The sequence below is a fragment of the Mustela nivalis genome (assembly GCF_964662115.1).
Source record: "Mustela nivalis genome assembly, chromosome: 16".
Taxonomy (NCBI): domain Eukaryota; kingdom Metazoa; phylum Chordata; class Mammalia; order Carnivora; family Mustelidae; genus Mustela; species Mustela nivalis.
In genome coordinates, this window is record NC_139035.1 from 44,989,465 (window position 1) to 45,115,966 (window position 126,502).

At 46.7% G+C, this 126,502-nt stretch overlaps 4 protein-coding genes and 2 long non-coding RNA genes across 13 annotated transcripts; 2 read left to right on the forward strand and 4 right to left on the reverse strand.

Annotated features, from left to right (window-relative positions):
• Positions 1 to 575: 575 nt before the first annotated feature.
• NUCKS1 (nuclear casein kinase and cyclin dependent kinase substrate 1) lies at positions 576 to 35,734 on the reverse strand. 2 transcript variants are annotated; one of them, XM_082702119.1, is made up of 7 exons: positions 35,467 to 35,734; positions 16,598 to 16,647; positions 14,203 to 14,308; positions 10,481 to 10,536; positions 8,391 to 8,543; positions 7,389 to 7,538; positions 576 to 6,093 (listed from the first exon to the last, which is right to left on the reverse strand). In XM_082702119.1, exons 1-7 carry the CDS (start codon positions 35,481 to 35,483, stop codon positions 5,894 to 5,896), a joined length of 732 nt encoding a protein of 243 aa, XP_082558245.1. In that variant the 5' UTR covers positions 35,484 to 35,734; the 3' UTR covers positions 576 to 5,893. The 2 variants fall into 2 exon arrangements, with proteins under 2 accessions (XP_082558245.1, XP_082558246.1); XM_082702120.1 differs by having other exon boundaries at positions 7,389 to 7,535; positions 35,467 to 35,732.
• An 8,563-nt stretch (positions 35,735 to 44,297) lies between these two features.
• Positions 44,298 to 50,814, reverse strand: RAB29 (RAB29, member RAS oncogene family). 4 transcript variants are annotated; one of them, XM_082702127.1, is made up of 6 exons: positions 50,682 to 50,814; positions 50,129 to 50,398; positions 48,107 to 48,178; positions 47,087 to 47,268; positions 46,673 to 46,794; positions 44,298 to 46,383 (listed from the first exon to the last, which is right to left on the reverse strand). In XM_082702127.1, the coding sequence occupies exons 2-6, from the start codon at positions 50,250 to 50,252 to the stop codon at positions 46,269 to 46,271; spliced, it is 615 nt and encodes a 204-aa protein (XP_082558253.1). In that variant the 5' UTR covers positions 50,253 to 50,398; positions 50,682 to 50,814; the 3' UTR covers positions 44,298 to 46,268. The 4 variants fall into 4 exon arrangements, with proteins under 4 accessions (XP_082558253.1, XP_082558252.1, XP_082558255.1 ...); XM_082702126.1 differs by having other exon boundaries at positions 50,129 to 50,403; positions 50,682 to 50,812; XM_082702129.1 differs by having other exon boundaries at positions 50,708 to 50,799.
• A 2,671-nt stretch (positions 50,815 to 53,485) lies between these two features.
• Positions 53,486 to 61,183, forward strand: LOC309849498. The gene is made up of 4 exons (XR_014303731.1): positions 53,486 to 53,619; positions 57,212 to 57,313; positions 59,374 to 59,452; positions 60,592 to 61,183. It is a non-coding gene; the product is annotated as an uncharacterized lncRNA (long non-coding RNA).
• A 2,846-nt stretch (positions 61,184 to 64,029) lies between these two features.
• On the reverse strand, positions 64,030 to 86,362 carry SLC41A1 (solute carrier family 41 member 1). 4 transcript variants are annotated; one of them, XM_082702587.1, is made up of 11 exons: positions 86,286 to 86,362; positions 82,634 to 83,675; positions 75,031 to 75,138; positions 73,867 to 73,938; positions 73,103 to 73,247; positions 72,815 to 72,961; positions 72,054 to 72,201; positions 71,140 to 71,219; positions 70,117 to 70,251; positions 69,669 to 69,817; positions 64,030 to 66,600 (listed from the first exon to the last, which is right to left on the reverse strand). In XM_082702587.1, the coding sequence occupies exons 2-11, from the start codon at positions 83,006 to 83,008 to the stop codon at positions 66,415 to 66,417; spliced, it is 1,545 nt and encodes a 514-aa protein (XP_082558713.1). In that variant the 5' UTR covers positions 83,009 to 83,675; positions 86,286 to 86,362; the 3' UTR covers positions 64,030 to 66,414. The 4 variants fall into 4 exon arrangements, with proteins under 4 accessions (XP_082558713.1, XP_082558712.1, XP_082558714.1 ...); XM_082702586.1 differs by lacking the exon at positions 86,286 to 86,362 and adding an exon at positions 85,394 to 85,809; XM_082702589.1 differs by lacking the exons at positions 64,030 to 66,600; positions 86,286 to 86,362 and adding exons at positions 67,177 to 67,510; positions 85,394 to 85,789.
• Positions 78,714 to 81,041, forward strand: LOC309849717. The gene is made up of 2 exons (XR_014303857.1): positions 78,714 to 79,202; positions 80,752 to 81,041. It is a non-coding gene; the product is annotated as an uncharacterized lncRNA (long non-coding RNA).
• Positions 86,363 to 99,728: 13,366 nt separating the features above from the next.
• Positions 99,729 to 121,022, reverse strand: PM20D1 (peptidase M20 domain containing 1). Its single transcript, XM_082702590.1, has 13 exons — positions 120,752 to 121,022; positions 117,374 to 117,460; positions 115,698 to 115,930; positions 115,197 to 115,283; positions 113,781 to 113,914; positions 113,100 to 113,219; positions 112,329 to 112,404; positions 111,873 to 111,934; positions 111,543 to 111,621; positions 109,611 to 109,682; positions 104,368 to 104,536; positions 101,623 to 101,722; positions 99,729 to 100,442 (listed from the first exon to the last, which is right to left on the reverse strand). Exons 1-13 carry the CDS (start codon positions 120,918 to 120,920, stop codon positions 100,319 to 100,321), a joined length of 1,512 nt encoding a protein of 503 aa, XP_082558716.1. The 5' UTR covers positions 120,921 to 121,022; the 3' UTR covers positions 99,729 to 100,318.
• Positions 121,023 to 126,502: the final 5,480 nt, after the last annotated feature.

Consider the following 126,502-nt stretch of genomic DNA (forward strand, 5'->3'; position numbering starts at 1 on the left):
ATATTATTGTTAAAGAATTTTGCCTTCCACAACTTTATAGCCTTGGCTGTGAACATGAGGAAAAAATGCTAACTAGGAAACCTTGTACACCCAGTCCAGTGCTCCCCCGATTATCAGAAGTTAGGGAATCTACTACCTATTCATTCCACACTTTTTAAGTATTAATTACTCCTTTTGACTTTTGAGAGAAGACATAGCCTCCCACCCCCCGCCCTTAAAAGATTTTTATTTGACAGAAATGGTGAGAGAGAGAGAACACAAGCAGGGGGAATGGGAGAGGAGAAGCAGGCTTTCCAGCAAGCAGGGAGCCGGATGCGGGGCTCAGTCCCAGAACCCTGGGTTTATGACCTGAACCAAAGGCAGATGCTTAACGACTGAGCCACCCAGGGGCCCCAAGACATGCCTTTCTTGTCACCAACAACAGTGATAGTCACTGTTAGTTTCTAAAGAATTCATTCAGGAAGTAGTTTCCCCCCTAAAGTCAGGCTGGACTGGGAGCTGACAGGTCAAGGTCATCACTGTATCATGAGTGTGTTCGCTGGAGAGTGTTGTAAGAAGTACACAGAGCACACATCTGGGTTATAAAAGCCCTTTTATAAAGCCATTTTTAAACAAAACAAAACAAAAAAGTTTACAAAAGAAAAAAAAAAAAGATACAGAGAAAGAATAACTTGCTTCATATGTCCCAAAAAGAGAAAAAAAAAAAATAAAGGGGACAATGCCAACATGCTCAACAATAAAGGGTTCTTTTTCTTATTTTTTTTTAATACAAAATACAAGCAAAGGATACACATACTCAAAACAGAGCTCAGGAGCAGACACGCAGTCCTGGAGACCCTTCAGTAAAAGAAAGCAGGAGTTTTTCTTTGTCTATGCAGATACATACAGAGACTGGGATATGTAAAAATTAAGTGTCACAAAAGACCATCACACAAGTCTACCAATGCACGTTGCATCTATAATTCACGAACATGGTCAACAAAATCATGTTCACTTCAACCTCATTTCATTTAAATTAAAAAAATCGTTTAAATAAAGTGGTTACATTCAAACTTTAACTTCCTTAGTACCATGCTGCGTCTGTCAGCACCGTGAAGGTATCACAAGGATGCCCATCCCCTGGCGTCTGATCATGGACCTAGCAACACTGTAGTATTAAGAAAGGGATGCCCCCCCCCCCCGTCTCAGCCCATGGACTAATTAAATACATTTAAACAGGTTCCTCTCTATAATCCTTCCTGCTCAGAACACAGAAGATTAAGAACTAAAATCAAGGAAGACTGGGAGTTTTAGAGATGGCCAAAACGAAGTCTGAAAGATGAATCAAGGCAAACAATCACTGAGAACTTGGCTGCTGCTTAACCTGGCAAGTCTTCAAGTCCTTCTTTAAATCTTGCTTGAATTAGGTGTATAAGGTTTGCTGCAACATGTTCATGGTAAACAAACTCTACTTAGAGCTCTTATTTACAAATCTTGTAACAAATACTTCTGGAGGAAAAGAAGAAAAGAATTCACTAATTTCCCGAAGACAAAAGTTTACTGCCAGACATATGCAAACACACACACACACACACACACACACACACACACACAATACTTCGGGGGGGGGGATTTATACATGTTATTTAGAGCATAAGCTGAGTACTATACCCCTACACCCCATTGAAAAAAGAACAACCAAAAAAAAAAATCCCAATTTTACCCTCCCCCCATAAATCTAGAAAACCCTCCCTTCACCCCTGATGTACAAAGTATATGCACAATGGTGGCATTCCACCAGCTCAGACAGATGTCATCAGCTCAGTTCCCCCCATTGGCATGGCAACAGGCAGGTTGACAGGACCTTACCCAATAGTGGTTAATACACAGTCAGCACCACTGTGAATTTTGTGAATTAGGCTTTGAAAAAAGGTGTAACTTAGGGATTTGGGATTCAGAGAGTCCTTTTGTATCAAGTTTATCCCAAGATGAAGGGAGAATGGGTTGTAGATCGAAACGTGGCTATAGATACCTTGATGTCCCAATATTCAAACTAAGTCCCTTTTGTAATAAACCCAGCTCTATGCACAGAGAGGACAATTTTCTGACCCCAAGAGCAAACAGCTTGTTTTATCTTCTCTATCCTGTGGCAGGAAATGTCTATTAACTTGTTCTGCTGAAGTTACGTGACTGCCATGAAAGAGCTGAGCCCAGGTTTTGCTCTTCCCAAACTCCCAAGGGGACAGTTTTCTTCACTGTGCAGCTACTGGTGATGCAGGAACAGAAAGAACTGGTCAAATCCAACCCCCCACTCTTTAGAACAGCAACGATGGCCACATGATCTTTTATAAAAAGCTTCCCTTGTTGCTCCTGGTAAATTCTGCCCTCGCCTACCTACTACGCTCAAAGCATCTTCTAAACTGGTTTAAAGAAAAGCACCTCCTTCTCCCAACCAGTCAGCCAAAATCCACTTGATACTTGTAGGTTCATGGATAAAAGATTTTTTTTAAAGGCGTCAAGTTCAGTCTAGCGGACCATATTCACAAGTGTCATTTACTGGATTATAACCTCAAATTCCACCTTGATTTGTTACCTGTAAAAAAATGCTCTTTCAACTTGTGCCAAGGAGAAGTATGAACTGAGAACTGAAACGGAGCAAACCAATTACCGTGGCGGAGGGGGAGGGGGACAATATCCAAGCTCCTTGGTGGGGAAATCAACTACTCTTCTTCCGGAGGGAAACACTCCCACCTTTACCTCCCTAAAGGGCACACCCATTAATTTCCCTTCAGGGACGCCATAGCGGGTGAGGCTATGAAAGGGAGAGATGTTTCAAGAAAGCAGGACAAACCCACTATGGCTGAAATTGATGTGCCTCCTGGGGGGCCGCTCCACGGATTCCAATCTGAGGTGGGGAGAGCTAAAAGCAGCAGCAAGTTATGGATTTAAGATCCAAGCTACGCATTTCTAGCGGGGGATGTTGGGGAGGGGACGTCTGGAAATACAGAATGGTAAGAATGTAGTGTCAGTCAGCATAGCTGCCGAGATCCATGTTCCAGAGGTAAACTGAAGAGCTAAGAGAAATCGGGTACCACGAACAAGCACCTTGCCAGTGAACATCCCACTTCCTGAGCACTGCAAACAAGACCGTGAGTGACGCTCTTGCCACTTCACCATAGGCACGCTAGAGGGAGAAACGGGAGTTGAGTCAAGGGTGGTGCCAATGGCCAGTCACTGTCAGCTTCTAGCTTGTGACCCGGTTCTGATGTCGCAATCAGTCAAGCCTGTCTATTGAGCACCTATTTCCAGTTGAGACACCACAGCTGTCCTCCTGCATGCTTGCATGATTGGAGGGGAAGACCCGAGTGTTTTCAATCATCAATAAAAAGTGGAGAAAACAAAGGTCATTCAGAGCCTGTCTCACTTGGGGACACAGATCCTTCTGTCTAGTCCATTAGAAATATAGAAGACATTTTTCAATCTCATGAATTAATTTTTTAAAAAAGGGATCGCAACCAAATGCACACAAGTCACCTAGAAGACAAGATTACCTCTAAAGAATGAGCGTATATCACGGAGATGTTAGTGCAGATTAACATATTAAAGAGACCAAGTTACATAAAATACCGAGGCTAAAGTTTTAAAAGACCCCCGCCCCCCCCCCATCTTCACGAAACATAATCTAAGAAAAGTCCAAATGTTACTAGGAATGTAGGACTTAAAAGTTACAAACCCCTAAAAACAGAAGTGCATGGCGGAAACACTGAGAGGTCTTTTGTTACTAAATGAACGCGAACCTTCTTGTTAAAATTGGATACCCGAAAACCCACTAAAGCAAATAGAATAATCTTTATCCCCCTCATTACAAAGTTCATGACTCTAAAGTTAACCATCATGAAAGATAACAATCCAACTGAAACATACGTTCAAGTTTCGCATTTTTGGCCAAGTACTAAAGTCTCCAAATTCATTCTCTAACACACACAAGTGTGCAACAGTGAAATGACTCTGCCACTGGGTGTTATTTTTAAAAAGTCACAGAGGAAGGACAGTTTTTAAAGTGTCTTAAAAATCAGAGTAAAAATATTCCTTAAATAACCTTTTGTCCTAGGAACATCTGCAAGAAAGCCATGTGGTCTGAGAGAAAAACATGCTCTAACATAAAAGACAGAAAGAAAACCGCTTAAGATACCGAAGCAGCACACCTACATAAGAAGGCAGAGGTTAAATTTCACTATTTTTTTTTTCAACATATTAGCACACTAAGCCCCCTAACTCTTGCTCCCATGAGCTCGTGGTTATCAGGATATGGAGGATCAAACCTACAGAACTATCTCCTGATTACTTTCGTAAGGCATGGACAGTCTGTTCCCAGCGGCACATGGGCTCCTAACTACATGGTCTCCCTGGCCTGGAGCCCCTGAAACTTCTGCTTTAAGCAAGGCGAGCAGTAAAGCAGGAGCACAAGGAGAGGGACAAAAGCAAACTGAAGGGTGTGGGAGTGGCCTTTACCACACTTCCTCTTAGTCAAGCACAGAACGTGAAGGAAGCAGAGAGAGGCTGGGGGAAATCATGTTCCAGAGCAGAGCTGGCGGGCTCTGGGGATGGGGTATGCAGTGGGACCCTAGTAGGAGCAGGAAGTGGAGATGCACTGCATGTGTCTACAAGGAAGTGGGAGGATAGGTATGTGAAAAGAAAAGTGTTCTATCCCCAAATAAAAACAGAGCATGGTTCATGGGATCGGAATGCACATTTTTGGCATAAAAGAATTTCAATTTTCTGTTTTCATAAAGGAAAAATCTCAAGTCTTTGTGATTGAGTTTCACATTAATTGGTACTTTATTTGCTTAAAACCTAAACATTGTCAGTTAAGAAGAAATCCACTCTGGTGTATAGATCTTGCTGTTTAAATCCTAAAGGTTTTTTTCTTTTCTTTTCTTTTCTTTTTTTTTTTTTTTTGATCCTTGGTAATTTTATCCAAGAAACAGAATAGATACATATATACTTAAAAACATGAACCATTAGAGAATGAAATAGGAAATCAAGACTGATTTAAGTTTTGGTGGCCCTTGCCTTTTCTTTTCTTTTTTTTTTTTTTTCTTGTTCTTTTAAAGTTCCTGAAAGACTGTAGCAGGATAAAAGGATCACTGGCTCCGGGTCTCTTTGAGATAATAAGTGATGAAATTTACACAAAAACCCAAAAAAAAACACAAAAAACAAAACATCCCCCCCAAAAACCACACCCACAAACAAGGTCAGGTAACACCATGCCCTGCCTTGCCCCCAAGGTAAAAAATAGGAATACTTTTAGTAACAATTCAGAATTCATCTTTATGTCCTACCTGCCCCATCAGTGGGAAGTTTAACATCATGATTTTTTAGACATCTATACTTATGTATATAGACATATAAACTTGTATTAGATGACAGCTGATTTTTTTTAAGTCCAGGTAGAGAGAGAAGCAATCATTTTTAACTAAAACCCTTCTATGTTTTTTGATTATGGTTCATTTTCTACCATTTAGCAAAAAAGCAAAATTTCCGTAGTGTTCATCTCAAATCTTATTGCTTTACAACTGTGGTATACCTTCCATTAAAAATAAAAAGGTAAAGCCGTCAATCCAGTGATTATTCTGACATGGCTTTCATTGGGAAGCGGTGGGAAAGATGGGTGATGGCGAAGAGAGGACCAACAGACAAAAAGGTAAATTAAACTTACAATGGTTTTCTTAAAAAAAGAGAGAGAGAATGTTATTTTTAAGAAAAGGAAAAAAGCACTGAAAGCCCATGAGTCAAGCCATAGCCAAAACCATGTTCTATCTTAAGTAGGTTTTCTTTTTTTTCCCCCTTTTTCTTTTTTCTTTTTTTTTTTTCTCCTTTTTTTAATAAAATCTCTCCCCAAACCATCACTTTTTTAATCCTCCCCAGACTGGGCTTCATCTTCGGACCCTTCGTCCCCTGATTTCTCAGGTGGAGGGCTTGCCGAGGGCTTCTTTTCTGGAGGGCTCTCTGGTTCCTCGTCTTCTTCTTTGGGAGAAGGAGTCTTTTCCTTTGATGCCTTTGAAGCTGTGGGGCGCCCCACCTTCCCTTTGCCTTTCACAGGGCTTGGCGTCACTGGGAAAAGAAAAATACCAACATGGGGAAAAGAAGAAAAGATATTCAAAAAAAAAAATCAGCTACAAAACAAAACTTTAAGAACTAAATGTATAGGGGCACCTGGGTGGCTCAGTGGGTTAAGCCTCTGCCTTTGGCTCAGGTCATGATCTCGGTCCTGGGATCGAGCCACACGTCGGGCTCTCTGCTCAGTAGGGAGCCTGCTTCCCCCCTCTCTGCCTGCTTCTAGGTCTACTTGTGATCTTTCTCTGTCAAATAAATAAATAAAATCTTAAAAAAAAAAAAAAAGAATTAAATCTGTAAGGACCACAGCCCAGCTGACTACACATCAAGGGGGGCACTGGTTCCCGATCACTCTTGCCAACACTATGGTGCTGTGTTAGCAGTGATGTTTATAATAAAGAAACAGGATGCTACAGAAACTGCATATTATCCTTAGTGGTTTGTGAACACAGGTTGTTTATGATAAAACTCAGGTTTAACAAGTGGGTCAAAAAAAAAAAAAAAAGCGGCTCAAAAAGCATGGATACAACAATGTGAGTAGAAACTGAAGTCATCAGATTTTTCAAAACCTTTCTTCCAAGGATTTGTCATTTACTTATTTATTTATTTTTAAAGTAAACTCTAGCCCAACACGGGGCTCGAACTCACAACCGAGATCGAGAGTCACATGCTCTACCACTGAGCCAGTCAGGTGCCCTCCTCAAGTCACTTTTGACAACCCTGTGATTCCCAGCCGTAAGAAATAACGAGTGAAAAATGTAAAAAATCACCAGTTCTATCTGTCAGAAAAAAAAACAAAGCAAATCTAGCTTTCTGATTTCAAGCTGTGACTAGGAGACTGGCAGCACTCACAACGGCTCCAAGAAAATGAATCCAAGCTGCCAAGTGTGGTTTTATTCTAGCACAAAGGATGGGGTAAGGATCACATCGGAGGCCTGAAATCTGTGATTACGGGTGTGCATTTTCCCCATTTCAGGTTTTTCCTAGTTGCTGGGGTTGTGATATGGGCAGGAAAAAGCACAGGCACAGCTCTACTATTGGAGTGTTTCTACCACAGGGCGACGGGTTGCTGCAAACCCTGTGCTGCACCGCCAGACTCTTGCAGGGGCCACTGGCCTTCCTAACAAGTAAGACATCCCTCCCAGTGTGGAAGACGGGATCCTTGCAGAATTCTTATTCTTGTGAGGCGTGTGGTCAATGCCGAGGCCTAATGAAGGATTTCTGTAGAGAAAGTTTACTGCTCCTTGAAATGTTTCAAAGCAGCCATTTAACTGTACTTGTAGACAACTCACCTGTGGCCTTTAGTCGGGGTTTGGGCATTTTCTTTTCTTTTCTCTCAGGTTTGGACTTCTTGACCATCTTTTTGTTTTTCTTTTTTGAACTGCCATAGTCACTATCATCATCATCTTCCATTAGGAAATCTTCATCACTGCCGGAATCTTCTGAGAGGAAAGAAGAAGTTCAACGTCCAACTTAATGTATACATCCTTCCAAGGGAATGAAGGGAGACAGCGCTAAGCATGACGGGAGGATGGGATCTGGGAGTCAAACACTCTCGGATTCTGGGGGCAGCTGGGCCGCCAGTCTGGCTGGAGTCCTCACCAGCCCTACATGTAGGACGGGGCTTAGCGCCCGCATACACACACACACACACACACACACACACACACACACACACACACGTTGCAGAACTGACTTGTTTAAAGAGTCGGTTGAAAACAGGAAGAGATAAAACTTAATGTGAATAAAAACTGAAGATATCACCGAATATTTTTTTTTAATCAAACAACTTTTGGTAGTTCCCTCGTTCCCCTATAGTACTGGGGAGACCAGGGAAATCAAACAGAACCCATTTAGTGTCTTTGGTCCAACTATGAATAAATGAAACGAGAAAGCTAAAGACAAAGCAAAAATCATACAATTTATTAATCTGAGCAACGTGTGAAACACCTAAATTCTGCTATTAACACTTTGTTGTTGTTGTTGGGGGAGGAGGTCTACCCCTTTGGCTCCGAAGCCAAAATACAAATCTTCATCACAACACCCACCATGTAACTGTTACTCTAACAATTGCTGGTTTAGTAGTTGAGCTCAAGCAATGGACATCAAAATCAAGAGAATCCCTGAGGCTCTTAAAATATCAACCAGTATCAAAAAGAGCCATCTCTTCTGACAGCAAATACCGAATTTAAGGGGCTGGCTGTAACGTCTGGCAGCCACAAGAATGCAGAAGTAGTCAAGGTCACGGTCACAGACTCTGGTCCCCACCCAAGTACCAAGCCAGCGGCACGTACTCTCCTGGAATGGCGTCTCGTCCTCTTCCTCTTGTTCTTCTTCGCTGCCTACATCTTCCATGAGCATTTCTCTCTGCTTGGAAGCTGCTTTAGAGGCTGCCTGCCGTTGCTGGCGTACATTTTTATGATCTTCTTTTTCATCTTCACTGTCCTCTGTAATATCAAAGTTACAATGCAGCGATCAAGGAGTTGTGCGTTTATCGGACGGCTGACTAGAAAAGCCAGTATGAGACAGAACCTGCAGCTTCATTTCATTCAAATGGGGTAAAGTCTATCCTTAAAAATGCCTACAAAATATACAAAAGAGGAGCTAAAATACAAAGAATGAACTTGAGAAAGATTATGTCCTCATTATTGCACAGAAAAATAGCGTAGGCATGGAGTTTTAAGTAGTCATGAAGCTGATTTAGGTGTGAATATATGCTTCCTGTAATGTATTTTAAACTTATATCACTGTGTTGCCCTAAAATTATCAATTACATTTCAATCTATATTCACGGTTTTTAGAAACTAAAGCCAGAATTTTTGGAGAGCGAGAATGCACGTGTGGGGGGGTGGGGCAGGTGGGGAGCACAGGGGTGGGGTGGGGGGTGGGTGGAGGCAGGGAAGGGCAGAGACGCAATCTAAAGCAGGTTCCACCCAGACTCAGGGACCCTGATCTCAAGATCCTGAGATCATGACCTGAGTCGAAAGCTTAATTAGCTGAGCCACCCAGGTGCCCCTAGAAAAATATTTTTATTTTTATTTATTTATCTTAAAGATTTTGTTTATTTATTTGACAGACAGAGATCACAAGTAGGCAGAGAGGCAGGCAGTTAGAGAGGGGGAAGCAGGCTCTCTGCTAAGCAGAGAGCCCGATGCGGGGCTCAATCCCAGGACCCCAGGATCATGACCTGAGCTGAAGGCAGAGGCTTTAACCCCCTGAGCCACCCAGGCGCCCCTATAAAAATATTTTTAAATAGAAGAGGGGAAGACTGTCTTCCGATGATACTGTTCTAAGTTACAAAACACGTTTCTTTACAATTTAGGCAGGCAGGTTAACGGGCTAGAAAAGGAATGAAAGCAAACAGCTCAGTGGCGTGAATTCAGTGGAACTCTGTCTACCCCTCCATGTAACGGCTCATAACAGTGATCTCATTTAAAGGGGGAGGCAGGACACAAAACCAGGGGAGTGCAGGTCAAAACGAAAATAAACCCTCAGTACTGAGAAGAGTTAAATTCAGAAATAGAAATACCAACAAGCAATCAGGATTTAACATTTTATTTGCCATGGAGTCTCTATTAATTCTTTTGAGTTTAAATGCTTACCAAGAAAGCTTTCTCTGCGGCTACTGTTTCGAAGGACTACTTGCCAGCTGGAACAGGGAGGGGTGAAACTAGCCTTTGCTTGCTCTTTACCCCAGAGTTCATCTCCACCCCCTCCCCACTTTAGAGTGTTACATCACTTTGTATTTTATATGCTCTTTCAAATCAGTTTAGTTTGATGTCTGTTAATTGTTCACATAAATTTTTTTTTAAGATTTTATTTATTCATTTGAGAGAGAGACAGAGACAGAGATGGAGAGAGAAAGCACAAGCAGGGGGAGAGGCAGAGGGAGAGGGAAAAGGAGAAGAAGACTTCCCACTGAGCTGGGAGCCCAACACGGGGCACGATCCCAGGACCTGGAGATCACGACCCAAGCCAAAGGCAGACACCCAACCATCTTAGCCACCCAGGCGGCCCACTTAAATGGTTTTTCAAGTTAATTATGCAGGAGAATCATCTGTAAATATTTTTAGTATATGTGCTGCTGAAGCGAGCGCTCATCTGTAAATATTTTTAAACAATAAAGCCCCAGTGTCCCACTGAGACCTACTAAATCAGAAATCTTGGGGTGGGACAGAGTGTGTAAGCCTGTTAAGAAAAACCCTTACAGGAGACTGCAGTAAGCCACCAGCATTTCAAAGTTCTTTGCTCTTCAAAAATAGAAAGCGGTTCGCCATGCCAGTATTTACAGCAGTGCCCGGCATTATTATGAAACCACTTATTAAAACGTCCAATGAACGAAGACATAGATCAATGACGTATTACATTAAAAACTGTTTACTACCTGCTGAGTGAGAATCGTCCTTCTTGGTTTTCACATCTTTTTCTTCGGAGTCCTCGCTAGAAAGGGAAAGACGGGAAAAGTTTAAAAGTCTTAGATCAAAATCTAAGTGAACACAGATCCCCAGTGTCTTTAACAGGTAAAGAATACCTCTTCTGTAGATGAAATATTCAAACAGATGCTGAGGACTGAAACTGCTTCCATTATTTCCCTAACTTGACAGGGATGCTAATGATCAAACACAATTTTATCTACTTTTGGAAAATACTGCTTCCAAAGACCCAAAGGAAAAAAAGAAGGTATCTCAAACATGGCTGAAAATGTCTCACCTATGGATAAAGCCTGGTTCACAACACCACTTTCTTTTTTAAGGTTTTATTTATTTATTTGACACACACAGAGCGAGAGAGAGCGAGCGAGAGAGAGAGAGAGAGAGAGAGAGAAAACACAAGCAGGGGGAGTGGCACGCAGAGGGAGAGGGAGAGGCAGGCTTCCCGCTGAGCAGGGAGCCTGATGCGGGGCTGGATCCCAAGACTTCGGGATCATGACCAGAGCCAGAGGCAGATGCTTAACCGACTGAGCCATCCAGGCACCCCTCACAGGAACATTTAGTAATAAAAAAAAACCAACTCTCTGTTGTCAGAGGCGGAGTATAAAAATACAAAAAGTAAATTACACAATGTGTGAATAGTGCGAGAAAGTAGGCAATTAAATGGATAGCACCAATGGAAAAAACACCTAGAACATGTAAGGGCCCATTCAGCCAGAGCAGCCCCACCCCGGTTGAACTGCCATTTTGCTGTAAAGCTTAAATTGACCTTGCCCCCCAGGGGAACTTATTTAAAAGCAAGTCCGGGAAACCAGTCCCAGGTAACAAAGTCCACGTACAAGGGTGGGTCAGGCCAGGTGGAGGTATTCAATCAGTGGGGGCGCATACTGACTCCTAGCTACCAAGGAGTATGGGCCCCCGCCCTTTGGGAGCCTTTTGGCGCCAATCCTAACCAAGGTGTGATAGGCTGGTTCAAATGTCTACTAGGGTAAATTGTAATTCAGTTGGTCACCTAGCATCACTGTGGAGTTTCCTGTGTGTGCTGCAATCTCACTGGCCACCTGTGTGTGGCCAGGCCCAGCCACATGGCCTTTGCTCTATAAAAGTTAGTCTGGAAAGCAGGGAGGGGTTGTCCTCTCTGGAGGGGTGACCCCGACCGGTCTGTTTGCCCGTTGGTAGGTTTCCTGATGCTTGGTGCGAAATAAAGCTTTGCTTGACCTTCGCTTTGTATCAATCTCGCTCCTTTAATCACAGATCCATTATTGGGGGACCCAACAAACACAATTATTAAAGGAAATTGGAGTGCAATTATATAAATTACAATAGCCTTAAAAATTTATCTGAAACAAAATGAAAATAAATCAACTAACTATCTCCTTATATTTCTTGCCTCCAATATTTCTAGTATATAAGAAACACCAACACACAGACCTGCCCTGTACCATGGAGAAAATAAAAGTCAGCTCAAGATCACTGCAAAGTAAAATAATAAAAGAAGGTGCTTCAAAGGCGCCTCAGTTGGTTAAGCATCTGCCTCTGGCTCAGGTCATGATCCCAGGGCCCTAGGATCAAGCCCCACATCAGGCTCCCTGCTCGGTGGGGAACCTGCTTCTCCCTCTCCCTCTGCCTGCCACTCCACTCCCCCCCCCCCCGCTTGTGCTCCCTCTCTGTGTCACATAAATAAATAAAATCCTTAAAAAAAATAAGAAGGTGCTTTAAAGGTCAATGGAAAGTTTTATAGAACAGTTTTTTAAAGGCACTTTATGTTCTCACAAATCTTAACTCAAGAATCTGGGTTCTAGTATCCTTTGCCATTAATTACTTGTATGATCTCAAGCAAATCACTTGGTACTCTTCAGTGCTAAAATTTTATGATTCAATGAGAAATTCCAACAAACAAAAACAGAAACACTCATATGTAAAAACTGCCTTCACAGCTTTTCAAACAGCAAGACTTGTAAATCTCTTTTGGTATTTCCTGTAATCTAGACCACACTCAAATGACAAACTACCAAACCCAAGATTCCCGAACAAAGAGAAAAACCAAAGATATTTTACTAAACAATCTAAGACACACTGTAATTCTGAAACTTAGGGCTGTTCCAGATGTTTTCATGCAAAATAAGCACTTAATTCACAAGTCACAATGCCGAAGAACTATTATGTTCTCTAGTTCTCTTATTATTGGGTTTATAGAGACCATTACTCCTTGAGTCCCATTACAATAAAGTCAAGTAAAAGCTGAACTTTTAAGTAGAGACCAATAAAAAAACTCAACAAGGGTTTGATGGAAGAAACTATACAAGGCAGTTAACACAAACGGCAATAAAAACTGTATTTCAAAGACTCTTGACATTTAGGAAAGAAAAATAAAATCAAATGATTAGAACAAGGAAAAGTTTCGGCTAGATATTCATTATATGGTTGAGACACTGTAACAGGTAACAGGGGACAGAGATTCATTCCTAAGAGAAAATATAAAAAATGAATATAATAAAAAAGAATCGAAGTTGGGCTGCTTTATAAAACTGGATTAGAGAAATACATTACAAACCATGGGAGACTTGTCTCCCCACAGCACAATTTTGTCTTATTTTTCCTCAAAACCACGTTTCTGAAATTTTCCAGGAAAGAAAATATTGGTGGTAAATACTGTTACTTCTACAAATTTAGCATCCTGCGAATTCAAAAATGGAAAGATTTCTGTGTGGGGCTTTGTAAGATTTTAGTACTTGAAGTAAGTATCTTGGAAGAACTGGTAAGATTTCATTTCTTTGAACTCTCCTACTTAACAGTATTATTTGGAAGTAGTATCGCCTAATGGTTCAAACGTGGACTTTGGAATCCAACAGACATGGTTCCCAAACCTGTTGGTCCATTTGTAGGGTAACCCTGGATAAATCACTAAACCTTCCTCTAAGCTATTACCGTAATAAAGGTGTTATGAGAATTAAATGATAATAAATACAGGTTAGCACTTAGTAGAGACTGGCAGAGAATCAAACGGTAGCGATCGTCACCATCACTACGGTCTTAGGGGCTGCATTGAGATCGAGAGTGTGTAGATCTGTGACAGCAGAGATAAAAATCACAATATCCTCGCCTCATGAAGCAATTACAGTTAAAATCACAACACCTGTGAGCCTGTTTATAAAACTAAAGGAAAGGGGGAAAAAAAAACAACCAAACCCACAAATGATTAAGGTTTCTGAACAAAGGAGAATTGATTATACACAGTGAAACAAAGCAAGCTACACGGCTTAAGATTCTAGAAGCGTTAGTTATGATTCTGCCAGTGCTGGGTGACTGAATGGGAGAGATCACTCATTCTGTTATCGCTCCAGTGAAAACGTCAATACTAACGTTAGGTAACAAATTACATACTTAAACAATCTCTCAGCTTATGTTCAGAGGTTAGAGGTAGTGAAAAAGGCATTCGTGGAGACAACCTTGGATTCCAGGTTGAGTCTAAGCAAAGCTCATGACCTTATTAAAGAAGGTAGCCTCTAGACTCCAGAAGCATTGACTGAGATAGGAAGAAATACGCAGAACAACATGAAGGGGACAGTAAGCACTTTACCGAAGTAAATAGAGATTCCCCCAATTCAGAGATCAGAGACCACCCTCGCCTCCAGAGGGGCAGAGTAAACAGGAAGAGATTAATAATGCCTCTTACCTATCCTCCTGTGAATTCTTTCCAGATCGCCTCTTATTTTTAGCTTCTCGGGGAGATGACCGAATTTTCTTAGCTGGAGGGCCTGAATCTCTTCCATAATCTTCATCTAAACAGAGCATTTTTCAAATTCAATGAATTGTATTATGATTTTTACATAGAAATTACCACTGCTTATTTTTGGAGAGAAATTATCTCTCAAGCTACTTAAATGGTGAGGGGGCGGGATTTCCCAAATAATTTTCTTTCATTTTTAAAAAATAAATTGTTTTCTACCCCAGTCCCTTTTAGTCCTCATGTGTTTACTTTAATACATTCAGAGCCTAATATCTCTTACCATTTCATATCCTGCCCTTTTTATTTATTAAAGATACTGCCATGTTTCAACATCTTCCTATTTACTTGAACTGTTAAGAGTAATAAAGCAATACAAGCATTTTAGAATGTAGAGAACCCACAATTCTACAATCCTAACACAATTACTGTTATCAAGTAAATTAGTTTTAAAGTATTAAATGCAGCGTACTCTGACATTTGAGAAAAATACCTTCAATTTCCAAAGTTCTATAGAACTAAAGAAAATTACCCAATCTTAAAAACTGATCATTTCTTTTTTTAAAAGACTTATTTATTTTAGGAGACAGTGCATGCATGTGAGTGAGAATCTTGAAGCAGACCACGCCCAGCACAGAGGCCAACTCGGGGCTCAATCCCACTACCGCAAATCATGACCTGAGCCAAAATCTAGAGTCGGATACTCAACGTACTGAGCCACTCAGGTGTCCCCAAAATTGATGATTTCTATTTTATTACACTCTTATTACAATTTCTATTTTATTTACACTCTTATCTATAATAGTGAAGAGATCTGGAAGTAGTCTGGAGTTTCAGCAATTATTAAATGGTTGGACACATTATAAATTCCACAATGGCATATCATACAACCATTAACAGGAGTTTCTCAAATAACTTTTAATAACAGGATAAATATAAGCAGGAGTGGGATAGGAGGAGGACAGAACCCAAAATTCTTTTTTAAAAAAATATTTTATTTATTTATCTCATACAGAGAGAGAGATCACAAGTAGGCAGAGAGGCAGGCTGAGTGAGGAGGAAGCAGGCTCCCCACTAAGCAGAGAGCCTGATGTGGGGCTTGATCCCAGGACCCTGATATTATGACCTGAGCTGAAGGAAGAGGCTTAACCCACTGAGCCAACTAGGCACCCCCAGAACCCAAAATTCTACAGCAAGACTTCAACTACATTTTTTTTTTAAGATTTTATTTATTTATTTGACAGAGATCACAAGTAGGCAGAGAGAGAGAGAGGGGAAGCAGGCTCCCTACTGAGCAGAGAGCTTGATGTGGCGCTCAATCCCAGGACCCCGAGATCATGACCTGAGCCGAAAGCAGAGGCTTTAACCCACTAAGCCACCCAGGCGCCCCCAAATACATTTTTAAAAGGGAGAAAAGACACAGGCTTTTTAAACAAAAAGGCTAAAATGGCCATTTGCTAATCAAGGGATCTTGCATAATATCTCTGCCTCAATCTCCTTATCTGTAAGCAATAACAGTATTCCCCATTCTAATAGGACTGCTCTACTAAGGATTAAATGAATAACTGCAAGTATTTAGCAGCATTTAATAAGGGTTAGTATTTCTTCTGGGAGGCTGGATTATATGTTATTACTCTTTTTTATATTTCTGCATTTCCTAAGTTTTCCCAAAGTGCACATATTACTTTTACAAGTAAAATTGCATTAAAAAAAAAAAAAAGAATAGCAAATGCATCTGGAAAATAATGATAGTAAGAGCATATTCTAAAGTAAACTTTTATGGCTAAGATTTAAGACAATACTACTCAGGGATGCCTGGGTGGCTCTATTGATAAAGCATCTGCCTTTGGCTCAGGTCATGATCCCAGAGTCCTGGGATTGAGTCCTACTTCGGACCCGCTGCTTAGTGGGGAGCGTGCTTCTCCCTCTACCCGTCACTCCCCCAGCTTGTGCTCTCACTTTCTGACAAATAAATAAATAAAATCTTAAAAAAAAAAAAAAAAAAAGAAGGACATACTATTCATTCCATGATAAATTAGTTGACAATCCAAGATGTTTTAGAAAGTACTTTCATCTTAGCTACTTTATTGTGCAAAAAACTTAAACTAATATAAGGTAAAAGTTTTGCTGTGATTATAGATGGAGACATTATCAATTAATAAATACTTCATCAGAATTACTACATATTTAAACTATGGAATCCAAAACCAGATAAGAAAAAATTATTTAAGTATTTATTATCAATGACTTACTAAGGAAAGCTAAAATTCATGCAAGTTCAACTTTTGTTTTGGATGACAGATCCTGACATAAATTTACAATTTATTAAAATCATGAAACTTACCAGCATCATCAGATTCCTGAAACTGTGAATAGTCAACGACCTTCCTATTTCTGTAGAAAGAAGAGACTCTAATTAAAGATCATAAAAATATAGGACTTTTCTATGATATTAGAACACACATTCCTATCTCATAAACAAATTTAGAACTAGCTCTGTGAAAATTATTTTTCTTTTTAAAGATTTTATTTATTTATTTGACAGATAGAAATCACAAGTAGGCAGAGAGGCAGGCACAGAGAGAGGGGGAGGCAGGCTCCCTGCTGAGCAGAGAGCTCGATTTGGGGCTCGATCCCAGAATCCCGGGATCATGACCTGAGCCGAAGGCAGAGGCTTTAACCCACTGAGCCATCCAGGCGCCCCTGAAAATTCTTTTTCTTTCTTTCTTTTTTTTTTTTTTTTTTAAGATTTTATTTATTTATCAGAGAGAGAGAGGGGGAGAGAGCGAACACAGGCAGACAGAATGGCAGGCAGAGGCAGAGGGAGAAGCAGGCTCCCTGCTGAGCAAGGAGCCCGATGTGGGACTCGATCCCAGGACGCTGGGATCATAACCCGAGCCGAAGGCAGCTGCTTAACCAACTGAGCCACCCAGGCGTCCCCCTGAAAATTATTTTTCAATAAGCCCCCACTTCAACCAAAAAAACCTTCACATGTTGTTATAGAAAAGTTGAAACCAAAAGTATTTCAAACTGCAATTCTCCTACTGCTCATTTCAATGATAGCTCAAATACTATTCTCTCCCTGAAAACCTCCCACCTCCCAAAACACACTTAAACAGCAAAATGAGCCAAACCACCACATATATTCATAAGTGACACAGAACTATCCCATGTGCACTAACAAAAACTGTAAATGCTTTACATTTTTATTCTTAGTGCTATACACACATACACATGTATACCTGATAAAATTATTACTGAGGTTTTTTTAAGGCAGTGATTTTTAAATATAAGTTACATTATAATATACAAATTATGGTGACAGCAGATCTAGCATTATATAGAAGAAACAAATAACTGATCCGTTCAGAGGATGCTTTTTATTAAAATGGTCTGTAATTAAGAAAAATATGAAAGTCTCATAAATTTATGTATCAACTTGACTCAATGATTTTAAGTACTTCTTACTAGTTAAGCCATCTTTAACAACTTGAACGAATCTTAATTTCCATTTTCCTACTTCACACTCTAAAAGTTTAAAATTCCTAACATAAAAGCTTCCCTGTTAGTATCCAAATAGCCTGGCTTTACAAAAGAGCCTTTGAGGTACTGTACCATTTAGATACTAAGTAAGTGAACTGAAATCATTAAAAGAAACATGCCATCAACTACCCTTAAGCCTGAGCGAAGAATATTGCTGATTTTATAGATTAAGACATCATTTATATCCAAAGACAGGAAGCTCAGATCAAGCATACATACAACTGGGTACAGCCATACACTTGGCATAGGAGAAGAAAAGCTCTTAAGGGTTTTTGCCTTCTGTTTTTCTTTGGTCTACCAGCAAGGAATTATCTTTTCATGGTACTACCTCTGTAAGTTCAGGTGCAAAACTATAAAATGCGCTCTACATATGTTTTATTAAAAGCAGTTGGTTTTGGGGCGCCTGGGTGGCTCAGTTGGTTAAGCAACTGCTTTCAGCTCAGGTCATGATCCTAGAGTCCCGGGATCGAGTCCCGCATCGGGCTCCCAGATCCATGGGGAGTCTGCTTCTCTCTCTGACCTTCTCCTTGCTCATACTCTCTCTCACTGTCTCTCTCTCAAATAAATAAATAAAATATTAAAAAAAAAAAAAAAAGCAGTTGGTTTTATAAACAAATGATACCGATGTATTAGGAAAATTGATTTTAAAAACATGACCATTAACTCCACTTGTATGAGACATCTAGAGCAGTCAAGTTCAGAGACAGAAACAATGATGGGGGCGCCTGGCTGGCTCAGTTGGTACAGCAGGCAACTCTTGATCTAGGGATTCTGAGTTTGAGCTCCCCGTTAGGTGTAGAGACTACTTAAAATAAAACCTGGGGGGGCGCCTGGGTGGCTCAGTGGGTTAAGTGTCTGACTCTTGGTTCCGGCTCAGATCATGATCTCAGGATCTGGAGAGTGAGCCCCGCAGCAGAGTCTGTTTGAGATATCCCCCGCGCCCGCTTGTACATGCACTCCCTCTCGAATACATAAAATCTTTAAAAAAAGAAACAAAGAGGGATGCTTGGGTGGCTCAGTTGGTTAAGTGTCTGCTGTCTTTGGCTCAGGTCATGATGCCTGAGTCCTGAGATCGAGCCCCTCATGGGGCTTCCTGCTCAGTGAAGAGCCCGCTTCTCCCTCTGCCTGCTGCTTCCCCTGTTTGTACCCTGTTTCTCTCTCTGTCAAATAAATAAATAAAATCTTTAAAAAAAGGGTTAAACAAGACAACGAAAGAGAAAGGAGGGAAGGGATTGGGAGGGAGGGAGGAAAGATGGGTGGGTGGTCAGGGGCGCCTGGGTGGCTCAGTCTGTCAAGCATCTGCCTTGAGCTCAAGTCATGATCCCAGGGTGCTGGGATGGAGTGCCGCACTGGGGTCCCTTGTTCAGTGGGAGTCACTTCTCCCTCTGCCCCTCCCCTGCTCATGTTCTGTCTCTCGAAAATAAAGAAATAAAAATAAATAAAATAATAAAAAAAAAAAGAATGGGGGCACCTGGGTGGCTCAGTGGGTTAAAGCCTCTGCCTTCAGCTCAGTTCAAGATCCCAGGGGCCTGGAATTGAGCCCCGCATCAGGCTCTCTGCTCAGCAGGGAGCCTGCTTCCCCCCACCTCCTTCTCTGCCTACTTGTGATTTCTGTCTGTCAAATAAATAAATAAATAAATAAATAAAACCTTAAAAAAAAAAAAAAGAATGGTGGATGCTAGGGAGAAGGGGACAGTGAGTCAACGACATATATAGTTTCACTTTGCAAGAGAAAGAGTTCTAGAAATTGGGTGCACAACAGTGTGAATGTCTTCAACATTATAGACCTGTACACTTAAAAATGGTTAAGATGATAAATTTCATGTGATTTCACCACAATTAAAAAATAAAATATTTTCTATTAAAAAAAGACTACTTGGGGAGCTGATAATTAAATGCCTACTATGTTTTAACAAAACAGTGATTTTAAGTGATAGATACTATGAAAACCAGAATTTTGACTATATTCTACATTATTTAGGATCAAGAAAAATGGGACATGTAACCAGGATAAGGAAAGTATCCAGAAGAGGGAGTTTGAAATCTTTTTTAAATTTTTTAAAAGAAATTTATTTATATAAGAGAGAGAGATCACAAGTAGGCAGAGAGGAAGGCAGAGAGAGAGGGGGAAGCAGGCTCCCTGCTGAGCAGAGAGCCTGATGTGGGGCTCCATCCCAGGACCCTGAGATCATGACCTGAGCTGAAGGCAGAGGCTTAAGCCACTGAGCCATCCAGGCACCCTGAAATCTGAATCTCTAGTAGGTAATGTACAGGTTCTGAAATTGCAGGCCTAGTAATTCTAGTTTATCCATGTTGGTGGGAAAGCAACTAAAATAATGGTATGATTTCTGGGTACCATCTATCAATCGATCTATTCCATGAGACTATATAAAGAAGGCTAACCAGAACAGTGAAGAGTATATAATATGTAGGGCAACTAAGTAAACAGGAATTTTTAACCTACAAAAGAGAAAACGTGTTAGCTACTTTAAGGCTTTGAAAACAAAGGAGCAATAAACATACTGGTTTATTAGCTTCCTGATCAGATTAAGTGTGGGTTCAACATAAACAGCTTTTTAACAGTTTGCTAATTATAGTCACTTCCTTAGTCTGGTACCAGGAATACTCCAGAATGGAATTACATAATAAAGTATAGAATCTTTGTTAAGATTCCTATTAGGTTCTGGTTCTAGAACTTCGGGCAAATCACATAATTTCTCTGGGCCTCAGATCCTTCTCTGTTGGAACCGATGGCCTAAATTGCTGGACAGATCCAAAACGTTATGCCAGAATTTTTTTTAGTTTATTTAAGTAATCTCTACACCCAATAGGGGGTTTGAACTCATAACCCTGAGATCAAGAGTCGCACATAACGAAGCCAGCCAGGCACTCCTATGAGATAAATTTAAATAAAATTACTGTTAAAGTTCAAGGAAGAGTTTTTCTTAATTGCAAATGGTCAGCTATTATTATTCTGTGTATCATACTTCTTACCTCATGTGGCTGTTTTCTTCACTAATCTGAGCTTCCTGAGAGTAACAATGGTCTTGTAGCCTTTCCCCCACATTTTACCCCCTCCTTTCCTCTTTCCTTCCTCCCCTCCTTTTCAACCACAGAGCAAGGTAAAAAGCAGACACTCAAATCTTTTGCTCTTAGGGCCAAAGTTAAGAGCTCTGTTAGAAACCCAATTTTATAAGATACTTGAGAGGATAATATCCAATCTCCTTAAAGTCTCTGAAGGCCTTATCTTTTGCCACTTAAGCAACTTGGAAATTTGTAATTCCTCCAATCAGGTTGTTTCATACCAATTGGTCTACACTGCTGCTCGCATCACTCCCGCTCATATCGGATCCAACCTCACTTCCTCTCAGCACCTTTAATCCTCTACTGATACTGGATCATCTACTGAATTTCTGTCTTCCCTACCAAATGTGAGGTTCTTGAGGACAGGGGTTGTCTCTCCTTCATTCAGAACATCAAAATCAAGACTTTTTTTTTTTTTAAGGATTATTTATTTATTTATTTGACAGAAGGAGAGAGAGAGATCACAAGTATGCAGAGACAGGCAGAGAGAGAAAGGGAAGCAGGCTCCCTGCTGAGCTGAGAGCCCAGTGTAGGGCTTGATCCCAGGACCCTGAGATTAACACCTAAGCAGAAGGCAGAGGCCCAATCCACTGAGCCACCCAGGTACCCCTAGAAGTGTTTGATGAGCAAATGGACTTGGCATCTGCAAAGGGTCACGGTGGGAAAGGGGATCCTGTGGTGCGAGAGGATGTATGCGGGAGCCTTCAGCCCATCAGGCATTTATTTTCCACTGCCCTAAATGACAAAATAAAATTTAGTTTCCTCCATAGGAAGTAACTAGTTATTTTAAATTGAAGAAATTAAAAGGGCAACTATTTAGTACATTTTCTTCTATCATGGTTTTTAAAAAGCAGAACTACTAAAAAAAAAAAAAAGCATCCATCCATAAATGTTGTTAGAGGGAAAAGAAAAAATTATTTAAATAAAAGATCTATGATAAAAGGGTCACTCATAATAACTCATTTAATGACTTAGAATAATAATTTGGTTCATTTCCTGCCTTCTGAAGATACTTCAAAACAACAGTAGAAAAATACTATTCCATTACTTGCAGATTCACCTTATTTCCGGTAGAAATCACTTTAAAAAAAAAAAAAGATTTTATTTATTTGACAGAGATCACAAGTAGGCAGAGGCAGGCAGAGAGAGGAGGAAGCAGGCTCCCGCCTGAGCAAAGAGCCTGATGTGGGGCTCGATCCCAGGACCTTGAGATCATGACTTGAGCCGAAGGCAGAGGCTTTAACCCACTGAGCCACCCAGGTGCCCCTAGAAATCACTTTTTATAAACTTACTCCTGTGTAAACTAAATAATGAGAAGATATACTGGGATGAAAACACACCATTTATGAGTAATACTTAAGTTGAAGGGCATAGACGTTCTACTTCAAGTCAAAAACAAAGAAACATTCTTATGTCCTCAAAATACCCTTTCTTAAAGGCCAAAGTTACACCAACTCTTCAGGGTAAAATGAGCATCAACAACTAGAACTGGAAGGACAATACAAAATTTCACTAGAGCACAGAAGGTTAAAAACACACATTTTTGAACTGGGTTTAAATCCTGGCTCTGCCACTTACTAGTTGTATGTCATTGAGCAAGTTACTCCCCCCCACCCCTCACCTGTAAAACAGCAGTAACAACACCTAATCTCTCATGACTGTCCAATGAGGAGCAGCTATCATTACATGGAACTTCTACTTGTTCCACCCAGGATACCATTGCAATTATGAATACACACAAGCAACACTTTTTCAATTATTTGAACATGATGATGAACTCACTGTTCTAAAATATGTCTTAGGGAAAATCCATGTATAACTTTGGAATCTCCCCCCCAACCAACTTAACCACGTAATAGCCTACTGTGGACCGGAAGCCTTACCAATCATACAGCCAATTAACACATATTTTGTATGTCACGTGCATTCTTACGATAATGTAAGCTAGAGAAAAGAAAACGTTATTAAGAAATTCCTAAGGATGAGAAAATAGATTTCTAGTACTGTGCTGTATTTACTGAACAAATCTGCATAAAAGTGGACCCAGTAGTTCAAACTCAGTGTTCAAGGGGTCAACAGGATAGGAACACAAAACTTCAATTAAGTGCCTGCTCTTACTTTAACCAAAAGCATACATGAGGGCACCTGGGTGGCTCAGTGGGTTAAAGCCCCTGCCTTCAGCTTGGGTCATGATCCTAGGGTCATGGGATAGGGCCCCACATCGGGCTCTCTGCTCGGCAGGGGGCCTGCTTCTCTTCCTCTCTCTCTGCCTGCCTCTCTGCCTACTTGTGATCTGTCAAATAAATAAAATATTAAAAAATAAAAACTAAAAAAAAAAATACATGATCTCTCCGTCTAGATTCTAAATGCACTCTGGCCACAATGAGCCAATTCCTGACTGATCACCAGAGGGCTCTGGGATGAGAAGTCCTCACTTCTGCATCAGGTTAAAGTGCAAAAACAAAGCGTAAAGTGGGAAGCTAGACAAAGAACTTGAAAAGATCTGGTTTTGGTACCAAATGTGGATAACTCAGGCAATTCAGAAGCAATAGGGACTTTTCTCTTCCATTCTCTTAAACCTAAAATGCTTTCTCATAGCAGTGACTGTCTAAGACCAAAACATGAAACATGAGGCCATTCTCAAGAGTCAATAATCAGTGTTTGAGAGGAAAATGATCACACCTTTGAGATGACCTTATCTAACCTTCCCTCTCTTGCTTGGGGGGGTGGGGGGTGGGGTGGTGGCTGGGGAAAGGGAGAGGGAGAATCTTAACTAGGCTCCATCTCACAACCCTGACATCACGACCTGAGCCAAAATCAATAGCCAGAGGTTCAACCAACAGAGGCAACAACAACCGACCTCCACTCGCCGGAGCCCGCCATCTCTTTTTTAAAAAGTAAGCTCTTGGCCCAACGTGGGGCTTGATCTCATGACCCTGAGATCAAGAGTGGCAGGCTCAACCAACGAAGCCAGCCATGTGCCCCAAATCCTCTCAACTTTACAGATGAGAAAACGAAAACCACATACTCCAGCTCTACTTTGTAACAAGCCTTCACATCAAAATATGGAGACCGGTAACAAGCAAACTCTGGGGAAGGAAGCAGAACTTACAAATATAATTAAATATTGACACCCTAAGCTTTATATTACTCGAAGAGCACAAAACCATTTTCTCAAGGCAAATGGGAGAGCCTTTTAGACAATCTATTACATTATTAAGCTCCATCAACAGACTATAGTACTTTTTTTTTTTAAAGATTTTATTTATTTATTTGACAGAAATCACAAGGAGGCAGAGTCAGGTGGGGGGTGGGCAGGCTCCCTGCTGAGCAGAGAGCCCGATGTGGGGCTCCATCCCAGGACTCTGGGATCACAACCTGAGCCGAGGCTATAGGCTTAACTCACTGAGCCACCCAGGTGCCCCTATACTTCTGTTTTTACACTGAAGTTGTTCTGGTCAATGCAGGGAAGAAGAATAAAGAAAAAAAATCCACCTTGCTAATTTTCTAGAATTTAACAGGTTCTTCATTAGGCACTTAAAGCACATTTGAAATTAGAGTTCTGAGAAACCTAAAATAACCAACACTGCTCTTTTCACTAATCACCTGGGTGGTATACACATTTGGTCAGATGAACGAGATCCTAAAGAACAATGTTTTTCAACTGATAGGTCACAACCCATGACTGAGTCCCTAAATGAATTTATTGGTGTATAACCAGCATTAAAACAACAACAATGCGGGGCGCCTGGGTGGCTCAGTGGGTTAAGCCGCTGCCTTCGGCTCAGGTCATGATCTCAGGATCCTGGGATCGAGTCCCGCATCGGGCTCTCTGCTCAGCCGGGAGCCTGCTTCCCTCTCTTTCTCTCTCTGCCTGCCTCTCCATCTACTTGTGATTTCTCTCTGTCAAATAAATACATAAAATCTTTAAAATGCAAACTATTTAAAAAATAAAAAAATTAAAAAAACTTAAAAAAAATGCAAAACAAAAAAATCACAGAAAACTATACCTAAATAATAGTAAGTTCCAGAAACTTGTTTCAGATGTTTGTGTTCTTGTGTGTAGCGACCACATCAAACAAGTTCGAGACCCACTGCTTTAGAATAAAAAGTGGTCACAAAAAGAAACTCATTATTACTTTTGCCTTCACAACAAAAAAAAAAAAAAAGAAAGAAAAGAAAGAAAAAAGTGTTACTGATCCATGGCAGAAAAAGAATAACATTTCTTATTTTAATTTCCTTTTTTTTTTTTTTTTTTTTTTTTTTTTAAATATTAAGCAGGTGCCATGCTGGGCATGGAATAGGGCTTGAACTCACAACTCTGCAATCCAGATCTGAGCCGAGATCAAGAGTTGGATGCTTAACTGACTGAACCACCCAGGCAACCGCCACCTTTAAAGGTTTTATTTAGGGCGCTCGGGTGGCTCAGTTGGTGCGGCCTTCGGCTCAGGTCATGATCCCAGGGTTTTGGGGTCCAGTACCACATTGGGCTCCTTGCTCAGCAGGGAGCCTGCTTCCCCCTCTGCCTGCTGCTCTGACAAATAAATAAAATCTTTAAAAAAATAAAATAAAGGTTTTATTTATTTATTTATTTACTCAGAGAGATCACTCTTGGGTGGAGAGGAGCAGGAGAGGGAGACAGAATCTGAAGCAGGCTCCACGTCCAGTGCAGAGCCTGACCAGCACGTCTCGGGACTGGATCCCACAAACCTGAGATCATAACCTGAGCTGAAATCAACTCACTAAGCCACCCAGGTGACCCAGGTTAAGTAACCTCTACCCCCAATATGTGGCTTGAACTCACACCCCGTGATCACGAGATGCACGCACCCTTGATTTCCTATCTTTTTAAAAAACTTAACTTTTTCAAAATAAATAAATAAAATAAAAAACCTAACTTTTTCAAGCTTAAGCACTTATGAAACCTACTCAAGCTTGGTGGCTAATGGTGGGGCAGGAGGTCTGGTGATAACGATGATGATGAGAATATCAGGTGTATTATATGTACTTGAACTACTAGACTTTAGACAATCTAATCCAATCTTATCCCAAACTTACTATCCTGGCAACAAATGTCCCTAGAAGGGAATCCTAAGACCTCTCATGACCTCCCAAGGCAGCCTATTTTAAGAAAACTCCAAAAATAAAGTTCTTTTCAAGAAGGTGAAATCTGCCTTTGAAGTCCTCTCACAGGTTCTGTCGTCTATCTCCTGGATGTACCATGGTTTCCATCTAACCCGTCCTCCAGAGTAGCCCTTACACTTTATAGGAGTTTCCGCTTTTTTTCTTAAAGGCTAAATATACTAGGGTTCCTTCAACCCCTCCTCATTATTTCAAGCATCCTCATGACGTAGTCGTTACCCTGCAACCCAGTAACCTTGGACTTAGTGAAGTCTATCAAGCAGTGCCCCAATCTAATCATAATAACATAATATGGTTTACAAAGGTATTATGTGGAGGACAGAGGGAGATCACGATTACAAATTTCCTCCTCCTATTCTACTCTGTATTTGTACTAATGCAATCCAAGAGCTCAGCTGCCTTTTGGGCTGTTATATCACACAATGCAGGAGATGTTGCAATTCCAATAATTAAGCCTTCTTTTCCAGAGATTGAAAATCTTTTTGTACCTCATTTCAACATACTATTTACCTTTCTCAACTTCCTATAATCTGCAAACTTAATCAACATAGGCCAAGAACAAAGTCCTTTAAGGCATCAGTGGAAATGTTCTTTTAGGCTGACCTAAATCTATTCACCTGCCTTCTTTCTCTGGGTCTGGCTACTGAGGTCCAAGTCCATGACAGTGAATCAGCATTCTGCCTACATTTCACTTTTCCCACAAGGACCTCATGTGAAGCTCTGTCAAAATCCTTGTTGGAAGAGAAACCCAGGGGGCTCGTGGGTGGCTCAGTCAGTTCAGGGATTGTCATGATTTTAGGATTATGAGATGGAGTCTCAGATGGGGCTCAGGACTGGGGGTGGAACCTGCTTAAGATTCTCTCTGGGCCCCTTCCCTACCCCACCCTACTCACTCACTCAGTGGGGAAAAAAGGGAGAGACTGACTCCTGGGTGGCTCAGTGGGCTCAGGTCATGATCCTGGTGACCTGGGATCAAACTGCATATAGGGCTCTCCCTGCTCAGCGGGGAGTCTGCTTCTACCTCTGCCTGCTGCTTCTCCTGCTTGTGCTCTCTCGCTGGCAAATAAATAAAATCTTTAAAAAATTTATAAAAAATTAGAGAAAACCAGTGTTTTTACAGTATTCTTTTACTCTTAAAAAAAAAAAAATAGGTGGGGCACGTGGGTGGCTTGTTCAGCCTCTGCCTTTGGCTCAGGTCATGATCCCAGGATCCTGGGATCCAGCCCCACATCTGGCTCAGCGGGAAGCCTCTCCCACTCCCCCTGCTTGTGTTCCCTCTCTCACTGTGTCTGTCACATAAATATATATCTTTTTAGATTTTTTTTTTTAATTTATTTGACAGACAGAGATCACAAGTAGGCAGAGAGGCAGGCAGAGAGGAATGCTGAGCAGAGAGCCCGATGAGGGACTCGATCCCAGAACCCTGAGATCATGACCTAGAGCCTAAGGCAGAGGCTTTAACCTACTGAGCCACCCAGGCACCCCATAAATAAAATCTTTTTTAATGGGTTCATTTAAACCAATGACATTAAGCTTTTAAAAAATAAACCTTGGGGCACCTTGGTGGCTCAGTGGATTAAAGCCTCTGCCTTCAGCTTGGGTCATGATCCCAGGGTCCTGAGATCAAGGCCCACATCCAGCTCTCTGCTCAGCAGGGAGCCCGCTTTCTCCTCTCTCTCTCTCTGCCTGCCTCTCTGCCTACTTGTGATCTCTCTCTGTGTCAAATAAATAAGTAAAATATTTTTAAAAATTAATAAAAAAATAAACCTTTTCTGTTTCAACGAAATATCCCCAGGAAACACAAAATAAAACACAACTAGTAAAAAGTAAAAGCAGCATTTTAAGAGCATAAAGTTGTCTTATAATTTCAAATTTAAAGAATTTTCTCATTACAGATTTTCCCAACTGGTGTTGACATAGGTTTTCTGAAGATTTTCTGGCCAAATGAATTTGAATATTACCACCTCCTTAAACAAGTGAAATCTTCCAAAGTCCTGCATTAAAACTGCTTAACTTTGATCTCTAAAAATTACCAATATTTTAAAAACAAAATTTGAATCCAATGCTTGAGACATCCCCGAAAACCCAGCATTAAGACTACTGACCTGAGACTTTGTGAACCCATGCTGAATTTATAATTATTACAACAGCAGTTAGTATGACGTTCCAGATACCTCACCTAAATTCTCATTTAATCCTCACCATCTCACAAGAGGAGCTCATTAACATGAATTCAATTTTATCTGAATCTAATGCTCAAATAGGCTAAGTAACTTTCCTACCACTGCAAGTTATTACTAAAACCAGTCTTTCAACTCAAGCCCATTTGAACCAATACCCCACAGGGCACTGTTGTTGCCTGTAACCTCTCAAACCTTCCCTTCCTGATCGTTCACAAAATGAAACTCCTCTACAGAACATAGCCCAATATAGATTCTGCCTATCTAGGTAAAGATCCTGTGTCACTACTCTACCCCATTAAAACTTAGGACATCTGTCTCTCTCCATTCTTCTACGCTCAAAGACTATTTACATGCTGAATATGCCCAGGAGACATTAAAAACATTAGTTCACGGGAGTCAGGATACCTAAACTCCATTAAGAGTAACTTATAATTGTTTCATTCATCTTCAGCTTCAAGTTCCTGGCTAAAATTTATTCCTTTGTATCTTGCATCATTCTGTTACAACTAAAGGTAAAATTTAAAAAGTCACAAGATGAGGGGTGCCTGGGTTGCTCAGTGGGTTAAAGCCTCTGCCTTTAGCTTTAACCCAGAGTCCTGGAATCTAGCCCTGCACTAGGCTCTCTGCTCAGCCCGGAGCCTGCTTCCCCCTCTCTCTGCCTGCCTCTGCCTACTTGCGATCCTTCTCAAATAAATAAAATCTTTTTTAAAAAAAGTCACAAGGGGTGCCTGGGTGGCTCAGTGGGTTAAAGCCTCTGCCTTCGGCTCAGGTCATGATCCCAGGGTCCTGGGATCGAGCCCCGCATCGGGCTCTCTGCTCCTCGGGGAGCCTGCTTCCTCCTCTCCCTCTGCCTGCCTCTCTGCCTACTTGTGATCTCTGTCTGTCAAATAAATAAAAATCTTTAAAAAAAAAAAAAAAAAAAAAAAAAAAATAAAAAAATAAAAAAAGTCACAAGATGCAAGAAATCAGAAAGTAATAAAAAGAACATTCTAGGAAGGCATTCCTAGGTTTTTCACATGGAGTTTTTAATCTCTGCAGAAAAGGGGAGGCAGGGAAGGCGTTTTGAATAATGAACCAGGCAGGTGTGTGCGGTTTCATTCTCACCAATTTTAAACAGCAGAGTTTCTGATAGTCCCTGCTTTTAGAGAATCATTTCTTACTAGGAACGCAGTAGTCACTAGGAGGACTGGTATGTCTTGGAGCTGCAGCTTCTCTGTGGAAGGTAGCTGGCCATATTTTGTTATCCCAGCCTAACGAATGGCAGAGTGGATTTTTTATTTCGAAGTGCAGCTAATGTTTACTTTCCAAAGCAGTTCATCTTCTGGGTCATTTTAGCTTGAAAGATGAACTCTCCTTGAAGATCACCTTGGGCATACAACTCAAAAAAAGACATGCAGGAAGCAGCACCTGAAAATACCCAACACCCAGTAGAAATGCTTTGGTCTCACAGCCTCAAATATTTCAAAGACCTGTAATTGTGGCTAGGTAGATAGTAGTTATCTAAAAATACGGCAATGCAAGTCTCTAACCATCAGTTCTACTTCTCAGAATCTAGATAGAAGTTTTTTTTTTTTTTTTTTAAACAAAACAAAACCAATCAAAGGATGCTCCAGTTTGACTAAAGTGGGCCTGTGCTAAATCCGAAGGTTTCTATTGTGCACAACATGGCAGTGTTAAGTGCTTGCTCGAGTCTCAACAACCCAAGAAGCTACTTCTTCATCATCTGGAGTAATGAGATAATATTTATTTCCATCTTTGCAGCTGAGAATTTAAAAATGCAAACAGAAGTAACACTTCACAGCAGACTCAATAGTTTCCTTATTATCAAGTTCAAATAGTCAAAGTTTGCAAAGCAAAACCCATCTGGCTGTGCGGGCTCGAATTCTTACGAAGTCCAGAGGAGCACCATTCACATGGTGTCCTAGAATTACACAGCACGGTGGTGACCTTGTTTTGTATTTCTGGGAAAAACAGGCCATTTACACAAATAAAACCAACTGCCCTTTTTTCAAAATGGTTTTCCTTATTAATTTTATTTCTCCAGTTGAAAGAAACCTATGAAAACTGTAAAAGGCTTCGTGAAGGCAAGCTATTCTTCTTCTAATGGAGTGCAAATATCTCCATTATATAAACCTAAGTAGAAACCAGAGCCTAGGGACACCTGGGTGGCTCAGCTGGTTAAGCAGCTGCTTTCAGCTCACGTCATGATCCCAGCGTCCTGGGATCGAGTCCCACATAGGGCTCCTTGCTCGGCGGGGAGCCTGCTTCTCCCTCTCCCTCTGCTCGATCTCTCTCTCTGACAAATAAATTCTTTGAAAAAAAAAAAAAAAAAAAAAAGAACCCAGAGCCTACATCGCCTAATCCCCGGGTTTCTTTCACTGCACCAGGTTACCTCCCCCCAACAATTAGTTTTATTTAAAACACTAAAAATTCAACCACTTACCTTAGTTTGAAACTTTTGTCAAGTTAAATCAACTGCAATTTTTATTAATCTTAATTTTCCTTCTAATTTTAATATACTAAATTTTACAATGGGTGTTGAACCTTTCCAATGCCATGTTTTTGCTTTGTCCTTTATTTTTAAGTGAGCTCTATACCCAATGTGGGGCATGAACTCATGACCCCAAGATCAAGAGTCACATGCTGTACTGATTGAGCCACCCAGGTGACCCCTCTTTTTGTCTTTTGATATGGTGTATCCGTTATAGATTTTAAGTTTTGTTCCTGGGACAAATCCCATTGACCGTCTTTATTTTTAATACACACTGGACTCAGCTAATATTCTGTTTGGCGGTTTTGCATCTATACTTACATGTAAAATGAGTCTTGTTAATTTTCCTATAGTGTCCTTTAGGTAGCTTTGACATCTATTCACTTAATTTAGTCAGGGAGCAAATGCCCTTGTATTACAATGTATACACACTGAAAGCAATGCCACTTATCTAATGTTCACATTTCCTCCCCCAAGTGCCACACTATTTCCCTCTCCATTCAAGTTATCTTCCTTTAACCCCTTCACATATTCTCCTATTCCTTAAAAATAATAATTCTTTCACCCTCCTCCCCCATTTTCAAGTTGGTCCTCCCCATCAAAGTCCTATTATGAACTTAACTTCAAAGATGGCAAAATGCGCTACTACCATGAGAAAGAGTAATACCCTGTGGTAGTGTGTCTCACGGGGAAGATCACATTGGTTGTGGGCTGGTCACATGTGGATTTGAATTTCTGCTTCACCTCTTCACAGGTGAACTGGGCCAGTTAATTTAGCAAAGTCTCAGCTACCTCACATATGAGATGGGAATAACATACACCTTGCTTGAAGAGTTGTTTGAAGACTGTGAAGTATGTGTAAAGTATCTGGCAGAAAATTTGGCACAAAAAAAGTTGCTCAGTGATAGCTCTTTTGGGTTTCAATGTGATTTTATTTTTTCTAAAATTGAAGGTTGAAAAAATGCTTCTCTTAAAGGTCCACAATCTCTAATCCGTAATTTTAGAAATTCAGAAAGTTCTGAACACCAAATGTTTCAGGTTTACCTGAACAATAGGAGGGCTTTTTAGCTGTATTTTTTTTTTTGTTAGTGTGAAAATTCAGTTTTATTACAGACACATAAATTTTTTGAAAATAACTGAACTTCCAAAACACACATGGCTCCAAAGTTTTCAAACTATACAGGGACTGCGGACCTGTACTCCTGTCTATGTGGAATCAAATACAGACAATGCAGATCTAGCAGAAACGAGAATGGTTAAAACTCATGCAGTTTAAATACAGTTTTGCTACTATTTTACACTTTAATTCCTTTGGCTTCAAAGTCATTACTGGTAAATTGAAGGAAGTGGACTCAATCTCTGAAGTTCTTTTTAGTTTTTCAAAAACGTACTTTCAGTTAAAAAGTATCTCTGAAAATTATTTTAAATTGAGTTGAACAAAACTGCTCTTATTTAGAACATTTATTTAAAATAATTATCAACCAATATGAACCTATGCTTTCACATCTAAACTTTCAAGGTTTAAAGTTCCTTGCAGTCTCAAGTACTAAACAAAAAAACAACCAGATTATTAAGTGCACTTATTTTCTGAAGAAAGGAGCAAACATTGATCTGATGACTTGGGATCATTTTCAATAAGGGAGGAGGATCTTTGGAGAATACATTAAGCTGAATTTCAAGAAACCTGGTTTCTAGTCTGGGCAAGTCAGTCAATCTCTGATTTTTCCTTCTCATCTTTACAAGTAGTAACATTTTCCTTCCTTCCTCACAAGAATAGTGAAAGCACTCTGAAGAGTTGAAAGTGCCGGTATACTACAGTTAACATCAATACTTAACAGGCTGAAGGTAAAGCAATTATTATTCACAAAGGGTGAGGGTAAGCAGGCCTGAGAATTAAGAAATCTTAGGTTTAGCCCCAACCTCTGCATCTAGTATGTGATGCAAGACACTGCACTTGTCCAGGTCCCCATTAAGTCACTTGTAAAAGGAATTTGCCTAAATTTCTTCCTAGCTCCAAGACTCTAACTTTATGCTATAAAACTGAACCCAAGGCCTAAAATATTTGAGCTCTCATTTATATACCATGAGTCAGATGCTGTAAAAGGTAGGGACAGCAACACTGTATGAGCGAAACTACTCAGATGTGTTGCACACATCTCTGGAAAAATCTGCTCCGGCTTATCAGTTCATCATTCCCTGCACATGGAAATTGGTGTCAAGTAGCCATTAGTACACTGCTAATTCTTCTTTTTATGCTCAGGTTAGTATTCAAATGAAAATGAGTAATGCTTACAATAAATATGAACAGCAGAAAAACCTCCAAAATTATATATATGCCCGAAAGGGCAGAAATGTCTTAAAAGAAGCAGCATTCACACTTATTTCCCAACTTGTGCTTTTTTTTTTTTTTTTTTGGTTTTTAAACAGGTCGATCATTCTGATATCTGGTTAATGTCTACCATTAATTTTTTGTCAAATGCCCTCAGGTATACAGATTCTTCATTTACACCTTGGAACAAAGGCACTTCCCTAAGACAGGACTTTATTGCAAAATTTAACAAACCACCAAACTCAAGTTTAATTATTTCTGCTTTATTATTGGTCATGAGTATATTAAAAACTTTTTAAAGGTACAAAGAGACTTTAATCACTAAAATATATAATCAGAAACCAAGTTGCTTTAAAATAATATGAACGTGACCCCCAAAAGCCAATATATTTTCATTCTTCAATTAGGGGCAAAGACAATTAAAATTACTTTTAACAACATAATGAACAAGAAAAAAGTTAAGTCCCAAAGCCTCCAAAAAACAGAGAGACCCATGCTCAATATAGTCCCACCTGGTAATATTAAAAAAAAAAAAAGAAAGAAAGAAAGAAAAAAATCAAAGTTTAAAGTAAAAAAAAAAAAAAAAAAAAAAAAAGTTTTGTTCGTGCTCCAATATCTAAATCTGGGAACACAAATTCAGGCAGATGAATATAGTAAGTCACAATAATATAAAAAGTCATCAAAACCTAGTGAACCGAAGCTGAAAGGTAGAAAAATGGTCCAATTTCACCACACAGTAATTTACTTCCAGAGACAGGAGATCCAATCCAGATGAATCAAATCTTTATTACGATATTGTCTACTTAACCTGATCCTAAAGAAAATATTCTACATAAATTGATGGGATACATTGATCATTTTCATGCCAAAAAAGGTATGCATACTATATCATCTGAAAAATCTATCCAGACTCCTTGCCAGAAAGCGGGCAAACTCTTCCCGGTGGCGATGGTGAGTTACCAGAGATGCGGGCAGAAATTAGAAGGCAGAAAAGCAGTCAGGTAGTGAGTTAGCACTCTCCGCATGCCCACCCCGAGCGTGGAAGTATGCAGTCCCATACCACCACCAGTTGGAGACGGAGGATCTAGTCAGGAGCTAGAACGGTGTGGCCCAAAACCCTTTCCCGGGTTCCAAACCTCTCCTTAGAGCTCTAGGTCAAAATACTTCCGTTTCTCACAAAACTTGGAATGAAGAAGGGGAAGCAACAACTGTTAAAACATTTAAAATCTAAACCTTTACCTATTTATCTAGAAAACCCTATGCGAAGCAGCCAATTCCTTAACATCGAAAGCGTCACGGACATTACATGAAAAGTAACAGTTATTTGCAACAGCTCTCCCTTTAAAGGCCTCAACACATTGGATTAAGCCACACCCCTCCATAAATGGCACATTCCATACAATAGCCAGGAGGACGGCAAAGGGCGAGTCCACCGTCCGCTGGGGAACTGCAAACTTGTGGAATTTCTCAGAATCGCGTCTACTGGTTACCTGAACCTAGTCCCTTTATTATTAGGTTATTGGGGGGGGGGGTTACAAACACATCCGAGACACGTACGCCGAGGGAGCGTAGACAGGCAGCGGGAACGAGAACCACACGGGATTTGGGTCGTGCTGTTAACCCGCACCTTCCTGAGTAGGGACAGTTCCCCGAGAAGGACATTTCTAGTCGAAGGGAAACAGCGAGCTCGGTGTGGGGGGAGGGGGAGCAGTTAACCCGCTCCGAATTCCGAGTTGGGGGAAAGGCAACAGTCATTATTTTCCAGGGCCCCGTCCCGGGCTCTCACTTTTGCCGGAGGGGAAAAGAACGGGTCCCGCCCACGCCCGGCCCAATCCGGGAGGCGGGACCCTGCAGCGACCCTGGAGGACAGAGGCGGGGCCGGTTGGCAGTACTGCCCCTCCCCCTTTGCATGGAACACCCCCGTCCGCTAGAGAAAGAGGGCTGAGTTCCCCCACCCCCACGCAAGCTGAGGGGGAAAGGGGGACACACGGGCGTCTCGCCCCTCCTCACTTAAAGTGGGGTGGGGAGTCGAGCCCGAGTCCGACTCGGCCGATCTCCCCGCAGGCTGCAAGGGGTCGGCCCCGAGGAGGTGGGGCCTGGGTGGGGGCGCTGACTTCACACCCCTCCCCCTCCAGCCGCTGGCGGTTCAGGGAACACCCCGCCCGCACCAGTGCGGCGGGTGGGGGAGGCAGCAGAGCAGCCTGGAGCCCTGCAGCGGCGCGGGGCGGGGAGGAGCGCGCGCATGGGCGCGCGGCCGCCACCCCCGCGCAGCCCCGCGCGCCAGCAGGGCCCCCCACGCTCAAGGGCGCGCGCGGGCCCCGAAAGGGAGGAGGCCGCGCGTGGCACCGGAGAGGGCCGACTGCAGGCTTCTGTACCCCAGTCCTTCACCACTCACCCACAACCCCCTCCATCCCGCTCCAGGCCTCGGACTCCGCACTGACCTGACAGGCCGAGACATGTTCGCTGTCGAAACAGGACCGAGTCGAGAAGCCAAAGACCAGGACCCCCCCCACCCCGCGCGCTCGGCGCCCCACCCCCCCCAACTTCGGCCGATGGGGCCGCTGCCGCCGAACCCCGAGCTGCAGGCTTCTCAAACTCCGCTGCTTCTTGGTTCAGGGCCCCTTAATCAGACGAGCCCCCCGCTCCCCCGTCTCTTCAAAATGGATGAATCAAACCAGCCGAAAATGCGCCAAAGCCGCGATGCAACCAAACCCACTAGGGCCTATGGGCTCCGCCCCATCACGCCCGGTCATTGGCGGTTTCTGCCAGATGCGCCGAGCTCATTAGCCTGTTTGAATCATCACGTCTCCCAGACCCCGCCCCGCGCAACGATAGGCCCCGCCTCCTCCGTGGGGTCCTGTTAGTCAAGATGCTCTGAGAGCGCACGGCCGCAAAACAAAAATGGTCGCTGCTTGGCCCGCCCCCTGGTTTCGACTCCGGAATTGCAGATTCGTTTTGGGTCGCATCTTGGAAAGACTAGAAAAAAAGATTTACATAGGGTTCAATGTCATTTAGTGGTAGTTTAACGATGTTTCATTTCGCCTGCCTTGATCATCTAGAAACTGCACTAATAGCAAAACCCGTGGGATAGGCAGCCGATTCGTCACTAAGGCGCTGCTTCAGAATTGGAGGGAAATTTCATAGGTTCAAAATTTTTGACCTTAACGCGCAAGCCCTTTCCCATGCCTCCCACAACAGCCCTCAGGGGCTCCACCCGCTGTTGGAGCGGCGAGGCAGGATCATAATCAAGAAATAACTTCACTTCCAATTTCCATTCTTCATTCTGGACCTTGAGATCCATTTCAGGGTCATTAGAGTCCCAGTCTCCGGCATTACTTCAGGGACTTAATGATTAGAAGCATGTGCTCTGGGGCCACAGCGCGTTTTGGTTTGAACCTCAGGTCCACAGCTTAGTAGTTGCAGAACTTTAATCACTGTGCCTCAGTTTTCTCAAGTGCAAAATGGGGACCAAAGATAATTACCTCATAGGGTTATTAAGATTAAATGAGTTGAAATACGAAAAGCCCCTAGGACAGTCACCAGCGCACAGTAAGCAATATCTTAAGTATTTGTTAAATTCAATTTTTGAAAATGACCTGATCCTTGCATTCTTCTCTTAGGGAAGAGAATGGCACAGTCCACCAGCGAAGCATTAAACAAGTTATCTTCTCCCTTTAGCCATGTCACTCTACCCTTTCTTCCCTGAATTTGTGTGTGTGTAGTAAAAAAATGCAATCATTAAATTCACCATTTTAACCTTTTAAGTGCATAGTTCAGTAGCATTAAGTACATTTGCATTGTTGTGCAACTCTCACCACCATCCGTCTCCAAAACATTTTCACCTTCCTGAGGCTTTGTACCATTAAACACTAATTCTCCATTCCTTGTCTCCCCAGATTTTGGCACCCATCATTTTACTTTCTGTTTTTATGAATTTGACTACTCTAGGAACCTCATATAAGTAGAATCATGTAATATTTATGCTTTTGTGTTGACAGATTTCACTTAGCCTAACGTCTCCCAGGTTCATGCATGTTTTGGCATGTATCAAAATGTTCTACTTTTTTAAAGGCCGAATAATATTTCAATGTATGTATATACCACATTTTGTTTACCCATTTAACTGTCAGTGGACACTTGGGTTGCTTCCAGATTTTCACCAGGGTGAATAATGCTACTGTGAGCAGGGGTGTACAAATATCTCTTTGAGCCCCTGCTTTCAGTTCTTTGGGGTATACACCCAGAAGTAGAATTGCTAACCATATAGTTATATTGTTTTTAATATTTGGGGACTCTCCATTCTGTTTTCCACAGCAACTGCATCGTTTTCATCCCCATCAACCCTGCACAAGGGCTCCAGTTTCTCCACATTCTTGTCAACACTTTGGGTTTTTTGGGTAGTAAGCTTCCTCAGTGTCTGAATATATTTTGACTAAGCGTATCGTCAAGCATATGATTGTCAAAATGCCAGTGCAGAGACTGGGGCAGTGCAGTTATCACAAGTGACTTTACTGAAGGTTGTTTTCTTAGGGCAGATTGCTATTATTTTAGAAAATACCTTTCTTTAGTACTGTGAGATGAGGCAGAGATATATATATATATTTTTTAAGATTTTATTTATTTATTTGACAGACAGAGATCACAGAGAAGCAGGCAGAGAGAGAGGAGGAAGCAGGCTCCCTGCTGAGCAGAGAGCCCAACGCTGGGCTCAATTCCAGGACCGTGGGATCATGACCTGAGCTGAAGGCAGAGGCTTTAACCCACTGAGCCACCCAGGCGCCCTGAGGCAGGGATATTCTTGTTACTCATTCATTAGGTAAAGAAGGGAACTGGCCATAGTCAACATGTCCAGGTCTTCCAGGCCTTGCTCTCCTAGTTTAGTTCAAGGCCAATTGATAGATGGCCACTGAATTAAGGCTCTTCCTCTTCCAAGGTGAGGGTCATACCCTACTCTCTCCTCACTTCAGCTTTAGCTAACATCTTCCCTCCATATGCTTCTTCATTCACTGAATCTTTCAACAAACACTGTCTCTTAAGAAGAAAGGAACTGAATATTTTAACTTCTGGTTTACTTTTTAGTGGACAAGTACTGAATTATGCCTTCAGGAGCTCCAGCACTGTGTCTCTGGATACCAGAACCCGGAATGCAATTTTCAAGGTCAGTTCCCTCTTGCCCATCCCCAAGTGCTCTGCCCTCGGCACATGTCTCAGCCACAACCCGTTTGTTGGAAACTGAAGACATCATACCACAGGCTAGACTTTAAAAGCACCATCAGACAACACTGAACAGACAATATACATCATAAAACTATAAAGAACTATGAAAAGAAAAAGAAGCTAAGGAGACAGAAGAGACAGTCATTCCTTTCTCCTGGAAATTGATATTTAATGGGCCTTTTATTTAAAAGATTTTATTTATTTATCAGACAGAGATCACAAGCAGGCAGAGAGGCAGGCAGAGAGAGAGAAGGAAGCAGGCTCCCTGCTGAGCAGAGAGCAGATTTTGAGGCTTGATCCCAGAACCCTGGGATCATGATCTGAGCCAAAGGCAGAGGCTTTAACCCACTGAGCCACCCAGGTGCCTCTTAATGGGCCTTTTAAACTCAATGCTTTATTTCCCTATGATTGTAGTCATATCTTGGGAAGCAGTCTTTTCCTTCTCCCGTTAGGGTTTAAGATGCTAAGAAATGGCAGTGCTAGGGTGGCAGACTGAGGACTCTTCCCTGTCCCTAACAAAGACCCATTTCCTTCAAGGCTATGCTATAGTAGCTGGAAGATGTATAACAAATTTTGAGCACTTACTCTGTGCTGGGCACACTTTTAGTCCTGTGACTCATGAAAGTCATCCAACTAGATCTAAAGACAGACACTACTTCCATTGATTACAAGAGCACACAAAGCTACCTGTCTTTGAAGACCCTGTCAGGAAGTTAAAGAAAATTTCTCCTAGGCTTTTTTTTTTTTAAACTTCTACCTCCAATCTGCTGACTCTTGCTCACCATACTCATAAGAAAGGGCTGTGTGTCTGGTTCGTCTGTCTACAACCCCAGAGGTTGGGTAGCTTTGGAGACATTTTCATGGTTAAGGAGGATGGTCCTCTGCCCTCAGATCACAGCCAGAAAGACGGGGCCCCAGTCAATTTAAACGTTTAATTTCATTTTCTCGTGTATATTTCTTCTGCCCCAGGCTTCTTTCTTCCTCTCTATTTTAAAGTGTTAAGAGCTAAGGTTAGGTGGATTTCTGTAAATAGAGGTTTTGTTTGGGTTGTGGGACTATGGGAGCATTCGATTTTTCTTCTTCATTTTCCTTCATGAGATTTAAAATTTTTCGTGACAAAAGTATTTAAAAAATCTATGTACCCACTTAAAAAATTACTCTTTGTTTCTGTCATACTGAGCATTTGTTATATGGAAAAAATTCAAGGATGCCACCACCAAAACACACACATAAAAAATGAGAAGCAGTGTATTCTGTAGTGAAGGGTCATTTTCTGGAGTCACACTGCTTGAGGCTAGCATACTTGCTACGTAACCCTGGGCAAAGGCTGAAGTTTTTGTGCCTGTTTCCATATATATGCCTCTCATAGGGTCACTGTGAAAATAAAAATAATCCACGTGAAGTGCTTAGGGGAATACTTAGCACTCAGCACTCAGATGATAGCTACTGGCAGCAACAGTTGAAAATGGAAAGGTGCTTAAAATCCCCGTACTTGCAAATCAGATAGCTGATATTCAAAATTAAATGAAAAAAAAAAATTAAATGATAGTCACTGCATTTGGGTGACGTTATCTTAGAAAGTGAAACTTGTTGATTAAATATCTTAGGGAGGGCGCGTGGGTGGCTCAGTGGTTAAGCCTCTGCCTTCGGCTCAGGTCATGGTCTCAGGGTCCTGGGATCAAGCCCCACGTCTGGCCCTCTGCTCAGCAGGGAGCCTGCTTCCTCCTCTCTCTCTCTCTACCTGCTTCTCTGCCTACTTGTGATCTCTGTCTGTCAAATAAATAAAATCTTTAATAAATAAATAAATAAATATCTTAGGGAAGGGGAACCTGGGTGGCTCAATTGGTTAAGCAACTGCCTTCAGCTCAGGTCATGATTCTGGAGTCCCCAGATTGAGTCCTACATCAGGCTCCCTGCTCAGCAGGGAGTCTGCTTCTCCCGCTGACCTCTCTCCTCTCGTGCTCTCTCTCTCTAATAAATAAATAAAATCTTTTAAATAAATAAATATCTTAGGAAATAGCGTACTGTGTGCTACTCAAACTGTACTTCCTGGGCCCCCAAATTTACTACGGAAACAGGCATGTCTCCATTCCATATATGAACATGGTCTCAAAAGCTAACATAAACCAGAAGCTCCAAACCCCAAAAGGGTCAGTTCTGTTTCTCTAAATGTTAGGACAGATTTTCCTTCTTTTTTTTTTTTTTTTTTAAAGATTTTATTTATTTATTTGACAGAGAGAGATCACAAGTAGGCAGAGAGGCAGGCAGAGAGAGAGAGAGGAGGAAGCAGGCTCCCTGCCGAGCAGAGAGCCCGATGCGGGGCTCGATCCCGGGACGCGAGATCATGACCTGAGCCGAAGGCAGCAGCTTAACCCACTGAGCCACCCTCGCGCCCCCAGATTTTCCTTCTTTAAAGATTTTTTAAAAAAAATTTTAAGTCATCTCTATACCCAACATGGGGCTCAAACCCATAACTCCTGAGGTTAAGAGTTGCATGTTCCAAGGACTGAGCCAGTGAGGAGCCCCTGGGCTTATTTTCTAAAATAGGCTTTTCAGGTCCAGTGTTCCCAGAAACCTAACTGACAGAACGGAGATGGGAAATTCAGACTTGCAGTTAAGTCTTGACTTTATTACAAATTCAACTGGCTGCCTTTCGGTCAGTCAAATTTCGAGACATTCCCTCAAACATAAAGTGCGAAGAACTGTTCGTTTTCTTATTTCAAAGATGGTATAAGAAGCATACACAACTCACAGATCTGAAGGAAGAGTTTATATCATATTAGGTATTAGCAGCCAGTACTCCCGGGCTGCCCTCCTCACAGCATGACCAATTATAAAATGCTTACCTTATCTCCTTGCTCAGCCTATCTGTTCTCTCCTCTTTATTCTCATTACTGTGTGGTTAGTTCCTAATCCCACACACTTTGAGTGTGAATCAAATTTTGAGTGTGAAGAGGAATCAAAACACTACCATCGTGGGGCACCTGGGTGCCTCAGTCGGTTGAGCATCTTAACTCTTGATTTCGGCTCAGGTCATGATCTCAGGGTCATGAGATCGAGACCTGTGTGGAGCTCCTCACTCAGGTGGGGAGTCTGCTTTCCTCTCTCTCCGCCTGCCCCTCCCCCACCTCCCCTCTCAAATAAATAAATTAATCTTTTTTTAAAAAATATTTTATTTATTTATTTGACAGACAGAGATCGCAAGTAGGCAGAGAGGCAGGCAGAGAGAGAGGGGAAGCAGGCTCCCCACTGAGCAGAGAGCCCGATGTGGGCTCGATCCCAAGACCCTGGGACCATGACCTGAGCTGAAGGCAGAGGCTTTTACCCACTGAGCCACCCAGGCGCCCCAATCTTTAAACAAAACAAAATACCACCATTACACAATGAAATGCTTTGAAGGTTAGGTGATAGTCAATTTGACTAGGCCACGGCATGTCCAAATATCTGGTCAGACATCATTCTGGTCTGGGTGTTTCTGTGAGGGTGTTTTTGGATGAGAGTCACAGAAATCCGTAGACAGAATCCGTAGATAGAATATAGCAGATTATCCTCCATAAATATAAAAAGGTCTCATCCAGTCAGTTGAGGGCCTTAAGAGAACAAAAGATTGACCCTCTCTTGAGTGAAATAGAATCCTCCTGGGTCATGGCTTTCAAGCTGGAATTATCAGCTCCTCCAGCCTACCAACTCTGAGACTCGAACTGGAACTCCAGTCTGCATGTTGGACCCACCAGCCTCCATAACCGCATGAAACAATTCCTTATAATAAATCTCTTTACGTATGTATCTCCTCTTAGTTGTGTTTCCTTGGAGAATCCTAATACAGAGCCGTACCGTTACATACTGAAACCCTGCAGATTAAATTTAAGAGGATTCAAATTATGCTTGAAAGCCAGACATAAGGCAGGGTTTCTCTACCAATGAAGGCCATATATAGATATATTCTCAAGTCACAGGTATTTATGGCCGAAGCAAAAATACATGTAGTACTTTCCAACACATACCATTTTCTAGTGGCTTCCTACCTATTCCAACCTGCACCTCTGGGGATTACTTGGCTTTCATAAATGAGTCACTTACATAGCTAAAGCTTCTTCAGGAGGGTACCGTGACCCAAGAGGGTAAAGGGGAAAAGGGCACTGAGGTTTGTTTCCTTGGGAAAACTGCCAGTGGATCTTACAGAATACCATGGAGACATTTACACCTTCTAACCACAGCCTGAGATAGTGTCAAAAGCAGACTCTGCTTACAAAAGGCACAGCAGACAGGAAAAGCCTCATGTTAGATGGGACAGTGTCCTGAGGACAGATGACAGACCACTTAAAGACGAGTTAAATCTGGAGATTATAGGACAGAGATTTTTTTTTTTAAAAGATTTTAGTTATTTGAGAGAGAGAAAGCACTAGCAGAGGGAGAGCACCAGTGTGGGGGAGACGCAGACTCTCTCCATAGCAGGGAGCCCAATGTGGGGTTTGATCCTAGGACTCTGGGATCATGACCTGAGCCGAAGGCAGCCACTTAACCAAGCCACTCAGGCACCCCTGGAGATGACAAAACAAAATGAGGAACCCAAACATATCTTAGTAATAGCTAAGGCAAATGAATTTGGGAAATCATCTGGGGAGTAATTCTGGCTCATTCATACTAAGTAACAAAAGAGCAAATATTATCACTTAGTGCAGAGGGGCCTTCCTTGACCTGTAGTCTCTTTTTCTCTGCTTGTTTGGTCATTCAGCTATTCTGTTCAAAGTCCAAAGCCAGGGCAGGGGTGCTTGGGTGGCTCAGTGGGTTGAACATCTGACTCTTTATTTCAGCTCGCTTCATCATCTCGGGGTCCTGGGATCAAGCCCCACATCAGGCTCTACACCCGGTGGGGTCTGCTTGAGGATACTTCCCACCCCCTCTTAGCTTCCTCTCTCAAATAAATAAATAAATCTTGATTTTTTTTTTTTTTTTTTAAGTCCAAAGCCAGGGCAGTCACAATCCCATAGCTCTGTACTCAGCCTTTCCTTGGGTCTCTTAAAAACACTTTGCAGGAAATGCTTGTTTTCTTTTTGTCCAAAGACCAGCTGAGTGGCTGGAGGGGCATACTGTCTGAAATATGGAACCTTCTCTAGGGAAGGGCCACAACAATATTCATGTCCCAAACAATTATACCAAGACGTAGCATCCGAATAACAGGATATAGTTATTTTTTGTATAATTACATCTTTTTTTTTTTTTTTAAGATTTTACTTATTTATTTGACAGACAGAGATCACAAGTAGGCAGAGAAGCAAGCAGAGAAAGAGAGAGAGGGGAGGAAGCAGGCTCCCTGCAGAGCAGAGAGCCCGACGTGGGGCTTGATTCCAGGACTCTGGGATCATGACCTGAGCCGAAAGCAGAGGCTTTAACCCACTGAGCCACCCAGGCGCCCCCAATTAGATTTCTAATTACATAAATATTTCCCTCTTTTTAAAAATATTTGCTTTCCTTTTTTTTTATGGAGAGAGACATAGAGAGGAATTAGTTATATTTCAATTTCTTCCTTAATTAGTTTCAGCCTTATAATGGTCACTACTTATGAGAGAAAATCCAGAATGACCAGCAATGCTTGAAAAAGCAGGTAAATCCTGAGTCAGCACACAGAAAAAGAAAACATATTCCATTTCCCACAATGGTCATATTTCCAAGTGGTATTTGGAATGTCGTGTACTGAATTAGTAGTAGGCAATTGATACCAGTAAATTAATAGATAGAATAACATTTACCTTCATTTTTAAAGAAGGTATTTAAAAAATAGGAGTACATGGGTGGCTCAGTTGGTTAAGCGTCTGCCTTTGGCTCGGGTTATGATCCCAGAGTCCTAGGATCAATATCTGCATCAGGCTCCTTGCTTAGCAGGGAGCCCTCTTCTCTCTCTCCCTCTGCCTCCTGCTCTGCCTACTTATGCTTTTTCTGTCAAAGAAATAAAATCTTTAAATAAAATTAGATAATAAATAATAAAGTCTCCATTTCCCTAATACTCTTAAGTTTTAATAAACTCACATTGAAAGCCAGTAACCACCATGAATACAAGACTTATTTCACCTTTATTTGTGAGTCTGTAGAGGTTTAAACCAGTAAATAAAAATCAATTTTCTTTTCACGTAAAGGAAATTTGCTATTCCACTCTTATCTTCAGAATCATTGTAATAAAAACCTATTTGAAAAGGGTAATACAAAAAAGAACTTCAAGGTCTTAAAACACTGTGCAAAAGTTAGTAACTGGGGGTGCCTGGGTGGTTCAGTCATTGAGTGTCTGCCTTCAGCTCGGGTCATGATCGCAGGGTCCTGGAATCGAGCCCTGTATCAGGCTCCCTGCTCAGTGGGAATCCTGTTTCTCCCTCTCCCTTTCCCAATCCCCCTGCTTGTGTTCCCTCTCTCGCTGTGTCTCCCTCTGTCAAATAATAAATAAAATCTTAAATAAAAAAAAGTAACTGGTATTAAAAACAGACCAACCAACCAACCACTGAAGGCCTGGCTCCTGTTTTCCTTCTCATATTTGGCTTCTGATCATTCGCTTAGGAGAGTAGTTTCCAAAGTCTGGGGTGTATCAGAACCACCTGGAGAGCAAAGAGAGCAGAGGGAAACCCAGGATCATTTACACAGGGAATGCCTGGGTCTCTGCATCTTTCCTAAATTCTCCAGCAGTGTCTTTCAAACCAGGCTGGTCAAATGACACGGGCAGGTTTGAAAAACAATCAGTTATGTTCCCACACTATGCGCCTGGAAATTTTGATTCAGTAGGCTTGAGTTTTGGACCCAGAAATCTTAAAATGTACTCATTTGATTTTTTAAAAATTTGAACAAACTTCCCAGGTGGTTCTGGTAAGTCTGATTGGGGAATCACTTATTTAGGACAATGTATTTAAAATAAGTGTCTTTCAAAGAACTCTAGGACTCTGAGTTCACAAAGAATATTCGTAACTTTGGGTGGGTTATAAATCACCATCCTGTGAGAATTCAACAAATGAAGCTGTCTAGAAGTGATTTGATACTAAAAACCCTACCCGATTTAGCACTTAAATTGCTTAATGATTTTCTGTCTGTCTACTCTCCCCACTCAGACAAAGGTCTGCACATAAAATGCATTTCCTATGGCTGGTAAGTGGTAGGCACCAACGTGCTCAGAAGGAAGTGGCCCCGCAGGATTTTGTCCTGTTAACCTCTCCCTCTTCCATTCAGACTCCCCAGGCTGTAAAGAACAGATCTATTTCAGGGCACCACTGCCCAGCGATGTCACCTGCAGCCTTAGGCATCAAGACATCAACCCTGAAACCTTGTGAACCCTGCTCCCACCCCACTGGTAGGGAGATACTACAAAACCCTAATGGGACAACTGTTTCTTTGGGGGAAAGAAAGGCTCTCATCACACACCACAGATAGTTTAAAAGCCTGACTATTCTTGAAGCCAAGACAAGAGAAAGCCAATTATGACTTCAGACGTTTCAACAATGGTGTGACTTTTGGGTTACCTCCTGTGACCCATGACCCATGGATATCCAGCCCCACTCCTTGCCTGTCTCAGAATCAAGAGGTTTAAATTCAAAGTCCAAGACAGAAAGGATCTGAAAGAAATAACCTACACTGAATTTGGAAAATGCCCTTGGTTCTCATTTTCCTCAAAATCTGAAGTCATATAAGACTGAGATACCCACATACAACAAATGGAAAAAGAAACGCAAAAACAAGTGGGAATTAGGATCCTTAAACCACAGGTGCTGATCCCTAGTGCTCCCCACAAAACCCTAGATCACAAATTGGGGGATGAGGTGATCTTCTTTATACGGAAGGGACTGAGCCCCGGGAGCCAGCAGCAAGCGGGAGCTTGCGGACAGATGCAGAAACACACACGAGTCCCAGGTCTTTCCTTAGTGACGATGGTCCTCCTTCTGGACAGCTTGAAGGAGACAGTTCAAATGTGCTCAACAAGATTGCTGGGTGGGCATCAGAAGGGAAGAGATGGAAAGACCCCCTAAACGTAGGAAGAAAAACAAGCCGGATGCTATGAGCAGCAGGCCCAGCTGGAGGTGGACTTGGTCTGTAGATTGATATAGTCCCCTTGGGTGGATAAAGACAGATCTTCTCTGGAATTGCTCATCATCTTCTCAATGAGGACTCTAAAAAACAAGGAAAACAGACAGAAGATGGATTAAATGGATAAAACAATGGGAGAAATGACAGACCTTGTCTGTCTTATCACCAGATGGCATGCAGTCAAGCCATGAGGTTTAAATGCCCCTCTGTCCCCCGTTGGGAAAGGAGAGCATCCTTGACCTTCAGAAGCTGACATTCCAGTGGCTCAGTCTGCTCTGGTTTGCTCAGGAAAAGGAAAGAAGGTCCCGGGGCGTGGCAGCAGAAGGCAGGTAAATCTGTGTGCCTAACCCCCGAACAACTCGAGCTACTCACCTCATGGCCTCATTAATATTTTTGTTCTCCTTGACTGATGTTTCTGTCCAGCCCGTGAAACCATTCTCTTTACTGAACCGGTCAACCTGGTCTCTGCTCACTGCCCAAGGGGACAGGTCACACTGGCAAAGAGAGAACATAAAAAGCAACACCATAAACTTCCGGCAAAGAGGAACACTGCTCAGATGCTTCTGGATGCAAAACCTTTCTGCCAGTGGCTGAGAACACCGGCATCTAAAATCTGGCCAACATTCTTCCCAAAGAAAGTCCCAGCATCCCTTGAAAGAAGGTAGAGATGATTTTGCCAACTTGAGAGGGGGAAATGGATGCCCGGAATCGGAGAGCCTTTTAGACATGCTTACTCTCCGACCACAGAGAGAGGCCAGGGCCCTTTTTCCTAGATTGACCACATACTTTGTTGGCCAAGAGCAGGCAGGGCACGGGCTCTCCGTTAGGCAGGGTGAGCTTGCTGTCCAAGTCCTGTTTCCATCTCTGGCTATTGCTGAAGGTTGTGGCGTTGGTAACGTCAAACATAATAACGCAGGCTGACGCATCCCGATAGTACAGTCGAGTCATGGAGGTGAAACGCTCCTGCCCTGGGAAGAAAGGAGGGAGCCCTTGAGCAGGTAATACTGAGAACCAGTCTCAGAACACCCTCCAACACCCTGCCCTTTCTACCTTCCTTGTTGGGGAGGGCAGTTTGCGCTATGGCTGAGTCCAGACCGCCCAAGTCCAAGTCCCTGCTCTGTCATTTACTATCTGTATGACTTTGGGCAAGGGAAGCTTCCAGTGCTTCAGACTTCTCATCTGTAGAGCGGGCATAGAGGCAGTAGCTTTCCTCTCAAGGTTGTGATGAGGATTAACGAGTCACTGAATCTCAAATGCTCAGGAAAGTGCTTGGCACATAGTAAAAAAGTCACCTATTGTTATTATTGTTTCTATTTTCTGGGGATCCTCTTTCTCCCCAAGGTCAGCTGAAACGCTGGAAAAAGCACCCACCTATGGTCTGGATAATCTACTGCCTTGCCAGCCATTCCACCCACAGAGAGACGGCTTGACATTTATTCATGGCAAAACATCTACAAGAAATATCTACAAACACTCTCCATCCACCACAACTCAACTATTCTGGCTCCAGAAAAACATCTTCTGGTTGTGGGACACCTGGGTGGCTCAGTCCATTAAGCATCTGCCATGGGCTCAGGTCATGATCCCAGGACCCATCAGGCTCCCTGCCCAGTGGGGGTCTGCTTCTCTCTGCCCCTTCACCTCTCTTCCCACTCCTGCGCTCTCGCTCTCTCTCAAACAAATAAATAAAATCTTAAAACAAAACAAAACAAAAATCCTTCTGGTTTTGCTACCCCCCTTTTTCTGAGAGCTTGCTGATTAAACCAAAATGTCTTCCTTGGTTCCTATCCCATCTCCCCAGCCTACCTGCAATATCCCACAGCTGGAGCCGCACCATCTCAGAGTCAGACCACTGGAGAACCTTCAGAGCAAAATCCACTGAAAATACATGTACAATTGAATAAAATTTACCTTTAAAAAAATCCATGAATAAACTCAGATCAAATATGCGGTTACAACCCTAGAGACATACAATTCTGATCCCACCTATCTATTTATTTTTAGGCTCTCAATGGGTTGAGATGAGCCCACAGAAAGGCTTTTAAGAGAGGAACAGACAATTCTCTCTTTTTAAAACACTGTTATTTTTAAAGTGAACTCCACCTCCAGCGCGTGGGATTTGAACTTACGACCCCAAGATCAAGATTTGCATGGTCTTCTGACTGGAACAGCTAGCACAGATAACTCATTACCACTCTCTGAAGGGGTCCTCAGCTTTTACTCTCTCAACAGACTAATGTATTTGATACTACTTGTCCCTAAGGCTAGGGTTAGGAGGTATGGAAGCAATTATGAAACCAACTCCTGATCTCAAGTGAAACAGTTTCTGGAAGGTCTAGGGGGGTTTTCTGGGGGAAGGGATGATAGGGCAAAAGGGGGAAATGAGGTAAGTGTGGCGGCTTTTGTATCTTCCACATTCAATTTCACTGTTGGTTTCTAATCCAACTGTATTAGGAGAAAAACACTGGGGGAATTCGACACCCTCCACAAGGCTGTAGGGATGACTCTGGGTGGGAATAGGGTCAAGGGAACAGGTCCCAGAGGATTCTAAGGAAGAAGACACCCTATGGAAGGTGCCTGAGAGCTGTGCTCCAATGCTGAGACTCCAGAAGCTAAGCCGGAAAGAGTATGCTACAGGGACAATCTTTTGAGGAGAGAAACAGAGGAACTTCCCAGAATGGGAAACACATTTTTCCATATCTGTGACAGAAATGAAAGCTAGGGGAAATTGAGAATAAACAAACACTTGAAAAAAAAAAATTAGCCAGAGCCATTATTCTTTACTAAAGGAAAACTAAAGTCATTGCTAAAAACTAATTAGTGAAACACTTTTAACCAAACCCATGAAATAAGAGCCCTCCTATTACTTAGGAGTTTGGGGCAGAATGGTAGGGAAATCCTAAATGTTGCTGGATGTTTTCATTGCAATGTTCATGCTTGTTAATTTTTAAATTTAATTCAATTGATTAATTCCCTAAGGAACCATCTTCAAAATTTACATTAGTGTAGGTTTCTTTCCTTAAAAAAGGTTCTCTTAATGTTTGTTAACTCTCCCCTTTTGCCAACTCTTCCCAACTAAAGACCTTAACAAAAAGGCCGTTCTACTTCTGGGAAAGACAAAAAGTTGAGCCCAAGGCCGTCCCTGAAAAGAAATGAATGAACTTGGTGTTTCCTTCCTTCCCATCGCTTGCAACCCCGCACCCCCCAACCCCGCAACTTGAGAGAAAGGAGGGTGGGAAGACAGGTCGGATACCTTAAATAATTTCTAGCTGTCTTTATTTTAAGCAATCCATGGACAAAAATACACAGAGCTCCTCAGCCTTGGTGAGCATCAGAGATAGTGCGGCTCAGGGGCTCTCCCACGCAGGCATCCCCCAAACAAAGGGAGGCTCCTTAAGGCCAGACGACACCTTCCTGTTCCTTCATCAGCTACCTGTGAGATGCGGGTCAAGGGCCCCAGCTGGCACCCAACGAGGCCTCCCCGAGGGGGTCCCAGCGGCCTGGGCTAATCGCAGAGATTTGAGGATGACCGCTCGGGAGGCTACGGGAGACCCGAGTTCACGGTGCCCCCGAGAAACGAACCATTGCGTATTTCCTCAACCTCCCTACCCCATTCCTCCTCTTCACACCTTCGCCCAGTCCCTCTCCAGGCGGTCAGCTCCGACTGCGTGAACCTCATCGGGGGAAACCAAGGGGGAAACGTGCAAATCGAACCCCGGCAGGTACTACTCCCTCCAGGCTCCCGGACACCGACTTCCTGAGCCGAGTAAGGACCCAAGGCCACCGAGCCCCCGGAGGGTCCACCCCGCCCCCGCGGCGACGTCTCACCTCCCACGGTGGACTTGTAGTGTTTGCTGAAGCTGTCCTGCGAGTACCGCTGCACGAGCGACGTCTTGCCCACCGCGGCGTCCCCCACCACCAGCACTTTGAACAGGTGATCTCTGCCGCCCATGGCTGGCGGGCCGGACGGGTGCAGGAGGCGGCGGGTGGGTGAGTGGGTGGGGAGGTGTGTGTGGAGGGAGTCGTCTGTTTTAACCCCTTCGGCTCCGGACCCCCTACAAACTGAAGTTCGGCATTGCAGCCCACCGCCGGTTGGGGCTGCTCTGACGAGAAAAAAGAAAGGGAAACTTCGCACTCAGCCTTTACGCGCTTCCTCCCCGCGCGGCCTCAGCCTGGGTGGGGCCCAGGGCCCGAGCTCCGAGCCCCGGGGCTGTTTGCACCTTCTCCCCCACCCCGCCTCGCTGCCGGGAAACCGGACCCGACGCGGCGGTGCCTCGCCCACCGGGACTTCCCCGGAGCGGTGCCCGGGGCGACTGAACCCGGGGCCAGGTCATTTCACAGTCGGGGTCAGGTGATGGGGTCTTCCCCGCCCGGCACAAACCAAATTCGGGGGAAAGAGCGGCTCACGCTTGGATTCCCGAGACCCTGGACCGCCTCAGGCTGCGCGGTCCCAGTTATCCGCACGCGTCAGGAGGGGGGGGCAGCTTGGAGCACTACGTTTCCCAGGTTACCACGCGGCGAAGAGACCTAGAAGAGTGCAGAAACTCGCCGCGAGGCCACCTGGGAAATGTAGTTCATGAACTCCCCCCAAAATCTGCACCTAATTTCAAGGCTTTCAAACTCCTTCGACGGTTCGAAATCTTATTTTAAAGTCATTCTGTTATAGAAGGATCATTTGGAGGCTCTTTGTCCCACATGATTTCACCTGCCTGAATCCTTCTCCAAATTGATTTCTTATGCATAATCTAAAGGTTTTATGGAACTGAGGCATCTGGGTGGCTCAGCCGGTTGGTCATCCCGGAGTCGTGGGATCGAGACCCTTGTTGGGCTCCCTGCTCTGCCCTCTGACCTTCTCCCCTCTCATGCTCTCTCTCTCTCTTTCAAAAAAATAAATAAAATATATATTTTTTTAAGTAAAGGTTTTATGGAACTAAGATTAAAAATTATTCCATAGGTTCCATAAATTATTCTACTAATAGAAACTCAAGCCTCATCCTTCATGTTCCTAGCAAAGTCCATTTGCTATTACTTTAATATATTTATTTATATATCTTTAAATTTATTTATATATTTATATTATTTGTATATTTATATATTTATTTATATATTTTTACTTATATTTACTTTAATTACTTTAAGATAGACATGTCCAGGATCCTATGAATATGAAGGTTAGCTCTTTTATTTGCCATATGACCCAGTATCAGTCAGGTTCGGGAACATTTGATCAAGAGACTGACCCTTAGGAAATCTCATGCCATTAAATGTCAGTTATTATCATTTGATAAGTGGCCACAGCAGTAAAGGTAGAAAACAAAAGACAGTTCCTCATTCTCACTTCCACCATTCCCAGCCTATCACTTGAGCTGGATGGAAGTCGATTAGAGCACACTGGGAGACCTCCTCCATCTGTTGTTGCTGTTGCTCATAAATAATGATTAACCTACAGTTTTGCAATGACTTAAATTTTTCAGCCCATAATTTTTCTGACCTGTCCCATCGTTAGTTAAAGAGTTAAGGGGACATGAGTTTCATGGCAAGCAAAATAGCTCTGTTCTCTGGGCTGTTGGCCCAGAGGAGAAGAGAAAAAACAACAAGGCTATGGGAAACACAGCTCTGCCCAGGTCTCTTGACAGAGAGGCTATAACTTATACCCTGGGAGGAAAGAACATTGGCATGGTTCTCAAGGTATTTAGTCCAAAATGTTTGTAACCCAGGTATGGGAGGTCAAGCTGGCTACCCATCTTTCCAGATGTCTGAGACCCCTTTCCAGCAGTCTCTTCTCAGTTCCCATTGGCTTTGACATTAACTACTCTGTGACATTTATTTCTCACATGGCCTTCTTGTTCATTCTCCTATCTTTCTGATGATAATCACCTTTTTCTTTTATGGTTTCTTTTGCATCCCACAGCCCCCAAAAGGGGCTATTTTCTAAGGCTTGGCTCTTAATCCCTGAGTTAATCATTCTTTAAACTCTTTCTCTTTTTTTTTCTTAAAGATTTATTTACTTATTTGAGAGGGAGAAAGGAGAGTGTGCACACTAGCAGGAGGCACAGGGAGAGAGGTAGAGAGACTCTCAAGCAGACTTCATAGTGGAGCCTGAGGTGGGGCTCAATCTCATGACCCTAACATCAGGATCTGAGCTGAAATCAAGAGTCAGACACTCAACCAACCGCCTATGCCACACAGGTGCCACTCATTTTTTAAACTCTTTAATGAAGGGGCACCTGGGTGGCTCAGTGGGTTAAAGCCTGTGCTTTCAGCTCAGGTCATGATCCCAGGGTGGTGGGATTGATCCTTGAATAGGGCTCTCTGCTCAGCAGGGAGCCTGCTTCCTCCTCTCTCTCTGCCTGCCTCTCTGCCTACTTGTGATCTCTGTTTGGCAAATAAATAATAAAATTAAAAAAAAAATAGATAAATTCTTTAATGAGTTGTCCTTGGCTTCATCTCTCTCTTTTTAAAAGATTTTATTTATTTATATATTTGACAGAGAGACAGAGATCACAAGTAGGCAGAGAGGCAGGCAGAGAGAGAGGGAGGAAGCAGGGTCCCCGCTGATGAGAGAGCGAGACGCAGAGCTCAATCCCAGGACCCCGAGATCATGACCTCAGCCAAAGGCAGAGGCTTAACCCACAGAGCCACCCAGGTGCCCTGGCTTCATATATCTCTTAGTCTTGATTTTATTTATATTTTTTTTATCTCCAATCGGTTATGTTCAACTGCCATGAAGGTACCTCTACTTGGATGTCCTTTCATAGCTTCCCTCTTACTACAGCTTCATGAAAAGAGCTCCTTTTCCAGGTTCCCCATTTTTGTCACTGATCTCATTGTTTTTTCTTTCCACTCAGGCTTTGAACTTCGAGCACTTAAAAATTTTTATTTTACTGTGGCAGGAATGCTTAACATAAGACCTATTCTCTTAACAAAATTTTAAATGTGTGACGCCATTCAAAAAGTACAAATGTGTAAGTGTGCCATAGAGGTACTGCGTCTTACAGCAGATCTCGAGAACTTACTCATCTTGCTTAACTGAAACTTAGGCCCATTGCTTAGTAACTCCCAACTCCTCCCTCCCTTATTTTTTGGGCAACCACTATTCCACCCTTTATTTCTATGAATTTGTCTGTTTTATTTTTATTTATTTTATTATTGTTTTTAAAATCTTTTATTTATTTATTTCAGAGAGAGAGCTCAGAGGGAGATTGGGAGGCAGAAGACGACTCCTTGCTGAGCAGGGAGCCTGAAGCAGCACTCGATTCCAGGACTCTGAGATGATAACCTGAGCCAAAGGCAGACGTTTAACCAACTGAGTTCCCCAGGTGCCCCATATTTTTATTTACTTTATTTTATTTTCAAGATTTTATTTGACAGACAGAGACCACAAGTAGGCAGAGAGGCAAGCAGAGAGAGAGGGGGAAGCAGGCTCCTGGCTGAGCAGAGAGCCCTACGCGGGACTTGATCCCAGGACCCTGGGATCATGACTTGAGCCGAAGGCAGAGGCTTTAACCCACTGAGCCACCCAGGAGCCCCCATATTTTTATTTTTATTTTTTTAAAGATGTATTTATCTAGAGAGAGAGGGCATTCATGTGTGTGCTCGCACACAGTGCCGGGTGGTTGGGCAGAGGGAGAAAGAGAATCTCAAGCAGACTCCCCGTTGAGCTCTCCGGGGACTGAGACTGACTGGGGACTCCATCCTACCACCTGAGATCGTGACCTCAACCAAATCGAGAACTGGATGCCCAGACACCCCTAAATTTGTCTATTTTAGATATCATATAAATGGAGTAGTTGTCTTTCTGTGATTTGGTCATTTCACTTAGCATAATGTCCTCAAGGTTCATTCACGTGGTTGCCTACTGCAGAATGTCCACTTTTATAGAATGCTAAATGATATTCTACTATAAGCATACACACCTTTCCTTCATCTATTTGTCTATCAATGGACATTTAGGTTGCTTCCATGGCTTGGTTATTTGTGAATAGAGGTTAATGAACATGGTAGTGCTAATATCTCTTCAAGATTCTGATTTCAATTCTCTTGCATAATTACCCAGAAGTGGGATTGCTGGGTCATATGGTAGTTCTATGATTAACTTTTTGAGGAACTGCCATACCGTTTTTCCAGAATGGCTGCACCATTTTGCTTTCCCACCAGTAGTGTGCAAGGGTTCCAGTTTCTCCACATTCTTGCCTACAGTTGTCTTTTTTTTTTCCTTGGATAATAGTGATTTTTTTTTTAGAGATTTTATTTATTTATCACAGAGAGAGAGAGAGAGAGCACAGGCAGACAGAATGGCAGGCAGAGGCAGAGGGAGAAGTAGGCTCCCTGCTGAGCAAGGAGCCCGATGTGGGACTCGATCCCAGGATGCTGGAATCATGACCTGAGCCAAAGGCAGCTGCTTAACCAACTGAGCCACCCAGGCATCCCGGGTAATAGTGATCTTGACAGGTGTGAAATAATATCCCATTGAGGTTTTGATTGGTATTTCCCTAATGATGAGTGACATTGAACATTCTGTTATCTACCTGTTGGCAATCTGCATGTCTTCTTTGGAGAAATGCCATTTTTTAATCATGTTATTAGTTTTATTATTATTATTATTATTATTATTATTATTATTTTTGCTATTGCAGGCCTCGAGCGTTATGAACACTTCCTTTTACACACATTACTTTATAGCCCCCTCCTTTTAAAAAAGCTTGTCACCACATCATCTGATTCTTCTTTTTTTTTTAAGATTTTGTTTATTTATGTGACAGACAGAGATCAAAAATAGGCAGAGAGGCAGGCAGAGAGAGGGGGACGCAGCAAAGAGCAAAGAGCCAGATGCGGGACTTGATCCCAGGACCCTGAGATCATGACCTGAGCTGAAGGCAGAGGCTTAACCCACTGAGCCACCTAGGAGCCCCCTGATTCTTCTTTCAAAACATTTCTCCACCCACCCTTTTTGCTTCATGTTAGGGTCCCTTTCCTGGTTTAGGCTTTCATGATCTCATACCTCGATCATCTTCAATAACTTGTTCATTGGTTTGCCTGATTCAAGTTTCTTTGTCTTCAGTTCATCCTACGTACTGGCCAGGATGAGTTTCCTAAAACATCATTGTTCCTTCCACTGTCTAGCAAGTATGCAAAGATTTAGCAACCTTCCTGAGCTGGTATCCAACACCCTCTACCCTGCCACCCTCCCTGACCAATTTTCTCTCACCTGATCTCAAATGGGAGTTCCCCCCTTCAACAAGGTCAGGTTCCTTATACTCTTTAAAAGCCCTATTTCATTACTGACTTTGCACCTTTGCCCAGGGCCCCTTACCTATCAGAATACCCTGCAGGCTTCTCTTCACAAACCTCTCTTACCTCACTTCAAGTTCTCAAACTTCTGTGTGCACAAGAATCACCCGGGGCACTTGTTAAATATGGACATTGTGATCCAGGGAAAATTTTTTTATTTGCTACCAACGTGATTCTTAGACCAGATTCCACTTTGAGAAATGCTGTTAAGGCCTGACTTTCGTGTCCACTCACCATGAACATTTCCTTTATCACTGCAGCCCTCAACACCTGTAGCTTTTACAGTCTGCTTGCCTTGTAGTCACTTATGGGACCAATTTATAATAATCTAACTTAAAAGCAACCAGCATGTTGCAAAGTAAACAAAGACTTCAAATACAAAATTTTGGTTTGGGGCCCTGTTGTCTGTGAGAAGAACTTCCCGAAGTTTCCCAGATCAGAAAGGTGAGGACCAAAGATTTAAGAGGGAAGATTAGCAAGTTCCTGGTGTCCCCCCCACCGCCCCATCACAGTTTCTCTCCTCCCTTTGTTGGGGGCCAGGTATATTTCTTCCATAGTAAGTTGCAGTTTCCGAGAGAGGCAGTTATAAATAAGAGGGAGGGAAAGCCCAAGCAGAGTGCCAAGCAACTGATTTGCATATGCATGTTTGGAACACAGTTGTTTGCAGGCTGGGGCAAGTGGTAAGCCTTGTTTTGTTACTATCACACTTCCTAGGGCTGTCTGCCTCCTTCCATTTTACATTTGATTTCTCACTTTTTATTCTGAAAATGTTCAAACCCACAGGAAATTTGAAAGAGGAGTTGAATGCATATCAGTATGTCTTTGAGCTGGATTTCAATGACTAACATTGTGCCCCATCTGCTTTGTCTCTTTGTGTGTAGGGAATCATTTGAAAATAAGTCATACATACTTCATCCCTAAATAGTTCAGCACACAGCTCCTAATAATGAAATTTGCTTACAAAACCCCAATACCATGATAACACCTAAGAAAAGTAACCTCAGTTGAGGAGTATCTGAACCTTTACATATTTCTATAGCATTGAAATATTTTTTCTTGCCTCTAATCTAGAATACTAAATTCATGCATTGTGTTTAGTTCTTTTATTTCTTTCATTTTTTTTTTTTAAAGATTGTTTTTATTTATTTGTCAGAGAGAGAGAGCACAAGCAGGGGGAGCAGAAGACGGAGAAGCAGGCTCCCCACTGAGCAAGGAGCCTGATGTTGATCTCAGGACCGTGGGATCACGACCCAAGCTGAAGGCAGACGCTTAACCACTGAACCACCCAGGCATCCCTCTTTCATCTTATTTTAATGCAGAACTACGCTGTGTCCAGTACAGAACCCAGTAGCCACGTGTGGTTATTTATATTTAAATTAATTAAAATTGAATACATTTAAAAATCAGCTCATCAGTCATCCTGGCCACATTCCAAGGTGCTCAGGGGCCACATGGGCGCCGCTGGTGAACAACCCAGATGTGACCATTTCCACCATCTGTCAGACAACAACATCAGTCTGTAATCTTCTTTTCCTTTTCATAACATTGACTTTCTTTCTAATGAGTCCAGGCCATTGTCTTGTAAACAGTCTCACAGTCTGGATTGTCCGTTTTTTTCAGTGTTAGTTTCTGGAAGGCCATGTTTTGGCCAGAGCCCTACACAGAGGATGTGTTCCATCACTAATTGCAGAAGCCTGCTAGTGTTACCTACGGTATGAGTCGGTAAGTACTTATGTAAGTGGTGACCCAGCACTGGGCAGTCACTGCAGGGCTCAGGAGCTTGACTTCAAATAGAAGAGCAAAGGGTAGGGGCGCCGGGGTGGCTCAGTCGGTTAAGCCTCTGCCTTTGGCTCAGGTGGGGATCCCAGGGTCCTGAGATTGAGTGCCACATCGTGCTTCCCTGGGCTCCTTGTTTGTGGCAGGGCTGCTGCTCCCCCTGCTTGTGCTCTCTCTCTCTCTCTATGACAAACAAAAATCTTAAAAAAAAAAAAAAAAGAGCGAAGAGTTTATATGGTCTCCAGAGCCTCTATCACTGTGCCAGGACAGGGAGGAAAATGCTTTGTGATGTGAAATGCAGACAGAAGTGACACAGCAAGTGGCCCAGCAGCACAGAGGGAGAGGAGGCATGGACCCAGGAAGGGGGAGGTCCTGGGGCTCTGGCTGTCCCTGAGCCCCAAAGTCCATGCTCTTTTAAATAATCATAACTGTGGGGGCACTTGGGTGGCTCAGTTAGGTAAGCGGCCAGCTCTTGATTTCAGCTCAGGCCCTGATCTGGGGGGAGGGTCCGGGGATTGAGGGCTCCGCGCTCAGCGGGGAGTCTGCTTGAGGATTCTTCCCCTCTAGCGCTGCCCTTCACCCTGCTCGTGCGTGCACTCTCTTGCTCTCAAATAAAGAAATCTTAAAAAGAAATAAATAATCATAACTTTTTGGTGACTGCTTTGGGCACAGGAAGCAGCTTGATGAGATGCCTGTGACCCAGCTAAGCATTCAGCCGGAAGGCTTCACAGCAAGGTCCCCTAGGGAACCCTCTAGAGAGAGGCTGGCAAGAACAACTGCCGCTCACTCCACAGGCTTGTGCCCTGAGTCGGGTTAACTTTGCCCTTGGGAGCATCAAGGGAAAACACCGAACTCTAGTTTTTACAGTTTGGTTGCCACATTACCTCCTTGGAAGGATCCCCTCCCTTCCACCTCCAAATAAGGACCAGGGAAAGAAGACAGAAAAAGGGCAGAAGCTAGAGGGGAAATTTTGGTTTAAAGAGCTGAGGGTATGGTCCAAGCTGTCCATGTTGGGAAGTCGCGTCTGTAAAATGAAGGTGTTCTCTTCCAACACGGATGGTTCTGCTCTAATTTTCTGTGTCCTTTTAGCTCTGCAAGAGGGGAGGAAGACAGAGATCATTGCACCTCTAGACCATCCTTCTTGTCCACCGACAATCCCTTGCCCCTCCACTAAGACCTGGAAATACCATTGTCTCCCTAGCTCTTGGAGTTGAACTCTAACATGAACATTAATGAGAAGTCCCCAGGCAGGAGACTGAAGAAAGTACACACAGAGCTAAAGAAGGAATGCGTTGATCTATAGAGAAATTGGTCAACCTCAGAGGCAGGGAGAGGACACTCGGGGAGTATACCGTTCACCCCTCTTCCGGCTGTCTGGTAGACACCAGAATCTTCAGGGAGTATCTGGCTGGCTGTCAGGTATCCTTATCGTGGAGACTCATGGAGCTGAATAACAAGACCCGGTACCTTTCTATCTTCAAGTTATAAAATTAACATTTTTTGTTAGGATTTTAAACCCTCTGGGTACCTCCTGACTGCCGAACTTCCCACGAAGCTTGCTCTAGAGAGCGAATGTGCTGGGGAGGCTGATGTGTCTTTTGTGCCCATTTGGTCCTAAGCCCAGGCCTGAAGGAGTCTGTGTGGGTCCAAGTCAGCCTCCCTGAGATGATTTCTGGATGGGAGCGAGTTTCTGAGCCTCTGAGGATGAAGCCAGGCTTGGGGGCGGGGTCTGTTCACCCAGTGGAGACCTATCTGTGAAGACAGCGGCCCCCCCTCCCTGCACAGCTCTGTCCAACTTCAGCTGCACTCATGTCCCTGGTGGGTAATATCCAGGATGGATCTGGGTCTGCTAGCTTCTGGATTCACTAGTTCCTTCCTATCACCCCAAACTCTGTATTCTGAGTATTTCTCTTTTTGTTTTGCTCTACCACCAAGTCAATCAACATTATATAGTAATAATAAAAGCTTCTGTTTATTGAATCTTCCATGTGCGATGGCCCCACAAGGAAGGCATCGTTGTCCTAATCTATAAATGGGACAACTGGGGGATCAGAAGAGGCGAATTATGGCCACCAGCTGAAAGAGGTGAGATTCAAATCTATGTCCGTCTACCTCTGGAACTTGTGTTTAAATGTTATTATTATTATTATTATTTTAAATATCTTATTTATTTTTAAAGAGAGCACATGAGCTGGGGAAGGGGCAGAGGGAGAAGCAGACTCCCCGCTGAGTGGGGAGCCTGATGTGGGACTCCATCCCAGGATCCTGGGATCATGACCTGAGGCAAAGGCAGATGCTTAACCGGCCAAGCCACCCAGGCACTCTACTTAATATTATTTTAACAATTAAGCCCCATGAGATTAGGAGTTGTCTAAGTCTCCTCATTCTGAAAGTGGACATGGGGATTCTTACTTATTGAGGTCAAAGAATAAGAATCTGTCTTGACTGGAGAAGCAGCTTAGTGATTGTGTCTGGGGAGAGCAGGAGAATTCCAGTGCTGCCCTAGGGCATCCCAGGGGATTCTGACTGCCATCTTTGACCCTGATACAGGAAGGAAATAACCCAGATTCTACATGATGCCTTGTCCTGTCCTCCTCAGCTCCACAGTTACTAGGGGGAACGATCAGTAGCTGCTGTGCTCCAAGCTTGGGAGTGGCTCCCCCGAGAGCACCTCAGGCCTTGGGGACATTCCTCCACCCCAGCCTGAACCTAGATGGAAGGATGGTTCAGATTTTGGCCTGGCAATCAGATCTTAGTAAATACTTCATATTTGACAGGGCATTTATTCTTTTGAAACTTTAGTTTCTCTTTCTACAGATTTCTTTCTTTTTTATTTTATATATATATTTTATTTTATTTATTTTTTTATATATATATTTTAATTTAAATTCAAGTTAATTAACATACAGTGTAGTATTGGTTTCAGAAGCAGAATTCGGTGATTCATCACTTACATTCAACACCCAGGGCTCATTCCAACAAGTGCCCTCCTTAATGGCCATCCCCCAGTTACCCCATCCCCCCAACCCACACCCCTCCAAGCCCTCAGTCTGTTTCCATAGTTAAGAGTCTTTTATGGTTTGCCTTCCTCTCTGTTTTTATCTTATTTTATTTTTCCTTCCCTTCCCCTATGTTCATCTGTTTTGTTTCTTAAATTCCACATATGAGTGAAATTACATGATATTTGTCTTTCTCTGACTGACTTATTTTGTTTCTTCCCACAGGTTTCTAACTCCTCAAAACCAAACAAACACTTCGTTTCTGAATAACTTGTGAGGTAGTCAACAACTTGGGTAATGTACTTGAAACTCACACATGTGACAGTCTGTGGCAGAGTCAAGGACAGAAAAACATGTGGTTGTCCCTGGCCGACCGCAGTTTGGAGCAATGTTCTCTATCTACTCGTTCAACATTCCTTTGCTTCCTTTGAACTCCCTTTGATGGGAGTTAAGAGAAAAATAATTTCTATAATGTCCAAAATAAGGGAATTTTTTTGGGGGGGGCAGGTTACTGAGTGTGACATCACATTTAAACTTATTTGGAATTATTTTAAGTTTTTAAAAAAAGGTGACCAATAGCTTGGCAGTATTAGTCACCATACTTAACTAAACATGAACATTGCCATAAAGTCTTTCAAATTATGGTTAAGAAAAACCTTTTCTGGCTGGCCAAACTGTTCTCACTTGTCTGCAATTTCTCTTTTCTTTCAATTTGTTTGTTTGCTTGTTTTTAATTTCCTGAAGCCAGTCATTTTCTTGGGAGCCACATGAAAAGATGTTTGTATCTAGATAATGTAATAAAATGCAGTATAATGTGGTCAGCGGCCCGATACTGTCCATTAGTCAGTTTCTGGATTTTAGCTGGAGGAGAACGGATTTCAGGAGACTGTCCACTGGTGCTGGTGAATCTTGGGGCTGGTGTTGTTGTCTGTAATTATGTAGCAAAGATACCATCAAGGACAGACTGGAGCCTGGGAGGCCTGTTTTAAATGTCCACTGGAAGATATTATCTATTTCAGTAGACAATTAACACTGTGCGGTAATGTAAGGTGTCTCATGGGCAAAATTGACATAACAGGTACCACATTTCTGATCATTTCAGCGATGCCTTTGTCTTCTCTATATAAGGCACCTTGGCCAGCTGTTTCATCTGGCTCCAGGCACCGTGGGAAGGCACTGGGCTGAGAGAAGCCTGGGTGTGAATATGTGACCTTGGGCAAGACACTTAACTCCGCTGAGACTCAGTTTCTCTCTTGTAAAAGGGCAATAACATCAATTTTGCAGAGTTATTAGAAATAATATTGAAGTTGCAAATGAGACCCTTATTATTTAAAAAAGTATACGGTATAGTACAATATACTGTGTATTAAAACATTATATAAATAATAATTAACAAGCAATTATCCTCTGTTAGTTCTTAATAAACCTTGTTAACATATTGCTTCTTTGAAGAATTAGTTCGAGAGCCCAGGCCTATTATAAAACACTGATTTCTGGACGCCTGGGTGGCTCAGTTGGTTAAGCAACTGCTTTTGGCTCAGGTCGCGATCCCGGGGTCCTGGGATCGAGTTCCACATCGGGCTCCCAGCTCCATGGGGAATCTGCTTCTCCCTCTGACCTCCCCTCTCATGCTCTCTCTCACTCTGTCTCTCCCAAATAAATAAATAAAATCTTTAAAAAAAAACCCAAACCATACTGATTTCTTTTTTTTTAAACTATTTTCTTTTCTTTCTTTTTTTTTTTTTTTAAGATTTTATTTATTTATTTGACAGACAGAGATCACAAGCAGGCAGAGATGCAGGCAGAGAGAGAGGAGAAAGCAGGCTCCCCCTCGGAGCAGAGAGCCCGATGTGGCGCTCAATCCCAGGACCCTGGGATCATGACCTGAGCTGAAGGCAGAGGCTTTAACCCACTGAGCCACCCAGGCACCCCAACCTTACTGATTTCTTAAATGTTCTCATGGAAAAAAAAAAGAAAAAAAAGGAAAAGAAAAAAGAGGGGTGCCTGCATGGCTCAGTTGATTGGATGTGTGCCTTCGGCTTGGTCATGATCCTAGAGTCCTGGGATCGAGCCTCAGGGTTCCCTGCTCGGTGGGGAGCCTGCTTTGCCTCCCGCCCCTCACCTCACTCGTGCTCGCCTCTAATAAATAAATAAATAAATAAAATCTTTAAAGAGAAAAAAACGGTAAATATGTGAAGTGAAGGGTGTGTTCATTAACACAATGGGGGGGAAATCTTTTCTCAACGTATACATGTACCAAATTATCATGTTCTATTTTATTTTATTTTATTTTTTTAAAGATTTATTTATTTATTGACAGAGAGAGATTACAAGTAGGCAGAGAGGCAGGCAGAGAGAGAGAGGAGGAAGCAGGCTCCCTGCTGAGCAGAGAGCCCGATGCGGGACTCGATCCCAGGACCCTGAGATCATGACCTGAGCCGAAGGCAGCGGCTTAACCCACTGAGCCACCCAGGCACCCTCATGTTCTATTTTAAATATTTTACAAATGTATTTGTCTATTGTACCTTCACGAAGCTGGAAAAAAAAGGCTAATGACTGAGATGAGTAATGCTCAGCATTTAGCATATGCTCGGCAAGGTTGTCACACGTCCTGTGGGGGAAGGGTCCTGGGTGGACAGGGGTTCCTAGCAGAGGCTTTGGCGTCTGACAGACCTGGGGGCACCACACGGGGCCTCTGCTCTTCCAGATCTGCCGTCTCAGAAGCACAGCCTTGTCACAAACGTGTGTCAGTGTGCGTCTCATGAGGCCACATTGTCACCCTCTGCCCTCCAAACTCCAGCCACACGCGACTGGAGGCTCATTTCCCTGCCTCGCAAATCGCTCCCTCCTCCAGACGGCTCCCACTGTCTGCTAACTCCAATTCCCCTTGGCTTCCTCCCAGACTCCCCTGACCCTCGAAACTAGATTTCACCTTTTCCATCCACCTGCTCCCGTAGCCACCCTCCGTGTACCCGTGTGGTCACCGTACTGACACTGCCTTGTCATTGACCCATCTCCCACCCTTTAAATAGTGACTGGTTAGTATCTTGGGGTTTAGTGCGTGCTAGGCACAGAGCTCAGTACTTTATGCATTGCCTCGCTGAAGTCTCCTAGCAATTGTAGGAAAGAGGTATTAGTGCAGATAAGGAAGGCCGGGCTCGGAGAGGGTCCAGGATTCCCTAAAATCAGGAATGCAAGCGGAAGATCTGGGATCTGAATCCGGGCTGGTCTGACAAACCTTCTGCAGTCCATTGTAAATTTCTAAGGGCTTCCAGGGTTGAATACAGTGAAGGCACGTTCTCAGCACTCGACAAATTAGAGCTGTTAATAATTTTGACCCGACCAGATGGTAAGACTCTGCAGTGAGGGAATCTTACCCCACAGACGCTTGTGTTCCTCAGCACAGTACCCGAAGGAGGCGGGCTCCGTGTGGGGAAGGCGAGGACACTGCACTGGCTTCTGGTCTGTGTCCCAGAGCACCGCTCATTTTCAGTAAATGACTGATGTGCACTGTGGTTTTTTCTAATCACACATCTCTATTTAAGAGCTGTTTCTTTCCTGGTCATGCTCTGGCCCCTTTCCGCTTCTGAGCGAGGATCGCCCGGGTAAGACGCACAAGAGGGGACCGCTCTAGGGTAAGACGCATAGGAACCAGCCACCATCTAAATAAACGTCCTCTTTATTTTACCAAATATAATTTATCAGTTACGTTGACATTTGTCAATTCAGTTATAGTAACTATAAATAATTCTCTTAAGACACAGTTCTGTAACTTTTTAAGGATACAAGAGTAAACCAATGTCGCTCCTTGCAGCCAGGCCAAAAGTACATGCAGTTTGTGCAATCGGGAAAAGAAATGAATCTTCCACGGAAGTCCACTTCATTTTCTTTTCCCTCTCACCCCGCGGTCCTCCCTTTGCTCACGCACTTGGGGCTGGGGGCGCGCCTGCCTTCCTGCTTCTTCGGCAAAGAAGGAGGCTCCAGAGTCTCCAGGGTGGCCTGGCTGAACTCGGGAGATGAGGAAGAGGTGACGGACTGGGGCCAGGGTGACAGGGGGACACAGGGGAGTGGCCTCAGGGGCAGGGGAGCTGGTTTTGGTGCCGTACAAGAGTGTGTGTGCAACCGTGTTCGCAGGTGGACGGCGAGGCGAAGAGAGGGCCCGAGGGACGAGCAGCTGCAAGCCCAGGCTGGTGTTAATGAACTCCGCTGCCCCCATCCCCAGTCCTGTGGTCTCTACCTTTCCTTCCAACTGAAAGACTCCATAAGGTAGCATGGGTGGAAATGGATGGAAAGGACAGACAGTCTCTGGAGGAACCGGCCAAGTTCTGGGGATGAGGCACAGGGTCGGGAGGACCCGGGGTCACTGCCTAGCCTGCCCCTGGAGGTGGACCTTTTCCGCTACAGAGAGGAGGGTTGATGGTGAGGCTGCGGATGGGGAGCCTAGGGAAAAACCTGCATCCGAACGCTCAGATTCGCACACATGCGAGTGTGGACAGATTTCTCATCTGGTCAGAGCAATGGGTAGGGCGGATGCCGAGGCTCCCCTGTTCCCTGAAGCTTGTGCTGGGCAGAGAAGGGCAGCCGCAGCCGGTGCCGTCCAGCCTACTGGGTCCAAATCCTCTGTCGGGCGGCTAGTGAGGACAGGTGGAGGGAAGAAAAGGTGAGGAAGGGTATAGTTCAGGAAGTGAGCTGCTGGTGGAGCGACGGGCCTGGGGGCTCTCGTGGGGGTCGGCCTGCACAGAGGGGAGATCGGGAGGCAGAAGCTGGCCCGATGACACAGATGCAAACGCTTCTAGCAGGGAAACTTTCTCTGCGAGATTGGAAGGAGCACAAGGCCTTTGTATCTGGGGATGAGGTGAGCTGAGAGCCGGCTCCCTTACCGCTGGCACAGGACCTACCATGCTGCTCAGCGGAAGCCTCAGACCACGCCCGCACGGGACTCCTCTTGGGGAGGCTGTGCACTGGCTGAATGGGTGACTGAGGGCGTGATGGACGAGGGCAGAAGCCAAGACACAGGAAACCTCCACAGCAGGACAGCAGGAGTGATCTCAGGAAGTGAGGGGGACTAAGGTGACCCCGTGAAATGTCATCGGTGGCACTGAAACAACCCCGGTTGCCCTCCGCCTCCCAACCATACCCCGCGTCCTTGCTCCCTGTCCCTAATCTCGGAACTCAACCTGGCAAGCTCTGGGAAAGCTAGTGTTGAGACAATTAGACATCAAGATTGAACAGAAATAAACAATCGATGCTCTGGGCCCTGGAAGGACGTAGATCTTGGTAAACCTATTGGTGGCCTTGGGTCAACAGAGACCAGGCTCTGGTTCATTTCTTCCCACTGTGACAATCAATGGGAAGAAGATCAAAGGGAGGGGTTCGCCATGTTTATCAGGCAATCGGGTAAGAGGTGTGTGTGCGATTTGAATGGTTAGTCCACCTCCGTCTTTTTTGGGACAGAGGGCCGAGGATAGGGTTAGGGTTACCAGGGGCCAGGAGCAGCTATCTCTTTACTAGTGCTTTGAAGTTGGTCCATTTCTAGAAAAAAAACGTGTGTGTGTTTTAGGAGCTGGCGGGGGAGGGGAATGATATTTATCTCTCTGTTCAATCAAAAAGAAAAAAAAAAAAGGAAAAAAAAAGAGAGAGAAAACAAAAACAAACCCAAAAAGCCAGAGCCCACGCACACAGGGTTTCTCATTAGGGCCACGACTGAGTTTGCTAAAGCTAAACCAAATGTCCCCCAACCCCAGATGGAAACCCCCGCCTCAGTCTACCTCGCCTGGAGGCACCCACCATGAAATTGCACTTGGTGATTGTCTCAAAAATCTACTTGTACTGCTTATCTCAGTCCATCTGTCCTGTCGGAATTCTTGCTATAGAAACTTGGCTCAATGTATAAAAATTCCCATTGAAAATAATGAGAATTCGGTATCAAAGTGAAGTCCTAGAAAGAGGTGGGAGTGTGGAGTCGGGTAGGGGGAAGGGGAACAAAAGAAAAAAATTTGAACAGAAAGTGCATGGGGCGGGGAGGTGGGCAAAGGTGGAGTGACCAGGCTAGTCCCCGACATCCGTGTCTCGGTCCCCGATGAGCCAGAGGACATGGAAGCTGAGTGCTAAGAGCCCAGTGCCAAGCAGGTCCCCCAGAGCCGTCAAGTACGGGATGGAGAAGTTGTCTGGGTCCAGGCCCCGGCCCCACATCCAGTGCACCATCCAGTCTGCGATGTACAGGAGAATCAGCACCTGCGGAGACAGACGGGCCCGGCCTATTGCCATCCCCTCTCTCCAGGGGGAGCCAGAGGCCACTCAAGAGAGCACATTCTTTGTAAGCCCGGGCTTGGCCAGCCACAGTCCTTATGCTGCGATGCATCTTTCCAGCCCAACCAGACCTTATGTTCCTCTGTTGCACAGTCACCGCCTGGGGCAGACAGTCTGCGTCCCAGAAAGATACTGCTACTCCCCAAAAACCACCCCCAGCAGCATTACATCCTGCCCCCAAGTGGATGGAACGAAGGACTCCAGTGCCTGCCATGGGGGCCTCTCCAGGGGCCTGGCACAGGGCTGGGGCCTGGAGCTGGCTTTTCATGCAGGGATTTCTCCTCAGAGCAGAATGGAATAAGGACAGTGTTTGAGGCTGCTGCTGGCACAGCTGCCTGAGGAACATTTGATTACACCAAGCTAGTGTCCTCCTGGCCCTTTCCATTCTGCTGTTGTGGGCTCAGACAATGCAAGTCTAGTTTCACGTGAGCCCAGCAAAACAGAATTACAAGTAAGTCGGCCGAATAGAAAGCAGAGAGTGCACATCAATTCAAAAGACACTTTGGATTATCTGCTGCTTTATCTGTGCCCTTGCTTCCCTTCCATGTCTACAGATCAAGCATGATCTCGACTAGACCTCTGCTAGTGGGCCCAGGACCAGTGACATCAACAACAGCTGGAAGAGGGTTAGGAATGCAGAATCTTGGGACGCCTGGGGGCTTGGCTGGTTGCATCTCTGCCTTCAGCTCAGGTTATGATCCTGGAGTCCCAAGATCAAGCCCCGTGTTGGGCTCCCTGCTGGGTGGGGAGTCCGCTTCTCCCTCTCCCTCTGCTCCTCCGCAGCTCATGCTCTCTCTCTCTCTCTCTCTGTGTCTCTCAAATAAATGAATGAAATCTTAAAAAAAAAAAGAAAAGAAAAGAAATGCAGAATCTCAAGTCCACTCTTAATCTCCCAAATCAGAATTTGCACTTTAGCAAGACTCCCATACACTTTGAAGTTGGCAAAGCACTTGATGTGCAATACCAGGAAAGAGTGGGCGGGCCTGCATCTTCGCTACACTCAACACCAGTCCTGACATCTGGGCTCCTTAAATGACCGCATCTGCGTGAGGGTGAAATGCTTTCTAACGGTAAATCTCCAACTCAGTCATTTGGGAGGGAGGTTTTACTCTTGACTGTACTTTGCAAAAACTGTGGTATGTAAATTCTGCCCTAAGGAGCTCAGACGCAGGAAATGAGACCTTGGGCGATCCTGAAGCCAGAACTGATACCTAATTTTAGGCCAGCTTTGTTGTTCTCCAGTCTTCTCTCTGAGGCTCTAACACCCTTCCTGCTGCCCCACCCCCCGCCTTGCACACAGCTCCCTGGTGCTCCCATGGCCTGCCCCTGGCCCTGTGAGTCCCCCATCGCCTTGCGTCCTTTCCAGCAGCTACAGAAGAGTCCCAAATAAAGAGTGTGACCAGGACTTTGGGACATGCTCTAGGAAGGGCATGGTAGCAGCTGTCTGCTCATTCCAGCCTCATTCCAGAGACACATGGCTGAGCGGAGAGAGCAAAGCGATCAGGAAGCACTCTCCAGGGGACTCAGCACCCCGCTCTGGCCCTCCACAGGCCCAGAGGAGACCGCAGAGGTGAGAGTAGGAGCCCAGGGCTAAGCCCCAGCAGCAGACCCTCGGATCATCCCGTCACACCCCCCACCCCGCCTTCCCCACGGAGTATACTCAACTCCAGCTTGCAAGGGGGGTGTGGTGGCGAGGCAAGAGCCTATGGCTGGTTCTCGCTAAGCTGTCCCAACACACAGTCCTTTTAAGGTTTGAGGTGAGGGGCTAGAGGATGAGTGTTCACCCAGAGGGAACTGGTTACATGGGATGATGTAATCTATAGGGCAGAAGAATGCCGCCATAACAAATCAGGTTGCTCTCCTCCTTAGGTATCCATGTGGAATGATCTCTAAGATCAACTGTGCTGCGAAAACACAGGCTGTGGACAGTGTGTAGAGTGCGTGATGGGTGTGTAAAAAAAAGGGGGAGGAAAACAAGGAAAATTATATGTTTGCTTGTATAAATATAGCAGGCGCTTGAAGGATATACAAGACACGGACTGCGTGGATGGCTGGGAGGAAGACACTGGGGGACAGAGAGAGAGGGCGGGAAAGCAGAGCTTTCACTGTGAACCTTTAAAAAGTTTTGAATGACGGGACTGTTATTATTACTCAAAGTCATGTCTATGGAAATTGACAATGTCTAACAGGGTGAGTGTGGCCCCAAGCGGAGCATAGGAGGGGGCTTGTGAGGGGCGAACAGGTCTGTGTCTTCATGGGTGTTGGACAGATGGATCGACACAGGGGACAGGACCGCACAGAACTATACACGCGCGTGCACGCACACGGGTGTGCGTAAAGCCGCTGTCATCTGAGTGAGCCCCATGGACTGTTCCGAGGCTGAACGGCTGGTTCTTCGATGGGGCTGAACTATGTGAGAGGCTTCCAGTGGGAAAACCGGCTGAAGAGAAATTAGGCCTCTGTGTACCTCCTATTTGCAGCCTCTTGTGAATGTATAATTCTTCCAAAATAAGTAGAAAAAAATAATGGGCTAACACTACCAGGGAGAGAGTGGATTGTGTCAAAGAACAGCCAAGGCCAGGCAGGATCCCGCAGAGGACCCGGTGTGGTGGATCTGACACCGTTTTGGGCTCTAAAACCCTTCATTCAAATGACATCTCAGGAAGCCCCAGCATGCAAAGCAGCCAAGAGGCGCTCTGGGGCCAGGCCAGTGGGGGCGCCCCCACTCCCGGGGTCCACCTGCCCGGCATCCGACAACCACCACCTGCCCACAAACCACTGCCTTGGGTCCATTTCTCTCAATTGGCAAATGTATCCCGGAGGCTCAGAGAAGTGAAGCGACTGGGCCCGAGTCACACAGCATGTGAGTGACCCTGTCAGATCCACACCCAGTTCTCCGGAGCCCCTGTCCTGCGTCTCTTGGCCAGCCAGGCCCAGAGCACGAGGCGGCAGAGTGGGTGGCAGGCCCTCCCCGCGCTCCTGCCCGCCTGTACCTGGAGCAGTGCAGCTGTCATGTAGAAGATGATGAAGATGAAGGTGAGCGTCGTGTGCCCGCCCTGCATACAGCTGATGGTGTAGAGGAACACCAGGTGTCCTGGAACCACGAGGAGGAAGAGGACTCGGGCCGAGCGAGAATTCACATCTGGGGCCAGGGGAGAGAAGGGAGGACGAGTGAGGAGGAGGTGCTCCACTGTGCCCCAGGACAGCAGGGGGCTGACAGTCTCTACCTCACCACCCTGAGGTCCCCTGCCCCAGTGGCGTCCCCAGAAAGGACAGTCTCCCTGCCTAGGATCTACTCTCCAGAGAGCCAGTGCAGCCCGGCAGAGAGGGAGAAGTGACCTGGCCAGGTCCCAGCTGTTTCTGAAGGGAGGTTCCCTCCCTCACTGTTGGCCCCTCCCCCCAGGGCTGGCACGGACCAGGAGGCTGGGACTCTGCCATTACCGGGACTGAAGAAGGTGGTGCAAGGACTGGGGCAGCGGCGAGGGGTTTGCTCAGAGTTCTCGCCTGGCATCCCGTTCATGTGCAGGAAGGTGGAGATGCGGCTGGCCTGCACTGCCACCAGATTCCCCCCAACACCTGCAGAGGGGCAAAAGTGCTTAGACGGGGTGGAGTGAGGAGCAGGGAGGGCGTGACACATCACTGGTCCCCAGCAGACAACGATTACCGCCCCCCCACTCCACCAGGGAGTCTTCTAGTTGCTTCTACCCTCCTCTCTATGGAGACACGGCTGTCCCACGTGCCCCCAGGGTGACTAAGGGTGCAGGAAGGGGCGCCGACAGATCTGCCCACTCAGGCAGCCTGATTTCACCAGCATAGCCTGCACACCTGCTGTCCCACCCAGCCGAGGGGACAAGGCCTTGCCCTGCCCAGCCCCTGTCCGAGCCGACCCAGGCATCCCACGCTCCTGTGCTGGTTCCAGGAACCAAGTTCAAGTGTCAGGTTTGAGCTCTGGACTCTGGGGCCTGTCCTAGGAACCGAGTTTGTTGTTTGCTCTCCCAGCCCCGACCTCTTCCCTGCTCTTGCCAGCCTTGCCCAGAGCTCTGAGAGGCTGACTACAGACCGCGTCCCGCAGGCTCCCTAGTGGGCTGCTCCTCATCCGGTTTGTTCAACAGGAGCCACCAGGACACGTCCTGGGAGGTGGAAGGAAGGCAAGCTCGGGTATTCTTTTTTCCTTTATCCCTCTCTTTTTGGCAGTGGCTTATCCCCGTTGGGGGCAGAAGAGTGTTCTCTCTAGGCTCCTGTAACATTTTTTTCTCCCCTTGACCCTTGAGGATGAGGGCTTCCGGCTGTTGTTCATCTCTGGGTCCTGTCCCCGCTCCCCGCTCTGTGAGCCGCCCCTTCGCTCAGGTCTGAGCTATCTGAGCCGGATGCTCTTGCTGTGGGAGTCCTGACTGATCCGGAGGCCCCCGCCTTCTCTCCTCCTGCCCCTCTCCTTTTCCCCGGCAGCTGACGCCAAGACCTCACCATTAATCACAGGCGTGAAGACGGCCATCCCTGCAAAGTTGGGGTCAGAGACAGTCTTGTCCAAGATGAGGCCTCCCACACTACAGACGAAGACAAAGTGACACAGAGATCACTGAGACGTCGTATGTCAGTTCCGGGGAGGACAGGCTCATCTGGCCTTGGCGAGCAAGGGGCTCCCAGGAGTCCTTTGTCTCCTTTGCCAGAACCAGTTGCTGCTTATAATATTCAGACTGGGCACAGTGCCCCCCCAGAGCAAACTGGTGGTGTGGGGTCAGGCCCCTGCCACCTGTACCTGCCCCCCGGGTTGGCGAGAGGAGCCCGGGACGAGCCGCCCACAAAGACCGCTGGTGTTCTGCCCATTAGTCCCCCTTGTGGTAACAGCACTGGGCTCATTCTCAGGAACCACCTCTCTCAAACTCAGCCCCTATGGTTCAGGTGACATTGTTCTACGGATGGCTAGGCCCCAGCCCCAACCAATCAGAGCAGCACATCCCTGAGGCCACAGTGAGACAGGGACAGCCATGTGACTGGACGAGAGCCAGTGAAATTCTCTGGCGGGACTCCATGGAACTGCGGACAGACTTCTTCCCGCTGGAGTTAGTTGGAACCTTAAGCCACACGCCATCACAGGCACAAGCAGAACCAAGAGAGACCACCACAGCCCAGATGGTGTCATCAATAGCCCTGAAACCAGCTGTGCCCTTCTCGTGCCTTAAGCCAGTGCATTCTACTTTTCAAGGAAACCCACGTCAGGTGGTTTCTGTCACATGTGACAGAAGGCCATGGAGCTGATACACTCTGGAAGGTGTTTCTAGACTCTGTACCACTTTTTCTCTCTCCAGGGCTCACCAGGGCATCTGTGAGTGGGTGTGAGAGGGGGTGTGAGAGGGCATGTCCCAAGGGCCCGAGCCTACCTGCTGATGGCCATGGCGATGATGACAGGCTCCCAGCCCGAGTACAACACCTCCCTTGTGGCTGGGCTCCGTCGGGCCAGCACCACCCACACAGGCAGCAGGGCCACGAAGAAGGCACACACCAGGGGGTAGATGTATTGCCAGTCATCTGAGAGAGGCAGAGAATAGGGAGGTAAGCGCTGCAGCTGCCGGCTTAGGCCTGCCCCAGCTCAGCCTGACAATAATCCGGGCAGGAACCAAAAACGCAACACAACACGACATGCAACACAACACAACACAGGACCTCATTGATCCTCCCTGCAAGCCTGGGGGTGGGGCGGGGAGCCTTGTCCATTGTGTGGATGAGAAACCAAGCTGAGAGCTCCTAGGCCTGGAGCTAATCAGGGGCAGAGACCAGCTTCTAACGTCCCCTGCTTGGAGACCCAGAAGCACAGTCTCCCAGCCCCTTCTCCATGCTGCGGGCAGATTCCAGGCTTCAGCTTCTCTCCTTCAGCCCTTCCCTTTTACTCCTCCAAGGTAAGCAGGAGTCTGCAGGACCAGGCAGGCATAGAGTTCTCAGATCCTTTCCCCTGTGGCCCTGCTGCCTTGTGTGACTTTGAGAGTACTAAGCCTCAGTCTCCAAGCTCGGGTACAAAACTTCGCTCCAACCAGATGGTTAAGAACATAGAGGAAAGCCTTACACATGTGCAAACCCACCACTGTCTCCCCACAGCCCACCGGGGGATCCGCCCTGGTCACACCCCCAGTGGCCTCAGCCTCACCTCGCTCTAGGTAGAGTCCCCAGCTGATGCCTGAGAGCAGTGCCAAGGTGATGAGGTCACCCAGGCTGGCGGCAATGGGCGTGGCCACGTTGTCTGGGTTGATGCCAATCTTTCGAGAGCCAATGATGACTCCGATCATGATCATACCTGGGGAGGAAGAGGTAGGGCCGGGCAGGGGAGAAGAGATCAAGGGGTATCAATGAACAAAAGGAGAGACTGGAGGTGCCAGGCCCTGCGACACCTCTGAGGCCGCCTCCCTCCTCCCCTGCCCCGCCCGTCCTTCCTTACCCAGGACCAGGGAGGCGATGAAGGCCGTGGCCACGCTGCTGGCACAGAGCAGGAAGGCGTGCGGGATACTGAAGTGGCCGTCAGGGATCCAGCCGAAGACAACGGCTGCGATGGATGCCAGGAAGCCCACGACCGTGGCCTGCACCTGAGGCAAGAGTGGTAACTCAGAGGAGCTCAGGGGCCGCGGGTTTCCTAGCGCAGGTCGCCCGAGTGCCGGGCCAGCCTTCTGCCTGACTCTTAGCAGCCCCAGGAGGCAGGCTGGGCTGGACTGTGCAGTCCTCCCAGGCCGGAATGATGTCTTTATTTATTTAGTTTCTCCCCAGACACTAGTCCTGGGCAGTGCACCCCGCAGGAGCCGGTCATCCCTCTGGGGATTGGGGTGAGAATGAGCAGAGCCTAAGCCTGCAGTCAGGAGACAAGGCCGGGACTCAAGCGGGGAGACTCCCAGTCTGGAACCCGTGTCGCCTCACACACAGATTTGACAACGGTGGTCGAGGACAGTCCGGCACTCCTGAGTCTGGTCTGTGGGAACTCGAGCCCAGCGGACCCCTGCGAGCTGGCCCCTGACATGGGACCTGCTGGGCCCTCCCCGTCTTGGCTGCTGGCCTGGGAAACTTGGTTCCCTCCTAGAGCCGCTTCGGGAGCGGCCAGCTCGGCAGGATGCTGGCGCCTCACTCTCAAGCTGGCTAGGGCTGAGCTCAGTCTTTCAGATTCCTGACCAAGGGGGGAGCTTAGCCCACCCTCTCTAGTCTCTGCTTTCTTACCTGGATGAGGGCCATGTTCCCAGTGATCATGCGCCAGAGCTCCTTGGGTGTGTCCATGTGCCCAATGTTGGCCTGGGAGAGGGAGGGCAAGGCTTGAGCTCCAGGCTGGAAAAGGCCTGCGGCTCCTTCGTTAGGACCCTGCCTGGATCAGGAGGCAGTGCACAGGGTCTAGGACTCGGGGACGGGGACATAACCCCTAGGGAACATGAAGCCGCATCAAGGAGGCCAGAAGGAAGGAGCTAACAAGCCTGAGTGAGCTCCTGCAGCTGGGTGGGGGCAGAAAGGAGGCTCCCAAGGCGGCCCCTCCTGGTCCTCCTCTTTTCAGGACGGCTCCATCCTGCGTACTGCTCCTCCCAGGAAGCCCGTGCCCGAGTGGGTCAGAGTGACCCGATCCCTGGCCCTGCAGCCAGCCTTCTGTTCCAGCGCAGGTGCTGGTGCGGGGCTGAGTCTGCAAGAGGGTTTGGGAAGAACGACGTGGCCCAGGAGTACTCGGGAAGTCAGGCCGTGGGTGGGGGTGGGGTGGGCTGGCTGGACCAGCTGCTGCGCCCTCTGCTGCCTCCTCTAGACTTGTAGCCACATGGGCCAGCCCTGCCCCCCGCCCCCCTCCCTCCGCCCCACTGAGCTTTTCTGCTTCTCACCTTCCACCCCAGAGCCCTGTATCTGGTCCAGTCTCGGGACTATCATGGCCCACCTACAGGGCTGTGGGCAGGGGGACTGATAAGCTGCCCCTTCTCTACTCCCTTAGTGAGGAGCAAGCTGCCTCGAGGGAAAGGGACGAATGGGGGGCTGGGAAGGCCTGGCTCCGCTCCTGCCCAGCTGCGGGGCAGGGCTGGAGATCAGAGGAGGCCCCCATCTGTGCAGGTGGAGGGACCAGCGTGATGCTCGCGGGTCAAAGCTGCACAAACAGTCACGAGGCGGGTTGCGGAGCAGGGGGCGAGGCAAGAGTCCAGGGATGGCCGGGACATCCAGAAACCAAGCCTGGGAACCACTCCGGGCAGGGAGCCCCTGTGCAGGAGCAGGACACGCGGGCCGGGATCTCCCCACACCTTCCCACCCCAGCCCCACACTCCGGGCCTGGGCTCTTGGGAAAGGCCTGCAGTGAGCTCTCAGTCTGGCTCCACGCCGCCCCGCGTCTTCCGTGTGTTTCCCCGCCAGGACACTCACTGCAGTGGACAGCCTCGACGCCAGGGTCATTTCCAGGTTCCCCTTAAGCCCCAGCAGTGCAGGCACTAGGATGAAGACCTCGGTCACCTTCTGGAAGACTTCCCAGTGCTACAAGGTGAAAACAGAACCCAGGGATTTCAGTGCCCCAAAGAGCTGGCACCAGGTTGAACAGATAGTCTGGGACCAGGGGCTTGAGGAGGAAGTGGAATCAGCAGGGCGTGAGCACGCCGGCCGCCTTTTCCCCAAGAACCCTGGACCCAAACCAAGACCACGGTGCTCCAACAACACAGCCCCCCCCTTCTTGCCACCCAGAAACAGGGAGACACGGAGGTGTTCTTCCAGGCGGAAGACCCCAGCCTGGCTCTTCTCCCTCTGCCTGCTTTCTGGAGCCGACGGACAGGAGGTAGGAACCCACAAGGCCATCACCCCAGGCTACCTTATACCCCAGAACTCCTTTGTGATCCCCCCCTCAAATAGCAATCCCCAACCTCTTTGCCTTCAGCCTAGTTTCTCCCTGGCCTCAGCCTTGGGTGGTGTTGTCTCAGCTGTGAGAGCTGGGCACCATGGGGCTGGGCTGGGGCCGAGGAGATTCGAGTTTGTTTGGTTTCTGTGTCCAAGGGCCTTGGGCCTCAGCCACAGCAACTCTCCTCTCCAATAGGCTCTGAATTAACACAGAGGCCCGGGGCCTCTGCGTGCTGCCTGCAAGAGGCTTCTTATGCGTCCTCTGCAGTCCCTCACCCCACATAGCTTCCCCAAGCTCTCAGGTAGGAGAGGCGAGCGTACGCCTCCAGGAAGAGCACTGGATTAGGAGTCAGGAGACCTGGGTTCTAGTCCCAGGCCCATCAGGCCTCGCTCTCCTACCAGCTCCGTCAGCTGAGAGCTGTTCAGTGCCCACTGCGCACTAGGAGAAGTGCTCTCCGTGCATTTGCTCATTTCGGCAGATCAACAGTCTACTGCCGTGGGGGCTGTTTTGATCCCCATTCTGTGCGTAAGGAAAGTGAGTTTCAGAGGACACTGTGCTTGTTCCTGCTAAGGGGGAAAAGCCAAGGAGCCAGGATTGGCTATTGGAAAGCTACTTTAATTGCAAGTGAAACTGAAGACTTGCAAAAAAGCCTGGGATTGTGCCTCCCTGCCGGGGCTGACAGCTTCGTGGGTTCCTTTCTTTGTTCTTTATTTGTTTCAGGAATGGAACGCCTTCAGGTTGGGAGGAGGGGGCAGGCAGCCAGGCAGGCTTATGGAGGTTGATGAGGGGGTCAGGAGGCAGAGTACTGTAGGTGTGAGGACACCGGACTGAGAGCCTTGGGTCTCCTACAGAGACCACGGTGATGGGCCTCATGATATGTCCCAGCATCTGCCCACAAGGCCCAGCGTGGGGACCTCAGGCACACTATGGGGGCCTCAAGCTCCCGACTATAAAATGTACAATCTGGGGCCATGCTGGAGGGTCCCTCAAGGCCGTTTCAGCATTGTCACTCCACAGTTGAGACACTGCAAATCAACCCCCCAATGAGATTCATCACCTTATACCCATGAGGATGTTACTACAAAGATACCCTAGGAGATAACAAGTGTCAGCACGGGTGTGGAGAAACCAGAACCCTTGTACACTGTTGGTGGGGATGCAAAATGCTACACTGTCTATGGGAAACAGGAGGGGGTGTCCCCCCAAAATTAAGAGTCTCATGCTCTACTGACTGAGCTAGCCGGGCACACCCCCCCAAAATTAAAAATAGAACTACCATGGACCCAGCAATCTCGCTGCTAGATACATATCCCAAAGAAGGGAAAGCAGAGTCCTGAATTCATGTTTGCTCACCCACATTCCTAGCAACATTATCCACAATGGCTGAGATGTATGAGCAACCGAGGTGTGCACAGGTGGATATGGACACATGAAGGGTGGTACACACATCCAGTGGGATTGTATCCATCCTCCAAAAGGACATTCCAACCTGCGCTACAGCATGGGTCCACCTGAAGGACATTATACTAAAGTGAAATAAGCCAGTCATAAGAAGACAAATACGGTGTGATTCTACTCATGTCAGGTGTCCAAAGTAGTCGAATACACAGAATTGAAAAGTAGAATGGTTGGTTGCCAGGGGCTGCAGAGGATTTAGTGTTCAGGGTTTCCGTTTTGTAAGATGAAAAGTTCTGGAGATGTTTCACAATGATGTGCATATACTTAACACTACTGAACGGTATATTTAAAAATGGGTGAGGTGACAAACTTTGTTAGGCATTTAAAAAAAAATAGTAGTAATAACAAAATATGAGCAAGGAATAGCAGAGGGGGCTAGGGCTAGGGCCAGAGACCTGGGGAGGCTGGACACCAGGAGCGCCTATAAGGTAAGGATTTCTCTTCTCTTGTCAGAGTGTGTTTTGTTGGGGGGGGTGCCTGTGTGGTGGGGGGGACGTCCACACCAGGACTCTGGGGGAAGGGCACATCTTCTTAGGGCTACAACATATGCTGACCTGAGCTCCTGGTCTGGTCCCTCACAGGCGGAGGGCCTAGGACTCGCTTTAGGGGACCCCCTCTCCGAGACTAAGGATGGGAAAGAACCCCCTTGCTCTGCTCCCTCTCCCCCAGCAACAGGTGCTGAGCTTTGAGGTACCCACAGGAAGAACCAGGCCCTTGCAAATGCTGGAAGGGATGTGAATCCCTTCTCACTCCCCTGGAGGAACTCGGGCACTGTTACTCTTAGACACGGCTGATGCCTACCATTGGGGTTCCAGTTCCCTGCAGGCCTGGCCACACTGGGCTTTGTCCCATTCTTTCTCACCTGAACTGGACCGAAACTGGACAAAGAGCTCCAGAGAGGGGAAGAATTCTCCTCGGCTCCCCTCTTCTCATGAGGGTGGCTAACAGGGGGTTTTCGAAGCTTCTCTTGGAGCACAGCCTCATATCCCTCCTCCCTGCAGACCACCTGCCCCTCCCAGCTTCCAAGCTACTAGCTTTGTGTTGAGGCGTCTGTAACGAATATGGGCGGGCAGCGTCAAGGAGCCTGGACAGACATAAGCTAAGCATATGCATGGAATATTGTCTCAACTGTTTGTAAGGAACACTGTCTGTGTGATTATTTAAAGACAAAATGTAGGAAGTACAGCTAGGCCCCTCTGGCTGCCCCCGTCAGCACTCCCAGAGCCCTCCGCCTCCCAGCACACACGTGAGCAGGACCCAGAAGGTATAGGGTTTCAGCAGTGATGAGCTGGGAGGCAGCCCAGGGGAACAAGGCGCCACAATACCAGGCTCTGTGCAGAAGTCTTCCCAGCCCACACGGAATTCAGCCCGGGATTTCACACCACCTGACCTCCAGCCCAGGGCTGGCCAATGCCTACACACATTCTCCACCCACAGAACCTTCTCGAAGAGGCAGCTCAGGCGGGGGGCAGTGGGAGCTTCTGACACACACACACACACACACACACACACACACACACACACACGGGCCCCCAGAGGCAGGGGACGTGGAACCAGCCTGGGGGGCAGGGCAGCCCTGAGGTTGAGCGGGTAGAACGTGGCAGGGGAGACAGTGAACGTCTCTCTTTCTTCCTTTGGCCTAATTCAGGCCCATCCTGTTCATCCTGGCTGGGAGTGCCCGCCTGCTCCTGAAGCCGAACCTGTCAGCCAAGCCCGCACCCACGCCTTCCTGCTCTGCTGGGGATAGGAAAGGGCACGTTCCAGGAAACACTGCCCCACTTGGCAGGGGGAGGGCGTCCACAGAGAGCAGTGCTTTGCAGAAATGCCGCTCCTCTTCCCTGCCTTTCTCCATCCTAGAGGGGCCTGAGGTTGAGGGCTCAGGGGGCTCTGCTATCCAGGGGTGAGAAATGAGACTGCTCCCCCATACCCCCAAATAATCCTGACTCAAAGCGATCACTGTAAGTTTCAGACCACAGCAGCCCAGCTGGTACCCCTTCTCTGTCCTCACTGTCAGTTTCAGACCGCAGCAGCCCAGCTGGTACCCCTTCTCTGTCCTTTCCTCTTGCCTCTTCTGTCCCTCACCTCCTCCAGCCCCATACTCTGACTCCTGCCTGTTTGGGGAGTTCGGCTCCGAGCTCTCCTCCCCACACCCCACACCCCACACCCCACACCGGGACAGCAGAAGCAGGGAGGAAAGTCAAAGCCAGGAAGAGCTGGAGTCAAGACATTAAGAAGATGAAAATCCCTAGAGGTAAGCTCTGAGCACCAGGCTGTGGGGGACCCCAGAAGCTGGGCTGGGGTTGACCTTGTGGGGTGAGGACTGAGTCAGATCCCCTGTCTGAGGCTTTCCCCCTCTGCAGGCATCCCAGGCATCCAAGGAGGAGGGCCTCGGGGCAGTGCCTGGGTATTCAGGGCTGTACAAATTGTGAGAAAGCAGGTGGTCCAGGAGGACAGGTTCCGTCCAGGAGCGCAGGTGGCCCTGGGAGCAGGTTCCATCCAGGAGCGAAGGTGGCCCCGGGAGCAGGCCAACCAGGGGGGACCGCTTCTTTCCCCTCCACTCCACTTTCATCTTGGTGGACTCCTTTATACACACAGCAGGGAAAGGAAGCTGGACGAGGAGGTGTTTGGGCGACGGGTTTGTCTCCTTTCCTTGAGATCCTCAGCAAGTGAGTCGTAAGTTAAAATAAGGACCTAGGGGTCCCACCTGTCTTAACACAGCTGGGAATTCCGAGGAAGCAACCTTCCCCAACCTTCCCCACCACCTCCTGTCTCCCCTATCCGTCAAAAGGCTGACAGCAAAGGGGAGTGAGATGCCCCCCAATGGCCTAGGACCAGACTTGGGGGGGGCTGGCACAGGTGGCAGATCCAGAGCCAACTATGTTCAACCAGCTCCAGTCCCAACATGGGGCCTGATCCTGCTTTCCTTCCTAAATATCATGGGAGCTGGCAGCCACAGTGGGACCGTGGAGCGGGTGGCAGTCCATTTAGCCTTTTTCTACTTCTGGCTGGTACACCAGCCCCTTATCTCACTGTAGAGGCTGGCTGTACACGTTGACTGGGTGGAAGGGCAGATAAGAGGCAACAGAAATGACCTTCCAGAAAGAGACTGAGTCTTCTGCAGTAGTAGGGAAAGATGGGGGGCCCTGACCAAGGAAACACTGGCATCAACTCAGACTTCTGCTCATTTGCTCTGAGATGCTGGGGACACTCTCTAGCCATCTCCTCCAGATGGCCTCAGTCTCTTAGGCACTCCCAGATTCTGTCTCACTGAAGGCCAGCTTAGCTTATGGAAGGGGGATACGAGTGTGAATCCCTAGAAATCATCCTTCTCTTCCTGAATCTGAGCTTGTCAACCACCCCTCCCCCGCCCTGACCTTTGCCTCCCTGGACGTGGAATAAGAATGTCCCTGTGGTCCCATGTCCTAGTCTTTCTGCACCCTCCTCCTCCCCTGATATCACTGTAGCCATCTGCTTCAACCCAGCTGTGGCAGGAAGGCTGGGGGAGGGAGGCAAGGACAAACCAGCCATTGTCATCCACATCCAATGGACCCTAGCTCTAGGGGTGGGCCTAAGGGCCACACCGAGGGCAATTGCTGGCCCTCTGTGGGCATGTTGGGCAGGCACCAAAGGTCCTTACCAATGTCTTTGGCTCATGGGTGCGGAGGCTGGTGGTGGGGCAAGATGTCAGAAGCTTCTTCCAGCTCTGGAATTCTCCAAGTATGTGGGAATGGGGTGGGGGTGGGAGACTGCTAAGGACCTTTGCTCTTGTTCACTTTAGAATATAACTCCAATTGTTCCAGATTCTGATCCACCCTGTTCTTCAAGGGAAGACACAGAGAGCCGACTCCTCCCTAAGTCTTTAACCAATTGGTGAACCATGGACATGGTGTAGGCCATAGAGGTTAACGGCACCGGCTCTGAGTCAAGACGACCAGGGACAAGTTATCCAATCCCTCTAAGCCGAAGGTTCCCTAGCTACAAAATGGGAGATGATTATGTTTCCTCCTCACGGACCTACCTCCAGAAGGGCCTAACAAATGCTCACCATTACTGTTATTAGTACCCAGAAAATAAAACAACTGGAACCTGGTGCTATGCCTCTATGTAAGTACCAAACCAGAACTCAAAACTCTTAAGAATGAGAATCAAGGTCAGAGGAAAGGGATGGAAGAGGCGGAGAAACTGCTACCCCCGTCTTATTTCTCCTCCTGCCACCAGCCCCGCTCACTGCCCTAGGAGGCAAAGCAGCCACTAGGGGGAGGGATCCAAGGCCTGCCTTCCCAGCTCCAGCCTGGCTTCCCAATCTCCTTGAGGAACAACCTGGAAGATAGTAAGTTAGGAGAGAGGGACTGCAGCACATTCTGGCATGACAAAAACACCATCCTCATTAGCAACAGGCTTCTCCTAAGGGCTCAAGTCAAAGTGGTCCGGGTGGACACCATTGACAGAACCACCTATAACCAACCACCCTCCGTTCCCTGGGACACCAGCATAGTGACCTCCATCCACCAGCAGGCCTCTCTGCATCACTGCACCGGTAGGGCTGGCTTGGCACTGAGAGGGGATACTGAGTTCCACGTCCTCCTGGGAGATTTCATGGTTAGGGACAAATTGGAAGGTCCCCAGGGCCAAGGCCAGATCTCCTCTAGTCTTTGCATTTCTCCAAGTACCTAGGACAGAGCTCAGCATCCAGCAGGAATTTGATACCTGCTAATGATTACCTTTGATAACCCTAGAGCCTTGGGGGAAACTCCACCGCGCTTGTCATCCTCAACTTCAAAACTCTCCCCTGGTAACAAGACTGGAATGATGTCTTGGACCTGAAGGTTCTGGGTGAGTCCTAACCTGCTGTGCGTTACATAGCATATTCCTGGCTCTCAGCTTCCAGGTCCTGCCAGTTCCCATCCTTAAATTTACCCAGTAGCCCCACAAAGAGCCCTCTTTGCCTAGCGCAGGTTCATGAAAGACAGGTAAGAAGCAAAGAGAAGAGGGAGGTCTGCCCAGGCCCGGTTATATCCAGTCCCCATTTACGCCCCATAATTAGCACTTCCAGGTCTTGCCATGTCAACCCCCCACCCCACCTCCTGCCCAAATCATGCATCAGATAGCATGTGCCCACCCCCGTTCCCCAAGGAGATCATGCCGAGGTTACAGGCAGATAAGCAACACAGAATGCCTTTAAGAACCTTCCCACTTAATCTGAGACCCTCTTGGCAGCTGAATAAATTCCTACCCAGCAGGGGGATGGAGGGGAGACTTGAAACTGAACTTTCTACTGTGGCTATCCTTGAAACCCCAAGTGACGGGAAAAGAAAGCATAAAGAGGAGTCCCATGTAAGTGTCTCCCCTATGGAGCTGGCTCAGGAGGAATGCCCGGGAGGGACAGCAGGCAACAACCTCATTCCATCTCTCCTCCTCCAAGCCTGAGCTCCGGAACAAATTCTGCTTCTGTTAAGCAATGCTGCGCTGACCACCTCCTCAGGGCTACTGGGCTTCCTCGAGGCTTCTGTAGAAAGTAACTAGACCAAGAAGAAATCGAGGACATGATCCAAAGGGAAACGGTTCTAGGAAGCAGCAGCTGCTTCTCACAGGGAGGTGGAGAGAAAGCTACAGGAGTCGGTTTCCCAGGAGGAAACGGTAGCCCCAGGCTCATGGTCAAGAGCTGCCCTAGCCAGGTCCTACCTGCACGATGTCCAGCACCATGCCAGCAGCCACAGTCCCAAAGCCTGCCAGGAGGAAGGGGAACAGCACTTGCAGCCCGATGGAAAAGGAGGTCTCCTTGAGTGGGGAGGGCGGTGCAGGGCCACGGTCCGTGCTGACATCATCACTTTCATTGCTCTGGCTCCCGTTCTCCAGCAGGGCGTCCTCCTCCCGGACCCCCTTGGCGTTGGCCCGGGACTCAATCACCACCACCTCCACCCCGGCCCCATCAGGCCCCAGGAACTCGGAGGTCCCGGCCAATGGCTCTCGCCCGGGGCCATCTGAAGAGCAGGGTGAGGGAGCAGGGCCAGTCCCGTTGAGCTGGTGGGTGTCCTTCGGCTCTGGCTTAGAGGACATGACGGGAAGGGAGGAAGGGAAGGGGGACCTTTCCTTTCTCTCTCCCTCTCTTTTTTTCTTTTTTCTTTCTCTCTCCCTAAGTCGGGAAAGCACTTAGTCTTGGGATGAACCCAGGCTTGGGCGCCGCGGGGTCTCTTCCCACGGCTCTCTGCTCCTACCAGGCGCTGCAAAAATGGATCCAGCGACAGGCAGCCCCATCAAGCACTGCAGCCGCGAGCTGGAGGGAAGCAGGAGACCCCCCACCAGACTCCACAGCCAGCCACCAGGGGTGCAGAGGCCTGACTCCGGCCGGCCAGCGCGCTGTTGCGGGGAAATGTATCTGGCCTCTTATCTTCTTTGGTTCTGAGCAGCAGGCTCCTCAGAGCCGAGGGCATCCAGAGTGGAAGAGCCCAGTCAAGTCGGGGGCACCCTCGGAGGTGGCCCTTCTTTCATGAAAAATAGCCTGAGTTCGAATCCCCCAGAAGGCAGCCTTGGCCTAGGGCTGTGGCTCCCGCCCACGCCTCTGGCTGGGCTCCTTCGGCTTCTCGCAGCTCCTCGGGCTCTGCTGGTCCAGGCGCACTGTCTGCTGTCCTTCCCCTTTGCTCCAGAGATTTCCTTCCTTCCTGGGAAGACCTTGTACTGCCCCAAATCCCTGGTCCTTCAAGTCACCGGAATCTGCGTGAAACACCTGGTGTGGGAAGGAAGAAGACAAAAAAGAGATGTCATGACCTAGCCGAGGACAGTTCACACCCAGACGACTTTCCCACAAGGCAGGCAAAAAGGGTTTGCTGATTTCCTCGTTCTTTTCACTAAAACTACCCATTCCTGCCCTGTGAACTCTGCAGGCCCAGCAGGAGCTATCCCTGCCCTCCTCCTGCCCAGCAGCCCACTGCTGCACAGGGATCATCTCACTGGTCAACAGCATTGAGATGAGGCCGGCCTGGGGATTGGGACGATGCGGCTGGCGCAAGAGACCTTGACATTGTCTTCTCGGAAACCAGGGGTGGACAGGGATGTCCTCGGGGAGATCCCTTCCTGAATGTTCATTAAAAACTCAGGATTATTTAAGTGTCGTCTCCCAGTGGGGTCAGTCATAAATTCAGTCACAAGCTCCCTGCCACACAGCACAGACACCCCACTGTAGAAAGTGATTGTTTACAGTCACAAGACAGCTGCGCAAGAGAAACAGGCAGAATCTGATCATTCAATGAGAGTCTCCAGACCCCTAAATGTCCTAGCCCCCGAGACGGGGAAAACAAAACAAAACTAGGAGGACTCCCTGGGCAATGGGGCAAGACTGCCAGACCAAGGCCAAGAGCCAGAGGCCTACCCACTCCTGCCCTTGAGAGTCAGCAATGTTACAAAAAGCTCAGACGCTGACTGGGATCCAGGCTTCTGTCTCTACTTCTCTCCCCCCTGCTCTTGGCCCTGTGGGTCTGTCAGATAGGACAAGAGAGTTATCTCAGTTTGAAGGGGGAGAGGGCAAAACTATTGGTTATTATGCACACGTTTCAGTTCCCTAGGTTCACCCTGTTCCCCTGGGTGACTGAGAGTTGGATATAGTGGAATTCTAAAAAACAAAAACAAAAAACAAAAGCAGCAAGCAAAAAAAAAAAAAAAAAAGTAAAACAAAGCAAAGCAGAATACAAAGCAGTATAAGCCAAAATGCACTTGCTCCCAAAGGCCACCATCTAGATGGAATGGCCCCACTTTTCTTGTTTAAGGAATGCCCAAGCCCTGATCCCACTCTATCCCGTTTCACCAACATAGTTCTTACGAGGAGAAAAATAAATTTAAAGAGAATTTCCCTAGGCAGGATGAACAAGTACTTAAGTATTCCAGACACACACAATTAGTCAACTCCAGTTTGGGAAAGGGTGATTCAAACTCCAGTAACTGACCCATGGGAATTGTTTTCTCTTTCTATGGGCTCAAGTCACACATCCAGATTCCCTTTTCCAAACTCCTAAAACACAGTCCCGTGGTTCTCTCGGGTTCTCTCAAAGACCCTCGCGGGAGATCCAGAAACTGCCCTCAAGGCGGGAGAGATGCCCCTATGCCAGCAGCGTCTGCTAGAACTTGACCCTCCCTCCTCCTCGCGTCTTCCTGCCAGGCCACCTAAACTGAAAGGGGGCTCGCAGGAAGAGAAGCCTGTCCCTCACCCCACTCCTTCCACTAAAGACACTCCGGACGGGCCTAAGGCCCTCGGATGAAAGCAGCAAAAGTGAACCAGGATGCCCTGAGGAGGGAACAAAAAAGACCCGTTTCAGTATCTGCAAACCCAGGGAGGGGGAGAAGTAACTGGGTGGCCTCCCCCGCCTCTCTCGCATTCAGACTCAGCAAATGCGCTGCGCGCCAGGGCTCCCGCCCTCCGCCACCCACCGCCCCAGACCCCACAGGACTGACCTGCCTCTCGCTTGGGAAGAAGGGGGGCGCCTGGCGAGTGGCAGCAGGGACCCGTGGTCTCGGGGGGTGCAGGGCTCCCCCTCTTCTCATCACTCCTCCTCGGCAGTCCTCCTCGGCCCCCGGCGTGCCCACCCCCCGCACCCCCGGCCAAGGCAAGCGTCCAGCCGCGACACCCGGCTCGCTACATTTCGCCTCTGCGTTACAGCGAGGCCGCCGCTCCGCTTCCACGAGGGGTAGGTGGCCGGGGAGGGCAGGATATACCGCCTCGGGCCCGGGCGGGGGGGACCCGGACGGGGGGACCGCGGGGCTGAACTCACTCGCCCCCAATCGCTTCTTGCCCGCGGACTTGGGCCCGACTGGTTGGCTGCTAGTGGCAAACGTGATCTAGGGCAGACTGGGTGGCACCCCCCCCCCCATCAAAAATAGGTTCGGGATGGACAACGGCAGCAGCCAATCGGAGGCCGGGGAGGGGGCGGGCTCGGCCTCAGCCCGGCCCCTTTCCTTCGCTTTGTGCCCGGGAGGCGGGGCGCCGGGGAAACGCAGTGCGAGGAGTGACGGGAGCTGCGGGCCCGCGGCCGGTGTCGCGAGCTCGCGGGTCCCCTCGCCCGACGGCCGGCGACCAGAGGTTCCCGCTGGCCGGCGCTCGCGGCTCAGGCCACCTCCTCCGGGGTCGTCCCGCCCCGCCCCGCCGTGCCGGGAGCCCCCCTCGCCCTTTAAAGGCGTGTGCGCCTGTGCGCGTTTCCTCGCGCGTCTTGAGTGTTTCCTCCAGCCTGTGGCCTCCGGGAGGACCGGGAAGCGTCGGTGTGGGGCTTGCCAGCTCTGGCCCCGCGGGCTCAAGCAGCCATCCCCGGGCTCCTTCCCGCGCTCGGCACCGGGAGAGAACCGTCCCCACCTCGTTCTTGGACACAGCCCCTCTCTGGTTGGCTCGGCACCTCGCGCTGCCTCCGGATCCCGCCTTCCACTAAGCAAATGGCTCAGCCCTGACGGAACCGGCCTTAATAACGTCCCAGTTTTGGAAGGGGTGGGGATGGGCGGGCGGGCGGGAGGGAAAAGAGGTCAGACTCGCGCCGAGGGTCCCACGGGCACCACCTGAGGGAGGGGCGGGTGGGGGGAGCCTGTCTTCCTCTGACCCCTTGATCCTGGTGGCAGCACAGGGGAGAGAAGTCTCCATCCCGGCCTAAACGAAATCCAACTTTCCCTGACGCACCTTGTGGGATCAAAGAGGGGTGTTCCTATCTCGCTTTTTTTTTTTTTTTTTGCCACTTCCTCCCTGGGGTATCTCCACCTTTCCAAAGCAAACTCAGTACCAGCTCTCTTTGGGATGTTTTTGTGAGGGGGTGTGACCTACCCCAGAAAGGAATTGCCACCCCCCAGGTTTTCCCCTCTTGTCAGTGGAACCTGTGATCAGTGGTTCCTTCCTGCCCTCTTCCACTGGGAAAGTGGCTCAGGGGGCATTCTAGCGTGACTCCAGACCCCTGGATGCGGTTTGGAATAGAGATGGGCCTGGGGAGAGAACACAGTACTGGGTTTGAAGCTGTTGGCTGCCCCTTCCTCTCTCAGACACACAGGAAAGCACAAGTACCCTGAGTAGGTAATTCCTTTGGATGCGGTGACGATCATGAGCGCCTGGCCCCCTACCCCCGACTCTAGTATTTAGGACTATTTCAGTTTAGCTGAAAGGACATTTGCATGAACGGCCTGCCGTCTCACAGGATCTCTAGAGGAAATGTCAGTGTCTTAGAACCCCAATTTTGGGGGCACCTGGGTGGCTCAGTCAGTTAAGCATCTGCCTTCAGCTCAGGTCAGGACCCCAGGATCCTGGGATAGAGCCCTGAGCAGGCTCCCTGACTTGAAGCTTCCAGAGCATCTCCCTGACTCTCTGCCCCTCCTCCTGCCCCCCCACCTCTTTCTGTTAAATAAATAAGTAAGTAAGTAAGTAAAATCTTACAAACAAAACAAAACAAAACAAAAAAACCCATCCAATTTTGGCTTAAAACATTGAGTCTCTTTGCCTGGAGACAGAAGTGGCTGTTAGACTGGGGAAACAGTGGGCTCCAGCCAGAAGGACCCGGTTTTGAATTAATAGAGGGTGTAGGATTAGGTGGGAAAGGAAGGCTGGTGTATCTGGAGACTTTTTGTCCAGGGACTGGAAACAATTCCTGTCCTGCTCGGTTCAACAACAGTCTTCCCTGCTGCTTTAAATCGGTGCCACAGCTCAGCCCCTTGGATGTAAAATCTTCATCTCCCTCTAGTCCCTCCCCACCTTCCATTTTTTACCCACCTGAAAACAGTTCGCTCTCCTGTGGGTTTTGTTGTTGTTGTTTTTCATCAAAGTATACCAGACACGTGTGAACATGCACAAAGCCTAAGTGTACTGGTCAACAAATTATGACACAGTGAACATACCCATGTAACAGTGAACCAAGTCAAGAATTAAATCGTTGGGGCGCCTGGAAGGCTCAGTGGGTTAAAGCCTCTGCTTCGCCTGAGGTCATGATCTCAGGGTCCTGGGATCGAACTCCGCATCAGGCTCTCTGCTCCCCAGGAAGCCTGCTTCCTCCTGTCTCTCTGCCTGCCTCTCTGCCTACTTGTGATCTCTGTCAAATTAATAAATAAAATCTTAAAAAAAAAAAAAGAATTAAATCGTTACTGGCATCCCAGAAGCCCTCCTCATTTCCCCTCCTAGCCACCACCTCACCCTCCTTACCAAAGGTGACCTCTAACACCATGCAATGGTTTTGCCTGATTTTGAGCCAGTATCATTAGGTAACATTTTGTGTCTGGTTTCTCTCATAAAATTGAGAGAAATTCTTGTGAAATTCATGCATATCACATTGTGGTAGCAGTGGTTCATCCATTTGCATTGCTTTACTGTATGGCATTAAATGAACATACTACAATTTAACTGTTATTCTCTCTCTCTATTTTGTTTTGTTTTGTTTTAAAGTAGGCTCTATGCTCATGGAGCCCAACATGGGGCTTGAACTCACAATCCTGAGTTCAAGACCTGAGCTGAGATCAACAGTCAGTTATGATCTCATAACTAACCGAGCCACCCGGGTGCCCCTATCTGTTATTCTGTTGGTGGACATTTGAGTTGTTCCCAGTTTGGGGTTATTATGAATAATGCTGCTGTAGCACTTTTGTTTGTGTCCTTTGGTATACTTACGTTCATCTTTCTGTTGGATATATACCTAGGAACAGAATTACTAGGTCATAGAGTAATCCTACGTTTAGTGTTAGTAAATGCTCCTAAATAATTTTTTGAGCTGCTCATGTTAATTATACTCCTGCCAGCAGTGTCTTAGAGTTCCAGTTACTTCACATTTTCAGCAGCATTTTGTATTATCAATCTAAAAAGGTTTAAAAATTTTAGTCATTTAAAATTAACAAGTCAGGAAATGACAGATGTTGGCGAGGATATGAAGAAAGGGGAACCCTCCTACACTGTTGGTGGGAATGCAAGCTGGTGCAGCCACTCTGGAAACCAGTATGGAGGTTCCTCAAAAAGTTGGAAATAGAGCTACTCTATGACCCAGCAATCGCACTACGGGGTATTTACCCTAAAGATACAAATGTAGTGATCTGAAGGGGCACGTGCACCCGAATGTTTATAGCAGCAATGTCCACAATAGCCGAACTATGGAAAGAACCTAGATGTCCATCAACAGATGAATGGATAAAGAAGATATGGTATCTATATATGATGGAATAGTATGCAGCCATGAAATCTTGGGGTGCCTGGGCCGCTCAGTAGGTTAAGCATCTGCCCTTGGCTTGGGTCATGATCCCAAGGGTCCTGGGACTGAGCCCCATATTGGGCTCCTTGCTCAGCGGGGATCCTGCTTCTCCCTCTCCCTCCCTCTCCCTCTGCCACTCCCTCTGCTTGTGCTCTCTCACTATCTCTGTGTGTCAAATAAATAAGTAAAATCTTCAAAAAAATGAAATCTTGCCATTGGCAATGATGTGGATGGAACTAGAGAGTTTTATGCGAAGCGAAATAAGTCCAATTTCTCTGATATGAGGAATTGGAGACGCAGGGCGGGGGTTGTTGGGGGTAGGGAGGGGAAAAAATGAAACAAGATGGGACCAGGGAGGGAGACAAATCGTAAAACACTCTTAATCTCGGGAAACAAACTGAGGGTTGCTGGGGGGTGGAGAGGGAGGGATAGGGCGTCTGGGTGATGGATATTGGGGAGGGTATGTGCTATGGTGAGTGCTGTGAATTGCGTATTGTGTAAGATTGATGATTCACAGACCTGTGAATGAATCGAAGAAAATAATACATTATATGTTAATAAGAAAATTTTAGCCATTCAGGTGGGTATATAGTGGCATCGCATTAAATTGACATTTCCCTGATAACCCATGAGGGGAAGCACCTTTTCATATCTTTTGTCATTTGGATATCTGTTCAAGTATTTTGTCTGTTTTGAGGGGTCCATTTTTGTATCTGGCTTTCCGTCTTCTTGTTTGTAGGAGTTCTTTAAATATTTCAAATATGATGGGGTGCCCGGGTGGCTCAGTGGGTTAAAGCCTCTGCCTTCGGTTCAGGTCATGATCTCAGGGTCCTGGGATCAAGCCCAGCATTGCGCTCTCTGCTCAATGGGGAGCCTGCTCCCCACACCCCTGCCCCGCCTGCCTCTCTGCCTACTTGTGATCTCTGTCAAATAAATCAATAAAATACTTAAACAAAAAATAAATATTTAAAAAAATATATAAAAAAGATGAGTTCTTTGTTGGCTTTAGATATTGGAAGTATTTCTACACGTACATAAATACAGAAGACTTTGGTTTTGGGGTTTTCTAGCCCCAGGACCCCTGGGACAAGACTGTGAGCTCTGGGTCCATTTTGATCACTAGTGTATTCTCGGTTCCTAGCCCTTAGCAGGACTCGGAAAATACACTGCATGAGTAATGAATGGGAAGCTAAGACTCGTCCAGGTAGTTTGTCCTGTGTTGTGCTGATCCCTAGGGTCAGACCTCCAGAGGGGCTGGAGGGAGCAGATTTCCTTCCAGCCCAGCCAGCTGTGACCTTGGGAAGGGGAAGACACCCAGCCCTTCCCTACTAGAAGAGCAGAAATAGCTACAATCTGTGAAGACAGAAGCACGGATGTAGGGAGCAGAGGTCACAGATGAAAAGGCAGGAACTAGCAGCAGGTAGCAAGCCAGCCAGATGCTTCAGAATGAGGGACCCAGTTGGGAGTGGATGCTCAGAGACCCCCAAGGAGACGGTGAGCATCACAGCAGACAAGAACCTTCGAAGTTCACATGGGGCTCCTACTGCCTCAAGACATGCCCACTCCTAAAGCTTGACAGCTGAGGGAGCTCACCTCCACTTAAACACACCTCCCTCTCTCCGGTGTCCTCTCCTTTCTTCCTTCAGCCATAGCAGATACCAGGTCAGCTCGGAAGTCTTTATAGGAGAGGGATTTCTCTCTTGCAACCCTCTAACACACTCACAGCGCCCCTCTCCCAGGTCCCTAGAAGACAGTGAGGTTAGTGGTGCCTTCAGAATTTTCTAGATGGGATGACTATGAGGTAGAAGACTGGTGGGAGAGAAGCTACATGGCATGTCATGAAATGGTGTTTGTATCACACCCACAGTATTTTCCCTCAGAATATGAGATTTTTGGTGGGGTTGAAGGACTTGGGGGGAGGCGGAGGTGTTGCTCACTGATAGGGGCCTGTGAAGGAGCCTGTGAAGGAAGCATCTCTGTGGGGCAGGCTGCTTCAGTCTTGCATGGCATTTTTCCTAATATGGGGTTCAACCAGCCTCAATCCTGAGGTCCTCCATGTCTTGTGGCCTTCCTTTAGGGACAGCTGGTCTACCAATGGCTTCTCCATTGATTACCCGGATACTCATCCTGAAACATAAAATTCGAGAGCCCTGTTCATCCTGGATCCCCTAACGAGTGTGGCATAGTCACAAGACTAGCCCTGACATGGCTGGAAACTTTTCTGTCTTTTGTTCCTGCTCGGGAAGGGATGCCCCCTCCCATTTTTCCCCTTGCCATAATCCCTCCCCTGCTATCTCCCTCCCAGAGGTCAACTTCTTTCCTGCTGCCCAGAGCTGAGGTGATATCCCCTTCCGGCTTCATTCAGTTCTAGGAGGATGTAGTGATGGGGGTGGGATAGGGAAGTGTGGCCATCTGTGCTCAGGGCTGGTTGCTCTCACCATTGCCTTTGCTTCCCTATAACTGAGCTCCCCTTTCCCAAAGTCCCCTGGATACTCTCTCTGGATTCCTGTGGACAAGAAGGTTCCAAGTATTTCCGAGCTGCAGTTCTGAAATCACTGGCTATTGTTGGAAAGCCCCAGCTTCAAGTCAAATTATCTGGTGAAGAGTAACTATCCATGCTCGGCCACATATTAGGCCCATGACCTTGGGCCTTTTATGAGACCTTTGGGCTCTTTTATGTCTCTCAGCCATATCTGTAAAATGGAGACACTACTCCTTTTTGCAGAGATGCTGCGACGGTTGGTGATAATAGAGCCTTGGGAACACTTCCTGCACATGGTAGGAAAATTTTGATTCCACCAAAGAGGAAGAGGACGAGGCATCAAGGGGCAGGACGAGGCATATGGAAGGGGCAGGTCGGGTTCTCTCTGGGATGCACATCAAAGTGTAGGCTTTGAAGACTGTGTGGGTACTCCTAACTGGGAAGGGTTAGAGATGGACAGTCTTCAGCATGCCCATGGGGAGCTAGCAACCAGAGATGGGTCATCTTTTTCTTTCTAGAGCCACAAGGCAGGAGGATCCTAATTTACAAATCAGATGATCATTTTGATCTGCCCTCCATGTTTTCTGTTCTCTCATTATCCAAAAGCCCAGGGTTTCCTCAACCGGCCTGGTCCTTGGGATCACCTGCGAGCACTTCTTTTAAAATATGGATGTCCAGGCCTCTCTTCTGGAAATTCTGTTTCCAGAATCTGCTGCCAGGCCAGGAAATCCACTCTTTTAATTGGTGCCCCAGATGATTCCCATGATCTGACCAATTTGGAGAATGGAATGGCACCCCAATCTGGTGGTTTTCTTTCTTTCTTTCTTTCTTTCTTTCTTTCTTTCTTTCTTTCTTTCTTTCTTTCTTTTTTTTTTTTAAAGATTTTATTTATTTATTTGACAGATCACAACTAGGCAGAGAGGAGGAAGAGAGAGAGAGAGAGAGAGGAGGAAGCAGGCTCTCTGCCGAGCAGATGCGGGGCTCGATCTCAGGACCGTGGAATCATGACCTGAGCCGAAGGCAGAGGCTTTAACCCACTGAGCCACCCAATCTGGTGGTTTTCAACCATGACTGCCTATTAGAACCTCCCGGGAAGCTCTAACAGAAACAGACCTTTGTTGTAGGAGGAAACACCGAACTTTGTCTGGGAAGGCTCTGGAAGTCTTCGAAGTCCTAGAGATGCTTCAGTTGAAACTTCCTGTGTGGATTTATCTATTAACTCACTTAATCCTAATAATTACACTATGAAGTGGGCTGTGGCAACACAACAGATCACAAACAGGACCATGATTCAGAGAAAGGTAGGTATATTGAAAAGTTATTTAGTTTAGTCCTTAGGGAAACGCAAATCAAAACCACAGTGTGATACCACATCACACTCACTAGGTAGGCCATTAAAAAAAAAAAAAAAGCAAATCCTAGGTTGGCGAGGATGTAGAGAGGTTGAAACCCTTGTACATTTGCTGTTGAGAATGTAAAAGGGTGCAACCACTGTAGAAACATTTCATTGTTTCCTCAACAAGTTAAGCTTAGAATGACCACGTCTCCAGCAATTCCACTCCTAAGTTGATGCCCAAAAGAATGGGGAGTAGAGAAAAGCATTCTAGTTGGAGGAAATAGTGAAATGGCAGGACAGGGAGAATGTGGCATTTTGGGGGGAACAGGTTTTTCAGTATGTAGCTAGATGCGTGTTGGGGTGCAGAGGGAAAAGACAGTGTGGTTTGTGATGTTATCAGTTGCACAGCTTGAGACTTATTTTACATGGACCTTTTGTTGGACATACTGGTTTTGTTTTCCCAAGTAGATTGCAAGGTCTTTGAGCATAGATACTTGATATTCTTAAATGTATACTAATTTTTAATGCCTTATATTTTAAAATTTCTGTGCTGTTGGCTGACACATTCTATTTTGTTTTAAAGACTTTTTTTTTTTTTTTTTTTAGGAGTAGCTTTGGATTTACAATAGCAAAGGCACAGATACTTCCCATATACCTCCTGCCCCATAAACACATAGCCCCCGTCATCAATCTCACTCACCAGAGTGGTACATTTCCTACGAAGGATGAGCCAACATTGACATATCGTAATCTCCCAAAGTCTTTTGTTTACCTTAAGAGTCCCTCTTGGTGCTGTACATTCTATGGGTTTGGACAAAGGTATAATGGTACGTTCATCATTAGAGTGTCATATACAGTATTTTCAAGGCCTTAACAATCCTCTCTGCTCTGCCTATTCATAACACCCCCTCCCCATGACCACCGATCGGATTATTTTCCTGTCTCCATAGTTTTGTCTTTTCCAGAATGTCCTATAGTTGGAACCATACAGAGTGTAGCCTTTTCAGACTGGCTTCTTGCACTTAATAATACAGATTGAAGCTTCCGCCATGTCTTTTCATGGCTTGATAGCTCATTTCTGTTGAGTGCTGAATACTATTCCATCGTGTGGACGGACCCCAATTTATCCATTCACCTACTGAAGGACATCTTCTTTGCTTCCAAGTTTTGGCAATTGTGAACCAGGTCTTTGTGTAGATAAACGTCTTCCGCTCTTTTGGTTAAATAAATACCAGGGAGTATGATTGGTGGATCTGACGGTGAGGGTTTTGTGAGAAACCGCCAAACTGCTTTCCAAAGCTGCTGACTGTATTCTCCCCAACAATGAAAGAGTGTTTCTGTTGCTCCATATCCTCACCAGCATTTGGTGACGTCAGTGTTCTGGATTCTGGCCATGCTAATAGGTGTGTGGTGGTAGTCTCATTGTTTTAATTAGCGTTTTCCTGATGATGTGTAATGTGGAGCATCTTTTCATGTGCTTTACTTGCCATCTCCTTTGATGAGGTGTCTGTGAAGGTCTTTTTATTTCTTAATTTTTAAAGATGTATTTATTTGACAGAGAGAGAGAGAGAGAGAGAGAGAGCACAAGCAGGAGGAGCAGCAGGCAGAGGGAGAGGGAGAAGCAGGCTCCCCACTGAGCAGGGAGCCCGATGTGGGGCTTGATCCCAGGACCATGATCTGAGCCGAAGGCAGACACTTAATGGACTGAGCCACCCGGGCACCCCAGGTCTTTTGTTTTAAACATTTTTAATTTGAGGGGCACCTGGGTGGCTCAGTGGGTTAAAGCCTCTGCCTTTGGCTCAGGTCATGATCGAGCCCCACATCAGGCTCTCTGCTTGGCAGGGAGCCTGCTTCTCTCTCTCTGCTTGCCTCTCTGCCTGCTTATGATCTCTCTCTCTCTGTGTCAAATAAATAAAATCTTTAAAAAAGAAAAACATTTTTAATTTGAATTCAATTAACTATTATGTATTATTGGTTTCAGAAGTAGAGGTCAGTGATTCATCAATCTTATCTAACATTTATATAACATTATCTATACATAACATTATATAACATGACATCACCTGTCCTCCTTGATGTCCACCACCCAGCTATCCCATCATCCTTTCACCTCCCTCCCTTCCAGTCTGTTAAAGTCTTTGGCCCAATTTTTATTGAGGTTGTTTGTTTTCCTGTTGTCCTAAGAGTTTTTTGGTTATGTTTTGGATAGCAGTCCCTTACCAAAAATGTCCTTTGGCATTTTAATTTAAACTTACAATAAAGTTATAATACTTATAATAAAAGTTATAAAAGTTATAAACTTATAATATAGTTAATTAAATAAACTTTAATTTAAACTTACAAATTGAGTTCTCTTTCCTCAGACCCTCAGATTGTGAGTCTCATTCACTCTCACCGTGTCAGTTTATGGTGTTAGGTTGATGACTCCCAGATACCTTTGCCTTAGTCTTTTCTTCTGAGCTCTGGGCTTGGATGTCTCAGTACTTTCAGCTCATAATATCCAAAATGCAGCTTGTCACTTCCTGGGTATCTGCTCCTTCTTCAGTGAATGAAGTCACACCTCTCATTTGCTCATGTCCGCTACCTGGGAGTACCTCTCGATGTCTTCCTCTACCCTACCTCCCTACTACCCATTGACTCAACCTTCGAAATACCTCAAAAAGAATTTTTTTTTCTTGAGGTAAAACGCACACATAAAAATGAGCCATTTCAAAGCATACAATCCACCGGCATTTGGTAAACTCACCATGTTGTGCAACCATCAGCTTTATTTAGTTCCAGGACATTTGCATCACCCCAAGAGGAAATCTTTTACCCATTAAGCTCCACCTCCCTCTCTTCCCCAGATCTACTAGCCTGCTTTCTGTCTCTGTGGATTTCCCTACTGTGGACATTTCATATAGGAAATACGGAAACCATGCTATAGGTGGCCTTCTGCGTCTGGCTTCTTTCATTCAGCATGAGGTTTACAAGGTTTCTCCATGTTGTTGTGTGTGTCAGTATTTCACTCTTTTTTTATGGCTGAAAAGTAGTTCATAGTATGGATATAACATATTTTGTTTATCCCATTCATTCATTAATGGACATCTGGGTTGTTTCTACCTTTTGAATATTAGGAATAGTGAGGCTACGAGCTATTGGGTACAAGCTTTTGTTTGAGAACTTCTTTTCAGTTCTTTTGGGTACATATGTAGAGGAATTGCTGGCTCATATAGTAACTCTATGTATCACTTTTTAAAAAGATTTTATTATTTATTTGACAGAGAGAGACAGCAAGAGAGGGAACTCAAGCAAAGGGAGTCGGAGAGGGAGAGGCAGGCTTCCCACTGAGCAGGGAGCCTGATGCTGGGCTCGATGCCAGGACTCTGGGATCATGACTTGAGTCAAAGGCAGCCATTTAATGACTGAGCCACCCAGGCACCCTTATGTTTCACTTTTTGAGGGAAACAACCAGATAATGAAATCTATTAAAAACCCAGGGGTTGGGGGGGCACCTGGGTGGCTCAGTGGGTTGAGCCTCTGCCTTCAGCTCAGGGCATGATCTCAGGGTCCTGGGATCGAGCCCCTCATTGGGCTCACTGTCCAGCAGAGAGCCTGCTTCCCTCTCTCTCTCTCTCTGCCTGCTCTCTGCCTACTTGTGATCTCTCTGTCAGATAAATAAATAAAATCTTTATAAAAAACCCAAAACCTAGGGGTGGGGCTCCTGGCTGGCTCAGTTGACAGAGCACACTACTCTTAATCTTGGGGTTGTGAGTTCAAGTCCCACATTGGGTGTAGAGTTTATTTAAAATGACATCTTAAAAGGTGGTGAGATGGAGCCCTGCTTCCCGCTCCATGCTTGGCTTGGGGTCTGCCTGAGATTCTCTCTCCCCCTTCCCCTCCCACTTGTGCTCTCTTTATCTCAAATAAAATTACAGGACAAAAAAAAACCAAACCAAAACAAACAAACAAAAAGGATGTTTCTGTCACTTAGGGTTCAGCACGTGCAGAGCAATCTGTCCCCCGACCCACATATTCCTGAGATGAACACAGCTCCAGCCCCAGAGAAATATGTCCCCACAGAGCTTGCCCTATGTTGTTGGAAAAGAAATGACATGTGAACACCCTGAGTGGACTTTAGAGATGCCCGTGGCTTTGGAGCACAGGGAGGAACTGAGCTGCCCATGTACTTAGCTCAGAGCAAAGAAAATTGACTTGTCAAATCCTTCCTCTCAGATAGCATGACTGCAACGGATTCCTGTGTGACACGTTCTTTCTCAGGAGTGCTGAGTGTCCATTTTCCGGCTCCTCTTTGAGTTCCAGTTTCTGCTTCTGGACGTGGTCATGAGTGTAGTGTTTACAGCATTGCCCATGGTGGCTGAGGAATACTTTCTGGTATTAAACACTTTATATATATTTTTGTATTTGTAGGTTTGGGTGTAACCTACATGAAGCGTGCTGCTTATCCTTTTTATTGACAGCTACATGGATCCTGAACACTAAAATGGAAAATGGTTTCATTTTTATACAATTATGTACATTTTCCAAAGAAATGAATGAGTGCAGACTTTGTGTCTTTCTACTATCTCCTCTGGGGGAGAAGAATATTGGGTCTGAAAGGGCCAAGTTTTTAGCAACCCGGCTTCAACCTCCAAGGACTCCAGCCCCACTTTATTCCTTTCCTTTCCCTACTTCTTTGCATGACTATTTTGTCTTCCTTCCAACCTCAGGGAGTGAGGTGTGAGTAAGAAGCTTGAGCCAAGTCCTCGATGGGGATGTAGAGTACACCTGCGATTACTGTAGGAGATTTTCCAAGGTGAATTTGTGCAGTGGTAGATGGATGCAGGTAGGGGTGGAGGAAAGTTCCAGATTCATTGCCCCTTCCTGCCCAGAGTCTTAGAGCTCATGTTGTCCTGGTCTGGCCAACAACCTTTGCAGAAGCCTTCAAGGACCACAGGGCTGAAAGGTCTGCATTCTTGGAACTGGGATTTGGAGCAGTTCCCTGTTGAGGGCTTTCCTTCCCACTGCATTGTTTGGAACTAGACTATCCTTTCTGGCACTAGAAGAGAGCGGTGACACCCAGTGGGGACAAGGTCCCTGCTCATTCTTCTCCCAGTTATCCTGTGGATGATTGGAGACCTAGCTGTCCCCAAACTCAGACAAGGGGAAAAAACCGAACTCAGAAGCTGGGGTGGGGGTGGTAAGAAATGTTGGCAGACCGAGGGAGAGGTGTGAATAGAGAGGGGTCAGCCGGGGGAACAGCGAGAGCTTGAGCTATGAACCAAAGCCAACGGTAAAACAGCCTTTGTCCTTGAGATCTCCTTGGACGGGTATGAATGAGCTACACACCACGGGTCTGGGGGCGGGTAGTGGGTTAGGACTGCAAAAGCGCTGGACTTGGGCTTTTTGCCTGGCACTGGAACTCCAGGGCTGCCCCTTAAGAGCTGTGGGATCTTGGGCAAATGACCTCTCTGAGTCCCAGCTTTCTCCCTCTTCAGTACTCTTAGCACAGGCTTTGGGCTCCAAGAGGTTTTGCCCTGAACACCTACATGACCTTGGGCAAATTACTTTATCTCTGGGTCTAAACTGCCTCATCTGGAAAATAGGAACAGTTTTCTCGTTTCTTCCTCGGAGCTGTTGTGAGGATTCAGTACGATAATGGATGGGAAGTCGACTCCATTATTGATTGGGACCATGGAACGATGGTGCACTTGGGGGCCAGGTGACATGGGCTCGATCTGCCCCCAGCTGGGTGTGTGACCCTCAGAGAACCAGTTCCTCATCTGTTCGGAAGGCTGGGAATACTTTCTTCATGGAGCTCTTCTGCGGCTCCGATGAAATCAGGTGTACGAAAGCACTTTCCGCAGTAGGAAGGTGAAGGATTACGTCTGCTCTTCAGCTCACCCTCTAACAAAGGCTGACTAAATTCTGAATTGGCCGAAAAAAAGGAGGGTGAGGGAAGGAATGGGAATCTTAGGGGGAGGAGCAAAAAAGCTCAAATACTCCCCACACTGTGTTTCTAACTCTTTCCATGGAGCCTAAGCTCCAAGGAAGAGCCCGTGGCCAAGGGCACGGAGGGAAGTAAGGTGAATTGGGGGTAGGGGGGTTGTGAGGTGGAAATGGGAGCCTTTTGCTGTCAAACCCCAGAACGGCATGAAAGGTCTTGGGTGAGGGAAGAGGAGGGAGTCTCTCAAGTCCCAGCTCCTCAGTCTCCCTCTCTGACCCCAGCTCCCTTGTGACTCACAAAGCTCAGCTCCCAGCCTTGAGCCAAGAAAGGCTGCCTTCCAGTGCCCCTACCTGGCAGCTACTAAGCAGATTCAAATCCGCTCAGGGTTGCATTCCAGAGAAAAAGGACAGGAGCTTTGCTGTGCCCTAAGGGAGTGTAGCTTACCCCTTCCAGGCCCACCCCATGGGGCAGAGCCCCTCAAGTCAGGCTCCTCCTTGCTCCCCCATGCCATACCCCCCACTTCCCTCTGAGAGGTCAGAACCAGGACCTGATGCCAGGGCCAGAGCCCTGCTGGTCCCGGGCCCCACTGCAAGGCGGGATCGGGAGTGCCCTTCTCTTGGGAGCTCAGCCCATAGGATGTGCCAGCAAAATGTTTCCACAGATTAGTGCCTCCCGGGGTGGGACAGCAGCAGCAGGTGGCAGAACAGGACAGGGGAGGGAGCAAAGCCCACGAAGCCCTTGGGAGGATCCCAAGGACAGAGGCTTTCTTCTCCAGCCTTCTGTCTCCAGAACCAAGAAGTTCTGGGGTTCCTGCAAAGCCCCTTGCCTCAGTTTCATCTCTCAGTGACCGATTGACGCTGCCTTGCTCACTTTATTTGACCAGTTGTTGTGGTAATTACAGGGGTCTTACAATTTGACTAAGTTCTGCTCCAGATGTAGCATCAACTGGAGGGATGCAGGGGCAGGAGAGGAGAGATGAAGGACCAGCTGAAAACGCCAAGGGAAGACAGAGGACGAGAAAGGCAGTTACAGCACAAAGAAACGTTATCAGTGATGGAGGGCAGCCTGGAGAGTGTGCCCTAAATTAAACACTTCTAGAAGATAAAACCTGGCTGAGGTTTTCCAAATCTGCATTTGTCGAGTCAGGCCTTAACAAGCAGCAGTTAAATAACCAGCATGAGACCAGCAAGCCTGGTAACTTGTAAGATCAGGGCATGAAGGCAGTAAATGCTGGTTCAGCGGATGTCTGGAGGAAGGAGGAAGTCAGGCTCCTGCCTGCCCACCCCTACCCCTTGGCCTTTTTGGTGACTCTGGAGTGAGTAAGGCGGGTGGGTGATGGATCACCAAGTGGTTTTGACCCAAAGTTTCATCAACATTAGCTTTCCCCTTGGGTTAGTCACGGCTGAGGTCAGGCACCCCAAATCCAGCTGGCCCCTTGACCTCACAGTTCGTGCTGGTGAGGTGCTGGCTCCTGGTCTGCGTCAGCATTCTGGATGAACTCAAAGAGGAATTTCACCTGGGTCTCATAGGCCTGGACTGAGATTTTCTCATTGATTCCGTGGATGCTGAGCAAGAAAGTTTGGGGAAGAGAGGAGAGAGCCATGTGCTGTAATGGGTATTACAGAGAACCCCTCCACCCCACGTCCCCTGAAGCCACCAGCCTTTGACCCTCCAGGGGTAAGAAGTGAGGTTTCAGGAGACACAAGATCATCTCTCCAGGGTCCAGCCCCATGGCAGAGAACAGTATGGGGAATATAATAAAAATAAAATCCCAGGGAGTTCAGATTCGTTTCCTGCTTGGGAATCTACGTGATAATTGCTCCTCCGAGGGGAAATTATTTTCTGAATTCTCTTTCTCTTAGGCCAGAGTCTCCTGGCCCCCACTTTAATCCCTCTCCAAAAGGAGAGGGAGGGCGACTGCCCAGGGTCGCTGTGGGGCCTTCACTTCACCTGGGAACTACCCATCAGATCTCGTGCTCACGACCTGCCTCCACACAGCGCAACACACAACCAAACCACACATGTACCTTCAAAGATAAATGTAACAGAGAGTAGCAACTTCCTCTTCCCGTTAACAGACAAAACCCACAAAGCTGTTCTTACACTCATATTCAAATGTTTTCGTTCTAGTGGCCTCTGACTTACGGGGAAATTAAACTGGGTATGATAAAGAACAGAAAGGTAAATGGAATTCAACGACCCCACCACCCCCCACCCAGGACTAAAAATTTGCTGAAGAACCCACCCACAAAGTAGTAATTCACACACAGTAGTTGCAATTGGTGATCATGTCTTAGATTCCTACAGTGTGTTTTCTTCTGAGAATTCAAAGCATGTATCCATCTTTGACAACATACGGGTCTGGATTTCACTGAGTCGTCACTGACAAGTCTAGAGTCTCCCTTTTTGGGGAGAAAATTAAGTCCAGAGGGTAAGTACTCCTCCAAAGGGAGGAGGGAAAGGAAGGAAATCAGACCCAAGGGTCCTACTTCTACCAGGTCCTTTCCAATCGCCTGATTATCTCCATCCCCAAAAAATAGTGGCCAATTCCCCTACATTCTGGGGAGTGGCAAGACTCTGACAATGAGGAAAAAGTTGGCTAGTTGGGCTCAATAATGTCTCCATTTTAGTTTGTGCAAACCCTGGCTTTGCCCCATTTTGTGCACTGGCAGGAGAATGCGGTGGCGGTAGGCCAGATGTATCTCCTCTTTGGCCCTTGATGTCCAAAACATCTCCCTCACTCACCTACGGAAGCTCTGAGGAGTCATGTAGAGGGGGTTGAACCGGTAGATGCCAGCAGTGAGGTTTGCATAGTGTCTGCTGTCTGTGTTGCCAATACAAATGCCTAGATGGAGAAAATCAAGAATGGAGCTTTATGGGAGCCGCCAAGCCAAGGCAGATGGGGGAGGTGGGCTGACTGGGAAGTTAGGACTTCTGGGTCAATAAGAACATCACCAGGGCCCTCCAGGGAGCCTGCAGCTGTGAAAAGTTTTGTCCTTCAGGCTACCCATTCTTAAAACCTTACTAAAATGCTCTTTTGGCCAGAAGCATGGACTCTCGTCCCCATGACACGAGTGACCTACCCTTCAAATGACCCAGACCAAAGTGTCCTCTCTCCACGATGACCAGGGAGGCCAATACCTTCATTTTATACCCTTAGCTGGGCTATTTCAGAAACTGAGCTCTCTAGAAATCTAGGTATCCCTTCTTTATTGCCTCAGCTCTTTATACCGCTCTAGCTCCAAAATAAACACCCTCCAGAGAGCGTTCCTGCTCTAAAGTGCAGTCCTCTTTAAGCAGAACATAATTTCCTGTTATTTTTATCCTCTGAAGGATGACTTTGTCTTCCAAGAGTCAAACTTCAGGTTAGGAAAGTCCCAGGACAGTCTCCAGTGTGTTCATCTCCAGAAGACAGTGACAGCTCACCCCACGCTCTGACTAGGGCTTGGGACCTGTCCCCACTGGGAGTGGTCTCTGAGAAAAGACATTCCCCCCACTCTCTACCCCGAATCACCAATTAAAGAATGGTGGGATGATCTGAGATGTTAACTGTGTTTTATTTCATTTTCCACTCCTGGTTTCCAAAGGGTAACTAGGCCCTTCAAACTCCTTGCTTTAGGGATTTCTACCAGTTGATGTCTGCCTATCTTTATTCTGTAAAGACCTAACCTTTAATGGGATTATGGTGGGTGCCCCAGAAGGGAGATGGTAGTTCAGGGAGGCTTTGAGGGCCAAGAAAGAAGAATTGGGACTAAGAGGGCCAGGATAGTGGAGACCCAGGCCTTGCTCTGTGGAAGGAGTTGGAAGAGGTGGCCGACCTCAGAAAGGATGGCTGTCTGGTATGCTCAGGGAGGTGGGGTCTTAGGTCCAGAGTCAAAGATCACACTCCCCGCACAGGCCAGGAAATCAATGGAAATCTCCAACCTGAAGTGACTTTCTAGCTGGGCCATGGATGTCTAAGGTAACTGCCCAGGACCAATGAACAATGGCCCAGGGACTCCCACGCCATGTTGCTTCCTAAGACCTCAAGGACTGGATTAAAAATGAGGTGGTGGTAGGGGTGCCCCAAGACCCTAACAGTTCCTTTAGTTGAATTGCCTGAATAGTGGGACTTAGAGCCAGATTTAAGTCGATTAAAAACCAAGGCTGACCTTTTCACACCTGAGGATATAGAACACCTGAGGATATAGAACCGTGTGCTCCTTAAGGGGCCTGTGCCCAGCATAGAGGCGTGTCCAAAGTTTGCGCTTCCAAAATGAGGGACCTGGGGCATATGGGTGACTCGGTTGTTACGTGTCCAACTCTTTTTTCTTTCTTTTTTTAAAAGATTTTATTTATTTATTTGACACAGAGAGAAATCACAAGTAGGCAGAGAGGCAGGCAGAGGCAGAGGGGAAGCAAGCTCCTTACTGAGCAGGGAGCCTGATGTGGGGCTTGATCCCAGGACCTCAGGATCATAACCTGAGCCAAAGGCAGAGGCTTTAACCCACTAAGCGACCCAGGTACCCCAAATGTCCAACTCTTGACTCTTACTTTTGACTCAGGTCATGATCTCAGGGTCCTGGGATAGAGTCCCACGTCAGGCTCCTAGCTCAGTACAGAGTCTGCTTGTCCCTCATCCCCCACCTGCTTTTGCTCTCACTCTATCTCTCAAATAAATTAACAAAATCTTAAAAAAAAAAAAAAAAGCAAATGAGGATATCCATGATTAAACCTAGATTTTGAAAAACCTGGTCTTAGCATTAGAGCACCCCTCTCCACATCATGGACTGGAGATCCTCAAACTGTGGGCAGCCATCACCTGGTCCCAGGATGCCCTCAGGGGATTTGTTAAAAAGGTGGATTCCAGGGTCCTGCCCAGATCGGGTTAGCCTGAGTCTTTGGGAGTCCAGATTACCTGGACCCACTTTAATGAGTTCCCTAGGGAATCCTCTGCCACTCAAACTGGGGAGCCACTGTCTCCCCAGCCTAGGTTTGGAAGGCAGGCTGGACAGGTAGGGAAGGGGCACAGAGGCACTGCTGCTGGGACTGGTCTGGGCTGGGAGAGCAGAATGGGGTTCCTGCCAATGGTATAGGCAGGGAGGCATTTCTGAGCTCTGATGCTGAGCTATTATCCTAGGATGGGCCAGAACCAGCCTCAGAGAAACTTGGCCCCTTTTGTGGCTCCTCCAGAGAAGTGTGTGTATATGAGTGTGTGTGGTGGTGGGGTGGGTTCTGGGCTGGGCTGATCCTGTCCTCCATGCCAGAGAGGCTGGACTAGGCTAAGCTAGGACCCAGGCATGACTGACCTAATTTATTGTTTCTGCTCTTTTCCTGTTTGCTTTCTGACTTCCACTCCGAGGGGAAAATACAGTTCCAATCTCATCACGAGGGGAGGCAGCCAGATGTTTCCAGGCTGAACAGCTGGGGTGGAGGTGGGGCAGGAGACATTAGAGAGGAAAACGCTTCCAGCCCCCACCTCCCTCCAGCCACAGCTGATGAAGTCATTACCTGGGACAACAGTGCTGACTTCCGGGAAGATGGACTGTATGGTCTGGCGGAGCAGCTGGTAGCCCAAGGCCTGAGAATCAGAGGGGCTGATGGGAAGGGGGTCAACGGCAGTCAACACGTGGAACTGGACCCGGTCGTCAGCCACAATGTTCTTGACGAGGTCTAGAACCTTGAGGGAGCAAGGAGAGGGAGTCTGAATTCGCACTAGCTGCTCTCCCAGTACCACGTGAACTGCAATAGCTCTGATCTCTCTGCAGTAAGGCAGAGCCCTGCAGCACACGGGGGAGCCCATTTCTGCACTGGGCCATCAATTTCAAGCACACCGGCTGTAGGAGATGGAAGAGTTGGGTCTTCCTGGCAAGCAATCTACAGCATGGCGGACTGAGGTTAAGTGTTCAGGGGGTTTGCCTCACAGCCACAAGGCAGGCAGGGAATTAGAAAATTAGGAAATCGCATGTCCTTCCTGTGGGCTGAGTCATGGGCCGGGTGGAATGCAGAAGACACAGCAGAAAGGGGAACACGACCATCTTGAGGCAGGGTTGCAGATGTGATGACCTCACTTCAACCTGGGAATCTGAGACAGTTGAGGAAAGGGTCACACACTTTTCTTCCTCATCTCTGGGCATCCCTGCTTCCTGTTTGTAACCAACTGCACTAGAGCCAGGAAGATGAGCTCAACACAGACAAAAAGTCAGGAGTTGGGGGACTGGTATTCAAGTTTTCTCTCTGCCTCCTTTCCTCAGGAAGGAACCTGAGGAAGCTCCTAGAAAATTCAGTCTGAAACAACTAGAGTTGAATCCAGCACAAGTCCTGGTCCCAGGCAGGACGTAGACCAGACCCTGAGGATCAGGTTACAGGGAGACATGAGAGAATGGACCCGGAGGCTGGCTTAGGGAGGCCCCCTGCCCCAGCCCACCCCATAACCCAGGGAAAGCCCCAGCACCGGTCTCATCCCATCTGATCAGCAGTTGTTTGAACTGCCTCTGCCCTAGAAAGAGGGGTGTCTCACAGCTGAGGATCACCTGCATGGGGGGGGGCATCATCTCAAGAGTACCCCTTTTTATGGCACTGTCCCCTAGAATCATGCTAGGAACTGAGTCTGGAAAGGAATGAGGGTCCTATTTCTAGTTTAGAAACCAGCATTGAGCCAAACCAAACTCCCTGCTGCTGGATTAGTCTGAGGGTGGTAGAGGACAACTCACTTATCAGAGCTTTTTTTTTTTTTTTTTTTTTTTTGATGCCAGCACTTCTGTCCTAAATCCTCTAGTATGTGAATTAGTACACAGTTGTGATGTGCCTTCAACCAACAGGGAAGTTCCCAGTCATCCCCTTTAAGGTTGGTTGGGACTATGCCACTGACCTCTGTCCCAAATTACTCGAACATTCCAGCCTCTGGAAAGTGAAGAGTGCACACAGATGGGACCCCCTCGCTCTGTGAGAGGCCACAGGAGCTCCGATTCCCCACCAACTCTCAGGCCAGGTCCTGATGCAAGAGGAGCGGCCACCTCATTTCTGTGTTTTCAGAACCAGGAACGTAAAAGGCATGCGAGGGATGCTGGATACAAGAACTTGAAAAGATAGGAACCAATAAAAAGAGTGGGCCTTGGCTCATGAACTTGTCCAGGATGATAGTGCCGCTGGGCTGGGTTCTCTGCACCTGGTCTCTGACTTCACAAGGATGAAGCTTTACTGCTTCCAAAGCGCCCCCAGGCTGAGGTGGTACAGAGCCGCACCCGCAAGAGGGCAGGGTTCCTTCAGATGGATTCCTTGGTGGTGTGGATTCCGAGCCAGAATTTGAAGGAAGGTCATGAAATGCATGAAGAGACAGTCTGGGCGGTAGAGGGCGTGCACACAAACTGGGGAGTGACACCCACCTTGCGCTGCGGGGGGCCTCTTCGAGCTGTGTGACCTTGGGCGAGCTCCTTAAGCCCTTGTGAACGTAAGGGTAACTAACAGTAGCGCTGACCTGGGAAGGGGGCTGTGAGCGCTACTCCATCCCGCCTTAGAGCACCTTGGTTGTGAATGTCTTCCTTAAGAGGAACTCAGATGTGGCTTCCTGAGCACCTCACCCCTCTCTTTTTTATCTTATGTATTTTATATCCTCCATGGGATACAGTACTTACAAGCCAGATCAACGGCATCTCACCTCTTTTGAAGTTTGAGGCCTGTGCCCTTGCTGCCTGGAGGCTGTCCCCAGGTTTCTGTTCTGCATCATGTCTTAGGGTAAATGTCACCCTGGAGGACTGACTGCCTGTTCCTACCCCACAGTCACTTTGTGACACAACATCCTAGGGATTTTTTTTATGGTACTTGCCTTTTAAAAAACCAACTTGGGGGGCGCCTGGGTGGCTCAGTGGGTTAAAGCCTCTGCCTTCGGCTCAGGTCATGATCCCAGGGTCCTGGGATCGAGCCCCACGTCGGGCTCTCTGCCTGGCGGGGAGCCTGCTTCCTCCTCTCTCTCTGCCTGCCTCTCTGCCTACTTGTGATCTCTGTCTGTCAAATAAATAAATAAAATCTTAAAAAAAAACAAAACAAAACCCAACTTGGTCATGTACTTGACCACTTGCGTGTTGCTATCCCTTCCCCACTGGAACATTAGTACCATCAGGATGGGAATCTTGGCTGCCGTGCACACCGTTCTTCCAAGTGCTTAGAAGAATGTCCAGCTCATAGCAGCCATTCAGTAAACATTTGGTGAAGCAGTGAATGAAGGAAGGAAGGAATCTTCTGTGCCACGCTCTACAGAGGGGGGGCCATGACCCACCCCTTGAGAAGCTTGTTACCATCCAAGGTGCCATATTCTTCCCCAAGTCTCCTTCAAGTGGGGGCTTCCTGCAACAGCTCCCAGTGATTTTATTTTTACTCCTTGAGGCCCACTCAGAACAAACCTACAGGGCAGCCTTTGACATTTCTGAAGACTGCTCCTCACACAGAGGTGCTGGGGACCTCTCTACACCCACACCATGGGAGACACCAGTCGGAGATGGAGGACGAGGGTTCTGGGAACTGTGCATGCTCCTGCTGGACCCAGCCCAAGGCCCTGCGCCCTTGGCCTTCAGACCAGCAGTGTCTGAGGGTAGAACCCGATGCACGGACAAAGCGGGGGTGGGATGGGGAAGGACCCGAACAAAAGGGTGCTGTGTGCTTTCAGATGCTGGAGGCTTTCCATTCCTCACTGGGCAGGTGGGCTGGATGCGCCCAGGGATTCCAGGGATTTCATGAGATAGACCGGGAAGGAAGGCCACTCTGGTGGGGGACCAGAGAGGAGGGAAGAGTGCCAGCAGCTGGGGAGATGAAAGCCCCAGCTGGTGGAAAACAGCCCTTGGAAAGGGCATGGAGTTGGAATGAGGCTGGAAAAAAACTGGTAGAAAGAAGTTCAATGAGAGGAATTCAGTGATTTCCTGGCCCCATGATCCTCTAGGGAGAGGACAAAGGTTGGCACTCGATGAAAAGCAGCAGAGCCCAGGGCTCACACCGGTCGCAGCTTCCCCCGAATGCTAGGTGACGCCGGGCTGGCCATCAATTCATTCCCCACCCCCCTGCAGGGAGGGGTGTGCCTTGCACCCTGCGTGAGGATGAACAAAACCCTCCAGAGTGAAGAAAGTAGGGAGAAAGGAGTGTGGCTGACCCTCGAGGATCTGCACCAGAGACTCAGGGACCACAACCTGCCCCTAAGCCTGCTTCATTCTGGAATGTACTAGTCATTCCATAGTTGTTGCGCTGCCTCTTGAGATGAGTTTTTGAGGGATTCGATTTGCCTTTTGAACTTTTTTTTTAGCTCAATCTGCTGTTTAAATAAGCTAGCCTTCCTGCAGATGCCAAACATTCTGTGCGACGGCTACTCAAGCCTGTATCTTTCAGGTCACATGTCACTTCCCCGGGGAAGCCTTGCCTGACCCCACGTGAGGTCTGGTTCTCTGTTACGTTCTCCACTAGCACCTGGTCCCTCTTCGTCATAGCACTCATCACAGCTTGCATTTATGCACGGATTTAAATCATTTTTAAATTGATGTTTCCAGAAGGCCACTCACTGTCAGGCTCTGTCCTCAATCCTCTTTACTTCTAATTTTATACATCCTTCCTGTGGGCTTTTATTGACTCTAGAGGTTTCATTTATGTTAGTAACACTCCAGCCTGTATCTCTGGTTTATTCTATCTCCAGACCCGAGGTATTTATAATTGCCGAGTTATAATTTATAAGCTTCTCAACCATTATACCTCTCTCCCAACGTGCTCTACTTCCTGAACTCTCCATCTTTTGGTTAAAGGCATCAGCTCCTGGCCCACAATGCAGGTTAAAACCCTCGGAGCCATCCCGCCTTCCTGTCTCCCCTTACCCATGACGCACGACATTCTGCTGAACCCAGCCTTCTCTGTCCCATCACCGCCACTCCAACCACTGCCTGAGAGGCTGTCACAGCTTCCCAGCTGTCCCTTCCTCCATGCCCACCTCCTTTGTATCGCCACCGGCACCGTCTTCCCAGAAGCACATCTGAGGACATCGGGACCCTGTTTGAAGACCTCTGACAGGTCCCTCTGTCCGTGGCACACAACACCCCGAGCCCCACGCTCCATTTTCACCACCTGCCACTTCTGCCGGGCTGTCCTCCTCTTCATCCTTACTTTACTTTAGCCGGAGTCTGAATGCCTGGCTTCTAGCTAAGTCCTACTTGTCTTTTATATGGTAGCTCACATGTCTTCTATATGGTAGCACTATTTCTACTGGTCAGGAAGCACTTTCTAGACCTTCAGAGACAGTGACAGTCCCCTTCTCTGCACCGGTCCTTCAGGAATTTATTCATCCCAAATCACTCTGGCCCTGGTCTGGTGTGGTGGTTGTGGAGCTAGACCCTTAGATGCGTCATCTTGAGTATATCACTTACCTGCCTTTTTGATCTGTGCCTCAGTTTCCCTGTTAAATAACGACCGTAGGGTGGCCATGGGCATTAAATGAATATGCACATACCTTAGAACAGTGTCACGTACCAAGCAAGCCTGCAGGATATTTCTGCTACTATTGTTATCATTCATCAGACTCCAAGCTCCCCCCGCCCAGAGGTCTCCTAATCCTAGCCACGTTCTTGGAAGCCTCCAGAGAAGGCTGAACAAATGCTATTGGATAAACCAACCAAGGTTGGTTGAAAAATGGTGGCTGGCCAGCCTTGGGACGGCAGCTACACCCACATCCTGAGCACCAAACATCCGTGATACTGAACCAGTGGCTGGGAGCAGAAGTCACACACCTCCTGGACGGTCTGCGCAGAGTCAATCCGGAAGTTGACCATGGCCTGGGCCACTGAGGGGAGGACATTCACCTGGAGAGAGAACCACAAACCCTGGCCTGAGCCACACGTGCCTCCCACCCAGGAAAGGCCAACTACTACCAGTAGAGAAAGAGGAAGCTGATTTGATAAAGACACAGAGCTCCATTTTCTGTCAGCTCCTTGTCTTCCTAGGGCTCCTGACAAGTGAGCAAGAGAGGTGTCTCTGCGATAGGCCAGACCTCCATGCTTCTTGGTCGTGGGGTGGGGGTCACAGAGAGCTGCTCAGTCCAAGACCGTTTTCTCTGAGGCCACGCAGACCTTGCTCTCCTGGCCCCATGCAGCATCGCGGGCTGTCTCCCGCACATGTTCTTTTCCAAGGCGCCTGGGCTGTCCCTGCAACAGCTAATGGTCACTCAGGACAGGGCGCCCTGAGCCACTGCAGGCCCCCATCACGCTGTGCCTGATCCCCACAGGCGGTGATCAGATGGTGGTCTCCCATGTCTAACTGCAAAATGTGCCTCTGTTCTCTGCCTGCCCAGGAAGAACCCAAGACTAACTGGAAAAGAGAACTGGGCTCTGAGTGGAGTTTTTCCTTGGAGGCCATGAGAGAACAGACTCCCCGACTCTGAATCTTTCTTTGAACTGCTATGGTGCAAAAAATCACCAGAGTAGGGGCAGGAGAGCTGGGCTGTTACAAATTAGCCATGGGATTTTGCGTAATTATAACTTGTTTGTGCCTCTGTTTCCAGAATGTCAACTGGGGCAACAATACCAGGAGGGCTGTGAGCAGATTGAAAGGAGTAACAAATGTGACGGTATTCTGGACGGAAAAAATGGCATTCACACGCAAGGACACGCTATTACGATTTCGGGGAATACTCTAGGCACGCTGGTAAGGACAGCTCGGGTCCAGCGGACACACTGGACACTCCGGTCAGTGAAGCTAGGAGGTCAGTGATGTGCCATTCATTGGGGACCAGAGCTCCACGAGGCCACCCGGTAAGCTAGGGGTATGGCGCTCCCTAAAACAGCGCTGGTGGGACTGGTAGTAACTGGGCCAGTCTCACCTTTCTCAAGACTGCAGGAAGGCCTAGGCCCGGGCTATCCAGAGAGGCTGTGGCTTGTTCCTTGAAACAGACACACCCCTTCATGGCCAACCCAACTGGAAGTAGACCAATTTGCTGAAAAGTAGTTCTTGGAAAAGAAAAATCCATCAAAGTCATCATTCACTCAAAGTTTATCTCTACAAGTGAATTTCTCCTAGAACTGAGGTCCTTTCAGATTACCCAGTATTAGTGTGTTTTAGGAAATGACTAATATATGCCTTTAGGTGTTGTATATATCACAAATGTTATTGTAGACTTTTTAAGTGGCAGGTGAGTTTCTCTCTTTTGACTCAGAATAGCACAAGGGTAAAATACATTAATCATGCATTAAATCTGTCGGCAGGATCAACCTTTCCAAGGATGGTGAAGAATAACCAAAAGACCCTTGATGGTAGAAAAGTTAGAACCTTTAGTCTGCCTGATCAAAACGCTAAATATTTAACATGCTGAATGAGTATCCTTCCAGAAATTCCCAATAACTTCCCTTCAAACCAGTATCATGGCTGTTTTTTTTTTTTTTTTTTGAAGGGGTACAGATAGATCCAAGGAACCTGGGAGGGGCCACAGACACCCCCTAAAATACACATATACAAAATCTGGCCAGCAATTTCAGAAGGTTTGTGACCCTCAGCTACATTTGTTTTTGAAGATTACCCAACCGGTACCACTGTGTAGTTCAGCCCTGGGCCTTCCTAGTATACGAACTGCAACCAGAGGAGGAAGAAGGGGTGGGAGACAAAGCCAAAGGTTGGAGAGGTGGGTGGACAGTGAGGAAAAGGTGTAGGGAGGATCCAGGAGATGTTACCTTGACTCCTGCGTTGAACATGGTGAGGGCCACAGTGGTCCTGACCAGAGCGTTGGTTATGTAATTCCTCTCCATATACCTAAAGCAAAAGGACTAAGGTCAGACATTAGGAAGAACCGTCCAATGTGGAGAAAGAATGGGTTAGAAGATCACCCACTTTCCTGACTCTTGGAAATCTTTAAGACTAGGAGGGACATCCTATGTGTGAATCAGATGTAGTTCTGGTGGCAAAGGGATGATTAATCAGGCCCTGTTAAGCCAAGAAGAGGGGACTGGGTAGGGGGTAGGTTTGGGCTGGAGGATGAGAAAGAAGGAAAGATAAAACTTTACCTGCTTACAAGCGGCCCAAATAGCCACAGGTTGCTCAAGATAATATTGGCAGGGAAGGGGAACTGAAAGGGAAAGAACCAGATCAGCCAGATTTCAGAGGGGTCAAGGTAACGGGGTCCCTGTACCCGAGGCCTGGGTCTCTCCCTCCTTTAGATCTGCCTTGAGGGCCCTCAGCGGTAGCCTTGAGTAAGGACGAGTGGGAGGAACCAGCTCCCAAAGGGTGCCTGGGTGTGCCAAGTCTTAGGGTCTCAGAGGAGCACCGACACCCCTGGGAAGAGTCAGATCCTGGCTTTTACTGCCAGCTCTGTCTTGGCTCAGCCTCTGGCTGAAAACAGGTGAGCACATGCACAGCTCTGGTCAGCAGCGGGCCCCTCTACTACTCTGGAAGCTACATTTCTGCCACCCTTTCTTCCTCTTCCACAGCCAACCAGGAATGTGGGAGATGCCTTTTCCCACCTCGTGGGCCAGTTGCTGCAGTGTCATTTTCAGTGGCCCGCTTCCAAACATGTTTGGCATTGGGGTCTGCTCCAGGCTGGAAGAGAAACGGAATTCTCAAGACTTCCCCAACCCCAGTTAAAGGTCGGCGATCTGAACGCAAGAAGGAGGGAGACAGGATTTTTCAACAGGTCTGGCTAGGAGGTGTCGTCCCGTTCACCTGTCACCTCCACCGATGTACCTGTTTGGAGACCTCAACGCCCAAACGGGACACTTCAAGTCCATTAGCAGAAGCTGTCCCCGTCCGGCAAGTCCAAGCAGGTACTCCGACTCTCATACCACCTACCACACCGTAGCAGAATTCTCAGTCTCTGTGGCTACCTGTGAGTTCCCTGAGGAAAGGGACGGTCTGTTCCTGGGCACGGAGCCTTAAACGTTGGTCATCAGTTACATCTTTAACTGAAGTAATATACTTCTTCTTCCCACTTTGCTAAGAACACCCAGCCGGAGGGAAGCTTTGTTGGGACAGACCCTGCTGTGCTCACCCTCAGTCTGCTGCCCTTAGGTCCTGCCCTGGCTTTTACTGCCAGCTCCTGCTTGCAATATGGGTAGATTCTTTTCTGACCTCTAATCCCTGCCTGGGTACTGGTGCCTCTGTCCTCCCAGCAGCCCCCATTGTGGCCTCTCAGCCCAGCTGCAGGGCAGGAAGCTTAGCCTCTTCCAACTCATAGTGGGAAAGTACCAGGTCTTCCATCCCGAGTGCGGCTAGGGAGCGGGGCCCGTGCTGCTTACCGGCTAACAGCGGCCGCGAGGATGCCTATGGTGGTCTCCTTTGGGGGAGCTGAGGAGTGGCCTGGACTCATGTTTACTTCAAGCCTGAGGTTAATTAAACCCTTCTCTGAGACCCCAATCCTGCAGGAGAGAATCAGAGAGGGGCTTCCTGACTTCCTCCCACCCTGAATTATCCCATGGGCCCAGAGGTCTGCCTGTATGGTGGTCCGGTGGTCTAGGAGATTGGCTTCATGCTGCCTAAAAAAACCAACCCTAGGGCGCCTGGGTGGCTCAGTGGGTTAAGCTGCTGCCTTCGGCTCAGGTCATGACCTCAGGGTCCTGGGATCGAGCCTTGCATCGGGCTCTCTGCTCAGCAGGGAGCCTGCTTCCCCCTCTTTCTCTGCCTGCCTCTCTGCCTACTTGTGATCTTTCTCTCTGTCAAATAAATAAATAAAATCTTAAAAAGAAAAAACAAAAAACAAAAAACCAACCCTAGAGGAGAAAGGGAAAGGGGGAACCCAAACCTGGTAGGCATTCAGGAGCAGAGGAGTAAAATAAGGAGTTGCCTCAGTATGACTTACAGACACAAGGCTGGGGTCATCTGGAGGGGGATGAGAATACCTTCCAAAGTTGGGGTGGGCAGGGGTATAGCTCGGTGGTAGAGCATTTGACTGCAAAGTAGGGGTGGGGTACTTTACTCACATAGCAAAGGGCTTCTTGAGGTGGGGAATGAAACCATCCACGATAAAGTTACCCTCGTCCACAATGAAGGCTAGCTTGACACCCCTTGCCTGTAGCAGGGCTGAGATCTTCTGGGCCCCGTTATATCCCGACACCTGCAAACATTGAACCCATGGCCACGGTCCTTTGCAGCCAGACCTCCAGTAGCCAGTGGAGACACATTCAACATAGTTGGGGGCTCTAGAACCATCCTGCCCAGTCTCTTCCTGGGGAAGGGGCAGGGGTAAGGGGCCTAGACAATCCTGCTTCACTAGACCCTGGAATATCACAGCTGGACAGCCAGACCACCCTCATTTCACAGATGAAGAGACTGGGACCCACAGAATGGGGTTACTGGCCCAGGGTCAATGTAGGTGACATCACTGGAAACAAAATACTGATTCCTTGTTCCCTGTTGGTTCTCTTTCTATCACACCCATGTTTCTCAAGGTGTCATGGATGGAACCTGCCTTAGACATTACCAGGGAGTTTGTTAAAAAATTCAGCGCTATGCCTATCGCTAAATGAAAGAAGCCGATCTGAAAAGGCTGTATCCTGGATGAGTCCAACTATAGGACGGTCTGGAAAAGGCAAAACTATGGAGACAGTAAGGAAAAAAAAAATCCGTGGTTTCCAAGACTTGCGGGAGGGAGAGAGGGATGAATAGGGGGAGCACAGAGGATTTCTAGGGCAGTGACACTACTCTGTATGACACTATAATGGACCCTATATGGTGGACCCATGTCACTGTTGGACCAAGCCAACAGAATGGACACCAAGAGTAAACCCCAGCGTAAACTAGGGCTTTGGGTAATTATGATGTATCAGTGTAGGTTCATCACTTGTTTCAAATACCCCTCTGCTGGAGATGCAGACAATGGGGGAGGCTATAAGGGAAGTCTGCAGACCTTCTCAGTTTTGCTGTGAATCGAAAACTGCCCTAAAAAATAAAGCCTTTTAAAACCAAATTCAGATCTATGGCCCAGGGTGTGGGAATCTGCACTTGGGTCCAGGGCCTTAGACCGTCCTGGCACAAAGATACCCAGAGAAGCTGGCAAAACCCCCACACCATAGGGGCGCCTGGGTGGCTCAGTGGATTAAGCCGCTGCCTTCGGCTCAGGTCATGATCTCAGTGGCCTGGGATCGAGCCCCGCATCGGGCTCTTTGCTCAGCGGGAGCCTGCTTCTCTCTCTCTCTCTGCCTGACTCTCCGCCGACTTGTGATCTCTCTCTCTGTCAAATAAATGGGTGAAATCTTAAAAAAAAAAAAAAAAACCCACACCATATTCTGGAGACCCTGCAGCTGGGGAGCAAACTGGCCTAGAGTGAAACTCCCTACCACCCCCACCCTTCCCAAATAGAGGTTCTTGAGATGGTTTACAGGGTGAGGAGGCTTTACCTCTTCATCATGGCCCAGAGCAATGAAGAAAGATCTTCGGGGGATGTAGTTTCTGTTCAGCAGGAGCTCCAGGGCCTGTAAGATCGCCTGGGGTGGGGAGAAGCAGAAGGAAGAGGGAGAATCAGGGCATCGGTGACATACAGCTGCCTGCATCAGGCCTGCTGGGGCTGGCACCAGACACTCTCTTTAAAGAGAACACATTCAAGGGGCCCAGGGGGAGGGTGCTGAGGAAGCTTAGCTCCTTTCCTAGCAGGAAGGAAGCATACACGTATCAGTTCACAGCTGAAAGGGTCCCTGGAGATCATCTACTCCAGTCCTTGTTTCGCAGTTGAGAAATCAAGACCCAGAAAAGGACAGTGACCAAGCGATGGCTGGAACCCAGGTCGCCTGGAGCCAAAGTTCTTTCCACTATAACCCCCTGAATCCCAGGGGTCAGCAGAGCGTGCCCAATCTGGGGGACTCTTTAGGGCCCCCAGGCGGAGGGAACAAAGCATTTCAGACCATCAGAGAGTTCTTGTTGTCCACTGTGCCTTGGCCGTGGATGAAACCATCACGCTCCAAGCCGGAGAACGGGGGCACCTCCCAGCCTTCGTCAGGGGCGGGCACCACGTCACTGTGCGCCATCAGCATGTAGGGCTGCAAGCTGGGGTCTGAGCCTCGGACAGTGAGCAGGTGGCTATACTCTCCTATGACTTCATGCTGAATAAAGCTGGTTTTGAAAATGGTCGGAAAGACTAGGGACAAAGGGATGAAAAGCAGGGAGAGAGAAAGCCAGATTTAACACTTTCCTTTGGATTTCCTACCATTTCATAGATGTCTGCCCGGGGCCCTGCCTTTTTAAAAACATGCAGCGTCCTGTAGGAAGCCTTCCGTCCTGTAGGAAGCCTTCCCGAACAAAGCCAGTGGGATTCCTGATGTGCCTGGTCACTCTCTAAAATTCCTCTTCCTCATATCTTAATGTGCTGCTCCTATGCAGGAATGGGCATATCAAGATTCTATCACAGTGACAGCTGACAGAGGAAGATCTGGTTTGGTGTGACTCACAATATGTTATCACAAGTATATGCTACTGGGCTATGAAGATGAGGAGTGTGTTAAATTTTAAATACAGCAGTCCCCAATATCCAAATTACTTGGAACCAAACATGACTTTTATATTAAAAAGAAAAAGAGAAAGGCCATTTTTTACTTAAAAAATAATATTCCTACTGTGTGTATCACATGGAGAGAAGACTGCTCTGTCTAGCACAAGGCCACACTCCTGTGTGCCGGTGTGGATTTCTCAGGGTCGGTTACTTGGGTTGCAGACGACGTTAGAGAGGGAGTTAATCACTATACACCTGGGCCGACTCCCCCCAGCTCTGACAACTATGGAGGGGCTGTTTTTTCCCTTTGACTTAGGAAGAGGGTCTCACTACTCTCCAGGAGCTTTCCACATGGCGACTGGGGCGTTCCAAGCCTCCTGTTTCTTCTTGACCCATCCCTTCTTTGGTTCACATCGGGGTGACGGGCTGATAGCGCAGCTCAAGGTTGCCAAGGGCCTTGAAACTCAGAAATGAGTCAGTTAAAAATCTGGGGAAGGGCCCAGGTGGATGGAGTGTGTACATAGGTGTGTAGGTGTGTGTATGGAGGTAGGGGTGGGAAGAGCCTGGGGTAGAGTTTCTAGAAACTTGCATGGGAAGAAGGAATGCCTATTCCTACCTTTTTTTTTTTTCTATTTAAATCTGAGTATAGTGACACAAATGTCCCCTCTGTTTTCGGTATACAACGTGCTGTATTCACTGCAAGTGTAGCTACTGTCTGTCCCGACACGTGGCTGTTAGACTAGGACCAACTATATTTGTTCACCTGTGCCCTTTATTCCCCTTCTTTGTTCCACCTGTTGATTACATCATATTTACTGACCATAACATATTCAGGGCAAAGATCAGGAGAGTTCAAACTGCAACCCAACAGGGACGTGCTTTAATTTTTCAAAAGCCAAACAAAGCTTTAGTCTCTACTCTGCATTCAGACTCCTGGGGCACTTCTATTCCTCCCCACTGCGTGTAATAGGCCCACGGCAATTGGACTGTCCTCTGGTCAGTAACAAAAGACACTTCTTCATCACCTTATTAAAAAACCATCTGCCGTTCTGCCCCCCCTCCCCCGCCCCTTTCCACAGCTTGTGGCAAGACCTGTCTGAAGGTATTCTCCAAACTGAGCCAGGGCTGTTGTGTTCAAGTTCTCAGGGCTGAAGGACACTGTTGGAATCTGGATAGCACCTGTCGGGGCAGATAGAGATGGGAGATTACGGATGATAACAACCAGTGGTTTTCCCATAGCTCTCTGTGCAGAGAGAGTTCTGCCTTCTTACTGTGGAGGACAGAACGATCCTATGGGGTTATTTTCTCTAATGCGAAGGTGGGAAAACAAGTTAGAGGGGTTGGATGAGCTACTCAGGACTGTCCTGAAATAAGCAGCAGAACTGGGATTAAAACCCAGATCTTTAAGATTTTTTAGACTAATATATATATTTTTAATTTATTTGACAGAGAGAGAGAGTATGTGCATGAGCGAGGCTAGGAGCCTGGGTGAGGGGCCTGTTTCTCCCTCTGCCTGCTGCTCCCCCACTTGTGCTCTCTTCCTTTTCTCTATGACAAATAAATAAATCTTACAAAAAAAAAATGGTGTGCTGACTATATTCATAGTTGCTTGGATTTACCCAGAAGATTTCCAGGATACAAAGGAAGCTAATGCAAGTAGCTACCTCTGTGTATTTGTGGGGGCAAGAAAATGGTGGTGGTTGGTGGGAAACAGGGCCACAAAGACAGGGTGGGATTGAGACACCCCCGCCCCCACCCCCGACCTCTGACACTATTTTGGGTTTTAACTCTGTGAATGTATTACCTATCCAGAACTAAAGGAAACATTTTTTAATTGGCAAAAAAAGATGTGTGTGTGTGCGCCTGTGTGTGTATGTAATATTCAGCCACAAAAAGTGAAATCTTGCCATTTGTGACAGGATAGATGGACCTAGAGGGTATTATGCTAAGCGAGAAAGACAAACACCATATGATTTTACTCCTATGTGGAATGTGAAGGAAGGAGAGAAAGAGAGAAATTAAACAAATAATCAAATTAAAATAAACATAAATACAGAGAACAGACTAGGGGGTTCTAGAGGGGATCAACCATGTGTGATGGATGGGAACTAAACTTGTGGTGGTGATCATTTTTCATTGTATACAGATGTCAAATTACAAAACTGTACACTGAAATTTTAAAATAATAATAATAAAGAGTTAAAAAAAAGGAAAATAAAGTCCAAGATGGGGGGTAGGGTAGGGGTAGGTGGACAGGAATAGATTTTGTGGATCCTGGGATCCACAGTGGGAAGCTGCTATAAATTGCTTCTAAGCCTCACTCTGCTTCTGAAACCATCATCCCTCCAATGAACCGGAGAAGCCCACTATCCTGGATCCCTACATGAGGGAGGCTTTGTGTGCAGAAAGCAGATTTATTCCTCATGGACTGGCTCACCCAGAGTCTCACTGATCTCTCAACAAAGGCCAGCATTCTGGCACATGATGGAAAGTGTGGATTTAGGGGCCCCTGAGTGGCTCAGTGGGTTAAACCTCTGCCTTCGGCTCAGGTCAGGATCTCAGGGTCCTGGGATCGAGCCCCACATCGCACGGGGCTCTCTGCTCAGCAGGGAGCCTGCTTTCTTCTGTCTGCCTGCCTCTCTGCCTACTTGTGAACTCTCTGTCAAATAAATAAATAAAATCTTTAAAAAACAAAAAACAAAACAAAACAAAAAAAAGGAAGGTGTGGATTTAGAAACTCCTCTACTCCTCAGTCCTTAATCATTTCATCCACTTTACCCAGATGTGTCAGGTCTTAAGTTGCTACTAGGCCTGAAGGCTTTACACTTTGATCCATTATTACATGAAACCCCTGTGGGAGGGGAATGCAGTAAGATAGGAGGTATTGATTAGCTATCCGGAAACACAGTGAGAAGAACACACACACCCAGGCATGCAGCGCATTTATCAAGGGAGGGCCTGTGAAAGATATGCTTCCCTTTGTGAGTTTTGCTAAGGATCCGCCCTGCATCACAGTCCATCACATGTCTCACATAAGGAGATGTAGGCCATATAGCCACATGGTTATAAGGTCCCTACTTTGGGTTCTTTAAATAAGGAATCATTTGCTGTCTTCTAGGTGAAAAGACTCTGGGGTGAGCAGTGTCCCCCGGCTTTCAGAGAACTCACTATTTGTGCTGCTCTGCCTCCAGACCAATCGTTCAGGCACATGGACAATGTATCTTCAATCACGGGGGTTAGCACTGGGTCCCTGCATCTGCCTGCACATGTTTATGTAGGCAGTTTCTTTTAATCCATTATTTTAATGAAAGGGAAAAGACTGGAGCTAAGCCCAGTGGTGAGGGTTTCATTATCCCTTAGAATCTAGCCCTCCATAGAACCTTTCCTCTTTTCTCCTGGAAAAGGCAGACTGAGAAGGCAAATGAGTTTTTTTTTTTTTTTTAAAGATTTAATTAATTAATTTATTTGACAGAGAGAGATTCCAAGTAGGCAGAGACGCAGGCAGAGAGAGAGAGAGAGGAGGAAGCAGGCTCCCTGCTGAGCAGAGCCCGATGCGGGACTCGATCCCAGGACCCTGGGATCATGACCTGAGCGGAAGGCAGCGGCTTAACCCACTGAGCCACCCCGGCGCCCGGCAAATGAGTTTTTAACCTTGGTTTGAGGTCTAGGGGAGAGATGTCTGTTAATTTGGAGAGGAAATCTGCAACATCTCACACCCCAGGGTTTCGGAGTCCTTCCGAGCTGGATGGATCCTACAAGCTAGAGATGCTATCACACCCTGCTCGCTCCTTGCCCTGGAGTCTCTGGGGAAGGTCATTTAATTGACCAAAGCGTCAATTTCCCTCCACTGTAGATAAGATTAAGATAATTTAGTTTTAAATCACAGAGATTTCACAGAAGTGAAAACTTTCTAAGGTTAAAAGTACAGAAGAAAAGGGGCACCTGGGCGGCTCAGTGGCTTAAGCCTCCTCCTTGGGCTCAGGTCATGATCTCCGGGTCCTGGGATCGAACCCCGCGACAGGCTCTCTGCTTAGCGGGGAGCCTGCTTCCCCTCCTCTCTCTCTGTCTGCCTCTCTGCCTCCTTGTGGTCTCTGTCTGTCAAATAAATAAATAAAATCTTAGAAAGTACGAAGTACGAAGAAAAGTATTGCAGTATTGCAATACTAAGGAAAAGCAGGGGGTAGGCTGGGTGATGAGCAAGGCAGCAGGGGCGGTGGTGGAAGCTGGGGAAGATTCCGGACAAAGCAGGGAACACCGGAGTCCCCCAGAAGCCAGATCTGGGGCAAGAGTGACGTCCCCAAGCCCCGGCACGAGGTGCTGGGACTCGGGCTAGTGCTGGTCTGGGGAGTGTGGTGGCGCTCCAGTTCTAGTAATGGACCCTCTGCGGAGGGCGTGGGGCGGCACGGGTTGGGGCCCCAGGAGAGAGGGACCCGTATCTGGGCGAAGCTGGCTGTAGGGGACCAGGCTCACCTTTCAGCGCTTCCTTCATCGCGAAGCGCTCGCCTGGGCTGAACTGAGAAGGGATTTGCGGCGCCTTCTGATGCTTCTGGCCCTTCAGGCCCTGCGATCTGGAGACTGTGGAGGTACCCAGCAGCAGCAGAGCCGCCAGAGCCAGCACGCAAACACACTGCGGAACCATGCTTCCCTCCGGTCTGCAACTGAAGTTTGCACCTCAACTACCGAGACGGAGATTGTCGTCCTGTCATTGCTCTAATTCCCGCAATTGCCTTAGCCCCACCCTATCCCCAGATCTGACCAATCGTCGCTGGCCCGGGGCTGAGGAACAACCAATCGGCGGGACGGCTCCGCCCAGGTGCGAAGGGCCTTTCGGGAGTGGTGGTTTCTCGGTCTGGGGCAGGCAGAAGTAGGTCAGAGGTGAGGGCTCCAGGTCCACTGTAGGTCTGAGGCGCCCTTGATCTTCTGCTTTGAGGTCCTCAGAAATCCCTTGCTATATAAAGGGGGGAAACGCAAAATAAAACCAGCAAAGCGTGTCAGACCTTAATCTGCTTCTCACTTCTGAAGTTTAGAACTTGATTACCAGCCCCCAGGGCTCCTGGCTTTATTTATTACCGGGTCCCCGGCTTTATTTAACCTGAAATTGAAACAGTATTCCTCTATCTATAGACGTGGCTTTGAATCAGCTCAGAGGGCTTGCCCCTGTTTCGCTGGAAGTGTTTTAGATATTAATGTAAACACTGCATTTTTGCAACTCTAGGCAAATACATGAAGACTGAAGGATGTTGAGAAAGATTGTGCTTCAATAATTTTGATGTACATAATAAACTGAAATTTTAATAGCTGTTCACAGTAAAGGATCATTTTGGAAAAAGAAAGAAAAGAAAATTGGGACACAGAATAAAATTAGATTTATGGGAGCCAGAAAAAAACATTCCTTTCATATCCCTTGATGCAATTTAATCTGCCACCAGTCACATATTTTAGAATTCTCTAGAAAAAAAATCAACAGTAGGGTTGCATAGCTACTCATGCCCAAAGCTGCAAATTCACACTCCTGGTGTCTGCCAAAGCTCAGAGAGGGAGTGTTTTGTTCTCTTTCAGGAATCCTACTTAAAATAATAATAACAACAACAACAACAACAACAATAACAATTCCAAAAAAAAAAGACTACAATCATATATTTACTTTTCAATAGCAATCTAAAAAACAGTATTATGAAACATTTCACACATACTGAAAGGTATAAAGAATAATATAATGAACATTTCTGTATTCACCACCCAGCTTAAGATCTAGAATATTAAAAATAGAGTTGAAGTGAGTTTTTAAAATTATAAATAGTGGGGGTGCCTGGTGTTGCCCTGGGTCATTAATTCAGGGTTGTGGGGTGGAGCCCTAGGCCTATTGGGGTATCTGCTTGGGATTCTTCCCTCTGTCCCTCCCCTTAAAATAAATAAATAAATCTTTTAAAAAAATGTGAACATTGGCAGAATTTTTATACAAAGTGGCTTAATTTCTACCAAACTTCAAAAACATTTTTAATAAGATTTTTATTTATTTATTTGAGAGAGAGATTACAGAGGTAGAGGGGAAAAGCAGGCTTCCTGCTGAATGCAGAGCTGGACGCAGGGTTCCCCCACAGGACACTTACCCAGCTGAGCCACCCAGGCACCCCCAAACTTCAAAATTTTTATGATTTTAAGATTAGTACACGTTTAGGCCCTTGCGAATTATTTGGAGAATACAAGGAAATATAAAGAAAACAAATTGTGCTTCTTACACAGTCCTTTTTTATTTTCTTGCTTAATAAATCTTTCTCTAGTTCAATATCATACATATATTTTGATATGTCATCTTTTACAGTTTTAAACTTTTGCCTTTTATATGAAAAATAAAAAATCATTATCCAGAGATACTCACACATAATATTTTGATGTGTTATTCAACTTTTTTTTATGCCCTCAAACACTCACATATAAGGTGTATGTTTTATTTATTTATTTAAAGATTTATTTTATTTATTTATTTGACAGAGAGAGATCACAAGTAGGCAGAGAGGTAGGCAGAGAGAGAGAGAGAGAGAGAGAGAGAGAGAAGCAGGCTTCCTGCTGAGCAGAGAGCCCGATGTGGGACTCTATCCCAGAACCCTGAGATCATGCCCTGAGCCGAAGGCAGAGAACACACACACACACACACACACACACCTCTCAATGCATACTTTAAAAAGGAACCAAAAGTAAGGAAAAGTGATAAAGGATAGAGAGGAACAGTTCTGCTAAAATACAGATAAAGGGCTGCTCCATACAAAACAACATTAGGACTCTGAATCCAGTCACTCTGAGCACAAAGAAAATCACTCCACAAGGAATGTGGCTAAAGCTGCCAGCAAATTTCATTAGGCAAAGCATAGGAGCCTTACACCCATTTTCCTCTGTATAGCATAAGTGAACAACACTGCCAGCAGGCCAGAGGAGTAGGGATAGAAAGACACGCTCAGAGAAGGATGGCACCTGGGGATGAGAGTGGTGTGGTCTCACTCCCCAAAGCCCCTCTGTTCTTGCACCAGGCCAGGGCAGCTGATGGTTCTTCATTGTCTTGACATTTGACTTTCCACGATTTGATCTGGACCCTCACCCCCTCTATTCTTTCACTAGTGAACACGCCTTTATTTCAAACCTCTTAATGAACTTGAAGAAAAGTTCAGTGTTACTGGGGTGCCTGGGTGGCTCAGTCAGTTAAGAATCCACCTCTTGGTTTCAGGTCAGGTCAGGATCTTGGGTCCTGGGATCAGCCGGGTGTTGTGCTCCTGGGATCAGCCGGGTGTTGTGCTCCTGGGATCAGCCGGGTGTTGTGCTCCTCCCTCTCCCTCTCTCTCTCTGGAAGGAGGAAATAAATCCTTACCACCCCCCCCCCAATGTTACTAAAATTAACTGCTGATATTCATACTGGCATGCTTTTTATTAAAAACTTCAAAACTTCAGACATGTAGCATACTTGGAAAAAATAATTTACTATGTGTAAATAACGATACAACAGGCAAGACCGAGAGTATGGTGCTCAAAGCAGGCCCTAAAGGAGTCGATGACGGGGTGACATACACCAAAAGAACAGTTGTGAAACTCTTAAGGCCTAACACCTGCAGTTTCCCCAAAAAATATGTGTTCCTCAGGTGTTAATAAGGCATACCTAGAGACCAAGTAGAGATTTGAAGTAATGCGTTAGGAGGACGTTAGGTGGCGGAAATCCATTCAGGTTTGGTACACACAGAGCGTTACTCCGTGTTCAGGCAAGATGGGGAAGACAAAAAGGACACATACCTGTGCTTTGGGGGCACTTTCATGTGACTTGCATCTGGTACTGGGTTGTTGATTTTTCTCAAACACAAGATCCAAGTGCATTTGGGAGATCTAGCTCCGTTTCCCTGATTTAAATAGAAAGACCACCCAAGGGAGGGGGGTCAATTAAATCAAACAGGGTGGGGTGTGGGGGTGCGGTGGGGGGGTTGGGGGATGGGGATGACCAAATAAGGATGTCCACTGCAGTCATTTCAGAGGACAAAGAGGGAGAAGTGATATATTTATTTGGTTTAACATCATCTCTTTCCAGTAGATCGCAAGTGACTTTAAATTAAACTCCTTTTTTCCCTGTATGCTTCCAACCCCTGTGCTCGCTTTACACTCATAACATTCAACTAACTACATAGATACTGCCCCAAATCTCTTCAATTTAGGGGCTTCCAATGTGTGTCTGTTTCAAAAAAAAAAACACAAAAAACCAGATACATACCATATACAAAGTCCTGTATTTTGCTTCTTTCCTTTAGCTTATATTAAAAACGTTTCCCTGAATTTAAATATCCTTTAAATTCTCTTACCATGTAACATTTGATACTCTATCTATGCAATGAAAGTGTAAAGCAAATAACACGACCCCAAAACCAATAATGGTAAAGGTGTGTGTGTATCCTAGTGCCTCGCTTCTTCCGTTCCCTGCTCTAGGTGACCACGCCCTGAAATGGGGTGTGTCTGAGTGTGCTTTCAATCATTCCACCCTGTATCGGGTTAGGAGAAAGAGAGAAAGAGAGAGAGTTTGGTTTCGCTTGCTTTTGTAAAAGTGACAGCACGCTTTTTACAGTCTTTGCGGTTTTCACCCTACCAGGAGTTTGTGGGGTTTGTCCCTACTGTTCTGTCCCACTGCAGGCTGTTCGCATGCCCTGTGTAGGCTACTGCATTCTGCAAATACGTCATCACCCAGCATTCATGTGACCCGAGCCACAGGGGAAAGAGATTCTCAGAGGTCTCTACCTAGGAGTGGGAACGTTGGGTTGTATTATATGCGAATGATCAGCTTTATAAGATAATGCTGAATTATTTTCCAAAGCCATTGAACTAGTTCACTCCCCTCAGTAAGCTGTGCTGAGTGTATGAGCTCCTGTTGCTTCATGTTCTGCATATTCTGACGAGCGAGTGCTTGGCATTTCAGACGTCTTAATTTTGCCCATCTAGCGGCCGGAAAAAGGATATCTCATCATGGTATTGATTTGTATTTCCAGTTTAGTAAGGACTTTAGGCATCTTCTCATTTGCTTACTGGATATTCTTGTGTCTCAATAAAATCACTATCTCTGTCTTTTGCCCATTTTTATTTTGAGTCATTTGTCTTACTGGCTCTTAGGAGTTTCTATACATATATTTATTTATTTTATTTATTTGATACAGAGAGAGAGAGAGAGATCACAAGTAGGCAGAGAGAGAGAGGGGGGGAAGCAGGGTCCCTGCTGAGCAGAGAGCCGGATGCAGCCCTCAATCCCAGGACCCTAAGATCATGACCTGAGCCAAAGGCAGGGGCTTAACCCACTGAGCCACCCAGGCACCCAGGAGTTTCCATATATTGAATACTAATATTTTATCAGTTATGCTTATGTTGCCATATTTCTATCCATTTGTGTCATGTGTTTTCACATTATGGTCTTTGATGAACTAAAGTCTTAATTTTCATGTTGGTGAACTTATCATTTAAAAAAATCATTGGTACTTTTTATTTATTATTTAGTAAGTCTCTAGTTCAAGGTCATAAATATATTTCAATATATTATCTCTTAAAAGGTTTAAACTTTTACAGTGAAGTTCTTAATCCATCTGGAATTGACTTTTTTGTAAGTGGTATAAGATCACAGTATAATTTTATTTTTTTTCCAATGAGATAACCAGTTTTCCGAACACTGTTCCTTAAATAGGCTACCCTGTCCTCAGAGATTGGCAGAGCCAGCTCTGACATTTTACTATGTTTTCATATGTGAAAGGGCCTGTTATTGGGCTTTTTTTTTTTTTTTTTTTGCCTTGGTTTCTTTGTTTATTTCTATGCTAATATGTCTAACTCAATTATTATAGCTTTAAAATGTGTTTCCATATCAGGCAAAATGCTTTTCTCCCTCAGTCTGTTAATGTAGTGAAACACATTAATAAATTAAAAAAATGTAAACCACCCTGGGAAAAACCATTACTTAGATAAACCCACTGCTGGATTTTTCCTTAAGGATTTTTGCCATTCTGTTTATGAATTTGATTTTGGCTTGTAGTTTTTCTTTCTAATAATGTCTTTTGGATTCAATATCACGTATTCTAATAGCCTTGGAAATCCCAGACAGAATGGTAGAGATTTCCAGCTGACCCCCTTATCCATTCCCCTTCTTTCTAAGTAGCAAGAATCCTGAGTTTGAGCTCAGCAGTTGAATATTCAGCTGCAAGACCACATTTCCCAGCT

Excerpts from the sequence above, each read along its gene's own strand:
- PM20D1 (XM_082702590.1), bottom strand. The coding sequence starts at position 120,920 with ATGGTTCCGCAGTGTGTTTGCGTGCTGGCTCTGGCGGCTCTGCTGCTG. Across the intron at positions 115,284-115,697 it reads ACAACAAGAACTCTCTGATG|GCGATCTTACAGGCCCTGGA; the intron begins GTCTGAAATGCT and ends TCCCCACCCCAG. Across the intron at positions 113,220-113,780 it reads CTCAAGAAGCCCTTTGCTAT|GATTGGGGTCTCAGAGAAGG; the intron begins GTGAGTAAAGTA and ends TCTCTCCTGCAG.
- NUCKS1 (XM_082702119.1), bottom strand. Across the intron at positions 14,309-16,597 it reads TCAGGAATCTGATGATGCTG|ATGAAGATTATGGAAGAGAT; the intron begins GTAAGTTTCATG and ends TGCTCTGTTTAG. Across the intron at positions 10,537-14,202 it reads AAGAATTCACAGGAGGATAG|CGAGGACTCCGAAGAAAAAG; the intron begins GTAAGAGGCATT and ends TTCCCTTTCTAG.
- SLC41A1 (XM_082702587.1), bottom strand. The coding sequence starts at position 83,008 with ATGTCCTCTAAGCCAGAGCCGAAGGACACCCACCAGCTCAACGGGACT. Across the intron at positions 75,139-82,633 it reads TGGTGCTGGACATCGTGCAG|CACTGGGAAGTCTTCCAGAA; the intron begins GTAGGACCTGGC and ends TTCACCTTGTAG. Across the intron at positions 73,939-75,030 it reads CGTCGAGGCTGTCCACTGCA|GCCAACATTGGGCACATGGA; the intron begins GTGAGTGTCCTG and ends TCCCTCTCCCAG.
- RAB29 (XM_082702127.1), bottom strand. The coding sequence starts at position 50,252 with ATGGGCGGCAGAGATCACCTGTTCAAAGTGCTGGTGGTGGGGGACGCC. Across the intron at positions 48,179-50,128 it reads CTACAAGTCCACCGTGGGAG|TGGATTTTGCTCTGAAGGTT; the intron begins GTGAGACGTCGC and ends ATGTATTTTCAG. Across the intron at positions 47,269-48,106 it reads CCAGCTGTGGGATATTGCAG|GGCAGGAGCGTTTCACCTCC; the intron begins GTAGGCTGGGGA and ends CTTTCTTCCCAG.